This window comes from Populus nigra, chromosome 9, assembly GCF_951802175.1.
Source record: "Populus nigra chromosome 9, ddPopNigr1.1, whole genome shotgun sequence".
NCBI classification, from domain to species: Eukaryota; Viridiplantae; Streptophyta; class Magnoliopsida; order Malpighiales; family Salicaceae; genus Populus; species Populus nigra.
Window position 1 is genome coordinate 11,297,878 of NC_084860.1, and position 144,179 is coordinate 11,442,056.

At 34.9% G+C, this 144,179-nt stretch overlaps 5 protein-coding genes, 1 long non-coding RNA gene and 2 pseudogenes across 7 annotated transcripts; 4 read left to right on the forward strand and 4 right to left on the reverse strand.

Moving 5' to 3' along the window:
• Window positions 1–286: 286 nt before the first annotated feature.
• LOC133703109 (cytochrome P450 72A397-like) lies at window positions 287–4,155 on the forward strand. The gene is made up of 5 exons (XM_062127536.1): window positions 287–662; window positions 2,076–2,290; window positions 2,432–2,682; window positions 2,821–3,208; window positions 3,616–4,155. The coding sequence occupies exons 1-5, from the start codon at window positions 386–388 to the stop codon at window positions 4,039–4,041; spliced, it is 1,557 nt and encodes a 518-aa protein (XP_061983520.1). The 5' UTR covers window positions 287–385; the 3' UTR covers window positions 4,042–4,155.
• A 46,844-nt stretch (window positions 4,156–50,999) lies between these two features.
• On the forward strand, window positions 51,000–68,461 carry LOC133703904 (11-oxo-beta-amyrin 30-oxidase-like). Its single transcript, XM_062128643.1, has 3 exons — window positions 51,000–51,330; window positions 67,762–68,259; window positions 68,402–68,461. The coding sequence occupies exons 1-2, from the start codon at window positions 51,037–51,039 to the stop codon at window positions 68,185–68,187; spliced, it is 720 nt and encodes a 239-aa protein (XP_061984627.1). The 5' UTR covers window positions 51,000–51,036; the 3' UTR covers window positions 68,188–68,259; window positions 68,402–68,461.
• Window positions 59,116–67,655, reverse strand: LOC133703551 (solanesyl diphosphate synthase 2, chloroplastic-like; annotated as a pseudogene).
• A 1,307-nt stretch (window positions 68,462–69,768) lies between the features above and the next one.
• Window positions 69,769–70,082, reverse strand: LOC133702913 (uncharacterized). The gene is made up of 2 exons (XR_009843802.1): window positions 69,951–70,082; window positions 69,769–69,872 (listed from the first exon to the last, which is right to left on the reverse strand). It is a non-coding gene; the product is annotated as an uncharacterized LOC133702913 (long non-coding RNA).
• A 2,390-nt stretch (window positions 70,083–72,472) lies between these two features.
• LOC133703188 (glucan endo-1,3-beta-glucosidase-like) lies at window positions 72,473–78,417 on the reverse strand. The gene is made up of 5 exons (XM_062127643.1): window positions 78,345–78,417; window positions 78,146–78,174; window positions 77,799–78,014; window positions 72,597–72,615; window positions 72,473–72,498 (listed from the first exon to the last, which is right to left on the reverse strand). The coding sequence occupies exons 1-5, from the start codon at window positions 78,415–78,417 to the stop codon at window positions 72,473–72,475; spliced, it is 363 nt and encodes a 120-aa protein (XP_061983627.1).
• A 782-nt stretch (window positions 78,418–79,199) lies between these two features.
• LOC133703812 (cytochrome P450 72A397-like) lies at window positions 79,200–110,412 on the forward strand. 2 transcript variants are annotated; one of them, XM_062128500.1, is made up of 5 exons: window positions 79,200–79,588; window positions 80,462–80,676; window positions 108,554–108,804; window positions 108,943–109,330; window positions 109,753–110,412. In XM_062128500.1, exons 1-5 carry the CDS (start codon window positions 79,312–79,314, stop codon window positions 110,176–110,178), a joined length of 1,557 nt encoding a protein of 518 aa, XP_061984484.1. In that variant the 5' UTR covers window positions 79,200–79,311; the 3' UTR covers window positions 110,179–110,412. The 2 variants fall into 2 exon arrangements, with proteins under 2 accessions (XP_061984484.1, XP_061984483.1); XM_062128499.1 differs by lacking the exons at window positions 108,554–108,804; window positions 108,943–109,330; window positions 109,753–110,412 and adding exons at window positions 80,818–81,068; window positions 81,207–81,594; window positions 82,018–82,605 and having other exon boundaries at window positions 79,218–79,588.
• A 17,807-nt stretch (window positions 110,413–128,219) lies between these two features.
• On the forward strand, window positions 128,220–132,134 carry LOC133703811 (cytochrome P450 72A15-like). The gene is made up of 5 exons (XM_062128498.1): window positions 128,220–128,649; window positions 130,003–130,217; window positions 130,359–130,609; window positions 130,748–131,135; window positions 131,559–132,134. Exons 1-5 carry the CDS (start codon window positions 128,373–128,375, stop codon window positions 131,982–131,984), a joined length of 1,557 nt encoding a protein of 518 aa, XP_061984482.1. The 5' UTR covers window positions 128,220–128,372; the 3' UTR covers window positions 131,985–132,134.
• An 82-nt stretch (window positions 132,135–132,216) lies between these two features.
• On the reverse strand, window positions 132,217–133,439 carry LOC133702752 (solanesyl diphosphate synthase 1, chloroplastic-like; annotated as a pseudogene).
• Between the last annotated feature and the right edge of the window lie 10,740 nt (window positions 133,440–144,179).

Genomic DNA, 144,179 nt, shown 5'->3' on the forward strand with positions numbered 1-144,179 from the left:
AATGAAAATATCATCTAACTTATAAATGGATCTTCATGTTGAGATTCTAATGAACATTTATTTATTTATTTATTTTATCTACTCCAACCAACAATTTATTTATCTTATGAATTAATTAATTTAATGACTACAACCGTAAAGAATCCAAACAAAAGGAATATTAGTTCCAAACACTAGCAAACAAGATATGGAGATGGCCATTCACAATTGACATTTCTGCCACACAAACAGTAAAAAAATATCATTGAAACTTGAAACTTGCTCGGAAAGAAATGTTTGAAGGCAATAATATTTAATTGGTCTCTCTGCGCGCATCACCTGCCCAAAGTCTTCGCCTTATATCTCGCTCTCTCATCCATTTCTGGATTTATTTCTTCGTGTAAAAATGACAGTAACAGTCTCTTCAATTCTAGTCTCCATTGTTTATGTTGCAGTGCTAAGATGGGCATGGAGAGTTTTGAACTGGGTTTGGTTTCGGCCGAAGAAGGTCGAGAGGTGCTTGAGACAACAAGGTTTTGCAGGCAAGCCTTACCGGCTTTTGTTCGGAGACTGGAAAGAAAGTTCAGATATGTTGAAAGAAGCAAGGACCAAACCCATTGGTTTATCAGACGCTCTTCTACCTCGTGTCATGCCCTTCCTCCATCAACTGGTCAAGGATTATGGTATTCAATACGCAACCCTTTAATTATCATCTCTCTCTTAGAAAAGATGATTTTTCTTGCTAGTTAAATATTTCTCCGATTTATTAAGAAATTCCTTTTGTTTTCTATAAGGCGCCAATGATTGAGAAATTAAAACCAGTTGGTCATGATGAATTTTATTTATGTCGAACAACTTTTGTTCACCGTTTCTCAAAACTCTGTTATCATCGGTTTATTTTAATTGATAAAATATTAGTTCTTACGACTACAAAAACAATTAATTTTCCATTGGTATCATTGGGAATCAGAATGCCCAATGTGCTGACCCAATGTTTCCTTTGGTTAGTGCTGCACTGTGCTGACACAATGTTTCAGCCCATTTTCTTAATTATAGTTTTAGAGAGTTATAATATTTTTAAAACAGACCAAGTGGGTATTAATTTTCAATATTCATGGTATGCGTATTTGATCTCTTGGTAGTGTTGGTTTCCTACTGGACAGAACAGTACTAGTGACTCAATTCAAAACATATATAATAATTCATATCAAGTAAAATTAATTTAAAAATACTTTAAAATAAAAAAAACTTACATTATAATTTTTTTTTTTAAATTTTTATATTTTAAAACTGCTTCATAATAACTTCATTATCAATCTTATCAAAGATATTTTTCTCAATATATATAATCAAACATCATATTTCTATGATGTCAAAATAAATTTTAGAAAATAAAAAAAATATTATTTTTATGTATTTTCAAATAAAAAAATATTTTAAAAAACAACCGTTATCACAATACTAAATGGGCTCTGAAGATATATAGTGTGATGAAAACCAATAGTATTGTGTGTGTGGAAAAACAGGAAAAAAGAAGAAGAAGAGTAAATTGTGACTGTGTTTATTGAATGGATACATAATAGTATAGAGGTTGCATGTGATAATCTAGATGGTGTATAATGGGTGCATAGTGATTAGTTTAGGTTGTGTATAATATTACCTATTCGTGTTGTGAGGGTACAATTATGTAGTTGTGTGGGGTAACTTGATTATTTTATGATTCAAAAATCAGATTCTAAATGTTGATTTATATTTAACAAAATTAATACTTTTGTATTTATCTAGGTATATTAAAAGAATCATAACTTTATGTTTTCCTGCATGTTAAAGTAAAGTTGCATCTAGAGAAGATTATACTTTGTCAACTCTATTGATGTGTCATAAAAATATAAAAATCTATTAGAAAAAGAAATAAAAATTCTCTTACAAGAATTTTACCTTAAAGTGTGAAGCGCAATTTTTTCTGGGTTTGGATTTCTTTTGTTCATATCTCAATTTGAGCCTCGTGTATTTCCCTCAACAGAAGAATACATACATACATACACACACACACACACACACACACACTAATAAATGTGCTTCCTCTGACGATGCAGGTAAGAATTCATTTATGTGGATTGGGCCGAAACCAAGAGTGAACATCATGAACCCTGATCAGATAAAGGACGTATTCATGAAGATAAATGAATATCAGAAGCCCTCGCACCCGCTGTTGAAACCTCTAGCATGTGGACTTCCAAGTCACGAGGGTGAAAAATGGTCTAAACATAGAAAGATAATCAACCCAGCATTCCATCAAGAGAAGCTAAAGGTGATCATGATAGACTCAACTTATTTGCCTATAAGCATCCATGCTATTCGATTGCCTTGAATGAGTAGCATGCATGTTGTGCTCTCATATAGCTGTAACATAAAACTTTCGATGATGATATGTTCTCTTTGCTTGTTACAGCTTATGATACCTGCGTTTTACGAAAGTTGTAGTGGGATGATTAACAAGTGGGAGAAGCTGGTCTCTGTAGACGAGGGGTCATGTGAATTGGATATCTGGCCTGATCTTCAAGGCTTAACATGTGATGCTATTTCTCGAACGTCGTTTGGAAGTAATTACGAGGAAGGAAAAAGAATATTTGATCTCCTCAAGGAACTTATCGATCTTACAGCTCATGTTATAATAAAAGCAATTGTCATACCAGGGTACAGGTAACTCTTTATTCTGTTTTTGCTGGACATTACAATTCAGTTCCTTCAAGTTAGTCCTTGTTCAATGAGATATATCTTAAAAGTAAGAAGAAGAACAAATCAAAATCTCTTGACAACATGTTCATGAATTGCATGTAGGTTCCTGCCGATCCCATCTAATAGAAGGCTAAAAGCTATTGACAAAGAAATAAAAGCTTCTCTTAATGCTCTCATCAACAAAAGAGAGAAAGCAATGGGTGCTGGTGAAGATGCAAAGAATGACTTGTTGGATTTACTTCTGGAATCCAATTTTAGAGAAATACAAGAGCATGGAAATACGAAGAGCGTCGGAATGAGCATTGAAGATGTGATTGACGAATGTAGAATATTCTACTTTGCTGGACAAGAAACAACCACAGTTCTTCTTACCTGGACCATGGTTTTATTGGCTCAGTATCCGAATTGGCAAGCACGCGCAAGAGAAGAGGTTGTGCAAGTCTTTGGTAACAAAAAACCAGATTTCGATGGGCTAAATCACCTTAAAGTTGTGAGTATTTCTCTGCATTTGCAACTGAATTCCTCTACATCAATATTGTCTTCTTATTGTTAAGAACACAGAACATTCTTGCATTTAAAATGCAAGCTTAGGTATCCTTTGAAGAAAAAGTAAGATAGCACAAAAAAAACGTTCATGTTTTCTTTCGTTGAGTTATTAATCGGCCAAAATGACGAGGAAAAACAACCAACAGATGAGGACGCAAGCAAGGTAGGAGGTGACATCTATATACATTAAGATTGAGATTTACTAGTTCTTGGATCAACATAAACATTCTCAATGGCATGCAAATGATCTCTGTATATGCGATATTTTATTTTATCAAAGTGGATCGTCAGTCACCTTTTTAATGGATTCTTACCATGTAGTATCATTCTCTCTTTTGATGCATGTTACAGGTTACCATGATTTTGTATGAAGTTCTTAGGTTATACCCGCCGGTAATTATGCTTAATCGAGATGTTCATGAAGAAATAAAGCTTGGAAATTTGCTATTACCTGCCGGAGTGCAGGTCTCGGTGCCAACAATCCTCCTTCACCAAGATCATGAACTATGGGGTGATGATGCCTCTGAGTTCAAACCAGGGAGGTTTGCTGAAGGTGTTTCAAAGGCAACAAAGAGTCAAGTCTCATTCCTTCCATTTGGATGGGGTCCTCGAATATGCGTTGGACAGAACTTTGCTTTGATTGAAGCAAAAATGGCTTTGGCAATGATTTTACAGCGCTGCTCTTTTGAGCTCTCCCCGTCGTATATTCATGCTCCTCGCACAGTCATAACTCTTCAGCCACAGCACGGTGCTCCAATGATATTACGTAAACTCTAAAATGTTTATATGTGACGGAAAAGAGTTATCCCAGGGCATATAGTCTTGGTGTAGTTTGTAAAATAAAAAAAAAATATTTATTCTATATTAGAAAAAAAAAACATTCTCTTGTAATGTTTTTAAGTGTGAGTTTTTATTGTGTTTTTAAGATAATGTTTTTACGCTTCTAAGCCAACTCCATATTTGTTTCCATCTTAAACTTTCCTAACAATTTTAAGGTGTTTATTTTGATGGAGACAAATATAAATTCTAGCGTAAAAGTTGCTAAGGATGTCAAAATTCAACTAGATCGATTTGATGGTACGAATTAAACAAGATGGATGGACAAGATGATATTCCTGCTTACTTCATTAAAGATTTACTACATTCTTGATCTGAATCTATCTGCATTACTTGAACTACAAGAAGATGAATCTGCCACTATTAAGACTGCAAGAGTAAAACGTGAAGAAGATGAAGTGCTTTGTCGAGGGCATATACTGAATACTTTGATCAGTCGATTTTATGACATCTTCTCCAAATTAAAGTCGCCAAAAGAAATTTAGGTTGCCTTGGAGACATACTACAAGCAGGAAAAATCAGGTTCTGATCATTTTCTTGCTTTAAATTTTTTTGAGTATGAGATTACTGATAATAAGCCAATCATGGATCAAGTCCATGAAATTCAAATGTTGATATCAAAACTTAGTGATTTGGATATAAAAGTTCCTGATTGATTTCAAATGGGGGCTGTTTTATCAAAACTTCCTCCATTCTGGAATGAATACAGGAAGAAGATGTTGCATTCTACAGACAATTATACCTTTGAACAGTTTCAAACACACTTGCAAATTGAGGTTCAATCTTGTATGCGTGAATTGCAAGCAACAAATTCTAAAAGTGAATTTGATTACTGAAACTGGTTTGATAATGACTCAAAACAATTTAAAAGTGCAAAAGAAAGGAAACAAATTCAAGAAGAAATACAATGCTAATTAGAAGCATAGAGTTTGTTTCCATTATGGAAATAAAGGGCACTATGTAAAAGAGTGTAGATTCAAGAATTTCAACAAAAAAGGTAGTTCTTTCAAAGTGAATATGATTGAAAAAGACGAAGTCAGGGAGTTAGTTGCCATGGTTTCAAACATTCAAATTGGAATGATTAGTGGCTGGATTCTGGTGCAACAGTTCATGTTTGCAACAATGAAGCATGATTCAAGACTTATAAAGAATTGAAAAAACCTGAAGAGGTCTTGATGGGCAACCATAATTCTGTCAAAGTTTTGGGGAAAGGAACTATTGAGTTGTACTTTACTTCTGGACAAAAAATGTCTTTACTCAATGTGTTTCATGTTCCTAAAATTAGGAAAAACCTTGTATCTGCTAGTCTCTTGAGCAAGAAAGGTTTCAAGATTGTTTTGGAGTCTGATAAGGTTATTGTTACTAAGAGTGGGATGTTTGTCAGAGAGGGTTATTCCTGTGATGGCATGTTTAAATTCAGTATTAATAAAATCAATGTTATTTCTGCTTATATGGTTGAATCTACTTCTCTTCTTTAGCATGCTAGATTAAGACATCTAAATTATAGATATTTGAAATATATGTGTAAGCATGATTATATTTCATATCAACATAATAATAAAAACAAATGTGAAGTATGTATTCAAGCAAAGATGACAAAGAAGCCTTTTCCTAAAGTAGAAAGGAATTCTCAATTACTTGAGTTGGTCCATTCTGATATATGTGAAATAAATGGTATGTTAACAAGGGGTGTGAAAATATATTTCATAACTTTCATTGATGATTATTCTCGTTTTACCTATGTTTACTTGTTAAGAACTAAAGATGAAGCATTTGGAAAATTCAAGGAATTCAAGAAAATGGTAGAAAAACAAAAGGAAAGGCAAATTAAAGTTCTTAGAAGTGATAGAGGTGGAGAATACTTTTCTAAGGAGTTTTCTATATTTTGTGAGGAAAACAGAATAATCCATCAAATGACAGCACCCTATACACCACAATATAATGGACTTGCTGAAAAGAAAAATAGGACCTTAGTGGATATGGTCAATGCCATGCTTTTGAATGCTAACTTGCCAAATAATTTATGGGGTGAAGCCTTACTTACCGCATGTCATATTCATAATAGAGTACTATTTAAAAAATCAAATATTTCTCCTTATGAAGCATGAAACAGTAGAAAACCAAATCTGAATTATTTTAAAGTGTGGGGGTGTGTAGCTTTTTATAAAAGTTCTGATCCTCAAAGAACAAAATTAGAATCCAGAGGTCTTAAGAGTGTTTTTGTTGGTTATGCACAAAATTCAAAGGCTCATAGACTTTTGGATTTAGAAACTAATGTGATTGTTGAATCTATACATGTTGAATTTATCGAATATAAATTCATAAGTGATTCAAATGTGTAAGAACCAAATCTAAAAGTAATGACTCCTAGCTCAACGTTAAGTGAAAAACATAAAAACTTAGAAGTAATAGGTTCAAGTGAACCTAGAAAAAGTCAAAGAGTTAGAAAGGAAAAACACATAGATACATATTTCATTTCTACTGATTCAATTGTATTTTTAGTGGAAGGTGATAGAAATACAATATTAAAAAAGACACCTATGATCCTAAATATAGAAGATGATCCAAAGACATTCGGTCAAGCTATGTCTTCTAGGGATGTTGCTTTTTGGAAGCGATAAATGATAAAATGGATTCAATATTGTCTAACAATACTTGGGTCTTAGTAGATTTACCTTCAGGTTCTAAGCTAATAGGATGTAAGTGGGTGTTTAGAATAAAATACAATACCGATGGTTCTATACAAACCTTCAAGGCAAGATTGGTTGCCAAAGGTTTTACTTAAAAGGAGGGTGTTGATTATTTTGACACTTATTCTCCAGTGGCAAGAATTACATCAATTAGAGTTTTATTTGCATTAGCATCAATTTATAAATTGTATGTTCATCAAATGGATGTAAAGACGACTTTCCTAAATGGAGATTTAAAGGAAGAAGTATATATGGAACAACCTGAGGGTTTTATACTTCCTGGAAATGAAGAAAAAGTCTGTAAATTGGTAAAGTCTTTATATGGTTTTAAACAAGCTCCGAAACAATGGCATGAAAAGTTTTACAAAGCAATTTTATTGAATGATTTTCATCACAATGGTGTTGATAAGTGTATGTATTCCAAATTTACAAAAGATTTTGGTGTGATTATTTATCTCCATGTAGATGACATGTTAATATTTAGCACCAATATGATTGGAATAAGTGAAACCAAAAGGTATCTCACTTCTATCTTTAAAATGAAAGATCTTGGTGAAGTAGATACAATTTTAGCTATCAAAGTTAAAAAACATAGTAATGGCTATGCACTTAATCAATCACATTATATTGAGAAAATGCTTGATAAGTTTCAGCATCTCAATATAAAGGAGGATAATATCCCATTTGACTATAGCATGAAGTTAAATGATTATTGTGATAAAGCGGTAGCACAACTAGAATATGCTAGTGCCATTGAAAGTTTTATGTATGCTATGCATTGTACAAGACCACATATAGCTTTTGCTATATGCAAGTTATTAAGATATACAAGCAAGTCGAATACAGATCATTGGAAGGCTATTGCAAGAGTCTTTGGTTACCTAAAAAGAACGATCGATTTAGGCTTGTTTTATTCTGATTTTGCAGCTGTGATGGAAGGAATAGTGATACAAGTTGGATGACTAGTTCAAGTGATAATAAGTCCACATCAGGATGGATTTTCTCACTTGGAGGAGATGCAATATCTTGGGCATCTAAGAAACAAACATGCATCTCTCATTCTACCATGGAATCAGAATTTATTGCTATAACTGTTATGGGTAAAGAAGCAAAATGGCTAAGAAATATGTTTTTTTATATTAAGTTGTGGCCACAACCTATGTCAGCTATTTCTTTATACTGCGATAGTGAAGCAACTATGTCTCGAGCTTATAGTAACATTTACAATGGTAAGTCAAGACATAAGCATTCGATATGGATATATTCGAGAGTTGATTACAAACGATGTAATCACCATTATCTATGTGAAGTCTGTGAATAATTTAGCAGATCCGCTTAGACATGGTACGAAAAACAACTAATGGAATGGGGTTGAAACTTGTTATGAAAGATACCAGTAATAAGAACCCAACTTCGGATTAGCAAGAAGCTTATCTCTTATTTTAATGGGTAATAACAAGTTACTGTTTTATATCTATTGGACACTGATAATTAATTTGAGTCCCTATTCTGATAGTATTCAATGTGTTCTAGGATGAGCGTGGACTCTTAATGAAATTTAAAGTTTGTGTCTAATATAATAGAGACATGTATAAATCCACCTATATGAATATAAAAGTGGTGCCGCTTTTGACAAGAGTTAGGGTTTTCTCTTGTAAATATTCATGAAAAAAAATTATGATTTTAGCACATAGCCATAATAGTGCTAAACAGTTGTAAACCTCTTTAAGAGTTTGGATAGTATTATGTGTGTAGTATCTTTTATTCTACAATAAAAGTTTTGGTTTAATCTACGGACATCAATAACTTTAGTAGGATTCAAGTTCTAACACTAATTGAATGTTTAAATTGCAAAATACCTTCTTGTAAGCATAATTCTATCAAGTGAAAAGACCTTTGTTGTAACCCAATTTTGGCCTATTGGTTTTTAATTTAATTTTTACGGGGTTTAAAATGTAAAATTAAAAGATCAGAGATTTGTTTCGATGAAAAATGTGATTTGTCAGCTTGCATGGAAACTAGGGACTACAATGTGCTTTTGTCATTCTATCCGTATCTTTAAGATAATCCTTACCTTCAAGATAATGATAGTTGTTTGCTTTCGAATTCAATTCTAATTCGAACTTCAAAAAAAAAAAGAGTTTGATTGAGATTTACTTCTCGCAAGTGATGAGACTCTTGCACTATAAATACTAATCTCAGTGTATGCAGAAAAAGAGGGAGGATGATTAGAGAGAAACCCTAAAAGAAGAGAACCCAAGAGGAGGCCATTACCAGAAACCCTAAAAGAGAGAAACATAAAAAAAGGGGGCGGCGAACCCTATACTAGTCGCCGCCCCCCTTAACCTTTTTTTTAGCCCAGTCTCCCTTGACTTCGCCTCCAACAGTCGCACGCCTAGGTAAGTTTCCTTCCTTGCTTGCTAAATGATGCAACCATATTATTCAATAGTTTCACCCACATTTAACTAGTGTTTTGCCTATGTTTTATATATAAAATGCCTTGATATTCTTTGTTTTATGTTTTGAAGGCACTTTTGGATGAAAGATGCAAAAAGGAGTAAATTGGAGATAATTGGCAGATTTGACCTTCAGTCGATGTTTTGTGCAGAGCGTGAGCTCTAGAGGTTGAAATGAAGTGATTCCAGTGGAATTAAAAAGGTAACATCCATACCTTTCTGGACATCTAAGGCAAGAAAATAAAATAAGGAAGAGCATGGAAATCGCAGCCTTCAAAGTCAAATCTCGCAATCTGCCAGTGTTGACCTTTGGCCATTCCAACTTGAATATCTGGAGCTACAGAAGTCCAATTGATGCAAACTCAATTTTGTTGGATTCATGACTCAAATTTATATAAACGCTCAAAATTGCAGCAAAAAACGATGTCATATGAGGGAGATATGATTTTTCAAAGATGACATCTGAATTCTGCCAGCAAACAGGTTTCGTGAAGAAACGAGTCCAAATGACATTCCGAAGCATTTAAACCGATATCCAAGTTTTTATTTCAGCAATTTAGCTCCTCTAAATCAAAGCTTGAAGATTTCATGCAAGGCTATTTCTCCTTTTTAGGAAAATAGTTATTGAAGTACTTAAATGTAAACAGTCTACTTAATGGAGGACTATTTTGTAAAATAGAGACCTAGGGTTTCCTAGGATATAAAAAGAATGAGAGAAGAGAAGGGGAGCAGCCAGCCAAGGAGAGAAAAACGCCCCCTTCCTCTAAGAAACCCTAAATTATGCATTCTTTCTTCTTTTTGATTAGTTGTTCAACAAACATGCAAGGCTAAACACTTTTTCTTGGTTGCAAGGACACGGAAACCTTCGGATTTCAAGAACTGTGAGATTTATTTTACCTTTTCTTTTCAGTTTATATGATGAATATGTTTGTTCTCCTATGCTTATTTTTCCTATGATTGTTTATTTTAATTGCTAGAGCGGACTCTAAGTTATTATTGTAGACAATCTATTGTTAAGTTTGATATCAAAACCGGAGTTGTGGTATATGAACTTGTGAAGCAACTGAGTTTAATAATTGTGGCGGATCTACGTTATTAATCTTAGGGAGAACATTCAATCAAATCAAACATAGACTGCGGACAGTTATGTTTTCTTGATTAATCAACTTATCTAGTTCTTAAGGCTGCCATTGAATTAAATTACTAGTGCGGACACTGTGGTTGTTTGATGGTTAGGGCTAGTTATACGGCGGATCCGTTAACTAACCAATGTTAAGAAGAGATAAATATTCAGAATATAAATTGATGTTTCGTTTCCATGATCAGTTCTGATTTCTGTAGGTGGATGTGTGCTTGTGACCAAGGTTTGTTCTCTTGATAATTTTCTGATTTTATTAAATTTAGTTTGATAGTTTTCTGTTTTCTTTTGCTTTAGCCTAGATAACGTCCAACCCCCCCCCCCCAAATTGCATATCATCTAGCATAAAAATCTGACTTGAATCTTCCTCGTGGGATCGACCCCTTGCTTGCTCTATACTATCTTGTGTGTTGTGTTTGAAGCTAGGGTAATTAATTTGTGCGACCGCGACATCGCAACAAATTTTGGCGCCGTTGCTGGGGAAGTAATTTTAGTTGATTCTTGTGCTATTATTTTTATTTGCTGTGATTGTTATTTCTTTTTCTGAAAAAAAAAAACAGAATTTTTGTTTGCTGCGGTACTGTTCATTACGGCAGCGGTACTGTTCAAAACAGATTGTTTGGTGGAATTAGGTATCGGTCATTTGTTTCCTGAAGGGAAACGACGTTCTAAACAGGACTAGTGGTAAACCACTAGCCCCACCCTATCGAGGCCAAATTCCGCTGTTTTCTAGGGTTTTTAGGCAGTTTTTGTTTTCTACCGTAGGATTTTCGTACAATTTGCATTGTTTTTGATCTCTTGTGTGGTTGGTTTATTTTGAATTTTCTTGATGATTTATGCCAGTAACCCGTTCTACTAATCAAATTCAAGTGCATTTGGATCTCGAAATAGAAAAAACTTTACGCAGGTTACGAAAGGAAGCTCGCCTTAACACCATGGCTGTTGCACGACAACAAACACTCAAGGAGCTTGCTGCTCCTAACGTGGAAAATCAGCCATTGTGCATAAACATCGACAATAATGTAAACTTTGAGCTCAAATCTGGTTTTATACATTTGCTACCAACTTTCAATGGTCTTGCAGGAGAAGATCCTCATACTCATCTCAAGGAATTCCATATGGTTTGCGTTGGCATGAAACCGAATGGAGTTGATGAAGAACAGGTTAAGTTGAAAGCTTTCCCTTTCTCTTTAAAAGGGGCAGCAAAGGTATGGCTTTTCTCCATTCTCCCAGGTTCAATTGGAACGTGGAATGGCATGAAGAAGATCTTCCTTGAGAAGTATTTCCCAGCATCTCGAGTTGCCAACATAAGGAAAGAAATATGTGGGATTCGACAATCTCATGGAGAGACACTTTCCGAGTATTGGGAAAGATTTGAGCAACTGTGCATTCAATGCCCTCATCATCAAATACCCGATCAGCTGCTCATTCAATATTTCTATGAAGGATTGATGCCTACTGACCGTAGTATCATTGATGCTGCAAGTGGAGGGGCATTGGTAGATAAGACACCCGAGGCTGCACGCCAATTGATCTCAAACATGGCAGCCAACTCGAAACAGTTTGGCACTCGTGGAGACTTTGCAAATAAACGAGTAAATGAGATAAGTATTTCTAACCTTGAGAATAAAGTTAATGATCTTACTTCTCTTGTGCGTTCTTTGGCTTGTGGCAATGTACAGCAGGTGAAAGTTTGTAGCATATGCTCCTTACAAGGACATGCTTCAGATATGTGCCCAACAATGCAAGAAGATTACATTGAACAAGCTAATGCAGTTGATGGAGCATTCAATGGACAACCTCAGCGTAAGTATGATCCTTTTTCCCACACGTACAATCCTGGATGGAGAGATCATCCCAACCTACGGTATGGGAACCAGCCTCAACAAGGCAATCAAGGCCGACAATTCCATCCCCATGGATTTCAGCCCCAACAGAATTATCAAGCAAGACAACCCCCTTCATTCACAAACTCCAATGTTATGGGGTCGTCATCCAGTGATGATCTTCGTGAGATGATGAAAACTTTGGCTTCTAACACTGTGACCTTGCAACAAAATGTCATGTCTTTTCAACAGGAAACAAGGTCAAGTATTCACAACTTGGAGAAGCAAATGGGGCAAGTAGCTTCAAGTGTGGGGAAATTGGAAGCACAAATGAATGGAAAATTGCCCTCCCAAGCATTGAATCCAAAAGAGAATGTTAGTGCGATCATGCTGCGAAGTGGGAAAGAACTTGAAGAGAAAAGGTCGAAACAAATTGAGATGGAGGAAGAAGAAGAGATAGAAACTGAATTGAGTACAAAAAAGAAACATCCTTCTCCATCACAAATTGAAACCACGACCAACACTCTAAAGGTAAGTCCTCAATCAATGACTTCCAGTTTTAAAACAATTCCACCCTTTCCTGTGAGTTCTTCTAGGTCAAAGAAAGAGGACAAAGAAAAAGAGATTTTAGAGGTTTTCAAGAAAGTAGAACTCAACATTCCTTTGCTTGATGCTATCAAGCAAATTCCCAAGTATGCAAAATTCTTGAAGGAGTTGTGTACTACTAAGAGAGCTTTCAAACTGAAAGGTCATGAAACGGTAAGTATGGGTGAAGTTGTATCTTTCGTTGTTCAAAAGAATCTGCCTTTGAAACAAAAAGACCCAGGTGCGTTTACTATCCCATGTGTTATTGGTAATGCTAGTTTTAAAAGAGCTTTATGCGATTTAGGTGCATCCATTAGTGTTATGCCCAAACATGTTTATGATTCTCTTAGTCTTGAGCCTTTGAATAAAACTAGCATTGTAATACAACTTGCGGATCGTAGTTTTGTTTACCCACTTGGTGTGATAGAAGATGTCCTAGTTAAGATTGATAGTTTGGTCATTCCATGCGACTTTTATATTCTTGATATGGAACATGATTCTTGTGATTCATCAAACAACACTCCTATATTGTTTGGGAGACCATTCTTGAAAACTGCCAATACAAGGATAGATTGTGGTAAGGATACTTTGTCTATGGAAGTAGGAGATGAAAAGATTGAATTTAATTTTCATGATGCAATGAAATATCCTTATAGCAATGTTTATTCTATCACATGCTATGACCAAGTTGATAAGTGTGTGCAGCAAGTTTTTGATTTTGATTGTGAGGATGGATTAAGCGTAGCTTTGAGCTATGGCTATGATTTTACCGAGATAGAAGAGATGGAGAGGCACATATGTGTTCCCCAAAACGTGCACGAATCAGCATTGGCTTTGCAATCATTGCAAACTGTTCCCCATGGTAATGTCTTTGTTGATTTAGTACTCTCACATAAAAAGCTTTTGCCATCTATTTTACAGGCACTCGAGTTAGAATTGAAACCTTTGCCCGATAATTTGAAGTATGTATTCATTGGCGACAACAATACACTTCCCGTTATTATAGCATCAGGTTTAACAAATACGCAAGAGGAAAAACTTGTGAAATTGTTATGTGATCACAAGACGGCCATTGGATGGACTTTAGCTGACATCAAGGGCATTAGTCCCTCAATGTGTATGCATCACATACTATTGGAGGACAATGTGAAACCAACAAGGGAAATGCAAAGGAGGTCGAACCCGCCTATGATGGAGGTAGTGAAAGCTGAAATTTTAAAACTGTTAGATGCAGGAGTCATTTATCCCATCACGGACAGTAAATGGGTTGCGCCAATCCATGTGGTGCCTAAAAAGACCGGAATCACGTTGGTGAAAAACAAAAATGATGAGCTCATTCCTACTCGCATCTCGAGTGGATGGAGAATGTGTGTTGATTACAGAAAGCTAAATCTTGCTACACGCAAAGATCATTTTCCATTACCATTCATGGATCAAATGCTTGAACGCCTAGCAGGTAAGTCTTTTTATTGCTTTCTTGATGGATATAGTGGATACAATCAGATTGTTATTAATCCTGAGGATCAAGAAAAGACTACATTTACATGTCCATTTGGTACATATGCATATAGGAGAATGCCCTTTGGTCTCTGTAATGCACCTGCAACTTTTCAAAGATGCATGATGAGTATTTTTTCTGACTATGTTGAAAGAATAATTGAGGTTTTCATGGATGATTTCACGGTGTATGGTGATTCTTTTGATAAATGTCTAGAAAATTTATCTTTGATCTTGAAAAGGTGCATTGAAACTAACCTTGTCTTAAACTATGAGAAGTGTTATTTTATGGTAGAACAAGGAATAGTTCTTGGGCATGTTGTGTCTTCACGTGGATTAGAGGTTGATAAAGCTAAAATAGACGTTATTTCATCATTGCCTTACCCCTCCTGCGTGAGGGAAATTCGTTCTTTTCTTGGCCATGCAGGTTTCTATCGACGCTTTATTAAAGATTTCTCAAAGATTACAGCACCCTTGTGCAAACTATTAGCCAAAGAAGTGGATTTTGTGTTTGATCAAGCATGTAAAGATGCCCATGATGAGCTTAAGAGGCGTGTCACATCTGCCCCTATCATCCAACCACCAAATTGGGATGAGCCTTTTGAGATAATGTGTGATGCAAGTGACTATGCGGTAGGGGCTGTCCTTGGGCAAAGAATTGGAAAGAATTTGCATGTTATCGCCTATGCTTCCCGCATGTTGGACGGTGCACAATGCAATTACCATACAACTGAGAAGGAACTTTTTGCAGTGGTGTTTGCTCTTGAAAAATTTAGGTCATATCTACTTGGTACAAAAGTCATTGTTTTTACTGATCATGCAGCTTTAAGGTATCTTTTGAAGAAAAAGGAGTCCAAACCAAGATTGATTAGGTGGATCTTGCTTTTACAAGAATTTGATCTTGAGATCAAAGACAAAAAAGGTGCCGAAAATCATGTGGCTGATCACTTGAGCCGACTAAGGACTGAGGATATACAAACCGAAACAATAAGAGAGACATTCCCCGATGAGCAGTTGTATGTGTTACATTCCTCTACAAGACCATGGTATGCTGATTTGGTGAACTATTTAGTCACCAAAGAATTCCCTCCAGGTTTGTCTACATCCCAAAAAGACAAGTTACGAGCTGATGCTAAATATTATTTTTGGGATACTCCTTATCTGTGGAAATTTTGTGTGGATCAAGTAGTTAGGAGATGTGTACCACAAGATGAATTTCATTCCATTCTTACCTTTTGTCATTCTCATTCTTGTGGTGGGCATTTTGGAGCAAAAAGAATGGCCCACAAGGTACTTGAAAGTGGTTTTTATTGGCCTTCTATTTTTAAGGATGCATATCATTTTTGCAAATCATGTGAAAAATGCCAAAAAACAGGTAATATCACTCACAAGAATCAAATGCCTTTAACAAATATTCTTGTGAGTGAAATTTTTGATGTTTGGGGTATTGATTTTATGGGTCCATTTCCTTCTTCTTTTAGCAATCTTTATATCCTTCTTGCTGTTGATTATGTGTCCAAATGGATTGAGGCGAAAGCCACACGAACTAACGATGCTAAGGTTGTTTTAGATTTTGTCAGGACTCACATAGTTGACAGGTTTGGAATCCCTAAAGCTATCATTAGTGATCGTGGCACTCATTTTTGCAATCGTTCAATGGAAGCATTGTTACGCAAATATCATGTGACTCATCGAACTTCCACAGCATACCATCCTCAAACGAATGGCCAAGCTGAAATTTCAAATCGAGAAATCAAGTCCATTTTGGAGAAGACAGTGCAACCTAACCGGCGAGATTGGAGTCTACGACTTGGTGATGCACTTTGGGCTTATCGGACTGCTTACAAATCACCTATAGGAATGTCACCTTATAGGATGATTTATGGAAAAGCATGTCATCTACCGGTGGAGCTTGAACACAAAGCTTTTTGGGCCATTAAAAAATGTAACATGGATTATGATGCTGCTGGGATTGCAAGAAAGTTGCAATTGCAAGAGTTGGAAGAGATTCGAAATGATGCTTACGAGAATGCAAGGATTTATAAAGAAAAGACTAAGAGTCTCCATGACCGAATGATTACAAGAAAAGAGTTTAATGTTGGAGACAAAGTCCTTCTTTATCATTCGCGTTTGAAACTTTTTCCTGGAAAGTTACGCTCTCGTTGGATTGGACCATTTGTTGTTTCTAATGTTTTTTCTTATGGTGCAGTTGAAATTACAAGTTTAGAAACCAACAAAGTACTCAAGGTCAATGGGCATCGCTTGAAACCTTTCTATGAAGGTTGGACGACAGAACTCACCGCTTCTGAGGAGTTAGCTGAACCAATCTATGAAGAATAAGCATGCAACATGTCGAGCCAATGACATAAAACAAAAGCGCTTACTGGGAGGCAACCCAACACAAAAAAAAAACAGATTTGCTTTCTTTTTCCCTTGTCTTTTATTTTTCGCATTTTACTTTATTTTTGTCATTCTCCAATATTCCTTTTCTTTTATTTTAACATTGAGGACAATGTTATGTTTTAAGTGTGGGGGTATTGGGAGAATGTTGGTTTTCTAATTTTGGTTTTCTTTGTTATTTTTCAAAATAAAAAAAAAATTATGTTTGATCTTTTGAACTCCCATTGGTTTTTGAGAATATGAGTATTATGTATGAGAATTAGTTGAGATAGATGAAGATATAAATCGAATGAAGGAGTGTGCATGCAAGTTTTAAGGTTTAATTGGTTTAGGGATTGACTTTGAGAATATGCCATGTTGACTTTATAGTGTTATACCAATGCAAGCTTTTGAGCCTTCAACATTATATTCTTTGATTGTGCCTTCTTTCAATGATATGTATCTTTAGAACTTGCTTCATATCTTGTTGAGATTACATTCATATTACATACATACATGAAGATGATAAAGGCATTAGGAATTTTAACCATTTGAGCCAAAAAGCCAACCTAAAGCATATTATCCTTAGTAAACCCCTTTTGAGCTTGTTTATCTTTTCTTTGCTTTATCCATGTATAAGCCTTAACTTTATATATGTTTTCCTTTTCCCTTGGCCAAGGATTAGTAGAGCATATACTAGTGATATTTCATGGAATTATGGTTGGAAATTATGTGAAAAGAAAGAAGAAGTGATGTTTGATGAAAAGATGGGCAAAGTTGCCAAAGGTAAAAAAAAAAAAAAAAACAGAAAAAAAGAAAAAGAAAAAGAAAAAAGTGTTCCTTTATGTTCTTAAGATTTTATATTGAAAAAGCTTGAAATCAAAAGAAGTTAAACATTGGTGATTAAAGATGGAAAATTTATGTGCTTCGATGGAATATCTTATTTGAAATATCATTTTTCAGAATGCTCTACTTTCTTTGGTTTGAACCTTTTTCTTTTACTCTCTTTTACCTCACCTTTACCTTAGCCCCATTACAACCAGAAAATAAGACCTTTTGATTCATGCATTGTTTGTAATATGTTATTAATGGAGATGAGATTGAAGAGCAAGCTTATAGTAGAACATATTCATTGATTGAATTTGAGAGATTTAAACACATAAGCCCTAAACACGTGAGTGTTGGAGTGTATATCAATGAGAGGACCTATCACTTTGGCATGGCATAGATTTCATTTAAATCCCGACGATTAATTAAGTTTTGAAGTTTGCATGTAAATAAATTCATGAAAATTTATACTCTTTATCCTTCTTAATTGTGTTCTTGTTTATAATGCATATATTCTTGGATATTGATGGGAGATTAGAAGATTAGTCATAGTGATTTCATTTAATTTAACTTCAATTTGGTTTTACCTATCCTTTCTCGAGGACGAGCAAGAGGTAAGTGTGGGGGTATTTGATGCAACCATATTATTCAATAGTTTCACCCACATTTAACTAGTGTTTTGCCTATGTTTTATATATAAAATGCCTTGATATTCTTTGTTTTATGTTTTGAAGGCACTTTTGGATGAAAGATGCAAAAAGGAGTAAATTGGAGATAATTGGCAGATTTGACCTTCAGTCGATGTTTTGTGCAGAGCGTGAGCTCTAGAGGTTGAAATGAAGTGATTCCAGTGGAATTAAAAAGGTAACATCCATACCTTTCTGGACATCTAAGGCAAGAAAATAAAATAAGGAAGAGCATGGAAATCGCAGCCTTCAAAGTCAAATCTCGCAATCTGCCAGTGTTGACCTTTGGCCATTCCAACTTGAATATCTGGAGCTACAGAAGTCCAATTGATGCAAACTCAATTTTGTTGGATTCATGACTCAAATTTATATAAACGCTCAAAATTGCAGCAAAAAACGATGTCATATGAGGGAGATATGATTTTTCAAAGATGACATCTGAATTCTGCCAGCAAACAGGTTTCGTGAAGAAACGAGTCCAAATGACATTCCGAAGCATTTAAACCGATATCCAAGTTTTTATTTCAGCAATTTAGCTCCTCTAAATCAAAGCTTGAAGATTTCATGCAAGGCTATTTCTCCTTTTTAGGAAAATAGTTATTGAAGTACTTAAATGTAAACAGTCTACTTAATGGAGGACTATTTTGTAAAATAGAGACCTAGGGTTTCCTAGGATATAAAAAGAATGAGAGAAGAGAAGGGGAGCAGCCAGCCAAGGAGAGAAAAACGCCCCCTTCCTCTAAGAAACCCTAAATTATGCATTCTTTCTTCTTTTTGATTAGTTGTTCAACAAACATGCAAGGCTAAACACTTTTTCTTGGTTGCAAGGACACGGAAACCTTCGGATTTCAAGAACTGTGAGATTTATTTTACCTTTTCTTTTCAGTTTATATGATGAATATGTTTGTTCTCCTATGCTTATTTTTCCTATGATTGTTTATTTTAATTGCTAGAGCGGACTCTAAGTTATTATTGTAGACAATCTATTGTTAAGTTTGATATCAAAACCGGAGTTGTGGTATATGAACTTGTGAAGCAACTGAGTTTAATAATTGTGGCGGATCTACGTTATTAATCTTAGGGAGAACATTCAATCAAATCAAACATAGACTGCGGACAGTTATGTTTTCTTGATTAATCAACTTATCTAGTTCTTAAGGCTGCCATTGAATTAAATTACTAGTGCGGACACTGTGGTTGTTTGATGGTTAGGGCTAGTTATACGGCGGATCCGTTAACTAACCAATGTTAAGAAGAGATAAATATTCAGAATATAAATTGATGTTTCGTTTCCATGATCAGTTCTGATTTCTGTAGGTGGATGTGTGCTTGTGACCAAGGTTTGTTCTCTTGATAATTTTCTGATTTTATTAAATTTAGTTTGATAGTTTTCTGTTTTCTTTTGCTTTAGCCTAGATAACGTCCAACCCCCCCCCCCCAAATTGCATATCATCTAGCATAAAAATCTGACTTGAATCTTCCTCGTGGGATCGACCCCTTGCTTGCTCTATACTATCTTGTGTGTTGTGTTTGAAGCTAGGGTAATTAATTTGTGCGACCGCGACATCGCAACAAATTTTGGCGCCGTTGCTGGGGAAGTAATTTTAGTTGATTCTTGTGCTATTATTTTTATTTGCTGTGATTGTTATTTCTTTTTCTGAAAAAAAAAAAACAGAATTTTTGTTTGCTGCGGTACTGTTCATTACGGCAGCGGTACTGTTCAAAACAGATTGTTTGGTGGAATTAGGTATCGGTCATTTGTTTCCTGAAGGGAAACGACGTTCTAAACAGGACTAGTGGTAAACCACTAGCCCCACCCTATCGAGGCCAAATTCCGCTGTTTTCTAGGGTTTTTAGGCAGTTTTTGTTTTCTACCGTAGGATTTTCGTACAATTTGCATTGTTTTTGATCTCTTGTGTGGTTGGTTTATTTTGAATTTTCTTGATGATTTATGCCAGTAACCCGTTCTACTAATCAAATTCAAGTGCATTTGGATCTCGAAATAGAAAAAACTTTACGCAGGTTACGAAAGGAAGCTCGCCTTAACACCATGGCTGTTGCACGACAACAAACACTCAAGGAGCTTGCTGCTCCTAACGTGGAAAATCAGCCATTGTGCATAAACATCGACAATAATGTAAACTTTGAGCTCAAATCTGGTTTTATACATTTGCTACCAACTTTCAATGGTCTTGCAGGAGAAGATCCTCATACTCATCTCAAGGAATTCCATATGGTTTGCGTTGGCATGAAACCGAATGGAGTTGATGAAGAACAGGTTAAGTTGAAAGCTTTCCCTTTCTCTTTAAAAGGGGCAGCAAAGGTATGGCTTTTCTCCATTCTCCCAGGTTCAATTGGAACGTGGAATGGCATGAAGAAGATCTTCCTTGAGAAGTATTTCCCAGCATCTCGAGTTGCCAACATAAGGAAAGAAATATGTGGGATTCGACAATCTCATGGAGAGACACTTTCCGAGTATTGGGAAAGATTTGAGCAACTGTGCATTCAATGCCCTCATCATCAAATACCCGATCAGCTGCTCATTCAATATTTCTATGAAGGATTGATGCCTACTGACCGTAGTATCATTGATGCTGCAAGTGGAGGGGCATTGGTAGATAAGACACCCGAGGCTGCACGCCAATTGATCTCAAACATGGCAGCCAACTCGAAACAGTTTGGCACTCGTGGAGACTTTGCAAATAAACGAGTAAATGAGATAAGTATTTCTAACCTTGAGAATAAAGTTAATGATCTTACTTCTCTTGTGCGTTCTTTGGCTTGTGGCAATGTACAGCAGGTGAAAGTTTGTAGCATATGCTCCTTACAAGGACATGCTTCAGATATGTGCCCAACAATGCAAGAAGATTACATTGAACAAGCTAATGCAGTTGATGGAGCATTCAATGGACAACCTCAGCGTAAGTATGATCCTTTTTCCCACACGTACAATCCTGGATGGAGAGATCATCCCAACCTACGGTATGGGAACCAGCCTCAACAAGGCAATCAAGGCCGACAATTCCATCCCCATGGATTTCAGCCCCAACAGAATTATCAAGCAAGACAACCCCCTTCATTCACAAACTCCAATGTTATGGGGTCGTCATCCAGTGATGATCTTCGTGAGATGATGAAAACTTTGGCTTCTAACACTGTGACCTTGCAACAAAATGTCATGTCTTTTCAACAGGAAACAAGGTCAAGTATTCACAACTTGGAGAAGCAAATGGGGCAAGTAGCTTCAAGTGTGGGGAAATTGGAAGCACAAATGAATGGAAAATTGCCCTCCCAAGCATTGAATCCAAAAGAGAATGTTAGTGCGATCATGCTGCGAAGTGGGAAAGAACTTGAAGAGAAAAGGTCGAAACAAATTGAGATGGAGGAAGAAGAAGAGATAGAAACTGAATTGAGTACAAAAAAGAAACATCCTTCTCCATCACAAATTGAAACCACGACCAACACTCTAAAGGTAAGTCCTCAATCAATGACTTCCAGTTTTAAAACAATTCCACCCTTTCCTGTGAGTTCTTCTAGGTCAAAGAAAGAGGACAAAGAAAAAGAGATTTTAGAGGTTTTCAAGAAAGTAGAACTCAACATTCCTTTGCTTGATGCTATCAAGCAAATTCCCAAGTATGCAAAATTCTTGAAGGAGTTGTGTACTACTAAGAGAGCTTTCAAACTGAAAGGTCATGAAACGGTAAGTATGGGTGAAGTTGTATCTTTCGTTGTTCAAAAGAATCTGCCTTTGAAACAAAAAGACCCAGGTGCGTTTACTATCCCATGTGTTATTGGTAATGCTAGTTTTAAAAGAGCTTTATGCGATTTAGGTGCATCCATTAGTGTTATGCCCAAACATGTTTATGATTCTCTTAGTCTTGAGCCTTTGAATAAAACTAGCATTGTAATACAACTTGCGGATCGTAGTTTTGTTTACCCACTTGGTGTGATAGAAGATGTCCTAGTTAAGATTGATAGTTTGGTCATTCCATGCGACTTTTATATTCTTGATATGGAACATGATTCTTGTGATTCATCAAACAACACTCCTATATTGTTTGGGAGACCATTCTTGAAAACTGCCAATACAAGGATAGATTGTGGTAAGGATACTTTGTCTATGGAAGTAGGAGATGAAAAGATTGAATTTAATTTTCATGATGCAATGAAATATCCTTATAGCAATGTTTATTCTATCACATGCTATGACCAAGTTGATAAGTGTGTGCAGCAAGTTTTTGATTTTGATTGTGAGGATGGATTAAGCGTAGCTTTGAGCTATGGCTATGATTTTACCGAGATAGAAGAGATGGAGAGGCACATATGTGTTCCCCAAAACGTGCACGAATCAGCATTGGCTTTGCAATCATTGCAAACTGTTCCCCATGGTAATGTCTTTGTTGATTTAGTACTCTCACATAAAAAGCTTTTGCCATCTATTTTACAGGCACTCGAGTTAGAATTGAAACCTTTGCCCGATAATTTGAAGTATGTATTCATTGGCGACAACAATACACTTCCTGTTATTATAGCATCAGGTTTAACAAATACGCAAGAGGAAAAACTTGTGAAATTGTTATGTGATCACAAGACGGCCATTGGATGGACTTTAGCTGACATCAAGGGCATTAGTCCCTCAATGTGTATGCATCACATACTATTGGAGGACAATGTGAAACCAACAAGGGAAATGCAAAGGAGGTCGAACCCGCCTATGATGGAGGTAGTGAAAGCTGAAATTTTAAAACTGTTAGATGCAGGAGTCATTTATCCCATCACGGACAGTAAATGGGTTGCGCCAATCCATGTGGTGCCTAAAAAGACCGGAATCACGTTGGTGAAAAACAAAAATGATGAGCTCATTCCTACTCGCATCTCGAGTGGATGGAGAATGTGTGTTGATTACAGAAAGCTAAATCTTGCTACACGCAAAGATCATTTTCCATTACCATTCATGGATCAAATGCTTGAACGCCTAGCAGGTAAGTCTTTTTATTGCTTTCTTGATGGATATAGTGGATACAATCAGATTGTTATTAATCCTGAGGATCAAGAAAAGACTACATTTACATGTCCATTTGGTACATATGCATATAGGAGAATGCCCTTTGGTCTCTGTAATGCACCTGCAACTTTTCAAAGATGCATGATGAGTATTTTTTCTGACTATGTTGAAAGAATAATTGAGGTTTTCATGGATGATTTCACGGTGTATGGTGATTCTTTTGATAAATGTCTAGAAAATTTATCTTTGATCTTGAAAAGGTGCATTGAAACTAACCTTGTCTTAAACTATGAGAAGTGTTATTTTATGGTAGAACAAGGAATAGTTCTTGGGCATGTTGTGTCTTCACGTGGATTAGAGGTTGATAAAGCTAAAATAGACGTTATTTCATCATTGCCTTACCCCTCCTGCGTGAGGGAAATTCGTTCTTTTCTTGGCCATGCAGGTTTCTATCGACGCTTTATTAAAGATTTCTCAAAGATTACAGCACCCTTGTGCAAACTATTAGCCAAAGAAGTGGATTTTGTGTTTGATCAAGCATGTAAAGATGCCCATGATGAGCTTAAGAGGCGTGTCACATCTGCCCCTATCATCCAACCACCAAATTGGGATGAGCCTTTTGAGATAATGTGTGATGCAAGTGACTATGCGGTAGGGGCTGTCCTTGGGCAAAGAATTGGAAAGAATTTGCATGTTATCGCCTATGCTTCCCGCATGTTGGACGGTGCACAATGCAATTACCATACAACTGAGAAGGAACTTTTTGCAGTGGTGTTTGCTCTTGAAAAATTTAGGTCATATCTACTTGGTACAAAAGTCATTGTTTTTACTGATCATGCAGCTTTAAGGTATCTTTTGAAGAAAAAGGAGTCCAAACCAAGATTGATTAGGTGGATCTTGCTTTTACAAGAATTTGATCTTGAGATCAAAGACAAAAAAGGTGCCGAAAATCATGTGGCTGATCACTTGAGCCGACTAAGGACTGAGGATATACAAACCGAAACAATAAGAGAGACATTCCCCGATGAGCAGTTGTATGTGTTACATTCCTCTACAAGACCATGGTATGCTGATTTGGTGAACTATTTAGTCACCAAAGAATTCCCTCCAGGTTTGTCTACATCCCAAAAAGACAAGTTACGAGCTGATGCTAAATATTATTTTTGGGATACTCCTTATCTGTGGAAATTTTGTGTGGATCAAGTAGTTAGGAGATGTGTACCACAAGATGAATTTCATTCCATTCTTACCTTTTGTCATTCTCATTCTTGTGGTGGGCATTTTGGAGCAAAAAGAATGGCCCACAAGGTACTTGAAAGTGGTTTTTATTGGCCTTCTATTTTTAAGGATGCATATCATTTTTGCAAATCATGTGAAAAATGCCAAAAAACAGGTAATATCACTCACAAGAATCAAATGCCTTTAACAAATATTCTTGTGAGTGAAATTTTTGATGTTTGGGGTATTGATTTTATGGGTCCATTTCCTTCTTCTTTTAGCAATCTTTATATCCTTCTTGCTGTTGATTATGTGTCCAAATGGATTGAGGCGAAAGCCACACGAACTAACGATGCTAAGGTTGTTTTAGATTTTGTCAGGACTCACATAGTTGACAGGTTTGGAATCCCTAAAGCTATCATTAGTGATCGTGGCACTCATTTTTGCAATCGTTCAATGGAAGCATTGTTACGCAAATATCATGTGACTCATCGAACTTCCACAGCATACCATCCTCAAACGAATGGCCAAGCTGAAATTTCAAATCGAGAAATCAAGTCCATTTTGGAGAAGACAGTGCAACCTAACCGGCGAGATTGGAGTCTACGACTTGGTGATGCACTTTGGGCTTATCGGACTGCTTACAAATCACCTATAGGAATGTCACCTTATAGGATGATTTATGGAAAAGCATGTCATCTACCGGTGGAGCTTGAACACAAAGCTTTTTGGGCCATTAAAAAATGTAACATGGATTATGATGCTGCTGGGATTGCAAGAAAGTTGCAATTGCAAGAGTTGGAAGAGATTCGAAATGATGCTTACGAGAATGCAAGGATTTATAAAGAAAAGACTAAGAGTCTCCATGACCGAATGATTACAAGAAAAGAGTTTAATGTTGGAGACAAAGTCCTTCTTTATCATTCGCGTTTGAAACTTTTTCCTGGAAAGTTACGCTCTCGTTGGATTGGACCATTTGTTGTTTCTAATGTTTTTTCTTATGGTGCAGTTGAAATTACAAGTTTAGAAACCAACAAAGTACTCAAGGTCAATGGGCATCGCTTGAAACCTTTCTATGAAGGTTGGACGACAGAACTCACCGCTTCTGAGGAGTTAGCTGAACCAATCTATGAAGAATAAGCATGCAACATGTCGAGCCAATGACATAAAACAAAAGCGCTTACTGGGAGGCAACCCAACACAAAAAAAAAACAGATTTGCTTTCTTTTTCCCTTGTCTTTTATTTTTCGCATTTTACTTTATTTTTGTCATTCTCCAATATTCCTTTTCTTTTATTTTAACATTGAGGACAATGTTATGTTTTAAGTGTGGGGGTATTGGGAGAATGTTGGTTTTCTAATTTTGGTTTTCTTTGTTATTTTTCAAAATAAAAAAAAAATTATGTTTGATCTTTTGAACTCCCATTGGTTTTTGAGAATATGAGTATTATGTATGAGAATTAGTTGAGATAGATGAAGATATAAATCGAATGAAGGAGTGTGCATGCAAGTTTTAAGGTTTAATTGGTTTAGGGATTGACTTTGAGAATATGCCATGTTGACTTTATAGTGTTATACCAATGCAAGCTTTTGAGCCTTCAACATTATATTCTTTGATTGTGCCTTCTTTCAATGATATGTATCTTTAGAACTTGCTTCATATCTTGTTGAGATTACATTCATATTACATACATACATGAAGATGATAAAGGCATTAGGAATTTTAACCATTTGAGCCAAAAAGCCAACCTAAAGCATATTATCCTTAGTAAACCCCTTTTGAGCTTGTTTATCTTTTCTTTGCTTTATCCATGTATAAGCCTTAACTTTATATATGTTTTCCTTTTCCCTTGGCCAAGGATTAGTAGAGCATATACTAGTGATATTTCATGGAATTATGGTTGGAAATTATGTGAAAAGAAAGAAGAAGTGATGTTTGATGAAAAGATGGGCAAAGTTGCCAAAGGTAAAAAAAAAAAAAAAAAACAGAAAAAAAGAAAAAGAAAAAGAAAAAAGTGTTCCTTTATGTTCTTAAGATTTTATATTGAAAAAGCTTGAAATCAAAAGAAGTTAAACATTGGTGATTAAAGATGGAAAATTTATGTGCTTCGATGGAATATCTTATTTGAAATATCATTTTTCAGAATGCTCTACTTTCTTTGGTTTGAACCTTTTTCTTTTACTCTCTTTTACCTCACCTTTACCTTAGCCCCATTACAACCAGAAAATAAGACCTTTTGATTCATGCATTGTTTGTAATATGTTATTAATGGAGATGAGATTGAAGAGCAAGCTTATAGTAGAACATATTCATTGATTGAATTTGAGAGATTTAAACACATAAGCCCTAAACACGTGAGTGTTGGAGTGTATATCAATGAGAGGACCTATCACTTTGGCATGGCATAGATTTCATTTAAATCCCGACGATTAATTAAGTTTTGAAGTTTGCATGTAAATAAATTCATGAAAATTTATACTCTTTATCCTTCTTAATTGTGTTCTTGTTTATAATGCATATATTCTTGGATATTGATGGGAGATTAGAAGATTAGTCATAGTGATTTCATTTAATTTAACTTCAATTTGGTTTTACCTATCCTTTCTCGAGGACGAGCAAGAGGTAAGTGTGGGGGTATTTGATGCAACCATATTATTCAATAGTTTCACCCACATTTAACTAGTGTTTTGCCTATGTTTTATATATAAAATGCCTTGATATTCTTTGTTTTATGTTTTGAAGGCACTTTTGGATGAAAGATGCAAAAAGGAGTAAATTGGAGATAATTGGCAGATTTGACCTTCAGTCGATGTTTTGTGCAGAGCGTGAGCTCTAGAGGTTGAAATGAAGTGATTCCAGTGGAATTAAAAAGGTAACATCCATACCTTTCTGGACATCTAAGGCAAGAAAATAAAATAAGGAAGAGCATGGAAATCGCAGCCTTCAAAGTCAAATCTCGCAATCTGCCAGTGTTGACCTTTGGCCATTCCAACTTGAATATCTGGAGCTACAGAAGTCCAATTGATGCAAACTCAATTTTGTTGGATTCATGACTCAAATTTATATAAACGCTCAAAATTGCAGCAAAAAACGATGTCATATGAGGGAGATATGATTTTTCAAAGATGACATCTGAATTCTGCCAGCAAACAGGTTTCGTGAAGAAACGAGTCCAAATGACATTCCGAAGCATTTAAACCGATATCCAAGTTTTTATTTCAGCAATTTAGCTCCTCTAAATCAAAGCTTGAAGATTTCATGCAAGGCTATTTCTCCTTTTTAGGAAAATAGTTATTGAAGTACTTAAATGTAAACAGTCTACTTAATGGAGGACTATTTTGTAAAATAGAGACCTAGGGTTTCCTAGGATATAAAAAGAATGAGAGAAGAGAAGGGGAGCAGCCAGCCAAGGAGAGAAAAACGCCCCCTTCCTCTAAGAAACCCTAAATTATGCATTCTTTCTTCTTTTTGATTAGTTGTTCAACAAACATGCAAGGCTAAACACTTTTTCTTGGTTGCAAGGACACGGAAACCTTCGGATTTCAAGAACTGTGAGATTTATTTTACCTTTTCTTTTCAGTTTATATGATGAATATGTTTGTTCTCCTATGCTTATTTTTCCTATGATTGTTTATTTTAATTGCTAGAGCGGACTCTAAGTTATTATTGTAGACAATCTATTGTTAAGTTTGATATCAAAACCGGAGTTGTGGTATATGAACTTGTGAAGCAACTGAGTTTAATAATTGTGGCGGATCTACGTTATTAATCTTAGGGAGAACATTCAATCAAATCAAACATAGACTGCGGACAGTTATGTTTTCTTGATTAATCAACTTATCTAGTTCTTAAGGCTGCCATTGAATTAAATTACTAGTGCGGACACTGTGGTTGTTTGATGGTTAGGGCTAGTTATACGGCGGATCCGTTAACTAACCAATGTTAAGAAGAGATAAATATTCAGAATATAAATTGATGTTTCGTTTCCATGATCAGTTCTGATTTCTGTAGGTGGATGTGTGCTTGTGACCAAGGTTTGTTCTCTTGATAATTTTCTGATTTTATTAAATTTAGTTTGATAGTTTTCTGTTTTCTTTTGCTTTAGCCTAGATAACGTCCAACCCCCCCCCCCCAAATTGCATATCATCTAGCATAAAAATCTGACTTGAATCTTCCTCGTGGGATCGACCCCTTGCTTGCTCTATACTATCTTGTGTGTTATGTTTGAAGCTAGGGTAATTAATTTGTGCGACCGCGACATCGCAACACTAAAATAATTAACTGGTTACTATTGCATGCATGCATGAACCTTTCACGCATGGCTGGGCTAGATCCAGCCTAAAAAGAAAAAAACAAAGCGGGCCAGGTCTGGGCTTTAGGCCTAGCCGACCCAAATTGTGTTTGCTAAGGGTGTGCTTGGCAAAACACACCCTTATGCCTTGGCCATAATTTCTATGCCCATTCTAATTTGATATTTGACCAAACGAATCCCTTTTCGATAACAGAAAATTTCAAAAATATTTGGGGCCTTCGTTGATTTATTTGTGGGCCCCTCGCACTTTGTTTTATTTTTTTCTTTGTGTTTGTATTTTTTGTAGATGTGCTCAATCTATGGACTATTACTGTTAAATGCAAATATGTCGTGCAATATTTTTTTTACTTCCATTTAAAAAGGGAAAATAATAATAAAGGATAAACAAGAAAAAATGACATAGAAAATTTCTTCTTCAAATTTACTTTTTTGTACAAATATTCACTGATGTCAGAATCAAGAGTATTGTGTTTTTTGGATTTGTGCGATATTTACCAACGCCAGAGTTGGAAATATTCGTAGGAATTGTTCACTGATGCCAGAGTCAGGAATATGAAAAGAAGAATAAAAAAGGGGAAAAAGGAGAACAAATTCTTAGTAATTTGAGAAAAAACCAGCAATGCAGCCTGCCTTAAGTAGGACGCATAAGGGGAAAATTCTTAGTAATTTTCCATTATTCATATGTAGTAAAAGTATAAAAAAGCCTTGAGAGCCCCGTATTGATATTTTCTCATTAAAATATTATTTAGGGTATAGAAATTTATTTTGCACGATAAAAGGACTTTTTTACTTTCGGAGTCAACAAAACTTAAAGGGTTGACTAAAGTTTTTTTTTTAATTTTTAGACAGTAAAAATATTTCTTTATCCTGGGATCAAAAAATTGTTGGGCTATTGAATAAAGTTTTTTTTTTGTTTTTCCAATATTCATATGTAGTTAAAGTATAAAAAAATCTCGAGAGCCCCGTCTTGATATTTTCTCATTAAAAGATTATTTAAGGTATAGAAATTTATTATGCATGATAAAATGACTTTTTTACTTTCGGAGTCAATAAAACATAAAGCGGTTGACTAAAGGTTTTCTTTTATTTTTTCTAAATTTATAGACAGTAAAAATATTTTTTTATCCTGGGATCAAACAATTGTTGCGCTATTGGACAAATTTTTTTTTTCTTTTTCCATTAATCATATGTAGTAAGAGTATAAAAAAGTCTCGAGAGCCCCGTCTTGATATTTTCTTATTAAAAGATTATTTAGGGTGTAGAACTTTATTTTGCATGATAAAAAGACTTTTCCACTTTTGGGAGTCAACAAAACTTAAAACGGTCGCCAAAAGGTTTTTTTTATTTTTTCTAAATTTTTAGATAGTAAAAATATTTCTTTATCCTGGGATCAAAAAATTGTTGGGCTATTGGTCAAAGTTTTTTTTTTAATTTTCCATTATTCATATGTAGTAAAAGTATAAAAAAGCCTCGAGAGACCCGTATTGATATTTTATCATTAAAATATTATTTAGGGTATATAAATTTATTTTGCACGATAAAAAGACTTTTTTACTTTCGGAGTCAACAAAACATAAAGCGGTTGACATAAGGTTTTTTTATTTTTTTTAAATTTTTAGATAGTAAAAATATTTCTTTATCCTGGGATCAAAACATTGTTGGGCTATTGAATAAAGTTTTTTTTTTTTGTTTTTTCATTATTCATATGTAGTTAAAGTATAAAAAAATCTTGAGAGCCCCGTCTTGATATTTTCTCATTAAAAGACTATTTAGGGTGTAGAACTTTATTTTGCATTATAAAAAGACTTTTTTACTTTCGGAGTCAACAAAACTTAAAGTGGTTGATTACAGGTTTTTTTTTTTCTAAATTTTTAGACAGTAAAATATTTCTTTATCCTGGGATAAAAAAATTGTTGGGCTATTGGACAAAGTTTTTTGGTTTTTCCATTATTCATATGTAGTAAAAGTATAAAAAAAGTCTGGAGGGCTTCGTCTTGATATTTTCTCATTAAAAGATTATTTAGGGTGTAGAACTTTATTTTGCATGATAAAAAGATTTTTTTACTTTCGGAGTCAACAAAATTTAAAGCGGCTGACTAAAGGTTCTTTTTATTTTTTCTAAATTTTAAGAGAGTAAAAATATTTCTTTATCCTAAGATCAAATAATTGTTGGGCTATTGGAAAAAGTTTTTTTTTTGTTTTTCTATTATTCATATGTTGTTAAAGTAAAAATATCTCGAGGGCCCTGTCTTGATATTTTCTCTTTAAAAGATTATTTAGGGTGTAGAATTTTATTTTGCATGATAAAACACTTTTTGTATTTTCGTTGTCAACAAAACTTAAAGTGGTTGATTAAAGTTTTTTTTTTCCAAATTTTTAGAAAGTAAAAATATTTCTTCATCTTGGGATCAAAAAATTGTTGGGCTATTAGACAAAGTTTTTTTTCTCTTTTTACACTATTCATATGTAGTAAAAGTATAAAAAGGTTTCGAGGGCCCGTCTTGATATTTTCTCATTAAAAGATTATTTAGGGTGTAGAATTTTATTATGCACGATAAAACGACTTTTTTACTTTCAGAGTCAACAAAACATAAAGCGGTTGACAAAAGTTTTTTTTTCTAAATTTTTAGAGAGTAAAAATATATTTTTATCCTGGGACAAAAAAATTATTGGGCTATTGGACGAAGTTTTTGTTTTTTTCATTATTCATATGTAGTAAAAGTATAAAAAAGGCTCGAGAGCCCCGTCATAATATTTTCTCATTAAAAGATTATTTAGGGTGTTGAACTTTATTTTGCATGATAAAAAAACTTTTTTACTTTCAGAATAAACAAAACTTAAAGCGGTTGACTAAAGGTTTTTATTTATTTTTTCTAAATTTTTAGAAAATAAAAATATTTCTTTATCCCGGGATCAAAAATTTATTGGGCAATTGGACAAAGTTTTTTTTTTGTTTTTCCATTATTCATATGTAGTAAAAGTATAAAAAAGTCTCGAGAGCCTCATCTTGATATTTTCTCATTAAAAGATTACTTAGGGTGTAGAACTTTATTTTGCATGATAAAAAGACTTTTTTACTTTCAGAGTCAACAAAACTTAAAGCGGTTGACTAAAGGTTTTTTTTTTCTAAATTTTTAGACCGTAAAAATATTTCTTTATTCTTGGATCAAAAAATTGTTGGGCTCTTGGACAAAGTTTTTTTTTGTTTTTTCATTATTCATATGTAGTAAAAGTATAAAAAAGTCTCGAGGGCCCCGTCTTGATAATTTCTCATTAAAAGATTATTTAAGGTGTAAAATTTTATTTTGCATTATAAAAAGAGTTTTTTTACTTTTGGAGTCAACAAAACTTAAAGCGGTTGACTAAAGTTTTTTTTTTCCTAAATTTTTAGAGAGTAAAAACATTTCTTTATCATGGGATCAAAAAATTGTTGGGATATTGGACAAATTTTTTTTTGTTTTTCCAATATTCATATGTAGTAAAAGTATAAAAAAATCTCGAGGGCCCTGTCTTGATATTTTCTCATTAAAAGATTATTTAGGGTGTAGAACTTTTATTTTGCATGATAAAAAGACTTTTTTACTTTCAGAGTCAACAAAATTTCAAGCGGCTGACTAAAGGTTATCAACAATTTTTTTTTTGTTTTTCCAGTATTCATATGTAGTTAAAGTAAAAAAATCTCGAGGGCCCCGTCTTGATATTTTCTCTTTAAAAGATTATTTAGGGTGTAGAATTTTATTGTGCATGATAAAAAGACTTTTCTACTTTTGTTGTCAACAAAACTTAAAGTGGTTGACTAAATATTTTTTTCCAAATTTTTAGAAAGTAAAAATATTTGTTTATCCTGAGATCAAAGAATTGTTGGGCTATTGGACAAAGTTTTATTTTGTTTTTCCATTATTCATATGTAGTAAAAGTATAAAAAAATCTTGAGGGCCCCGTTTTGATATTTTCTCATTAAAAGATTATTTTGGGTGTAGAACTTTATTTTGCATGATAAAAAGATTTTTTTACTTTCGAAGTCAACAAAACTTAAAGCGGTTGACTAAAGGTTTTTTTTTTTTTTCTAAAGTTTTAGACAGTAAAAATATTTCTTTATCCTGGAATCAAAAAATTGTTGGGCTATTGGACAATGTTTTTTTTTTTTCCATTATTCATATGTAGTAAAAGTATAAAAAAATATCAAGGGCCCTCTCTTGATATTTTCTCTTTAAAAGATTATTTAGGGTGTAGAACTTTATTTTGCAAGATAAAAAGACATTTTTACTTTCGGAGTCAACAAAACTTAAAGCGGATGACTAAATGTTCTTTTTATTTTTTCTAAATTTTAAGAGAGTAAAAATATTTCTTTAACCTGGGATCAAAAAATTGTTGGGCTATTGGACAAAGTTTTATTTTGTTTTTCCATTATTCATATGTAGTAAAAGTATAAAAAAATCTCGAGGGCCCCGTCTTGATATTTTCTCATTAAAAGATTATTTAAGGTATAAAATTTTATTTTGCATCATAAAAAGACTATTTTACTTTTGGAGTCAACTAAACTTAAAGCGGTTCACTAAAGATTTATTTATTTTTTCTAAATTTTTAGAGAGTAAAAATATTTCTTTATCCTGGGTCAAAAAATTGTTGGGATATTGGACAAATTTTTTTTTTGTTTTTCCATTATTCATATGTAGTAAAAGTATAAAAAATCCTCGAGGGACCTCTCTTGATATTTTCTCTTTAAAAGATTATTTAGGGTGTAGAACTTTATTTTGCAAGATAGAAAGACATTTTTACTTTCGGAGTCAACAAAACTTAAAGCGGATGACTAAAAGTTCTTTTTATTTTTTCTAAATTTTAAGAGAGTAAAAATATTTCTTTAACCTGGGATCAAATAATTGTTGGGCTATTGGACAAAGTTTTTTTTTGTTTTTCCTGTATTCATATGTAGTTAAAGTAAAAAAATCTCGAGGGCCCCTTCTTGGTATTTTCTCTTTAAAAGATTATTTTGGGTGTAGAATTTTATTGTGCATGATAAAAAGACTTTTCTACTTTCGTTGTCAACAAAACTTAAAGTGGTTGACTAAATTTTTTTTTTCCAAATTTTAAGAAAGTAAAAATATTTCTTTATCCTGAGATCAAAAAATTGTTGGGCTTTGGACAAGGTTTTTTTTTTTATTTTTCCATTATTCATATGTAGTAAAAGTATAAAAAAGTCTCCAGGGCCTCATGTTGATATTTTCTCATTAAAAGATTATTTTGGGTGTAGAACTTTATTTTGCATGATAAAAAGACTATTTTACTTTTGGAGTCAACTAAACTTAAAGCGGTTCACTAAAGATTTATTTATTTTTTCTAAATTTTTAGAGAGTAAAAATATTTCTTTATCCTGGGATCAAAAAATTGTTGGGCTATTGGACAAAGTTTTATTTTGTTTTTCCATTAGTCATATGTAGTAAAAGTATAAAAAAATCTCGAGGGCCTCGTCTTGATATTTTCTCATTAAAAGATTATTTAAGGTGTAAAATTTTATTTTGCATCATAAAAAGAGTTTTATTTTTGGAGTCAACAAAACTTAAAGCGGTCGACTAAAGGTTTTTTTTTTCTAAATTTTTAGAGAGTAAAAATATTTATTTATCATGGGATCAAAAAATTGTTGGGATATTGGACAAATTTTTTTTTTGTTTTTCCATTATTCATATGTAGTAAAAGTATAAAAAAATCTCGAGGGCCCTCTCTTGATATTTTCTCTTTAAAAGATTATTTAGGGTGTAGAACGTTATTTTGCAAGATAAAAAGACTTTTTTACTTTCGGAGTCAACAAAACTTAAAGCGGTTGACTAAAGGTTTTTTTTATTTTTTCTAAATTTTAAGAGAGTAAAAATATTTCTTTATCCTAAGATCAAATAATTGTTGGGCTATTGGACAAAGTTTTTTTTGTTTTTCCAGTATTCATATGTAGTTAAAGTAAAAAAATCTTGAGGGCCCCGTCTTGATATTTTCTCTTTAAAAGATTATTTAGGGTGTAGAATTTTATTGTGCATGGTAAAAAGACTTTTCTACTTTCGTTATCAACAAAACTTAAAGTGGTTGACTAAATTTTTTTTTTCCAAATTTTTAGAAAGTAAAAATATTTCTTTATCCTGAGATCAAAAAATTGTTGGGCTATTGGACAAATTTTTTTTTTATTTTTCCATTATTCATATGTAGTAAAAGTATAAAAAAGTCTCCAGGGCCTCATTTTGATATTTTCTCATTAAAAGATTATTTTGGGTGTAGAACTTTATTTTGCATGATAAAAAGATTTTTTTACTTTCGAAGTCAACAAAACTTAAAGCGATTGACTAAAGGTTTATTTTTTTTTTCTAAAGTTTTAGACAGTAAAAATATTTCTTTATCCTGGAATCAAAAAATTGTTGGGCTATTGGACAAAGTTTTTTTTTGTTTTTCCATTATTCATATGTAGTAAAAGTATAAAAAAGTCTCGAGTGCCCGGTCTTGATATTTTCTTGTTAAAATATTATTTAGGGTGTAGAATTTTATCGTGCATGATAAAAAGACTTTTGTACTTTCGGAGTCAACCAAACTTAAAGTGGTTGACTAAAGGTTTTTATTTTTTCTAAATTTTCAGACAGAAAAAATATTTATTTATCCTGGGATCAAAAAATTGTTGGGCTATTGGACAAAGTTTTTTTTTGTTTTTTCATTATTCTTATGTAGTAAAAGTATAAAAAATTCTCCAGGACCCCGTCTTGATATTTTCTCATTAAAATATTATTTTGGGTGTAGAACTTTATTTTGCATGATAAAAAGACTGTTGTACTTTCGGAGTCAACAAAACTTAAAGCGGTTGACTAAAGATTTATTTATTTTTTCTAAATTTTTAGAGAGTAAAAATATTTCTTTATCCTGGGATCAAAAAATTGTTGGGCTATTGGACAAAGTTTTATTTTGTTTTTCCATTATTCGTATGTAGTAAAAGTATAAAAAAGTCTCAAGGGCCCCGTCTTGATATTTTTGCATTAGAAGATTATTTAGGGTGTAGAACTTTATTTTGCATGATAAAAAGATTTTTTTAATTTTGTAGTCAACAAAACTTAAAGCGGTTGACTAAAGGTTTTTTTTCCTTCTAAATTTTTAGACAGTAAAAATATTTCTTTATCCTAGAATCAAAAAATTGTTGGGCTATTGGACAAAGTTTTTTTTTGTTTTTCCATTATTCATATGTTGTTAAAGTATAAAAAAGTCTCGAGGGCCTCGTTATGATATTTTCTCATTAAAAGATTATTTAGGGTGTAGAACTTTATTTTGCTTGATAAAAAGCTTTTTTACTTTCGGAGTGAACAAAACTTGAAGCGGTTTACTAAAGGTTTTTTTAAAAAAAATTTAGACACTAAAAATATTTCTTTATCCTTGGATCAAAAAATTGTTGCGCTATTGGACAAAGTTGTTTTTTGTTTTTCCATTATTCATATGTAGGAAAAGTATAAAAAAGTCTAGAGGGCTCCGTCTTGATATTTTCTTGTTAAAAGATTATTTAGGGTGTAGAATTTTATTTTGCATAATAAAAATACTTTTTTACGTTCGGAGTCGACAAAACTTAAAGTGGTTGACTAAAGATTTTTATTTTTTCTAAATTTTTAGACTATAAAAATATTTCTTTATCCTGGGATCAAAAAATTGTTGGGCTATTGGACAGTTTTTTTGTGTTTTTCCATTATTCATATGTAGTAAAAGTATAAAAAAGTCTCGAGGGCCCCGTCTTGATATTTTCTCATTAAAAGATTATTTTCTGTGTAGAACTTTATTTTGCATGATAAAAAGACTTTTTTAATTTCAGAGTCAACAAAACTTAAAGCGGTTGACTAAAGGTTTTTTTTTTCTCTAAATTTGTAGACAGTAGAAATATTTCTTTATCCTGGGATCATAAAATTGTTGGGCTTTGGACAAAGTTTTTTTTTTTGTTTTTCCATTATTCATATGTCGTTAAAATATAAAAAAGTCTCGAGGGCCCCGCCTTGATATTTTCTCATTGAAAGATTATTTAGGGTGTAGAATTTTATTTTGCTTGATAAAAAGACTTTTTTCCTTTCGGAGTGAACAAAACATGAAGCGGTTCACTAAAGGTTTTTTTTTAAAATTTTTAGACACTAAAAGTATTTCTTTATCCAGGGATCAAAAAATTGTTGCGCTATTGGACAAAGTTGTTTTATGTTTTTCCATTATTCATATGTAGTAAAAGTATGAAAATGTTTCGAGGGCCCCGTCTTGATGTTTTGTCAATAAAAGATAATTTAGGGTGTAGAATTTTATTTTGCATGATAAAAAGACTTTTTTACTTTCGGAATCAACAAAATTTAAAGCGGTTGACTAAAGGTTGTTTTTATTTTTTCTAAATTTTTAGACAGTAAAAATATTTATTTATCGTGGGATCAAAAAATTGTTGGGCTATTGGACAAAGTTTTTTTTGTTTTTCCAGTATTCATATGTAGTTAAAGTTTAAAAAAGTCTTGAGGGCCCCGTCTTGATATTTTCTTGTTAAAATATTTTTTATGGTGGAGAATTTTATTTTGCATGATAAAAATACTTTTTTACTTTCGGAGTCAACAAAACTTAAAGTGGTTGACTAAAGGTTTTTATTTTTTCTAAATTTTTAAACAGTAAAAATATTTCTTTATATTGGGAACAAAAAATTGTTGGGCTATTGGATAAAGTTTTTTTGTGTTATTCCATTATTCATATGTAGTACAAGTATAAAAAATTCTCGAGGGCCCCGTCTTGATATTTTCTCATTAAAAGATTATTTAGGGTGTAGAACTTTATTTTTCATCATAAAAAGAGTTTTTTACTTTCAGAGTCAACAAAACTTAAAACAGTTGACTATAGGTTTTTTTTTCCTCTAAATTTTTAGAAAATAAAAATATTTCTTTATCCTGGGATCAAAAAATTGTTGGGCTATTGAACAATTGTTTTTTTGTTTGTCCATTATTCATATGTAGTAAAAGTATAAAAAAATCTCTAGGGCCCCGTCTTGATATTTTCTCATTAAAAGATTATTTTGGGTGTAGAACTTTATTTTGCATGATAAAAAGACTTTTTTACTTTCAGAGTCAACAAAACTTAAAATGGTTGACTAAAGGCTTTTTTTTTTCTAACTTTTTAGACAGTAAAAATACTTCTTTATCCTAGGATCTAAAAATTGTTAGGCTATTGGACAAAGTATTTTTTTGTTTTTCCATTATTCATATGTAGTTAAAATATAAAAAAGTCTAGAGGGCCTAGCCTTGATATTTTCTCATTAAAAGATTATTTAGGGTGTAGAATTTTATTTTGCATGATAAAAAGATTTTTTTACTTTCGGAATCAACAAAACTTAAAGCGGTTGACTAAAGGTTTTTTTTTTTCTTCTAAATTTTTAGACAATAAAAATATTTCTTTATCCTGGGATCATAAAATTGTTGGGCTTTGGACAAAGTTTTTTTTTTTTTTTCCATTATTCATATGTAGTTAAAATATAAAAAAGTCTCGAGGGCCCCGCCTTGATATTTTCTCATTGAAAGATTATTTAGGGTGTAGAATTTTATTTTGCTTGATAAAAAGACTTTTTTCCTTTCGGAGTGAACAAAACATGAAGCGGTTCACTAAAGGTTTTTTTTTAAATTTTTAGACACTAAAAGTATTTCTTTATCCAGGGATCAAAAAATTGTTGCGCTATTGGACAAAGTTGTTTTTTGTTTTTCCATTATTCATATGTAGTAAAAGTATGAAAAAGTTTCGAGGGCCCCGTCTTGATGTTTTGTTAATAAAAGATAATTTAGGGTGTAGAATTTTATTTTGCATGATAAAAAGACTTTTTTACTTTCGGAATCAACAAAATTTAAAGCGGTTGACTAAATGTTGTTTTTATTTTTTCTAAATTTTTAGACAGTAAAAATATTTATTTATCGTGGGATCAAAAAATTGTTGGGCTATTGGACAAAGTTTTTTTTTTTTTTTCCAGTATTCATATGTAGTTAAAGTATAAAAAAGTCTCGAGGGCCCTGTCTTGATATTTTCTCATTAAAAGATTATTTAGGGTGTATAACTTTATTTTGCATGATAAAAAGACTTTTTTACTTTCGGAGTCAACAAAAATTAAAGCGGTTGACTAAAGGTTTTTTTTTCTAAATTTTTAGAGAGTAAAAATATTTCTTTATCTTGGGATCAAAAAATTGTTGGGCTATTAGACAAAGTTTTTTTTTGTTTTTCCATTATTCGTATACAGTAAAAGTATAAAAAAGTCTCAAGGGCCTATCTTGATATTTTTTCATTAGAAGATTATTTAGGGTGTAGAACTTTATTTTGCATGATAAAAAGACTTTTTTAATTTTGGAATCAACAAAACTTAAAGCAGTTGACTAAAGGTTTTTTTTTTTTCTAAATTTATAGACAGTAAAAGTATTTATTTATCCTGGAATCGAAAAATTCTTGGGCTATTGGAAAAAGTTTTTTTTTGTTTTTCCATTATTCATATGTTGTGAAAGTATAAAAAATTCTCGAGGGCCCCGTCTTGATATTTTCTCATTAAAAGATTATTTAAGGTGTATAACTTTATTTTGCTTGATAAAAAAACTTTTTTACTTTCGGAGTCAACAAAACATAAAGCGGTTCACGAAAGGTTATTTTTTTAAAATTTTTTAAAATTTTTAGACATTAAAAATATTTCTTTATCCTGGGATCAAAAAATTGTTGCGCTATTGGACAAAGTTGTTTTTTGTTTTTCCATTATTCATTTGTTGTAAAAGTATAAAAGAGTCTCGAGGGCCCCATCTTGATATTTTGTCAATAAAAGATAATTTAGGGTGTAGAATTTTATTGTACATGATAAAAAGACTTTTTTACTTTCGGAATCAAGAAAACTTAAAGCGGTTGTCTTAAGTTTTTTGTTTATTTTTTGTAAATTTTTAGATAGTAAAAATATTTATTTATCCTGGGATCAAAAAATTGTTGGGCTATTGGACAAAGTTTTTTTTGTTTTTCCAGTATTCATATGTAGTTAAAGTTTAAAAAAGTCTTGAGGGCCCCGTCTTGATATTTTCTTGTTAAAATATTTTTTATGGTGGAGAATTTTATTTTGCATGATAAAAATACTTTTTTACTTTCAGAGTCATATGTAGTACAAGTATAAAGTTTTTTTGTGAACAAAAAATTGTTGGGCTATTGGATAAAGTTTTTTTGTGTTATTCCATTATTCATATGTAGTACAAGTATAAAAAATTCTCGAGGGCCCCGTCTTGATATTTTCTCATTAAAAGATTATTTAGGGTGTAGAACTTTATTTTTCATCATAAAAAGAGTTTTTTACTTTCAGATTCAACAAAACTTAAAACAGTTGACTATAGGTTTTTTTTTTCTCTAAATTTTTAGAAAATAAAAATATTTCTTTATCCTGGGATCAAAAAATTGTTGGGCTATTGAACAATTGTTTTTTTGTTTGTCCATTATTCATATGTAGTAAAAGTATAAAAAAGTCTCTAGGGCCCCGTCTTGATATTTTCTCATTAAAAGATTATTTTGGGTGTAGAACTTTATTTTGCATGATAAAAAGACTTTTTTACTTTCAGAGTCAACAAAACTTAAAATGGTTGACTAAAGGTTTCTTTTTTTTCTAACTTTTTAGACAGTAAAAATACTTCTTTATCCTAGGATCTAAAAATTGTTAGGCTATTGGACAAAGTATTTTTTTGTTTTTCCATTATTCATATGTAGTTAAAATTGATTAGTACTTAAAAGTGCATTTTTATCAAGGTTTTATATCATCATTTTGCACTTGAAGTATCAATAACTCCTTAACTTAAGCGTGTTTTATAATAACATATCTAATTATATAAGATACCTTTAATTTATGGTAAATGTTCATCTTAAATGCAGGCCTATCACATAAATGAAAGAATTGATTGATGAGTTGAAGTACTGAAATTGAAAGGACAAAAAGATGGCCAAAGAGATGCTGGTGCAGTCCAAACTGGAACACAGTTCGGTAATTGGGTCATATCTGGAGCTGTAGATCTTGGATTTAGGTCCATTTTATATGGATGGAAAGATAAGACATAGGCCTACAACTTTCATTTGGAGCCCAAGATTTAACAAGGCCGTTTTCAAGTCCAAATTGTAGCAACAAAGAAGAAGTCCGAATCTGTCCTGCAGCCCAGACACTGTTCAGTGTTCAGCCCATATCTCGAGTTCTAGAAGTCCAAATGATCTCAAATTTTTACCCTGGAAAGATGAGACAATTTCCTAGAACTTTCATGATTCAAGTTTGTTCAAATTATGACGTCATCAATGACGTTTTTGGCAGACAAGAAGATAAGAATTGTCACCAAGTCAAGATGTGGCCACCCACTCATCAATTAGTCAACAAATCAATAGTTCCGAATTTTGGCCTATAAAAGGAGGCATTTGCCATGTATTTAGGCATCTTGGTGTTGAGATCAAGATCATGCTCTTGCTTTCTCTCTTTATATTTTGTAATGCTTAAGTTTTGCTTATATTAATCTCTTGCTTATGCTTTTCATTTCCTTTCCTTGTTTATTTATGTTTCTTTCTTTCATTATGTCTAGCTAAATTAATTATGTCAAGGTGAAAAGGGTACACTAATGGTGTAAGAATAAGTATAATATAAACTTAACATGGACCTTAATGTTGGATACTAACATGCTTTATATTTGCTATCTTGTTCACTTATAATACTTTGCTTGTTAAATGGTTAATCTAGATTTATGTTGTATAACACTTGGTACAACAAATACTTGGCACTTTCATAGCCCATACTGTATGGTATAACCGACACCTGAGCTATGAAAGGAACTTGATTTGTTGTTAACATAAGTTATAATCATGAATGCCTGACAACATTTACAAGTATTAGCATTATTCGAATATGATAGCTAATGTAATCATGTTAACAATTTATAATCTGATTGGAACCTCCTTGTGTGTGGTTTCCATTTGAATAAAAAGAGTTTATACTATACTTATTTGAAATACCATTAGTGGATCCTCTAACCTTGACATTTGTTGTTATCATTGTTTAATCCTTACGTTAATCTTCCATCTCAAAGTTCTCATCGACTTCTTCCTCTTCTTCTTCACTATTATTATCATCATCATTATTGTTGTTATTGTTGTTACTATTGTTGTTGTATTATTGTTGCTTATAATTTATACAAGTAACCTCCCTGTGGTTCGACCCCGGTCTTGCCGGGTTATTTATTACTTCGACACTCCTGCACTTGGGAGAAGACATCAATCTTTTGGTCGTGTCAAGTTTTTGGCGCCGTTGCCGGGGAGGTAAATTCTTGTACAAATTATAGTATTTATTTTATTTTCTCTTTTCTCTTTTCTTGTATCTAACTTTGTTTCTTTTGTTTTGTTTCTCTTTCTTTTGTTTTCTTCTTTCTTTTATTTTCTTCTTACACGTGCATGAGAGTGTGGTCACGTACATTAAGTGGTAGACTTTGTAGGGTATCCTCATCATTTTCAGAAAATATGGCTGAAGAAGATAACCAATCCCTTCATAATGAGAATATTCGGGTTAGAACACTTAGAGACCACATGAATCCCACAAGAACAAGTGCACCCTCATGCATAGTTTTTCCTCCTGATGCATCTCATTTTAATTTTAAGACAGACATTATTCAACTTTTACCATCTTTTCATGGCTTAGATTTAGAAAATCCATACTTGCATTTAAGGGAATTTGAGGAGGTTTGCAACACGTATAATGACTCAAATTGTAGCATGAACACCATTAGATTGAAGCTTTTTCCTTTTTCATTAAAAGATAAAGCTAAAACATGGCTACAAAATTTGAGACCTGGATCCATTTGTGCTTGGGATGAAATGCAACAACAATTTTTAAAGAAGTTTTTTCCATCCCACAGAACAAACTCTTTCAAAAGACAAATCATTACTTTCTCTCAAAAACCAGGAGAAACATTTTATCAATGTTGGGATAGGTATCGAGACTTACTTAATACTTGCCCCCATCATGGTTTTGAAACATGGAGATTAGTTTCACATTTTTATGAAGGGTTAACTCCTAGAGATAGGCAAATGGTTGAATTGATGTGCAATGGAACTTTTGAGGATAAAGACCCTAATGAAGCAATGGAATACCTAGACTTGCTAGCTGAAAATGCGCAAAATTGGGACACCACAGGTACTTATGAGGCACCAAGTAAAACCCAACCTCATACATCTAGTGGAGGTATGTACAACCTTAGGGAAGATCATGACCTCCAAGCCAAGTTTGCATCTTTAGCTAGAAAGGTTGAGGCACTAGAATTAAAAAAGAGTGGTCAATTAAAATCTGTTCAAGACATTGCATGTCAAATCTGTGAAACCAAAGAACATTCAACCAATAACTGTCCAACCTTGCCTTCTTTTAAAGAATGTCTCCATGAACAAGCCCATGCATTAAACAGTTTTCAAAGGCCCAATCATAACCCATATTCGCAAACATATAACCCTGGTTGGAGAAATCATCCAAATTTCAGTTGGAAGAGTGAGAATAATAATGCTCAAACTTCACAGCCATCGTTTCAAGCACATCATAATTTCCAAAATTCTCATGGATATGCACCTCCTTATGCTCCACCTCCTAGAAGAAATCTTGAGGAAACATTGCATGCATTTATGGAAAAGCAAGAGGCAATTAACACTCAACTTGCTCAAAGCATGACAGATTTTAAAGATACTCTTGCAAAATTGACATTTGCTCTCAGTTTCCAAGAGAAAGGTAAGTTTCCATCTCAACCACAACAAAATCCCAAGGGGCAATACAATGTAAATGCAAGTAGTTCTGGAAGCCAACACATGGATCACGTAAAATCAGTCATCACTCTTCGCAGTGGTAAGGTTATTGAAAAACCCATTCTTGAACCTTGTGAGAATGATGATGAATCAATCCCTGAGGGTAAGGAAGGGGTTGAATCTGATCATTGCAAAGAAAAGACTGATTCTCCGCCAGCACTTCCATTTCCTCATGCCATGACCAAACAAAGGAAAGTCAATCACAACTCTGAAATCTTTGAAACTTTCAAACAGGTAAGGATCAATATACCTTTGCTGGATGCTATTAAACAGGTTCCTTCTTATGCTAAATTTTTGAAAGATCTGTGCACTGTGAAGAGAAAACTGAATGTGAAAAAGAAAGCCTTTTTAGCCGAACAAGTAAGTGCCATTCTTCAGAACAATAATGCTTTGAAATATAAAGACCCTGGTTGTCCTACAATTTCTTGCTTTATTGGAGAACATAAAATTGAAAGAGCCTTACTTGATCTTGGAGCTAGTGTGAATTTACTTCCATATTCAGTTTTTCAAAGTCTCAATCTAGGTGAGTTAAAACCAACTTCTGTAACTCTTTTACTTGCCGATAGATCTGTAAAAGTGCCTAGAGGAATAGTTGAAGATGTGTTAGTACAAGTCGATAAGTTCATTTATCCTGTGGATTTTATTGTCTTGGACACACAACCTGTTGAAGCATGCAATTCATTTCCTGTTATTTTAGGACGTCCATTTCTTGCAACTTCTAATGCATTGATTAATTGTAGGAATGGACTGATGAAGCTATCATTTGGGAACATGACATTGGAGATGAATATTTTCAACATTTGCAAGCAACCTTGAGATGATAATGATTTACAAGAAGTAGATTTTATTGAAGAATTGGTTTATGATCAATTTGAATCTACTTTGAGTAATACTGAGTTTGATGAATTTGAAGATTTGCAAATGACTTATTCTCAGGAAGAAATCACGGATGAAAAAGGCATTGAAAATGTTGATGCGAATCTTTTGTCAAGAGTGACAACAGATTTGATATCTAACATCACACCAACCGATGATTACTTTCCTGACAAATCCTTACTTTCTCTTAGTTCAATGCCTTGGGTTGCTAAAAATATCAATTTCCTTGCCTCAGGAGACTTGCCAACTCATTGGAGTACCGAAGACAAAGGTAAGTTTTTGAACGAAGTGAAGAAATTTTATTGGGATGACCCTAACTTATTTAAACATTGTCCTAATCAAATATTTCAAAGATGCATTGCGGACAATGAGGTAAGTAGTGTCATTAAATTTTGTCATTCTGAAGCGTGTGGGAGTCATTTCTCATCAAAAAAGACCATTGCGAAAATCTTTCAAAATGGATTTTATTGGCCCACCATGTTCAAAGACACACATGCATTCTGCAAAACTTGTGAAAATTGTCAAAAAGTTGATACTGGTCAAAAAGTTTTGCTTTATAATTCTCGACTCCATTTATTTCCTGGAAAGTTAAGATCAAGATGGAGCGGTCCATTTATTGAGAAACATGTGTATCCTTATAGGGCCTTTGATATTGAGAATCCAAAGAATGACAATGTTTCTAAGAGAAATGGACATCGTTTGAAAACTTACTTTGATAATTTTCCTAGTGAAAATGAATCCATTGGTTTGAATGATCCTGTAGATAAAGGTTGATTATTTTGTTTTTCTCACATTGTTTTTGTGTTTCCTTTTGGTGTGACTCTTGTTTTGCTAGTCTCTCATCCCGGTCAAATGGCGGACAACGGTACTCCGTGACTTCAGTCGGTTCTTTCAGTTTCCCATAATAACTGATATCTGTATATATTTGTGCAATTCTTTGCTCTTTCTCTCTTCTTTGAATCTCTTCTCCAATTCTCATTTCAAAATGGACACCACTCTTGAAAAATTGAGAAAGTATTTTCCCGCTCTGCCTCAGAATGCGATTACAAAAATTTACCGTGCTAGGTGTGCAAGATTGAAGTTGTTAATGGATCATGGAATTCCTGAAGATATTCGTTGGTTGATTGAAGCAAAGGTCCGATTATCAGGTGAGTCCTCCAATTCTTTCATTTCACACATGCCTGGAACAGGTAAAAGCACTTTTGCAAAGAAACGTCGTGCAAAACGACTGAAAGTCTGTCACCGATGTGCCAGATGGACTTGTAATGCAACATGTCGTTCTTTAGGAATGGTATCTATAAACCGTGAAGATAAAATACAATTCATTAAGGATGGCCTGAGTAAGGGGTCTTTAGATAATCTTTTGTTGACCCTTGAGACGCATCCTAGTGGAGATGTGCATCGTGCAATTCATGATTTATGGCCCCATTTTCATAAAGAACATGATAGACTTAGTCTTGGGAATCTGACTAAAAAAGACCCTGTTTGCCAGTTTTTAAGAAAACTGGATGGGAAGCCTATCCCCGACCCATAGAGGGCGTTTAAGCCGTTCTTGGACGTAAAACCAAGGGAAGATGTGAGCCACAATCACAACTACCTGTACATACACATGCTTTTTCAAAATAAATAAATAAATAAATAAAGAGAGAGAAAGAGTGTGAGACTCCAGCTGGCCTACATATAGGTGGTATGATTGCATCTTCAATTTCTCATCTATAAAATCTTCTCTTCCTTCCCCTCATTTCTACTTATCCCTTACATTAGACAGATATAGAAGTGTGTAGAAATGGCAGGTCCCTCAAGTTATCACATCAAAAATATTTGTGTTTTCGGTGGATCCAGTCCTGGGAAGGAAATAGCTTTTTTAGAAGCAGTAAATCATCTTGGTCAGGTACTAGCTGAGAAAAAGATTCATTTAGTGTATGGGGGAGGCAGCCTTGGGTTAATGGGGGGTGTGGCAATAGCTGCATTTTTAGGAGGTAGTCAAGTTTTGGGGGTCGTCCCCGAAGCTTTAACAAAAGGGGACATCATTGGAAGAACAATTGGAGAGGAACTACAGGTCTCCACAATGTTTGATCGAATGAATACAATGTTTAACCATGCTGATGCCTTCATTGCCTTACCAGGTGGTCTGGGCACATTGGAAGAGATCTTTCATATTTCCTCTTGGGCCCAACTTCACATTCACCATAAACCTATAGGTTTGCTCAATGTTAATGGTTTTTATGATACTTTGTTGTCTTTTCTTGATCAAGCTGTGGAACAGGAATTTCTAACATCTTCGGCACGACAAATCATAATCTCTGCTGCTACGGCTGAACAATTGATCGACAAACTACAATCTTTCACCCCTGTAATTGATCCTTCCATGAGTCGCATCAATTGGTCAACTACAGAAAGCCGTAAAAAGCTTAGATTGGATTTGAGCCTTCGTTTGTGAATCCTTGTGTCTTTTGGTTTTATTTCTAACATAGTATTTTGTTCTGTTATTTTTTATATTTGTTTAAGTGTGTTTCAGGTTTGTCAGTGTTCGTTGTTTCAGGTGATGTCTTCTATACTGTATCTTTCTACCTTAGAACATTGAGGACAATGTCTCGTTTTGGTTGGGGGGAGAGGGTAGTAGTAATTAAAAAAAAAAAAAAAAAAAAAAAAAAAACTAACCAACTAACTGTTTTTGTTTAAAAACCATTGGGCAAAACTGTTATTACTAGGATGGTAGAGTAAGGGGGAATGACTCTTGAGACGCATCTTAGTAAACATTTTCTAATGGTTATTTGCAATATTCATAACAAGGCCTATTAGAATACTTCTTGAAATATTCAGGTTTACAAACTCTCGTATTGTTATCACTTGGTTCTGCTCATATACTCATTTAACAAATATTCTTAAACCTTCATTTTCACACACACACTTTAACATATGATTGTGGGTTGCACATTGGATTATTACATTATTTATGTTCTTTTGTTAAAGGTAACAACTAAGGGATAGGGATAGTCTATAATTTGCCAAAAAAAAAACAAACAAAAAAAAAACAAACAAAAAAAAAAAAACAAAAAAAAAGAGAAGAAAAAAAAATAATAAAAAATGATGATAATAAAAATGTAGATAAGTTTGGTTTCGTAGCCTCCCTAACCTAAGCAATTAAGCCCGAAGGGGTGTTTTAACACCTAATACCCTAAAGTCAACTGACTTGGGAGCTATTGGCCCAAAGCTTGTTACATGGGTTAAGGAGAAAAGCTTAAGGGAATCAAACATTGCACTATCTACGTATCAGTATCTGCAACCCGAGTTACTAAGCTCGTAGGGGTGTCTCAACACCTAATGCCCTAAGATCAACTGGTCTGGGAGTCATTAGCCGAAAGCTCGTTACATGGGTTAAAGATGCATTGTGTTTTATGTATAGATATTAAAATAAAAAAAAAAGAGTAAAATAAAATAAAATAATCCCAACCTAAGGAAGTTAACCTTAAACATTAGAACAAAATATTGTTTTCTTCCAACAAAAGCCCCATCATCTATGTTTCATACATTGAGCACATAACAAGGAAGGTTTATTAATATTTTGTTTAAGAGGTATTGAGCAGATATATAAAATTTAATGAGAGTTTGTTTATCTGGATAGATTAATGGAAGTTGAATGATGAATGCCTTGCTTTGTGGATTTTGCAAATTGTTTTTCTATTTTAACGCTTTAATTACTAGGGACTAGTAATAAGCTGGTTGGGGGGTGTGATTAGTACTTAAAAGTGCATTTTTATCAAGGTTTTATATCATCATTTTGCACTTGAAGTATCAATAACTCCTTAACTTAAGCGTGTTTTATAATAACATATCTAATTATATAAGATACCTTTAATTTATGGTAAATGTTCATCTTAAATGCAGGCCTATCACATAAATGAAAGAATTGATTGATGAGTTGAAGTACTGAAATTGAAAGGACAAAAAGATGGCCAAAGAGATGCTGGTGCAGTCCAAACTGGAACACAGTTCGGTAATTGGGTCATATCTGGAGCTGTAGATCTTGGATTTAGGTCCATTTTATATGGATGGAAAGATAAGACATAGGCCTACAACTTTCATTTGGAGCCCAAGATTTAACAAGGCCGTTTTCAAGTCCAAATTGTAGCAACAAAGAAGAAGTCTGAATCTGTCCTGCAGCCCAGACACTGTTCAGTGTTCAGCCCATATCTCGAGTTCTAGAAGTCCAAATGATCTCAAATTTTTACCCTGGAAAGATGAGACAATTTCCTAGAACTTTCATGATTCAAGTTTGTTCAAATTATGACGTCATCAATGACGTTTTTGGCAGACAAGAAGATAAGAATTGTCACCAAGTCAAGATGTGGCCACCCACTCATCAATTAGTCAACAAATCAATAGTTCCGAATTTTGGCCTATAAAAGGAGGCATTTGCCATGTATTTAGGCATCTTGGTGTTGAGATCAAGATCATGCTCTTGCTTTCTCTCTTTATATTTTGTAATGCTTAAGTTTTGCTTATATTAATCTCTTGCTTATGCTTTTCATTTCCTTTCCTTGTTTATTTATGTTTCTTTCTTTCATTATGTCTAGCTAAATTAATTATGTCAAGGTGAAAAGGGTACACTAATGGTGTAAGAATAAGTATAATATAAACTTAACATGGACCTTAATGTTGGATACTAACATGCTTTATATTTGCTATCTTGTTCACTTATAATACTTTGCTTGTTAAATGGTTAATCTAGATTTATGTTGTATAACACTTGGTACAACAAATACTTGGCACTTTCATAGCCCATACTGTATGGTATAACCGACACCTGAGCTATGAAAGGAACTTGATTTGTTGTTAACATAAGTTATAATCATGAATGCCTGACAACATTTACAAGTATTAGCATTATTCGAATATGATAGCTAATGTAATCATGTTAACAATTTATAATCTGATTGGAACCTCCTTGTGTGTGGTTTCCAATTGAATAAAAAGAGTTTATACTATACTTATTTGAAATACCATTAGTGGATCCTCTAACCTTGACATTTGTTGTTATCATTGTTTAATCCTTACGTTAATCTTCCATCTCAAAGTTCTCATCGACTTCTTCCTCTTCTTCTTCACTATTATTATCATCATCATTATTGTTGTTATTGTTGTTACTATTGTTGTTGTATTATTGTTGCTTATAATTTATACAAGTAACCTCCCTGTGGTTCGACCCCGGTCTTGCCGGGTTATTTATTACTTCGACACTCCTACACTTGGGAGAAGACATCAATCTTTTGGTCGTGTCAAAAATATAAAAAAGTCTAGAGGGCCTAGCCTTGATATTTTCTCATTAAAAGATTATTTAGGGTGTAGAATTTTATTTTGCATGATAAAAAGATTTTTTTACTTTCGGAATCAACAAAACTTAAAGCGGTTGACTAAAGGTTTTTTTTTTTCTAAATTTTTAGACAGTAAAAATATTTATTTATCCTGGGATCAAAAAATTGTTGGGTTATTGGACAATGTTTTTTTTTGTTTTTCCAGTATTCATATGTAGTTAAAGTATAAAAAAATCTCGAGGGCTCCATCTTGATATTTTCTTGTTAAAAGCTTATTTAGGGTGTAGAATTTTATTTTGCATGATAAAAAGACTTCTTTACTTTCGGAGTCAACAAAACTTAAAGTGGTTGACTAAAGGTTTTTATTTTTTCTAAATTTTTAGACAGTAAAAATATTTCTTTTATCCTGGGATTAAAAAATTATTGGGCTATTGGACAAAGTTTTTTTGTGTTTTTCCATTATTCATATGTAGTTAAAGTATAAAAAATTCTCGAGGGCCCCTTCTTAATATTTTCTCATTAAAAGATTATTTAGGGTGGAGAACTTTATTTTGCATCATAAAAAGAGTTTTTTTACTTTTGGAGTCAACAAAACTTAAAGCGATTGACTATAGGTTTTTTTTTCTCTAAATTTTTAGAGAGTAAAAATATTTCTTTATCCTGGGATCAAAAAATTGTTGGGTTATTGGACAATTTTTTTTTTGTTTTTCCATTATTCATATGTAGTAAATATATAAAAAAGTCTCCAGGGCCCCATCTTGATATTTTCTCTTTAAAAGATTATTTAGGGTGTTGAACTTTAATTTGCATGATAAAAAGAGTTTTTTAGTTTTAGAGTCAACAAAACTTAAAGCGGTTGACTAAAGGTTTTTTTTTAAAAAAATTTTAGACAGTAAAAAAATTTCTTTATCCTAGGATCATAAAATTGTTGGGCTATTGGACAAAGTTTTTTTTTGTTTTTCCATTATTCATATGTAGTTAAAATATAAAAAAGTCTCGATGGCCCCGCCTTGATATTTTTTCATTAAAAGATTATTTAGTGTGTAGACTTTTATTTTGCATGATAAAAAGACTTTTTTTACTTTCGGAATCAACAAAACTTAAAGCGGTTGACTAAAGATTTTTATTTTATTTTTTTTAAATTTTTAAACAGTAAAAATATTTCTTTATCCTGGGATCAAAAAATTATTGGGCTATTGGACAAATTTTTTTTTTGTTTTTCCATTATTCATATTTATAAAGTATAAAAAGCTTCTCTTAATGCTCCCATCAATAAAAGAGAGCAAGCAATGAGTGCTGGTGAAGATGCAAAGAATGACTTGTTGGGTTTACTTCTGGAATCCAATTTTAGAGAAATACAAGAGCATGGAAATACCAAGAGCGTCGGAATGAGCATTGAAGATGTGATTGACGAATGTAAAATATTCTACGTTGCTGGACAAGAAACAACCTCAGTTCTTCTTACCTGGACCATGGTTTTATTGGCTCAGTATCCGAATTGGCAAGCACGCGCAAGAGAAGAGGTTGTGCAAGTCTTTGGTAACAAAACACCAGATTTCGATGGGCTAAATCACCTTAAAGTTGTGAGTATTTCTCTGCATTTGCAACTGAATTCGTCTAAATCAATATTGTCTTCTTTATTGTTAAGAACACAGAGCATTCTTGCATTTAAAATGCTAGCTTAGGTATCCTTTGAAGAAAAAGTAAGATAGCAGAAAAAAAACGTTCATGTTTTCTTTCGTTGAAATATTAATCGGCCAAAATGACGGGGAAAAGCAACCAACAGATGAGTACGCAAGCAAGCTAGGAGGTGACATCTATATACATTAAGAATGAGATTTACTAGTTCTTGGATCAACATAAAAATTCTCAAGCTTAGGTATCCTTTGAAATCCCTCCAAACTGCAACATCGTTCCAGCCTTAGAAACCTCTATCTCTCGTGGTTTTTTTTGTCTTTTTTTGAGCTTCATACAAAAAATCACACAACTTACTTCACGCAACCAAAAATTACATTTCAAAACATAATTTTTTGTCTAAAAAAAATCTTGTATTGTTTACGATATTACCTAGTTGCCACGTGATTTTCCCACACCCTCCTCGCCACAGTGTTATGCTCACTGTCCCAGCAGAATTTTTTCTGTTTATAAATAATTAATTTTAAATAAAAAAATAATTTATTTACAATTATATTAATAATTTATTAGAAATAAGCTGAAAATTATAAATTAACACCAACCTCAAACCTGTCAAACCATGCATTGATTTGAGGCATCCATTCACGATGCTTGGATATCTGACTCCATTGAAACAATGAAATCTCCATCAACGATTTAAACGCTGATGATATTACTCGGGAGGCTTCAATGTTTGTGAACCTAAAAATAAATGAAATAAATTCAATAGTGATTACTTCATAAATTATGTTGTAATGTTTTTTTTTTTAAAAAAAAACTAAAACCTTAACAAACTTACATTGAAAGGTCGTCCTTCCACTGTGCCTCGTACTTGCGGGTAAATTGATTCCGCTGCGAAGGCACACCGCCTCTGCGCTGTGAAGTAGCGCTGGAAGAGGCAGCAACAATTGACGGTGCAGGTGGAGGCACCTAAGGAAATATCATCCTCGCTGCTAGACTAACTAGCTACGACCATACGTGAGCGACCAGCTCTGGTATTCATTCTACGCATCTATACAATTCTATACAAATAATTATATAATTAAATTCAAATGTTTTAAAAAAATTCGACAGCACCTCCCCTATACTAGATACTACCCAAATCCACAAACCTGCACATATTAACAATAGCCACAACCAATTGACCCAATCTATACTAATTATTCCAACATATTCAATTACTAATCCTAAGGTAAATTCAACATTAAGAATTACAATTCAACAAATTATTCAATAGTTATGCCAACACAACAATAAAATATATTCAATAAAAAAAACTCTAGACTAACAATTAAAATTAATGGAAAAAATTAAACATAAATCATGCAATAATAGAGTAAAGTTAACAATTATTCCAAAATATTCAATTACTAATACTAAGGTAAATTCAACATTAACAATTACAATTCAAAAAATTATTCAATAATTATGCCAATACAACAAAACAATAAATTAAAAAAAAAACTCTAGAATAACAATCAAAATAAATGGAAAAAATTAAACATAAATCATGCAATAATAGAGTAAAATTAATAATTATTCCAAAATATTCAATTACTAATTCTATTGTAAGTTCAACATTAACAATAAATAATCAACAACTTAACTGATAATAATTATAACAATACAACAATAAAAAATATTCAATAAATTCAAAAAAAAAAACTATAGACTTTAGCAATGAATTATGCTTACTTTAATAATGTGTTGAATTCAATACTTTATCTACATTACAAAAAATACACCAAAACAAAAGACATAGCAAAAAAATAGCAAAAAAAAAAAACCCTTAAAGTAAAATGAAATAGAAGAAACACATACCTTTTAAACTGATGAAGATTCACAAGAAAGCTTGCTAGAGATTGCAGGTGAAAGCTTTGAAGAATGGAGAGGAAAAGAATCGGTGAAAAAATGAGGAGAAGAAAAAATAAACTGAAGAGGTGGTCGTTGGAACTTATATGGAAGTTTTATTGATGGATTCACCGACGGATATAAAATTAATTATTATTTTAATTTATTCCATCGGTGAAGTGTTAAAAATCCGTCGGTAAGTTTTGAATTTCGAAACCAAAATTTTAATGACCCTCCATATTTTTCTTGGTCCGTCGGTAATTCCGTCGGCAAGATCACGCGGTCAGAGATGCATTTAATGCACAACCCTTTGGAATTCGCACAGTCCGTTGGTAATTTTGTCGGTAAAATTGACCCGCCGACAACTTACTGATGAAAATATATCCGTCGGTATATACGTTGGTGAATGTGGCATTTCAAGTAATTATTTTCGAACTCTCTGTGAAATGTTGACGGACTTATGCTGTCGGTATTAACGTCGGTGATTGTGGCATTTCAAGTAATTATTTTCAAACTCTCTATGAGATGCCGATGGACTTATTCCGTCGGTATGGACGTCGGTGATGGTGGCATTTCAAGTAATTATTTTTGAACTCTCTGTGAGATGCCGACAGATCGACTTATTCCGTCGGTATGGACGTCGATGATTGTGGCATTTCAAGTAATTATTTCGTGTTATAAAATATATCATCCATGATCTATAATTATTTCAAGTAATTATTTCATGATTGTGGCATTTCAAGTAATAAATATTTCATGTTACAAAATATATCATCCATAATCTAAATTACATGAAAAAAAGGGTTTTATATAGGGCTTCATTTTGATAGTTAGTCAGAATTTTCTTCTTCTTCATCATCAATTGAATAGCCATCACCTTCATCGCAATCTTCAATATGGATATCATCTTCTTCATCGACATTTGCTTGTCCGCTAGAGGTCAAAACAACATTCAACTCCTCTGCGTCAACATCAACAAGACTATCATCGAAAATACAAAAATTTGAATTTTCTTCCAATTCAATTGAAGGAGCAACTCGATATGGTTCAACCAACTCACTAACTTGAAAGACTTTATCTCGCACACTTGTGTCTTCGTTCTCATCCTGAACAACCTCGACATGACCCCGGGGTTTCGTTTTTAAAACGGACAACCAATCCACTCTTGATCGATCCTTTCTAAATGAAGGGGTGTATGTGTAATAAACTTGTTGACATTGCTTTGCGAAAACAAAGACATCGTTTATGTTGTGGAGTTTAGCTTTTGAGTTGATTTCGACTAGACCATAGTGCGGATCAACTCTGATTCCTCTGTCAGTCGTGTCATACCAATAGCATTTGAATAAAAATGCTCTATTCTGCTCGTTATGATATTGCAGTTCGACGACCTCTTATAATCTACCATAGTAGTCAACTTTTAACTCACTACTAGTGGATCCCTTAACACAAACACCATTGTTGTATGTCTTTCTTCCTTGCCCGTATTCTTCAGTATGGAAAACATATCCATTGACAAAATACCCATTGTAGCACTTACATTTTCTTTCAGGCCCTAGGCTTAGTGAAGACAATAACTTAGACGCACTCCTTCCCATTTGATAAACCTTGTATGTAATGTACATCAATAAACAGTAAATGAACGAGAATCTTGTAATGACATGCATACGTACAGTAATTTTGCAAGTTATAATGAGTTTGTGATAATGCTTACATGTGTTCTGAACCACGTGGCAAACTGTTCACTTTGTAATTGAAAGATCTGGGATTCGGTCAGCTGTGAGTTATTGAAGAGCAAATATTGTCGATGTTGCCTACAAGTGATAATGAGTGTATGATATTACAATACATAATTAACAGTATATTACTAACAAAGTTTAATTAGTATAAACTTACTGAATAAAAGGTCTCAGCTCATCACAGTTAAATAGAACATAGTTGTGTGCTTGTTTGAACTCTATTTCCGACAAATATCTTCCTCTTACGGCATTTTTAGGTGTGGGTCATCTAGTATTGGAGAATATTGACAAGTTCCCACTAGAAGGCACTTCACTGCCATCATCATGTCGTGGAACGCGATTGATTCTCATTCTCAGATGAGGTTCGAAATAGTACGAGATAAATGTTGAGATCTTCTCAACAATATAGGCCTCACATATCGAAGCCTCAACATGCGCCTTGTTCTTAACCTTTTTCTTGAGATTAAACAAGTACCTGCATTGAATTAATAAAGTATTTTCAATTAAGAAAAACATAGAAAATACTTTTATATATGAATTACATGGCAACTGTAATATCTAACCATTCGAATGGGTATATCCATCTATATTGGACCAGTCCTCCAACTTTTGCCTCGAATGGTAGATGTATAAGGAGATGCTCCATTGAGTCAAAAAATGATGGAGGGAATATCATCTCAAGTTTGCATAGTGTCTCGATGATATTCGTTTGAAGCCTCTCAATGTGCTCAAGATTCAACTTGCTAGAGCATATATCTCTGAAGAAATGACCAATCTCCGTGAGTGCATCCCATATTCCTTTTGGCAATAAATCACGAAAAGCTAATGGGATGAGTGTTTGCATAAACACATGGTAGTCATGACTCTTCATTCTATACAATCTACAATCCTCTATATTAATCAGCCTTGATATGTTCGATGCATGTTCATCCATAAAATGCAGACTCTTAAGCTATTTGTAGACTAGCAGTTGTGTGTTTTTCTCTAATACGAAGCTTGCTCTTGGTTTTGCGACTCGTGACTCATCATAAACCAACTCCATATTTTTACGGTTATAGTATAAAGCTATATCCAATCTAGCCTTGATGTTGTCCTTTGTCTTCCCTTTCACATCCATGACGGTGTTGAAAATGTTCTCAAACATGTTCTTTTCGATGTGCATGACGTCAAGGTAATGGCGGAGTAGATTGGTCTTCCAATAAGGAAGCTCCCAAAAGATACTTTGCTTTACCCAATTATAGGTCAAATCAAAACCAGGAAACTTTTGCTTACCTGATTGAAGGCCAAACACAATGTCACCGTACTCTGAGACAACATCATGCAATTCTTCACCAGAAAGACACGGGGATGCAACATCGTTTTTCAACTCTACCAACAAAGAAATCTTTTCTATTCTTTCTGTACCTGTGATTAAGTGGCAAGAAGCGACGGTGACAGTAAAAAAAAGAAGCTTTACCTCCGTTTGCTAGCTTGAATGCCTTGTGGTTTTCCATGCAGTATGGACATGCGAGTTTCCCATGCGTGCTCCAACCAGAAAGCATTTCATAAGCTGGAAAATCATTGATAGTCCACATCAAAGCCGCCCTCATAAGGAAATTTTGTTTTCTCGATATATCATAAGTCAGAACTTCGGAGGACCACAACTGCGCCAACTTATCAATCAATTGCCGAAGACAAACATCTATATTCCGCCCCGGACTGCTTGGACCGGGTATCACAGTAGATAAAAACATGAACTCCGGCCTCATACACATTCTCGGTGGCAAGTTATAAACTGTGAGTATGACCGGCCAACAAGAATAAGGAGCAGTAAATGACCCAAATGGGTTGAATCTGTCTGTACACAACCCAAGACGCACATTCCTTGATTCAGCTGAAAAGTAAGGATGCACACTGTTAAAGAGTTTCCATGCTTCGCCGTCAGAAGGATGCACCATCACTCCATCAACCGCATCATGTGCTTGGTGCCATGTCATGTGCTCAGCAGTCCTTAGTGACATGAATAACCTCTGTAGTCTAGGTGTGATCGGGAAGTATCTAAGTTTTTTATATGCCACTAGAGTCTTTCCCCTACCATTTCTAGGTTTGTAACGGGAATGCCCGCATGTCATGCACTCGGTCATCTCAACATTTTCAAGGTAGTATAAGATGCAGAAGTTAGGGCACATGTTAATTTTCTGGTATCCTAAACCGAGGGGTTTCATCATGGACTTCGCAGCATAGAAGTTCTCTTTCAGCCTGTTCCCTTCAGGTAAAATGCTTCTTGCCCATTCAATAACCTTATCATATCCAGCCTCACTCAACCCATGATCTGACTTGATGGTGAATACCTATGCTACGACTGATAATTTATTGTGGTTCGTGCAGCCATCCCATAATGGTTCGTCAGAATCTTTTTCAACAAATCAAAAAACCTAGCTGCATCTGCATTAGGTTCTTCTTTTACGATTGGACATTGACTGACATTACCTTGATTCATTCTCATTGCATCCATAACCATATTTCTGTAAGGATTAGTGTTGTCATTTGCCGCTTCATGCACGTTGCTAGCACTAGAAGTAGACTCAACCATCGTTTCTCCCATTCTCCTCTTACTAATAAATACTTCTCCATGTGCATACCAACACTGGTAATTCTCCATAAACCCTTTGTGTAGAAGATGCATCATTACAACATCTGGATACAGATATTTTTTATTTTGACACTTCCTGCATGGACACCTAATACCGCCTCCAGTAAAATTTCTTGGAATAGATGTTGCGAAATTAATAAAACCCTGAACCCCGTTACAATAATCAATCCTTCGCAATCCATAGGGTGAATCTCGATACATCCATGAACGATCATCCATGACTTATATCGAACCTCTATAAAATTATGATAACATCATGTATTAATTAACTAAGTTAGGTAAATAAACTTGCAAAAATATTACTTTACCTCGAGATTATCCAACAAACCAATCACAACTTCTCATAAATATTAAATATTCATTATCATTTATCAACGTCCATACAAATTAATATATATAAATTTACAGAAATTACCACTCCGCAATACCATTGATAAAACTTTAAACGGACCCATTAAGCAAGCTATTAATTATTTCAAAACAGCACATGTAATTTGGTAGTTCTATAAAGTTTTAACAATTTAACAAACAAATACAATCTTATAAAATCTAAAACAAATTAACCATAACAAGTATAGAATTATACATTCATATACTACAAGTTTGTTTGAGAAATAACAATAAAACATGTACATCTACTACAAAATACATATACTAAAAAACAATAAAATTGACATTTAATTAAATGTTAAAATTTAAAAAGATAGAATTACTTACTAAAATTGATAAAATCCGTCGGTAAATCAGAACATGGATGCTGTGACCACAAAACTTCAAGAAATATAACTTGTTGTGCTGAAAAGAGGGAGATTTTTGTTTGAGGGGGAGGGGGGCTGGTTGTTTGCAGATGAGGAGAGTTGGGATGAGAAAGGGGAGGAGAGGGTTGGCAGAAAGGACATATATTAACTTTTTTCGACAGTTTCACCGATGGATTTTCCGTCGGTCATTCTGACGGAAAAATCGACACGTCACCGTACGGAACTGCCATTTCAAATCCCTCGGTGATTTCGTCGGCATTTTAAACGGCGAACCGGTCATGTCACTGTACGGGCTGCCATTTTGAATCCGTCGATAATTCCGTCGGTAAAAATAACCCCGCCAAAACCTCCACGTCAACGACCCGTCATTTTTTTAATTCGAAACATTTTCTATCGGTAATTTCGATCTCAAATTACTGACATAACTATTCTGTCGGTAAATCCATTGCTATTAAGCGAATTTCTGATAGTTACTTGACATTTCACCATCTTCTTGGATGTGCTTTTGGAAGAAGATGGGCGGTATTGTGTTCTCTCCCATATAATGGCGTGTAATGGCATATAGTATTAGTTTTTTCTCTCTCTCTCTCTCTCCCACCAAGTGTTTAGGGTTAGATAGCTACTGTAAGAAAATACATGTAATTAACTGAAACTAAAGTAATGATCGTATATGGTCTTATGTAAAAAACAGTACAATTTTTATATTTGGCTCGCTTACTAAATGACTGGCTCAGTTAAACTAATCGGAAGAAGGGTGTGACTTATGGTTCCTTCAAGGTATGGTCGATTATTTCTCTGTACTGGAGCAGTCAGGTTCCCCTTTGCCAGGTCACTGCCAGCTGGCTTCCCCGGCAGCTCTGCTGACTGTGTAAAATCTAATATGTCATCCACAACTTGGAAGGATAGACCAAGATTCTTACCATATTCATACATTAGCATGCAAACATGACTGTCCACCCCACTAAAAATAGCAGCTCCTTTGGTACTAGCAGCAATTAAGGAGGCTGTCTTGTAGTAAGTTCAAGATCACAGTCGAACAAGCTAGATTCCTGCTTTATTTCACCCTCTGCAAAATCCTTGATAACCTGTCATTGAGCAAGTACAATTGTAAATCAGCTTCATTTACAATTTTTTTAAAATTAAGTAATATATAGCATAGTGCAAGAACTCCAAGGTTATATCAGACACTGGACTATATATACACGGAGAATGGAGTAGCAGACCTACCGAGCTGATAAGCTTAATGATTTCAATATTTTCAAGATTTGCTAGGTAACATGACGATTGAGCAAACATAAAGTCCCCAGCCAGTACTGCTACCCTTGTACCATAGTGTTGATGAACAGTTTCCTTCCCAGCAAATTAGCAGCAGTGAACTGAAACTCAGAGAAGGCCTTGCAGTAGGCCCAAAATTAAATTAGAAACAAAAAACAAAATGCAAAATGCAATAAAGTGTGTAATAGATATTTCAGTTTTGCTACTCTACTTGATGTGATAAGTATGAGATCCAATGATCGCGCGGTCAGTACCAGTGATTACTTAGCATATTTCCTTCAGTTTTTAATCTCTGATTAGGGAGCAATTATTTTAACAGTGAAAGTAGTGTATTAGATCACTTTGGATGTGCACATTCAAGCTCATCTCCAGTCAATAGGCTCTAGCATAGTGATTTACATTGAAAGCAGGCTTCAGCTATCACTCATCTATGACATACTGACTGATAAGTAGTGATATATGGCTTAAAATCTCACTCGTCTATGACATACTCTCAGATAAAGTGATGTCTCTCTTCAGATTCCCATAAGTTTATAGGCTTTTTAGAAAGAAAGGATACATATTTCATTGGATCTTCATACAATACAGTGCACAAGCCCATTCAACCAAATATTTCTTCACAATCCCTGCTTGGAAGAATAATCGATAAATTCAGTTGCTGTTCTTAAGGGAAATAGGATTCTAGGGCAACGAACAAGTCCAAATAATCAAAGTTGGCTTCAAAAAATCATAATTTTCATCTCACAGCTAGGTTGACAAGGTCTAACTAATATGCGAGCTTGTTGGTCATCCATCTATTAGAACCCTTCTCTCTTCAGCCTTGGACTGGCTCTGCAAAACTCTAAACAGGGCAAATGGAATTAAAACTTATAATCCTTGGATACATTTCATGAAGCTTTTATATTTAAATCTTTGCATATGTCTAGAAATACTCATTTAGAAATTCTCCAAATGAAGCTAATTTAGGGAGTACAACCATGATATATGTTCTATAAACTGATCTTCTAGTTGCAGTAAGACACAAGACCTTATCCAATACAGATTATAAAGCTAATAACCGGATTGAGTATTCTTTCCATCAAGCATGCTGTACAAGAATATCTGTAAGCATATTACAATAACCAAATAGAGTTTGTTTTCTGTTACCATTCCACAGCTACAAAGACCTCAGCGCTATACAAATACTAAGAATAGAGCATGCAAACTGTAAGTGGGCGTTGGTGACTAACATTAGATCCTTGTACACTGTAAGTTTTAAAATAGCTTGGGTTTTTTCAATAAGCATGTGTTGGTGAATGATGCAGTGACATTAATGAGATTTTTCAAGTTGCTTTGATGTGAGATTCGAAATCCTACCTCTTCACATGTCACTTTCATCCAATACATCGTCATGTATTAAACTTGCAGTGTGGATCATCTCAATAATCTCTGCTAAACGCCGATGTTCAGTTGTAAGTTCCCTGCAAAGCAGAAATGCAATATAATTTTTCTTTTCCATTCAGCACCGTACGAAGCCCTTAAATTCTGATAAAACTTACTTCAACCCAACTACTTCTGCCGTGGCTCTTGACACTAGAAAGACCAGAGCTGGTCACATTCTCTTCCCACCAGCACCAAATATCTGCTCAGCTGCAGACATTAAAACCGTATTTTCTGCAGCAACAATCTACCAGAGCATCTTCATCAGAAATATAAAAGGTTGGATATAAAGAACAAGAAAAAACTATTCTGATCCAGTGCAAAAAGGTATATGACTCATCAATATAGAGGGTAACAGATAATAGAAAGCACACAGGTAGAACATGGAAGCAGGTAAAAGTTCTTATGCAGTGGCCCTCTTTTGCGAACTCATCTTGTGCCAAAATAACCTTGTTTAATTGTACTAAAGTACAGAATCAGTGCTGAATTTAAATTTTTACGCACTACCGCTATGCCAACTTATATCAACTCTCAACATTTGTAGTGGTCTGTCAGCTAACCACTAGTTAATATATTGGTAAAAGTATAGCTACTTGTATAATCTCATGGAACCTCATTCTACTACAAGCAAACATTAACTATTCACTGATTAAGCATCATCCTGACATTCAGATAAATCATAATGCATCTTTCTATGGAATGAAGATGAATGAGCATGCACTTGAGCTAGGAACCAAATTCTCGAGGAAGAGACTAAGGAAGAAGAGCCGATTCCCAGCAAAATAAATTACATACAAGGATAGCTACCACAGCCACAGACTAACACAACAATTCAAGATGACATTTTGAAGCAAAACCACATTCGTATTCCAAGAATCAACAAATCATGAAACACCATCAACTTACATAAAGAATGATATGAAAATTCAGCATCTATCATTAGTGGCATGGAAGAACTCAATAGCATGCAATAACAACGTCCTAACATATGTCTAACTACACAATATCTAACATGTATTAACTACTCAACAACAAATATTTAAAATGGGCACTCACTGACCGAAGATTTTGCTTAAGAGTCTGAAGATCAGCAGCAACCACTTCAAACAAATTTGTTAATGAAACTAGTTCTCTTTGTTGGTGGGAAAAACCACTGGTGGTGGCTTTGAAACACTCAGAGAGAATAAAATACATTTTTTTATTTCAACAACAATAAGCTTACAATAATTAAACAAAAGCTCAATACACACCCTCTTTTTCTCTCTGGTGACCCTTTTTTTCTCTCTAGTGTTTCTCTCTAATCTCTCTACACATAATAGCATAAACTTAGAAGCCTATTTATACACAAATTGAAAGTAAGAAAAATCAAACTTCAAGTGTGAAGGCTGCTGACGGCATACAGCTGGTGACTGGTGGCTAGCGGCTATAAGTGGTGGTTGGGCAGTGACAATTGGTGGCTGCAAGTGGTGGTTGCCTTCCTTAACCTTCTAGATTGAGTTTACTTCAACAAATTTCCCCTTTAAACTCAATCGAGGGATGTCATGTCAAGCATGAACTTCAATCTGATAAATATTTCTCCATTCAACGGCTTTGTAATGATATTTGCAATTTGATCATTTGTCTTGCATGATATCAGTTCAACTTCTTTGTTTTTCACATGTTCTCGGATAAAGTGATGACGTGTATCAATGTGTTTACTTCTTTCATGATACACTGGATTCTTTGCTAATGCAATCGCTGATCGATTATCAATATAAATCTCTGTAGGATTTTCTTGAGGAAATCCCAAATGCTTCAGCATATTCCTTAACCATATTAAATGGCATATAGCTGAGTTGGCAGCAACATACTCAACTTCACAGCTTGATAACATTACTATCGATTGCTTCTTGGATGACCATGTGAAAGATGTATCTCTCATGAAAAAGACAAATCCCGTTGTGCTTTTCCTTTCATCCAGATCTCTACCCCAATCACTATCCGAGTAGCTAACAAGATTGAAGTTTGTACTTGAGGTATAAAACATGCCTTCATTTATTGTTCATTTGATGTAGCGAAGAATTCTCTTGGCTGCATTCAAGTGAGACTGGTCTGGTGTCTCCATGTATCTGCTGATTAGACCAACTCCGTAGAGTATATCTGGTCTGGTACATGTCAAGTACCTTAAGCTTCCTATTAAGCTTTTTAAGTAAGTTGGATCAACATTTCCAACTTTACTTTTCCTCAATTCTAGTCCATTCTCAACTAGAGTTGATACCGGATTGCAACTTTCCATCTTGAACCTTTCAAGAATATCTTTGGCATAACTGCTTTGGGATACAAAAATCCCTTCTTCTTTCTGCACCACTTCTAAGCCAAGAAAATGTGCCATCAGACCAATGGCTGTCATCTCAAACTCCTGTACCATGCTTTTCTTGAAGGCTTCAAACATTGTAGGGTTGTTACTGGTGAATAGCAAATCATCAACATAAAGGCATGCAAATAATAAGCTATCATCCGCTTCTTTCTTCACATATATTGCATGTTCATATGGACACTTTTCAAATCCATTTTCTTAAAAATACCTGTCAATTCTGGTATTCCAAGCACGCGGAGCTTGCTTCAAACTGTAGAGGGCTTTCTTCAACTTGTGTACCTTGCTTTCATTTTCAGCTTCAATGTATCCAAGTGGTTGTTCAACATAGATTTCTTCTTCTAGGAAGCCATTCAGAAATGCTGACTTCACATCGAGTTGATAGATCTTCCATCTATGTTGTGCAGCTAGTGAAATCATTCGTCTGATTGTCTTTAGCCGGGTTACTAGAGCAAATACTTCTCCATAGTCAATGCCTTCTCTCTGTTTGTAGCCTTTTACTACTGATCTTGCTTTGTATCTTTACACTTCTCCTTTTGCATTCTTCTTTGTCTTATAGACCCATTTGACACCTATTGCTTTCTTGTTTTCTGGTAGATTAGTCAGCTTCCAGGTATCATTCTTCTCAATGGCATGTATTTCTTCATCCATTGCTTCTATCCACTTCTCTTCTGTGACAGCTTCGTTGAAGTTAAGTGGGTCATTATCTGCAAAGAAACAAAATAAAGTTGTATCTTCCATGACTTAAGTGGCATCGTACAACTCGTCTAGATTTCTCATCCTTCTTGGTCCTTCTGATGAGGATGCTGATGATGGTGTTGATGATGATTTTGGTGTGTTTCTCCTGTTGAATACAGGGAATCTGTGTACCAGACTTTGTGGCTCTACTGGTAATATTGGACCTTCTGCAAGTACTATTGGTACTTCCACTTCGTCTTCAAGGATCAAATCAGTGCTGATCCATTTGACTGCTTCTTGATCATCATTCCATTGCCAAGTTTTATCTTTTTTAAAGCCACTCTTCACTGTTGGTGATGACACTCAAACACTTTGCTGCATCATATTGGATGTTTAAAGGAAACATCCTATTCTTGGACATCTTCACATAGGCAATCAATCTCCCATTGTAGTCTATAATTGTCATATGACAATTCTTCGTGTAAAGAGTATAACCTTTTCTCCATAAGTTGACCTATACTCACCAAGTTATGCTTTATGGCCGAGACATAGTAAACATCTGCGATGTAGCTATGATCGTCATTCTTCAACTTGATTGGGATGTTGCCTTTACCTTTGAATGAAACTTTTGAGGTATCTCCAAATGTGACTAGACCTTGTATGGTCTCATCTAGATCATCAAATAGATCTCGTTGGCCACACATGTGATTGTTGGCTCCAGTATCTAGATACCAAATATTCTCTTGATTCTCACCAAGTCCTTGTTGGACAAATAATGCAGCTGCTCCTCTGTTGTTGGCATCCTCCTCTGCATAGTTGGCTTGTTCACATACCTCTAATGGAGCTTTCCTTCGACATTCAGTGCTATAGTGCCCAAATTGATTGCAATTATAACACTGGATATTCCTCTTGTCACGGTTATTGTAACCGTCTCCTCTTCCTCTAGGAGTGAATGCTTGTTGTCCTCGACCTCCTCTAGTGGTATTTCTGCCACCTTTTCCTCTGAAACCTGTATTCCAAGAACCTTTTTCTTAGAATTGCTGAAATCCTGCTCGTCTTTGTGGACTTCTTCCTTAAGTGGTATATCCACTTGTTGAAGTGTCCCCTTGCTCATATCTGTTTTTGAGAGATAATTTTGCTTGTAAGGCATGCTCAATTGCCTTATCTCCATTTCTTTTCTCATTCTTTTGCTCATGAGCTTGCAAAGAACTCATAAGCTCATCCACCATCAACTTCTCTACTTCTTTAGACTCTTCAATAGCAACAACAACAAAATCAAATTTTGGATCTAGGGATCTCAAAATTTTCTCAGTAATCCGAGCATTTGTGAGGGCTTCTCCATTTCTTCTCATCTGATTGACTATCACCATGATTCTTGTGTGATAATCAGAAATAGATTTTGAGGACTTCATTTGCAATAATTCAAATTCACCTCGCAAAGATTGGAGACGAATCTTCTTGATTCTGTCAACACCTTTGTATTTTTGTTGGAGAGCTTCCCATATTGCTTTTGATGTTTCTGCGGAAGCAATGATCTTAAATATTGCTTCATCAAGACCTTGATAAATGATGGTCTTTACTTTGTTGTCTTTCTTTCTATTGGCTTTGAGGACTTGCTTTTCTGCCTCTTGTAGAGTATCTTCTACTTCTTTGGACTTCGGTTCATCATAACCATATTGCACAATCTCTATACACTATTGCGAACCAAGAAATGCCTTCAATCTAATACACCAACTATCATAGTTGTCTTTGGTTAGCTTCGGGATGAGTCTTTGTGCATTTTCTGTAGTCATTTTGCTCTTTGAATGACTATATCACCTTTTGGGAGTTGAATTTGGCAAAACGGACACCGTAGATGGATCCGGAATACTCGAAACAATAGGGAACCGGTCTGACTTGGATGAAAATGGGTTAGAAATGGGCTGAACCGGTCAGGAAACCGGTTCTGGATGTCAGGCGGTTCGCTGGGATTGAACTGGGAATATTTTGGGGAATATTCTTCAGCGCGGCTAGCGGCGTGCTTACGGCTCGCCTTTAGAGGCGGCTCGGCTCGGCTCGAATATGGTGCGCATGGGCTACAGTGGCAGAATCTTCAAGTGGCGCGTGTGGGCTACCTTTTGCTCCGATGAAGCTGATTTTTGCACTAGTGAGTTCATATGGATGAAACCTACACTGTGGAATGATCAAAATGTGTTTTTGACAACTTTGAAAATTCAGATATATCCCAAAAACGCTTCTTCAGATATATCCCAAAAACGCTTCTCTTTTCTTACAAACGGGGCTCTAATACCAATTGTTGGTGGGAGAAACCACTGGTGGTGGCTTGGTGGCGGCTTTGAAACACTCAGAGGGGATAAAACACACTGTTTTATTTCAACAACAATAAGCTTACAATAATTAAACAAAAGCTCAATACACACCCTCTCTTTCTCTCTAGTGTTTCTCTCTAGTGTTTCTCTCTAATCTCTCCACACATAATAACATAAACTTAGCTGCCTATTTATACACAAATTGAAAGTAAGAAAAATTAAACTTAAAGTGTGAAGGCGGCTGACAGCATACAGCTGGTGGTTGGTGGCTACAAGTGGTGGTTGGGCGGTGATAACTGGTGGCTGTAAGTAGTGGTTGACTTCCTTGAACTTCTAGATTGAGTTTACTTCAACACTCTTGACTCTTTCTTCAAATTCAGAAGTACGGTGGGACCTTCAGCAACCCCTGTATCAAGCCAAAAATGAACAAAAATACCAACATTTCAAGCATTACAACATATTAAATCAATGGCAGGTGCTTTATTGATGAAGACCAAGCACTTAAATGTTATGTTAAGTAAATGGAATCACCAGAATCATAATGAATTAGGAAAGCACTAAACTGTGGTCAACAAAGAAATGGTTAATGAATGGCAACGGCCTGTGCTACTCTAAAGCAGATTCGATCAGTATTAGTAAGAAGTTACTGATTGTTATTTCTGTTGGATACAGACACTTAACTGTAATCCAACAAATTCAGATTGTTCCGTCGAATACAAATACATTCAGCATCAATAAGACACGAAACTAATACTCTAAGATTTCCTAAAACCAATTTTAAACATAAATACGAAAGGAAAAAACATGAATATCAAAAACAGGAAGCAAAACATAAAATCCAAATTAAAAAAAAAAAGAGTGCAAAAAACATGTACTAGCAAGTAAAGTCTCAGGGGTTTTTGTTGAAGAAACTCGACACCTAGCAATATCTCGCCGGCAACAAACCATTCTCCTGGAACCATAATCCCTGTTACAACTCTTAGAAACTGACTTTGCATAATTCCTCACCGAATACCTATCTATTGAATCACTGGAGGACAAGCTACAAGCCACCAAATGAAGTTTAGCCCTTCTAAAATCAAGATCACGGCAAGTCATTGACATCATTCTCAATAGCAACACCCCAAGAAAGCTAAAAAGAAACAATCTTTCGCTATCCACTTAAAATACCCAGATAGAAAATATTGCTCAATTTGCCATATAACTAACAGCCTGAGAAACAAATAGAGTATTCGGCATGTAGTATCATTTAGAAACAATCTACAATCCTTCAGTTTTTAATGAATTCTTACCATGTAGTATCATTTTCTCTTTTGATGCATGTTACAGGTTACCATGATTTTGTATGAAGTTCTTAGGTTATACCCGCCGGTAATTATGCTTAATCGAGATGTTCATGAAGAAATAAAGCTTGGAAATTTGCTATTACCTGCCGGAATGCAGATCTCGTTGCCAACAATCCTCCTTCACCAAGATCATGAACTATGGGGTGATGATGCCTCTGAGTTCAAACCAGAGAGGTTTGCTGAAGGTGTTTCAAAGGCAACAAAGAGTCAGGTCTCATTCCTTCCATTTGGATGGGGTCCTCGAATATGCGTTGGACAAAACTTTGCTTTGATTGAAGCAAAAATGGCTTTGGCAATGGTTTTACAGCGCTACTCTTTTGAGCTCTCTCCGTCGTATATTCATGCTCCTCGCACAGTCATAACTCTTCAGCCACAGCACGGTGCTCCAATGATATTACGTAAACTCTAAAATGTTTATATGTGACGGGTAAGAGTTATCCCAGGGTATAAAGGAGGCTGGATCTCCCAATAAACCAAACCAAAAAGAAAACCTCTAGTTTATAATATTATGTGCAAATTATGTTATCATGTCCAATGACATATTTGTCATATTAATCACAACATTATAGTACCGTGGGTTGTTTTGAGTGTTTTGATTTTTTTGTTATGAGCCCATTGATCGTAAAAGATTATTTGGGGTGTTTTTTTTTTTTTTCATAGTGAAAGGACTTTTTCATTTCTAAATTCAACAAAACTAAGAGCTATTGACTAAATAGTAAAAATATTTCTTTATTCTGAGATCAAAAAATTATTAGGCTATTGAACAATGATTTTTTTTTTTGTTTTTTCATTATTTATATATAATAAAAATATATTTTTGACCCTAGATAAGACAAAAAATCAGGTTTGTATTTAGAGGTATTTTAGTACTTTCATACAGCTTTTCACATAGCTTTTAGGTAATTACCAAGGTTATAAGAGTTTTTTTAGTATTTTTAAGTTGAGTTTTTAAGCCACACATCATCACTTTGGATGTGCACATTCAAGCTCATCTCCAGTCAATAGGCTCTAGCATAGTGATTTACATTGAAAGCAGGCTTCAGCTATCACTCATCTATGACATACTGACTGATAAGTAGTGATGTATGGCTTAAGATCTCACTCATCTATGACATACTCTCAGATAAAGTGATGTCTATCTTCAGATTCCCACAAGTTTATAGGCTTTTAAGAAAGAAAGGATACATATTTCATTGGATCTTCATACAATACAGTGCACAAGCCCATTCAACCAAATATTTCTTCACAATCCCTGCTTGGAAGAATAATAGATAAATTAAGTTGCTGTTCTTAAGGGAAATAGGATTCTAGGGCAATGAACGAGTCCAAATAATCAAAGTTGGCTTCAAAAAATCATAATTTTCATCTCAAAGCTAGGTTGACAAGGTCTAACTAATATGCGAGCCTGTTGGTCATCCATCTATTAGAACCCTTCTTTCTTCAGCCTTGGACTGGCTCTGCAAAACTCTAAACAGGGCAAATGGAATTAGAACTTATAATCCTTGGATACATTTCATGAAGCTTTTATATTTAAATCTTTGCCTATGTCTAGAAATACTCATTTAGAAATTCTCCAAATGAAGCTAATTTAGGGAGCACAACCATGATATATGTTCTATAAACTGATCTTTTAGTTATAGTAAGACACAAGACCAGAAGACCTTATCCAATACAGATTATAAAGCTGATAACCGGATTGAGTATTCTTTCCATCAAGCATGCCGTACAAGAATATCTGTAAGCATATTACAATAACCAAATAGAGGTTGTTGTCTGTTACCATTCCACAGCTACAAAGACCTCAGCGCTATACAAATACTAAGAATAGAGCATGCAAACTGTAAGTGGGCGTTGGTGACTAACATTAGATCCTTGTACACTGTAAGTTTTAAAATAGCTTGGGTTTTTTCAATAAGCATGTGTTGGTGAATGATGCAGTGACATTAATGAGATTTTTCAAGTTGCTTTGATGAGAGATTCGAAATCCTACCTCTTCACATGTCACTTTCATCCAATACATCGTCATGTATTAAACTTGCAGTGTGGATCATCTCAATAATCTCTGCTAAACGCCGATGTTCAGTTGTAAGTTCCCTGCAAAGCAGAAATGCAATATAATTTTTCTTTTCCATTCAGCACCGTACGAAGCCCTTAAATTCTGATAAAACTTACTTCAACCCAACTACTTCTGCCGTGGCTCTTGACACTAGAAAGACCAGAGCTGGTCACATTCTCTTCCCACCAGCACCAAATATCTGCTCAGCTGCAGACATCAAAACCGCATTTTCTGCAGCAACAATCTACCAGAGCGTCTTCATCAGAAATATAAAAGGCTGGATATAAAGAACAAGAAAAAACTATTCTGATCCAGTGCAAAAAGGTACATGACTCGTCAATATAGAGGGTAACAGATAATAGAAAACAGACAAGTAGAACATGGAAGCAGGTAAAAGTTCTTATGCAGTGGCCCTCTTTTGTGAACTCATCTTGTGCCAAAATAACCTTGTTTACTTGTACTTAAGTACAGATTCAGTGCTGAATTTAAATTTTTAGGCACTACCGCTATGCCAACTTATATCAACTCAGAATATTTGTAGTGGTCTATCAGCTAACCACTAGTTAATATATTGGTAAAAGTTCTTTCTTCATTGATCTACTAGGACATATGCTACTACAAGCAAACATTGACTATTCACTGATTAAGCATCATCCTAACATTCAGATAAATCATAATGCATCTAGGGAATGAAGATGAATGAGCATGCACTTGAGCCAGGAACCAAATTCTTGAGGAAGAGACTGAGGAAGAAGAGCCAATTCCCAGCCAAATAAATTAAATACAAGGATAACTACCACAGTCACAGACTAACACAACAATTCAAGATGGCATTTTGAAGCAAAACCACATTCGTATTCCAAGAGTCAACAAATCATAAAACACCATCAACTTACATAAAGCACATTATGAAAATTCAGCATCTATCATTATTGGCATGGAAGAACTCAATAGCATGCAATAACTATGTCCTAACATGTGTCTAAATACACAATATCTAACATGTATTAACTACTCAACAACAAATATCTAAAAAGGGCACTCACCGACCGGAGATTTTGCTTAAGAGTCTGAAGGTCAGCAGCAACCACTTCAAACAAATTCAGAAGTACTGTGGGACCTTCAGCAACCCCTGTATCAAGCCAAAAATGAACAAAAATACCAACATTTCAAGCATTACAACATATTAAATCAATGGCAGGTGCTTTATTGATGGAGACCAAGCACTTAAATGTTATGTTAAGTAAATGGAATCACCAGAATCATAATGAGTTAGGAAAGCACTAAACTGTGGTCAACAAAGAAATGGTTAATGAATGGCAACGGCCTGTGCTATCAATACAAGGAAAAAACATGAATATCAAAAACAGGAAGCAAAACATAAAATCCAAATTTTTTAAAAAAAAAAGAGTGCAAAAAAACATGTACTAGCAAGTAAAGTCTCAGGGGTCTTTGTTGAAGAAACTCGACACCTAGCAATATCTCGCCGGCAACAAACCATTCTCCTGGAACCATAATCTCTGTTACAACTCTTAGAAACTGACTTTGCATAATTCCTCACCGAATACCAATCTATTGAATCACTGGAGGACAAGCTACAAGCCACCAAATGAAGTTTAGCCCTTCCAAAATCAAGATCACGGCAAGTCATTGACATCATTCTCAATAGCAACACCCCAAGAAAGCTAAAAAGAAACAATCTTTTGCTATCCACTTAAAATACCCAGATAGAAAATATTGCTCAATTTGCCATATAACTAACAGCCTGAGAAACAAATAGAGTATTCGGCATGTTGAAAGTGTGTTTTTTTTTTTAAAAAAATTGATTTAAATTAATTTTTTGTTTTATTTTTTTTAAATTAGTTTGATGTTTTATATGAATTTTTTTAAAAGAAATATTATTTTAATATATTTTTAAATAAAAATAATTTAAAAAACAAAATAATTGAAGTGTTAAAATTTTAGATTAGATATAATTTTATAAAATATTTTTTATTTAAAAATACATCAAAATATATTAAAACAATCCTTCAAAATAAATCATAAATCATAAAAACCAAAACTATCATTTTGATTACTAAACAACCGTTCAGTTTCTTTAGAAAATGATTTTTTTTATTCTTTAAATTTAAAGATTAAAATATAAATAAAAAAATCTACAATAAAATAATAAGCAGTTTTAGCCTTTTCTTAATCTTAAGCTGAATTTTTTCAAGGCACATCAAGGCCTCTAACTTGCCTTCACAAAAGTAGTTAGAATCGGATTACGAAATAGATGGGTTCCATTCAAATTTCAAAGTCAATGAAAAAAATTTAATGGGCCCCGATGTATAGGAGAACCTAACCTGTTGGTTCTTCTGAGTTCTGATCCTGAATCAAACAACACTTGCTGGTTGCTACTTTGCATCCGAATTCCCACACCCTCGCGCACTTCTATCATAGTTTATGTTTTGGGCTTCTGAGGTGTAAGTTTGCTGGGAGCTTGCAATTCAATTTTGGATCCTTTATCGGGAGATCAGCAATTAAATGAGGCCTGACAAAATTAGGCAAGAATGTATGTCAGACCAACTCTTCTGCTTCCTTGCAGCAATATATTTCCAGCAGACAAGCTGAGAGGAATTACTTCCTGGACCAAGGCTTAGGCATAGATGCAGTTGCTATAGCCTGCAAATTGACACAAAATTGTCGGAAGCATGACATGAAAATGTCTTCATTGTTGCCAGAAGGATAACGCATTGCATCATACATGTAGTAGTCCTTACTTGGATCAGTCTTGACAATGTGATATGGATACAAACGTGGCCAGTCATCAAACGTGGCCAGTCATCAAACGTGGCTAACATCTCCAGAATATGGGTACAAGAACGTGGGTTCATGCAGGGAGTTCACGACCAGAGTGTTGTCTCAGGAACGTGGGTTCATGCAGGATAATTCATGCATTACTGCAGAGTGGACAACGTGATCTATAGTAATGGATTAGTGGTGTAATTAATTCCTTGTTAATTGTTTGTCATTCTGTTTTGTTAATTCTGTTTTCTTAATTCCTGTTATGTATAGCTATAAATGCCAATTGGTAATTGAATAGAACTATGCAGAAAATTAATCCAATTATCACGATTCTCTCCCCTGTCTTCCTTCTTCCTTCTTTCTCCTTAAATTAATTCTATCAGTGGTATCAGAGCCTAGTTCTCATAGCTTCAATCATGGATACTCGTGGCAAGTCAAATGCGGAGTTTCGCAACGAAGTTAATGAAATCCTACTTCGACATGAGTCGAGTTTTGATCAAGTTAATGCTACACTTCAAGCAGTATTGACAAAGCTCCAAGCTCTTCGTACTACCCGCAACCTCAGTAGTAATTCACCTGAATTAATCCCTTTGCTAATGAAGAGTCTTCATGACAATAACCAACTCACTCTCAACCAGCTAACCATCATCAACATCACAATCTCAAGTTATCCTTTCTAAAATTTGGTGGAGATGATCCTATCGGTTGAATTTACAAGGCAGAGCAATATTTTGAATTTCAAAACATTATGCCAAACCAGCAGGTTCAGTTAGCCTCTTTCCATCTAGAGGGCATTGCTTTACAGTGGCATAGATGGTTGACCAAGTTTCGCGGGCCGCTAACGTGGGAGGAGTTGACCAAGGCGATACAACAACGATTCGGTCCAACAGACTATGAAGACCCATCGGAAGCTTTGACTCGTCTTAAACAAAACACAATGGTGGCAGCATACCAAGAAGCTTTTGAGAGACTCTTACATCAAGTTGATGGTCTGCCGGAAAATTTCTTAATTGGTTGTTTTATTGCAGGACTTCGAGATGAGATTCGTTTGGATGTTAAAATCAAACAACCTCATACCCTGGCAGAGACAATAGGAGTGGCGAGGTTGATTGAGGAACGAAATCAGTTGCACAAGAGAGCCCCTTTTCCAATAAGGGCAGGACCAATTCCAGTGATAACAAAAGCATCACTTAACCCCACGGCTGGAGTGCTGGGGCCACCACAAGGCCAAAGAATTAATTCAAGTTCCAACCCATCATCAACACCTTTTCGCAGGATTACTAATCAAGAGGCCAGAGATCGTAGAGAGAAGGGCTTACTATTGCGACGAAAAGTTTGTTCCAGGACATCATTGCCAACGTCCACAGTTGTTTATGATTTGGGACTCTCCTGACTCCTGCACTAACGAGATGGCTAACGACCAGTTAGAAGTGGAAAATGAAATCATTCCTGAGATTTCTTTCCATGCCATGACTGGAACCGATCATCCACAAACTGTGCGTGTCATAGGGCAGCTGAAGAATAAGAAGGTAATGTTACTGGTAGATGGAGGCAGTACTCACAATTTCATTGATGAAGCTATTGTTTCTAAGTTTGGTTTGCCAGTGAACCGGGAGAAGAAATTTCAAGTTATGGTGGCTAATCAAGAGAAGATAGATTGTGTGGGGCAGTGTCGGGCACTCACCATCAACATTGAAGGTTATCCAGTCACTGCTGATTTTTACATCCTTCCTGTGGCAGCATGCCAACTCGTGCTTGGAGTGCAATGGCTGGAAACCCTTGGTCCTGTGGAGATGGACTATAAGAAGCTGACCATGTCTTTCACAAAAGATGGTGTATCTCATACTTTCCATGGAATCAAACCAACGAGCATCGCAGCCTTGACTGAGAAGGAACTTTATGGCTTGCAGGGTGTTGGTTTTTTTCTTCCAAATAACACCAACTGCAAGCAATGTTCAGAAACCTTCTTATTCGCCTGACATGAGCTCACTTTTAGCTAAATATTCTTCAGTCTTTGCAGCCCCTACAGGATTACCACCCCTACGAACGCATGATCATCAAATTCTACTATAACCACAAACTGTGCCAGTAAGTGTCCGACCTTACAGATATCCTTATTATCAGAAAACTGAAATTGAGAAAATGGTGCAAGAGCTGCTACAGACTGGACTGATAAGACCAAGCAACAGTCCATTTTCTTCTCCTGTTTTGTTAGTGAAGAAACCGGATGGAGCATGGAGGTTCTGTGTAGATTACCGTGCTTTGAATGATATTACGATCAAAGATAAGTATCCTATTCCGGTGATTAATGAATTATTAGATGAACTTCATGGATCAAAAATTTATTCGAAATTGGATCTGCGTTCTGGTTATCATCAAATCAGAGTACGCGAGGAAGATGTTCCTAAAACAGCTTTTTGCACTCACGAAGGTCATTACGAGTTTGTAGTGATGCCGTTTGGCCTCACCAATGCGTCAGCAACATTCCAAAGCCTCATGAATGAGCTTTTTCGCCCTCATCTTCGAAAATTCATCTTGGTGTTCTTTAACGATATTCTTGTATATTCAAAATCATGGGAAGAACACCTTATGCATTTGCAAACTGTACTTAATATATTGTCCACTAACTCCTTGTTTGCAAAGGCGGAGAAATGTTGTTTCAGAGTTTTACAGGTGGACTACCTGGGGCATCAAATTTCTGCACAAGGGGTATCAGTTGATCCCAAGAAAATTCAGGCAGTATTGGATTGGCCGAAACCAACAACTATGAAAAAGATGCGTGGCTTCCTCGGGTTGGCTGGATGTTATCGTAAATTTATACGTCACTTTGGTGGGATATCAGCTCCTCTAACACAGCTCTTGCATAAAGACAGCTTCCACTGGACAGCGGTAGCAGAACAGGCCTTCAAACAACTCAAAGAGGCATTAACGATACCACCTGTTTTGCGCCTTCCTGATTTCACCCAACAATTTGTTGTGGAATGTGATGCAAGTGGAATTGGTCTGGGTGCCATTCTGACTCAGAATAATCAACCAGTGGCATATTTCAGTGAGGCGTTAAAAGGGTCAGCCTTGGCATTATCCACCTATGAAAAGGAAATGCTAGCCATCGTCAAAGTTGTTAAGAAATGACGTCCTTATTTGCTGAGGAAGACGTTTACTCTTCGCACAGATCAAAGAGTCTTAAGTATTTGTTGGAACAACGAATTACTACTCCTGCTCAGACACGATGGCTGCCAAAGTTGCTTGGTTATGATTACAAGATTGAATATAAACGTGGACTTGAAAATCAAGGTGCAGACTCCTTATCTCGTGTCGTGGAATTCCAATTTTTGTCTCTTTCTTTACCCTTGGCAGATTGGTGGTCCTTGCTGCAACATGAGGTCCTTGAAGATCCTTTTTATCAAAAGTTACTGCAGCAGGGCTCTTCTTCACTCAATCAGTCCTTACAACTGCGGGATGGTGTATGGTTTAAGAAAGGCAAGGTTTTCTTGAATCCTGTTTCTTCCTTCATTTCCAAGGTATTAGCCTATGGTCATTCATCTCTAGTCGGTGGCCATTTTAGATATCACAAGACTCTTGCTCGTATTAAACACAATTTCCTCTGGTCTGGCATGCGTGGGATGGTTAAAGACTACTTGAAAGAATGTGATGTCTGTCAAAGATTCAAGAACGATTGCATGAAACCGTTAGGCTTGCTTCAACCTTTGCCAATTCCTACCAGAATATGGACTGATATTTCAATGGATTTCATTGAAGGCTTGCCATCCTCTAACGGGTATTCTGTTATCATGGTTGCTGTCGACCGTTTGACAAAGTATGCTCATTTTGTAGCATTAAAACACCCTTTTTCTGCTGCAACCGTGGCTAAAGCTTTTATCACCAATGTGGTTCGCCTGCATGGAATTCCAACGTCGATTGTTAGTGATCGTGACAAGGTGTTTCTTAGTTCTTTTTGGCAGGCATTGTTCCAATTACAGGGTACTCAACTATGCATGAGCTCAAGTTATCACCCGCAATCCGATGGCCAAACTGAAGTAATGAACCGCACCTTGGAGCAATATCTCCGTTGCTTTACTGGTGATCAACCAAGAAAGTGGGTGGAATGGCTTTCATGGGCAGAATACAGTTACAACACTGCTACTCATTCGTCCACCAAATTAACCCCTTTTGAAGCTGTTTATGGAACTCCACCTCCAACCTTGTTGACATATGTTCGAGGTACTTCTCGTATTCAAGCAGTGGATGAGTGTTTACGTGATTGCGATGCCATTTTAAAAGACTTAAGGCATAATCTTCAGCTGGCTCAGAATCGCATGAAGTGTCAAGCAGATCAACATAGGCGCGATATCTCATTTAATGTGGGGGATTATGTGTATTTGAAGTTGCAGCCTTACAAACAGACTTCTGTGGCCTTACGCTTATCTCAGAAACTTTCTCCTCGTTTCTTTGGTCCCTATCAGATTATTGGCAAAATTGGTCTGGTTGCCTATAAATTGTCATTGCCCGCAGGCTCCCAAATCCATAATGTGTTCCATGTCAGTTTGCTGCGAAAGTATCACGGGTCAGGTATTCAGGCTTCCCCACAGCTTCCCTTGCATTCCGATGCCTCTGCTTGTCTTTCAGAGCCTGAAGCAATCTTGGATCGCAGAACCATTCGTAAGGGAAATTATCGCCCCAAGTCTGAAATTCTAGTCTAATGGAAGAATGCTCCTGCAGAAGATGCAACTTGGGAGAATGAGTGGCGTTTCAGTAAGTCTTATCCTTCCTTCATCCTTGTGGACAAGGATTCTTAAACGGGTGGGAATGATATGGATACAAACGTGGCCAGTCATCAAACGTGGCTAACATCTTCAGAATATGGGTACAAGAACGTGGGTTCATGCAGGGAGTTCACGACCAGAGTGTTGTCTCAGGAACGTGGGTTCATGCAGGATAATTCATGCATTACTGCAGAGTGGACAACGTGATCTGTAGTAATGGATTAGTGGTGTAATTAATTCCTTGTTAATTGTTTGTCATTCTGTTTTGTTAATTGTTTGTCATTCCTGTTATGTATGGCTATAAATGCCAATTGGTAATTGAATAGAACTATGCAGAAAATTAATCCAATTATCACGATTCTCTCCCCTGTCTTCCTTCTTCATTCTTTCTCCTTAAATTAATTCTATCACAATGAGGCCAGAGTCCCTGAAATCACAATTCCAGTGGTTCCTTCCCTTACATTGGTAGTACAGATTCATGGCTATTGATGCATGGCTTATGAGACTATCTGGAGAAAAGCAAGGGTAACCCTTTTGTAGAATCTGGCAATCCACGTGAGAGCATGCGTAATTGATATTCGCTGGTAAAGTTGCTTGATCCGACGATGGCTTGGCCACACACCAAGTTTTCTGCAATATTATTGTCAAAGCAAATTTCTTGGAATTAGGACAATGTACAACCAAAAATTTACCCAATTTAAGTTGGATTCGTTTACTTTCCAACGTATGTTTGTGTGAATAGAGATGTTGATAGTTGCTACCTGTTCATTAGCCATGACAGAACTTCCACCTGCAAAAATATGAACAGAGAAGAAATCCCAAAATAAGACCATTTGCCATTTATTGTAGTGATCATGATAAACCCAACACAGATTTGAGAAGAAACAAACTAAAATATACTGTAATTGAGGAAATAAATTTGTCGTGTTTAAATAGCATGTGCAACTTTCTTTGAGCTACAATGATGGATGTCCATGGCTAGAATTGCATCGGTAGTACCTCTTTTCCATGGCATTGATGATGGCGTAGCCATAATATGGCTCGAGCAATCCTTTTCCTTAATTATTTTTTTTTTATTTTTTGTTTTTTTCCCTCTTTTCTCTAGCCCTCACGAGGACCCAGCCGATCCGGAATCAGATTAAAAACAATATAGAAAAAATCATGACCTGATATGACATGGCTGACTTGACGGGTTGAATCGGTAAAATCTGGTCAAAAACTCGGTTGTAACCCGTTGATTTTTGTTTTTTTACTAAAACGACGTCATTTTTAGTTTTTTTAAATAGAGATTGACTTAGGTGACCTGGTCAAAATCAGGAATCGGGTCTTGAACCGGGCCGAGTTTAAAAACTATGCCTTAAAAAGAAATAAAAAACACAATTTTAATCTACAGTAACTTATTTAACTTCTTAGAACAAAGCATAATCATGCTTTCAATGTCAAACCATGTGATCATCTGGGAAGAAATGAAAATATCATCTAACTTATAAATGGATCTTCATGCTGAGATTCTAATGAACATTTATTTATTTATTTATTTTATCTACTCCAACCAACAATTTATTTATTCTTATGAATTAATTAATTTAATGACTACAACCGTAAAGAATCAAAACAAAAGGAATATTAGTTTATGTTGCATGAATTAATGATAAGGAAAAGGAATATTAGTTTATGCTGAGATTCTAATTTGTTTATTCTCATGAATTAATGATATGGAGATGGCCATTCACAATTGACTTTTCTGCCACACAAACAATAAAAAAAATATCACACTCCCCCTTCTAGAATCATTGAAACTTGCTTGGAAAGAAATGTTTGAAGGCAATAATATTTAATTGGTCTCTCTGCGCACATCACCTGCCCAAAGTCTTCTTCTTATCTCTCGCTCTCTGATTCATTTCTGGATTTATTTCTTCGTGTAAAAATGACAATAACAGTCACTTCAATTCTAGTCTCCATTGTTTATGTTACAGTGCTAAGATGGGCATGGAGACTTTTGAACTGGGTTTGGTTTCGGCCGAAGAAGGTCGAGAGGTGCTTGAGACAACAAGGTTTTGCAGGCAAGCCTTACAGGCTTTTGTTTGGAGACTGGAAAGAAAGTTCAGATATGTTGAAAGAAGCAAGGACCAAACCCATTGGTTTATCAGACGCTCTTCTACCTCGAGTCATGCCCTTCCTCCATCAACAGGTCAACGATTATGGTATTCAATACGCAACCCTTTATTATCTCTCTCGTAGAAAAGATGATTTTTCTTGTTAGTTAAATATTTCTCTGATTTATTAAGAAATTCCTTTTGTTTTCATGGTATGCGTATTTGATCTCCTGGTAGTGTTGGTTTCCTAGTAGACAGAACAGTACTAATTACTAATAGTTGAAAACATTGGTTTCCAAGTCAGTATTGAACTTGTTATTAGTTGGCTAGAGGTTGTATAAATATAAATAAAAGAACTTGTATCTTAAATAAGATTATGTTTATTTTTGTGTTTTAAAATTGTTTTTAAAAAAATAATTTTTTTTTATTTTTTTACTTTAAATTATTTTTTTTAATATTTTTAGATCGTTTGGATGTTAAAATAAATTTTAGAAAATAAAAAAATATTATTTTGATTTATTTTTAAATAAAAAAATATATTAAAAAATAATTGTTATTATAATACCAAAGATTCTAAATATATATAGTGTGGTCGAAAACCAATAATATTGTGTGCGTGGAGAAACAAAAAGAAAAAAAAAGAGAGTAAATTATGACTGTGTTTATCGAATGGATACATAATAGTATATAGGTTGCATGTAATAATCTAGATGGTGTATAATGGGTGCATAGTGATTAGTTTAGGTTGTGTATAATATTACCTATTGATGTGTTCATAAAAATATAAAAATCTACTAGAAAAAGAAATAAAAATTCTCTTACAAGAATTTTACCTTAAAGTGTGAAGTGCAATTTTTTCTGGGTTTGGATTTCTTTTGTTCATAACTCAATTCGAGCCTCGTGTATTTCCATCAACAGAAGAATACACACACACACACACACACACACACGCTAATAAATGTGCTTCCTCTGACGATGCAGGTAAGAATTCATTTATGTGGATTGGGCCAAAACCAAGAGTGAACATCATGAACCCTGATCAGATAAGGGACGTATTCATGAAGATAAATGAATATCAGAAGCCCTCGCACCCGCTGTTGAAACTTATAGTATGTGGACTTGCTAGTCACGGGGGTGAAAAATGGGCTAAACATAGAAAGATAATCAACCCAGCATTCCATCAAGAGAAGCTAAAGGTGATCATGATAGTCTCAACTTATTTGCCTATAAGCATCCATGCTATTCGATTGCCTTGAATGAGTAGCATGCATGTTGTGCTCTCATATAGCTGTAATATACAATTTTGGATGATGATATGTTCTGTTTGCTTGTTACAGCTTATGATACCTGCGTTTTACGAAAGTTGTAGCGGGATGATTAACAAGTGGGAGAAGCTGGTCTCTGTAGACGAGGGGCCATGTGAATTGGATGTCTGGCCTGATCTTCAAGGCTTAACATGTGATGCTATTTCTCGAACGTCGTTTGGAAGTAATTACGAAGAAGGAAAAAGAATATTTGATCTCCTCAAGGAACTTACCCATCTTACAGCTCATGTTATAATAAAAGCAATTGTCATACCAGGGTACAGGTAACTCTTTATTCTGTTTTTGCTGGACATTACAATTCAGTTCCTTCAAGTTAGTCCTTGTTCAATGAGATATATCTTAAAAGTAAGAAGCAGAACAAATCCAAATCTCTTGACAACATGTTCATGGATTGCATGTAGGTTCCTGCCGATCCCATCTAATAGAAGGCTAAAAGCTATTGACAAAGAAATAAAAGCTTCTCTTAATGCTCTCATCAACAAAAGAGAGAAAGCAATGAGTGCTGGTGAAGATGCAAAGAAAGACTTGTTGGGTTTACTTCTGGAATCCAATTTTAGAGAAATACAAGAGCATGGAAATACCAAGAGCGTCGGAATGAGCATTGAAGATGTGATTGACGAATGTAAAATATTCTACGTTGCTGGACAAGAAACAACCACAGTTCTTCTTACCTGGACCATGGTTTTATTGGCTCAGTATCCGAATTGGCAAGCACGCGCAAGAGAAGAGGTTGTGCAAGTCTTTGGTAACAAAAAACCAGATTTCGATGGGCTAAATCACCTTAAAGTTGTGAGTATTTCTCTGCATTTGCAACTGAATTCGTCTACATCAATATTGTCTTATTTATTGTTAAGAACACAGAGCATTCTTGCATTTAAAATGCAAGCTTAGGTATCCTTAGAAGAAAAAGTAAGATAGTAGGAAAAAAACGTTCATGTTTTCTTTCGTTGAATTATTAATCGGCCAAAATGACGGGGAAAAGCGACCAACAGATGAGTACGCAAGCAAGCTAGGAGGTGACATCTATATACATTAAGAATGAGATTTACTAGTTCTTGGATCAACATAAAAATTCTCAATTTAGTAAGTTGAAATGGCATGTAAATGATCTCTATATATGCGATATTTTATTTTATCTAAGTGGATCGCATGTCACCTTTCTGATGGATTTTTACCATGTAGTATGATTTTCTCTTTTGATGCATGTTACAGGTTACCATGATTTTGTATGAAGTTCTTAGGTTATACCCGCCGGTAATTATGCTTAATCGAGATGTTCATGAAGAAATAAAGCTTGGAAATTTGCTATTACCTGCCGGAGTGCAGATCTCGGTGCCAACAATCCTCCTTCACCAAGATCATGAACTATGGGGTGATGATGCCTCTGAGTTCAAACCAGAGAGGTTTGCTGAAGGTGTTTCAAAGGCAACAAAGAGTCAGGTCTCATTCCTTCCATTTGGATGGGGTCCTCGAATATGCGTTGGACAAAACTTTGCTTTGATTGAAGCAAAAATGGCTTTGGCAATGATTTTACAGCGCTGCTCTTTTGAGCTCTCTCCGTCGTATATTCATGCTCCTCGCACAGTCATAACTCTTCAGCCACAGCACGGTGCTCCAATGATATTACGTAAACTCTAAAATGTTTATATGTGACGGGTAAGAGTGATCCTCTAGTTTATAATATTATGTACAAATTATGTTATTATGTTATCATTTCCAATGACATATTTGTCATATTAATCACAACATTATAGTTCTTTCCCACATAATATTAACTAAAGTAATGATCTTTGGATGTTACTGTGTTCTTTCCCACATAATATGACATGTAATGGCATATAATAATTGAAAATACATGTAACTGAAACTAAAGTAATGATCGTATCAGTTTATATGGTCAAATGTAAAAAACAGTACAATTTTTATATTTCGCTCGCTTACTAAATTACTGGCTCAGTTAAACTAATCGCAAGAAGGGTAGTAACTGAATATATGTATAATTAGCTGACATCACAGCTCAATGGCTTGGAAGAAATATAGAATGAGTCTCCAGCAGCTTCTCTTCTGCAGGGCTTGTCTGAAATGCAGAAAATAATCCTGGCACCCATAGAGGCTTGTTGCTTAGTATTTTTCGCTATATGGCTCCGCACTTGTTGTAAATTATTGTTTTTTGATCAACGAATAACTTGTACAACAAGATGTATTGTACTAATGAACCCGTTCGAGATTGCACAGCACCATTTCCTCGAGAGCTGGTTCATAGGATCCCCGAGGAAGACATCTGAGATTCTGAATTGCAAGGTCAGCTCTCTCTTTTGCCAATTCCTGTGCCCTTTCAATGCCACCACAGTCCATAACCAACGCAGTAGCTTCATCAAGAGAACCACTCCCACGGAACTCGGTTATTTCTCTTAGTTTTGGTGATTTCTCTAGAGCAAATATTACTGGAGCAGTCAGGTTCCCCTTTGCCAGGTCACTGCCAGATGGCTTCCCCGGCAGCTCTGCTGACTGTGTAAAATCTAATATGTCATCCGCAACTTGGAAGCATAGACCAAGATTCTTACCGTATTCATACGTTAGCACGCATGCATTACTGTCCACCCCACTAAAAATAGCAGCTCCTTTGGTACTAGCAGCAATTAAGGAGGCTGTCTTGTAGTAAGCTCAAGATCACAGTCGAACAAGCTAGATTCCTGCTCTATTTCACCACTTGCAAAATCCTTAATAAACTGCCATTGAGCGAGTATAATTGTAAATCAACTTCATTTACAATTTTTTAAAATTAGATAATATATAGCATATATAGTGCAAAAACTCAAGGTTATATCAGACACTGGACTATATATACTCGGATATACAGAATTGAGTTGCAGACCTACCGAGCTGATAAGCTTAATGACTTCAATATTTTCAAGATTTGCTACTCTACTTGATGAAAATGCAATAAAGTGTGTAATAGATATTTCAGTTTTGCTACTCTACTTGATGTGATAAGTATGAGATCCGATGATGGCACAGTCAGTACCAGTGATTACTTATTAGTATATTTCCTTCAGTTTTTAATCTCTGTATTACATCACTTTGGATGTGCATATTCAAGCTCATCTCCAGTCAATAGGCTCTAGCATAGTTATTTACATTGAAAGAAGGCTTCAGCTATCACTCATCTATGACATACTGACTGATAAGTAGTGATGTATGGCTTAAGATCTCACTCATCTATGACATACTCTCTGATAAAGTGATGTATCTCTTCAGATTCTCACAAGTTTATAGGCTTTTAAGAAAGAAAGGATACATATTTCATTGGATCTTCATACAATACAGTGCACAAGCCCATTCAACATCCCTGATTAGAAGAATAATAGATAAATTCAGTTGCTGTTCTTAAGGGAAATAGGATTCTAGGGCAACGAACAAGTCCAATAATCAAAGTTGGCTTCAAAAAATCATAATTTCATCTCACAGCTAGGTTGACAAGGTCTAACTAATATGCGAGCCTGTTGGTCATCCATCTATTAGAACCCTTCTCTCTTCAGCCTTGGACTGGTTCTACAGGGAAAAAATTGAAAATATCATCTAACTTATAAATGGCTCTTCATGCTGAGATTCTAATGACCATTTATTTATTTATTTATTTTATCTACTCCTACAGTTAAGTTAATTACGAGATTGTTTTGTATTAACTATGGTGGTGCTTAAGGGAGCAGCCAGCCATCCTTTGTATTTATACTTGTAGGGTTTTGTACAATATAATGATGGAATGTATTATATATGATAACTATTCCTATATAAGAGTATTTACATATATAGGGTCTCTTTCTTTAATACATCCCATCAAGCTGAAGATGGAGGTTCCACCCGAAGCTTGGATCAAGAGTAAGCAAACGAGGCTGGAGGAAGAGGCTTATGTAGATAGACAGGTAGAGGAGAAAGCTTGAGGCAACGATGTTGCGGACGACGCAGACAAAACATATAGACCATCTCTACTCTGACCGGAAAGAAGAACTTTCTTTGTCATGAGATCCTTAACATAAAATAGAGAGGAATGAAATTCAAAAAATACGTCTCAAGATAAAATTTTTGAACAGATAGCAGGGGTTTTTGAATGGCAGGAACATGTAAAATATTGGATAAAGTAAACATGCGGTTTGGTCAGCGAATTTTAGAGTGAGCAATATATGAGATAAAAAGACCCTTACCATCACCAACATGCAGATAATCATTTCCAAGATAAGGTTTTGAACTCGTCATACTTACAAGGTCTGATGTGAGCGTCGTGTGAACCGCTCAGACGTCACGTGCTCAAGATAGTGCGGCCATATATCTTCCGAGATGTATATCGGTTTGAAATCCCTCCAAACTGCAACTTCGTTCCAGCCTTGGAAACCCCTATCTCTTATGGTTTTTTTGCCTTTTTTTGTGCTTCATACCAAAAATCACGCAACCTACTTCACGCAACCAAAAATTACATTTCGAAACATAAATTTTTTTCTAAAAAAATCTTGTATCGTTTTCGATGTTACCTAGTTGTCGCGTGATTTTCTCACACCCTCCTCGCAACAGTGTTATGCTCACTGTCCCAGCAGAATTTGTCTTGTGTATAAATAATTAATTTTAAATGAAAATAATAATTTATTTACAATTATATAAATAATTTATTAGAAATAAGCTGAAAATTATAAATTAACACCAATCTAAAATCTGTCAAACCATGCATTGATTTGAGGCATCCATTCAGGATGCTTGGATATCTGACTCCATTGAAACAATGGAATCTCCATCGACGATTTAAACGCCGATGATATTACTCGGGCGGCCTCAATGTTTGTGAACCTGAATTATTTCATAAATTATGTTGTAATTTTTTTTAAAAAAAAACTAAAACCTTAACAAACTTACATTGAAAGGTCGTCCTTCCATTGTGCCTTGTACTTGCGGGTAAATTGATTCCATTGTGAAGGCACGCTGCCTCTACGCTGTGAACTAGTGCTAGAAGAGGCAACATCGGTTGATGGCGCAGGTGGTGTAGGTGCCTCTTCTTGAGAGGCACCTAAGGAAATATCATCCTCGCTGTTAGACGAACTAGCTGCGACCATACGTGAGCGACCATCTCTGGTTTTTATTTTACACATCTACATAATTTTATACAAATAATTATATAATTAAATTCAAATGTTAAAAAAATTCGACATCACCTCCCCTATATTGGATACTATCCAAATCCACAACCTGCACATATTAACAATAGCCACAACTAGTTGACCTAATCTATACTAATTATTTCAACATATTCAATTACTAATCCTAAGGTAAATTCAACATTAAGAATTACAATTCAATAAATTATTCAATAATTATGCCAATACAACAATAAAATATATTCAATAAAAAAAACTCTAGACTAACAATTAAAATTAATAGAAAAAATTAAACATAAATCATGCAATAATAGAGTAAAATTAATAATTATTCCAAAATATTCAATTACTAATACTAAGGTAAATTCAACATAAACAATTACAATTCAAAAAATTATTCAATAATTATGCCAATACAACAAAACAATAAATTCAAAAAAAAACTCTAGACTAACAATCAAAATAAATGGAAAAAATTAAAAACAAATAATGCAATAATAGAGTAAAATTAATAATTATTCCAAAATATTCAATTACTAATACTAAGGTAAATTCAACATTAACAATTACAATTCAAAAAATTATTCAATAATTATGCCAATACAACAAAACAATAAATTCAAAAAAAACTCTAGACTAACAATCAAAATAAATGGAAAAACTTAAACACAAATCATGCAATAATAGAGTAAAATTAATAATTATTCCAACATATTCAATTACTAATTCTAAGGTAAATTCAACATTAACAATAAATATTCAACAAATTAACTAATAATAATTATGCCAATACAACAATAAAAAATATTCAAGAAATTAAAAAAAAACTATAGACTTTAGGAATGAAATATGCTTACTTTAATAAAATACACCAAAATAAAAAAACATAACAAAAATAAAAATAGCTAAAAAAAGAACCCTTAAAGTAAAATGAAATAGAAGAAACACATACCTTTTAAACTGATGAAGATTCACAAGAAAATTTGCTAGAGATTGTAGGTGAAAGTTTTGAAGAATTGAGAGGAAAAAAATTCACAATTGAAGGTGAAAAACGGAGGAGAAGAAAAAATAAACTAAAGTGGCTGTCCCTGGAACTTATAGGGCAGTTTTACTGACGGATTCATTGACGGATATAAAATTAATTATTATTTTAATTTATTCCATTGGTGAAGTATCAAAAATCCGTCAGTAATTTTTGAATTTGGCACTAAAATTTTTAATGACCCTCCATATTTTTCGTGGTTCGTCGGTAATTCTGTCGGCAAGATGACGTGGTCAAAGATGCATTTAATGCACCACCCTTTGGAATTCACACAGTCCGTTGGTAATTTTGTTCGTAACATTGACTTGCCTACAACTTACCGACGAACGTAAATCCGTCGGTATACACGTCGGTAATTGTTGCATTTCAAGTAATTATTTTTGAACTCTTTGTGTAATGCCGATGGACTTGAATCCGTCGGCATTGTCATCGGTGATTGTGGCATTTCAAGTAATTATTTTTGAACTCGCACACTTGTGTCTTCGTTCTCATCCTGAACAACCTTGACATGACCTCTGGGTTTCGTTTTTAAAACGGACAACCAAACCACTTTTGATCGATCATTTCTAAATGAAGGGGGTGTGTGTGTAATAAACTTGTTGACATTGCTTTGCGAAAACAAAGACATCGTTTATGTTGCGAAGTCTAGCTTTTGAGTTGATTTCAACCAGACCTTAGTGCGGATCAACTCTGATTCCTTTATTAGTCGTGTTATACTAATAGCATTTGAATAAAAACACTCTATTCTGCTCGTTATGATATTACAATTCGACGAACTCTTCTAATCTACCATAGTAATCAACTTCTAACTCACTACTAGTGGATCTCTTAACACAAACACCGCTGTTGTATGTCTTTCTTACTTGCCCGTATTCTTCAGTATAGAAAACATATCCATTGACAAAATACCTGTTGTAGGACTTACATTTTCTTTCAGGCCCTAGGCTTAGTGAAGACAATGGCTTAGATGTACTCCTTCCCATTTGATAAACCTTGTATGTAATGTACATCAATAAATAGTAAATGAACGAGAATCTCGTAATGACATGCATATGTACAGTAATTTTGGATGTTAGAATGAGTTTGTGATAGGGCTTACATGTGTTCTGAACCACGTGGAAAATTGTTCATCTTGTAATTGAAAGATTTGGGATTCGGTTAGCTGTGAGTTATTGGTGAGCAAATATTGTCGATGTTGCCTGCAAGTGATAATGAGTGTATGATATTACAATATATAATTAACACTATATTACTAACAATGTTTAATTAGTATTACACATATATAAACTTACTGAATAAAAGGTCTTAGCTCATTATAGTTAAATAGAACATAGTTGTGTGCTTGTTTGAACTCTAGTTCCGACAAATATCTTCCTCTTACAACATTTTTAGGTGTGGGTCGTCTAGTATTGGAGAATATTGACAAGTTCCCATTGGAAGGCACTTTACCGCCATTATCATGCCGTGGAACGCGATTGATTCTCGTTCTCAGATGAGGTTCAAAATAGTATGAGATAAATGTTGAGATCTCCTCAACAATATAGGCCTTACATATCGAAGCCTCAATATGCATCTTGTTCTTAACCTTTTTCTTAAGATTAAACAAGTATCTGCATTGAATTAATCAAATATTTTCAATTAAGAAAAACATAGAAAATACTTTTATATATGAATTACATTGCAACTGTAATATCTAACCGTTCGAATGGGTACATCCATCTATATTGGACTGGTCCTCCAACTTTTGCCTCGAACGGTAAATGTATAGAGAGATGCTCCATTAAGTCAAAAAATGATGGAGGGAATATCATCTCAAGTTTGCATAGTGTCTCAACGATATTCGTTTGAAGCCTCTCAATGTGCCCAACAGTCAACTTGCTGGAGCATATATCTCTGAAGAAATGATTGATCTTCGTGAGTGCATCCCATATTCCCTGTAAACCTCGGGAAAAAATAATAAATAAATAAAAGTGAAGAAATTCATGCATATGATTAAATAAAAAAAGAAATTCAGAAATAATTCGAGACATTATAATAAGCCCGGTACTATTGAGGGTTAGATTTAATTGAAGAGAATAATGCACTTAAAGGAAAAAGGGGGTCTAAATGCAAATAAGGAAAAATATAGAGTATAAATACTCTCTCCTCACCAAAAAAAATATGTAGGAACGATAAGGAGAGAAAATAAGGAGTTTTATACCCATTCTCGAGAAATCAAGGGAGAAACACTAAAAATTTAAGAACCCATCCATGATTAAGAGCTTAAAGATGGAATAAACACTTGAGAGCAAAGGATTACCAAGAAATTGAACAAGAAGAAAAGACAGGAGGGAAATTGAACAAGAAGAAAAGAAAAGAGGGAGTTGAGAATCTTCAACTGGTTGAAGATCAAAATCTTAATTTGTATCGGGTAAGGTATTCTAAACATGATCTTAAAAAAAATTCATTTTTAAATTCGATAAAGAATTGATGCCTTGATATTGAATCATAGGTTAGGGTTCTTAGACATAAATTGGGGAAAAAGTACTTATTGGGTTCTCCTCCCTCAGAGTTGTGACTGATTATGTAGGGCAGTAGGACTAATTAGTAAATGAATAATTTTGACTATCTTGGAGGCAAAATTGGGTTCTCCTCCCTCAGAGAACTAGTAGCCTCGTGTCTTAGCTTTCCAACGAGATCAATCTTAGTTAAAATAGAGTTTTAGAACTTTAGATATAGTTAAAAATCTGATGAGTGTTTAGACAATAACAGTTGGAAATTGGACAGTAACAGTTCAAAGTCAAACAGTAACAGTTCAAAGTCAAACAATAATGGTTGGAAAAGTCAAACAGTAACAGTTGGAAAAGTCAGACAGTAACGGTTGGAAAAGTCAAACAGTAACAGTTCAAAGTTAGACAGTAACGGTTGGAAAAGTCAGACAGTAACGGTTGGAAAAGTCAAACAGTAACAGTTCAAAATCAGACAGTAATAGTTGGAAAAGTCAAACAGTAACAGTTCAAAGTTAGATAGTAACGGTTGGAAAAGTCAAACAGTAACAGTTGGAAATTTGACAGTAACAGTTCAAAGTTAGACAGTAACAGTAGACTTTCACGTGAATACTATAAATAAGAATATAAAGGAATTGAGTCATACGAACACTTGTATATTGAGATATTAACTCCGAAAACATACATGATATATATATATATATATATATATATATATATGTATGTATGTATGTATGTTATTATGAGGAAATGAACATGCATAGAAAGTAACATATGAGTAATGGATGAATATGAATTCTCTATAATATCGGCTTGAAAGAATCATAACCAAAACAACAAAAAACTTCCTTGTGATTCAAGAGGAGCAACCAGGATTGGATCTTCTGTTAGGGGAGGTCACGAGACAAGCGAAACAGGTGCGTGATTTTCCCTCCTATTTGCACTTATACAATTCAGAATCCTTCTGGTGAATGCAATTATAATAAATATCGTGTTCAATGTAAATAAAGCCTAGTGTATTTACAAGATTAGCTTCGACTAATGGCATCCGTGATAAGATTGTCGGGATATGATTTACACGATTTGCTTCGGCTAATGGTATCTATGATAGGATTGCTGGGATATGATTTACACGATTAAACCTTGCAAGGCCACCCAGTTTATGCAAGTAAATAAGATTATTCAATTAAGAATATACAAATGAGTGTTAATTGGGTTTAAAAGATTTACAAGCAAAATATAAATTCTTTGTTAGAATTCTCATGGAGTCGATAGAAAGTTAATACTTCATTCGTATTCATTACATGAGCATACATATATTCTTTATCAACATAATGGTATGTTTATTTATGTAACAGGTTCATCAAACATTCAAGAAGATCATTAGTTTAGGACTCTACTTTGTGAAACTTATGTAAATATTTAACTTAAAATAAAAAGGAATTAACGTGTTTATGTAGTATACTTTTGTGCAAACCTTGATGTATTTATAAAGGTTCAGCTTAGCAGTATTTTAGTTATCTTGTAATTAACTCTTTTGAAATATTTAAGAACACTTCTTATATTATAAATACTTTCTTTGCATGTTAGTATTCCTTTTCCTTTAAATTTTATGATATAATGCGTTGGACTATGTTCATATTGAACTACTCGTAGGATACACACACACACACACAACCCATCATCATAAGGTCCCTTAATTCTGGACCTTATATCCGGACCTTATATTGAATTATGAGGTTTGATATAAGGTCCAGAATTAAGGGACCTTATGATTATGGGTAGGGATCTTGTGATGATGTGTTGTGTGTGTGTGTGTGTCTATATATATATATATTGTGTGGATTGTATGAGGTGTGGAATTATGAGGTTTGATATAAGGTCTAGAATTAAGGGACCTTGTGATGATGGGTTGTTTGAGTAAACTGATAGTAGTCGATAACTTGGGATGTCGTAAATGCAAACGAAACTCTGCCGAATTTTTGGAAAAAAGAAATTACCCTAAAAAAGAGAGAGGATATGTTGGAATTCTTTTAACATTGATCGAGTCGTACAGTCGGATTATTACATTCCCTTTGGCAACAAATCACGAAAAGCTAATGGGATGAGTGTTTGCATAAACACGTTGTAGTCATGACTCTTCATTCCATACAATCTGCAGTCCTCTATATTAACCAGCCTTGATATGTTTGATGTATGTCCATCCAAAAAACACAGACTCTTAAGCCATTTGTAGATTAACAGTTGTACGTTTTTCTCTAATATGAAGCTTGCCTTGGTTTTGCGACCCGTGACTCATCATAAACCAACTTCATATTTTTACGATTACAGTATAAAGCTATATCCAATCTATCCTTGATGTTGTCCCTTGTCTTCCCCACATCCATGACTGTGTTGAAAATGTTCTCAAACACGTTCTTTTCGATATGCATGATGTCAAGGTTATGGCGGAGTAGATTGGTCTTCCAATAAGAAAGCTCTCAAAAGATACTTTGCTTTACCCAATTATGGGTCAAACCAAAACCAGGAAACTTTTGCTTATCTAATTGAAAGCCAAACACAATGTCACCATACTCTGATACAACATCATGCAATTCTTCACCAAAAAGACGCGAGTATGCAACATCTTTGTCAACTCTGCCAATAAAAAAATCTTTTCTGTTCTTTCTGTGCCTGTGATTAAGTGGCAAAAAGAGATGGTGACAATCAAAAAAAGAAGATTTATCTCTGTTTGCTAGCGTGAGTGCCTTGTTGTTTTCCATGCAGTATGGACATGCGAGTTTTCCATATGTGCTCCAACTAGAAAGCATTCCATAAGCTGGAAAATCATTGATAGTCTACATCAAAGCCGCCCTGATAAGGAAATTTTGTTTCCTCGATATATCATAAGTCAGAGCTCTGGAGGACCACAACTGCGCCAACTCATCAATCAACGGTCGAAGACAAACATCTATATTTCGCCTCGGGCTGCTTGGACCGGGTATGACAGTAGATAAAAACATGAACTTCAGCCTCATACACATTCCCGGTGGCAAGTTATAAACTGGAAGTATGACCGACCAACAAGAATAAGGAGCAGTAAATGACCCAAATGGGTTGAATCCGTCTGTACACAATCCAAGATGCACATTTCTTGATTCAGCTAAAAAGTGAGGATGAACACTGTTAAAGTGTTTCCATGCTTCGCCATCAGAAGGATGCACCATCACTCCATCAACCGCATCATGTGCTTCGTGCCATGTCATGTGCTCAGCAGTCTTTGGTGACATGAATAACCTCTGCAGTCTAGGTGTGATTGGGAAGTATCTAAGTTTTTTATATGCCACTAGAGTCCTTCCCCTACTAGTTCTAAGTTTGTAATGGGAATGCCCGCATGTCATGCACTCGGTCATCTCAACATTTTCAAGGTAGTATAACATGCAAAAGTTAGGGCACATGTCAATTTTCTGGTATCCTAAACAGAGGGGTTTCATCATGGACTTGGCAGCATAGAAGTTCTCTTTCAGCCTGTTCCCTTCAGTTAAAAATGCTTCTCGCCCATTCAATAATTTTATCATACCCGGCCTCACTCAACCTGTGATCTGACTTGATGGTGAACACCTGTGCTATGACCGATAATTTACTGTGGTTCGTGCAGCCATCCCATAATGGTTCGTCAGAATCTTTTAACAGATCAAAAAACCTAGTTGCATCTGCATTAGGTTCTTTTTTTATGATTGGACATTGACTAACATTACCTTGATTTATTCTCATTACATCCATAACCATATTTTTGTAAGAATTAGTGTTGTCATTTGCTGCTTCATACACGTTGCTAGCACTAGAAGTTGACCCAACCACCGTTTCTCCCATTCTCCTCTTCCTAACAAATACTTCTCCATGTGCATACCAACAATGGTAATTCTCCATAAATCCTTTATATAGAAGATGCATCATTACAACATCTAGATGCAAATATTTTTTATTTTAACACTTCCTGCATGGACATCTAATACTGCCTCCAGTAAAATTTATGGGAATAAATGTTGCGAATTTAATAAAACCCTGAACCCCGTTACAATAATCAATCCTCCACAATCTTTGGGGTGAATCTCGATACATCTATGAACGATCATCCATGACTTATATCGAACCTTTATAAAATTATGATGACGTCATGTATTAATTAACTAAGTTAGGTAAATAAACTTGCAAATATATTACTTTACCTCAAGATTATCCAACAAACCAATCACAACTTCTCATAAATATAAAATATTCATTATCATTTATCAACGTCCATACAAATGAATATATATAAATTTACAGAAATTACCACTCCGCAATACCATTGATAAAACTTTAAACGGGCCCATTAACCAAGCTATTAATTATTTCAAAAAAACACATGTAATTCGGTAATTCCATAAAGTTTTAACAATTTACAAACAAATATAATCTTACAAAATCTAAAACAAACCATAACAGGTATAAAATTATACATTCATATACTACAAGTTTGTTTGAGAAATAACAATAAAACATGTACATCTACTAACAAAATACATATACTAAAAAAACAGTAAAATTGACATTTAAATGTTAAAAAGATAGAATTACTTATAAAAATTGATAAAATCCGTTGGTAAATCAGAACACGGATGCTATGACCATAAAACTTCAAGAAATATAACTTATCGTGCTGAGATGAGGGAGATTTTTGTTTGGGGGGAGGGGGGGCTGGTTGTTTGCAGATGGGGAGAGTTGGGATTAAGAAAAAGAAGGAGAAATGGGGGAGGAGAGGGTCGGCAGAGAGGGCATATATTAACTTTTTCCGACAGTTTCACCGATGGATTTTCCATTTGTGAGTCCATCGGCTATTCTGACGGAAAAATCAACACGTCACCGTACGGATCTGCCATTTCGAATCCCTCGGTGATTCCATCGGTATTTTAAACGGTGAACCGGTCACGTCATTGTACGGGGCTGTCGTTTTGAATCCGTCAGTAAAAATAACCCTGCCAAACCTCCACGTTAGCGACCCGTCTTTTATTTTAATTCTAAACTTTCCGTTCGTTATTCATTCGGTAACTACAGACGGAAAGTGTCCGTTGGTAGTTACCGACTGAATTACGGACAAAAAAAGTTTCGTCGGTAATTTCAAACTCAAATTACTGACATAAATAGTCTATTGGTAAATCCGTTGCTATTAAGCAAATTTCTGGTAGTGGTTCTTGATTGTCCATGTTGCTAGGGAGGAGAAGTTGCAGTTTTGATTTTCTAGATGCTTGATGAGAAGTAACAAAAATTATGTTTTACAAATTGTCAAGCGGTGGGTTATAAGTTGTTATCTTGAAACAAAATTCTATATAAACACTCACAATTTATATTTGTTTGTTTGTCACTAGCCCCTCGGTTGGTCACATAAATAAATAAGTATTTTTATCAAACTCTACTTTATTTGTCAATTCCATAATGTTAATGAATTCTACCCTAAACTTGAAAATAAATATTTATGTGGTGGTTGTTTTTTTAAAGTATTTTTTGTTTATAAATACATGAAAATAATTTATCAGCTATTATTTTTTTAAAAAACCAGATCTTTAAAATTTCACAATATACATATAGTATTTTTTTCTAATTAAAGATTATTAATTTAATATTTCTTTCATACTAAAAACACTTTAAATAGCACAGACATGATTGAAGCTTGTCAACTAATCATCAATGGACGGGGGGTTGGTTTTTGAAGTCAAATATTCCATGGCCATACCCTTTGGGGGCAAAAACAAATAAGAAAAGGACTACGTACCTTCTAACACCTCCCATTAAAGAAATAAGTGACACGATAACGATGGCATTAAGAACTTATTATTCCTTAAGAAACGTCTTTGCACTTGTACATTATTAGAGTTTTGTTGTTGGTGTGTGGCCAATTGTGGGCATATATTCTCTTTCACCTCCTTGAATGTTTTCGTTTTGGAATCATCTCAAATACTAGTGATGCATAGAAGTGATTCGATTTTCATTGAAAATAACCCAATAAAGATATATATAATTGTGTTGAAGGTAGGAGTGATTATTTTCGGTTCGGTTCGGTTTTTATAAAAAAAAGTAACCAAACCAATTTTTTTTTTTAAAAAACCAAAACCGGTTCAAACCAACCGGTTTTGTTCAGTCGGTTTTTTAGAAGAAAAACCGGTTTGGCTTGGTTTTTTTTCCTATTTTTTTCGGTTTGGGTTGAGTTCGGTTTTTTCAGTTTCAGGTTTATAAAACTGAATCGAACCAGTCAATTTTTTTTAAATTTTAATCAATTTAATTTTTTTTTTGTTTAGTTTTTTTCATATTTTTTTCAGTTTAATCGATTTTTTAGTTTTTTTACATGATTCTTTTGATATTCTAGGGCTAATTAATAAAGGAGAATGTAAGTTTCTTATCAAATATGAGATGATTGACGACTATAAAGTTTCTCAATTTGACGTTAAAAAAAGAAAAAACAAGAAGTTGAAACATCTATATTTATGGACTTTCCATGTGTTCAAGAATCCTTTGTTAAAATAAATAAAAAAATTACATGGACCATGAAAATATATAAAGAAAGAATTCCACTTGTATTGTGTGCACGTCATATTAATTAGTAGAATCTCAAGAAAATTTATATGCACTCTTCTTTCAATACATATGGCAAAACTAACGGCACGTTCCATCCCTATTTGATTAATTCCATTATAAGTGGTTTATGGCTTAGTTGTTTAATTAAGTGATTATTGTTGGGAGGAAATATATGAAATATGTTTCCTAACAACTTAACTACCTGGTAATTAACTAAAAAACTAAAACATGTGGGGGATTTAATTATTTAACTCGGTTTTTTTTAGATTGATTTTTTCAGTTAACTTTTTATTAATTTTCTTGATTTAATTGATTTTTCAAGTTTTTTACTCATCCTTAGTTATAACACATTAAAGTCATAACACATTAATGTCATATAGAAGGTATTAGTTCGTTGACTTGTGCTTTATCATGAATCATATCAAAAGTTATTTTTATAATATAAAAAACATATAGATTTTCATTTCGATGGCTATTCAACCAAATATTTCTTCACAATCCCTGCTTGGAAGAATAATAGATAAATTCAGCTGTTGTTCTTAAGGGAAGTAGGATTCTAGGGCAATGAACGAGTCCAAATAATCAAAGTTGGCTTCAAAAAATCATAATTTTCATCTCACAGCTAGGTTGACAAGGTCTAACTAATATGCGAGCCTGTTGGTCATCCATCTATTAGAACCCTTCTCTCTTCAGCCTTGGACTGGTTCTACAGGGAAAAAAATAAAAATATCATCTAACTTATAAATGGCTCTTCATGCTGGGATTCTAATGACCATTTATTTATTTATTTATTTTATCTACTCTAACAGTTAAGTTAATTAAGAGATTGATTTGTATTAACTGTGGTGGTGATTAAGGGGAGCAACCATCTTTGTATTTATACTTGTAGGGTTGTGTACAATATAATGGTAGAATGTATTACATATGATAACTATTTCTATATAAGAGTATTTACATATATAGGGTCTCTTTCCTTAATACACCCTATCAAGCTGAAGGTGGAGATTCCACCCGAAGCTTGGATGGAAAGTAAGCAAACGAGGCTGGAGGAAGAGGCTTGGTAAGGACATCAGCTAGTTGATCTTTGAAAGAGATGAACCGTACCTGAATTTCTTGCTTAGTAACATGATCCCGACAAAGTGATAATTAACTTCAACATGTTTAGTACGAGCGTGAAACACTGGATTTGCAGATAAGAAAGTAGCCCCTAAATTATCACACCATAACATGGTAACAGTCGAAGAAGGGACCCGAAGTTCTGATAATAATGAGCGAATCCACAAAATCTCAGTAGTTTTATAAGCTAAGGCTTTGTATTCCGCTTCAATAGAGGACCTCGCAACAGTTTGTTGTTTCCCAGATTTCCATGAAATAAGGGTAGAGCCAAGGTACATAAGATGACCACCTGTGGATTTTCGATCGTCAATACTGTTAGCCCAATCAGCATCTGTGCAGACCATAAGTTGCTGTAGCCTAGAGGTAACGCAGGATTCGTTTAATAGCACACCAATGATCTTCAGTAGGGGCATCCATAAATTGACATACCTTGTTAACTGCATACCAGACATCAGGTCTAGTGAAGGTAAGGTATTGTAATGCCCCAAAAATCTGTTGATACCGTGTGAGATCAGAGTAAAGAGTACTCGGTACAAGTCCTAATTTGGAGGAGGCAGACAAAGGAGTATCAACTGGTTTGCACGAAGTCATACTTGTGCGTTGGATGATGTCGAGGGCATATTTATGTTGGCTTAATAAGATACCCATAGTAGTAGATTTAACTTCAATGCCCAAGAAGAAATGAACAAAGCCCAAATCTCGAAGCTTAAATTCTGATTGCAGCAAAGTAATCAATCTATAAAGCACAGCTGAGTTACTCCCTGTTAATAAAATATCATCAACATACACAAGCAGGTAAATCATGGCACCATCGAGAGAGAGAATAAACAGAGAAGTATCACCCTTGGATGCCTGAAATCCAATAGAGAGTAAAAGCTCACTCAACGGGTTGTACCAAGCGCGAGGGGCTTGTTTCAAACCATACAAAGATTTATGGAAACGACACACATGAGACGGGAGTGCAAGATCAACAAACCCAGGTTGTTGCTCCATGTATACCTTTTCTTGAAGAATATCATTCAGGAAAGCATTATGAAGGTCCAACTGATGAATGATCCAACCATATGAGATAGCAATAGTGAGCACAAGGCGAACCGTTGTAGGCTTAATCTCTGGACCAAACGTCTCCAAATAATCAATTCCTTCTTGTTGAGTGAAGCTGCGGGCAACTAATCGTACTTTATATCAGGCGACCTGACATCAGCATGTCTTCTAATCTTGTAAACTCATCTACTACCAATCACATTCATAGACGAATGGGGGGGCACCAACGACCAAATCTGATTAGAGTGAAGTGCCCAAGCTCCTCCTACATGGCAGTGTGCTAAGTCACATACCTCTTGGCGTCCTTAAATGTCAATGGTTCGTTCTAAGGTAAGGTCGCGACTCGTGAGACAGCCACAATGCTAAGATTGGCATTTCTTTCTAGACGCGGGTGAAGCATCATATGATGGGTGCAAGCCCGTTGATATGGAGAGGAGACAGCAGCAGGTATATGCTGAAGATTGAATTTAGACAGATCAACACATACGTTAATTCCAGGAGGGGAAATAGAGGAAGAACTTGTGGTTGAAGGACTCAATATGGGCGCATACCGTCTAGAAAAACACAAGGAGTTGACCAAAAATCTAACTTGTGAGCATTGTATGGACGAAGAAAAGGAAAACATAGACATCCGAAAGTACGAAGAAACGCATAATCAGGAATTGATTTTAGAAGACATTCAAACGGTGTCTTATGATTAAGAACTGGAGTGGGCATGCGATTAATCAAATAAATAGAAATTTCAAAAGCATAACTCCAATATTTAAGGGGAGCGTGACACTGCCCAAGAAGAGTAAGTCCAGTTTCAACAATATGTCTATGATAACGTTCAACCATGCTATTTTGTTCATAAGTGTGCGAGCAGATCACACGATGATGAATAACAATCATTTTAAAATATGTATTTAGTTTTCGATATTCACCACCCCAATTGGTTTGAACAGACTTAATTTTTAAGGAGAATTGGCGCTCCACAAGCGTCTGAAACTGATGAAAAATTGCAAAAACATCAGACTTAGCAACTAAAGGATAAACCCATATAAATTTTGTATGAGCATCCACAAAAATAACAAAATAGCAAAAACCATCAGATGACAACATAGGGGATGGGCCCCAAACATCACTAAAAATCAAGTCAAGAGGAGCTCGAGTTTGATGACCCATAGTTTTTAGAGTCAGACGTAATGACTTGCCTAGAGGGCACGCAGGATAATGAAAATTAAACTGAGTGGACGTACATGACACTTTTTTATTTTTAACTAACAAATGCAAAATATATGGACTAGGATGCCCAAAGTGACGATGCCCAGAAAGCTTGAGGCAACGATGTTGCGGACAACGCAGACAAAACATATAAACCATCTTTACTCTGACCGAAAAGAAGAACTTCCTTTGTCATGAGATCCTTAACCTTAACATAAAATAGAGAGGAATGAAATTCAAAAAAGATGTTATTCTCAAGACAAAATTTTTGAACAGATAGCAAAGGTTTTTGAATGGCACAAACATGTAAAATATTGGATAAAGTAATCATGCGGTTTGGTGAGCGAATTTTAGAGTGAGCAATATTTGAGATACCAAGGCCCTTACCATCACCAACACGCAGATGATCATTTCCAAGATAAGGTTCTGAACTCGTCATACTTACAAGGTCAGACGTGACATGATGATTTGCACATGTATCAGGAAACCAAGTAACAGGAGTAGTGGTAGAGGCCGTATTAAATGCGAGATTAGCATTAGCTTACATATGATGAGTAGCCCACTAAGAACACTATTGAGCAGTATGCTTATATTCATAACACAACTGACATTTTATATTGCGAGTATAACCACCGAAACGATTTCCTTGCTGCCTAAAACTGCCTGTTGGCCATAAGGAAGGACCAGAGGAGAACCGGTTTCCATTTAGGCTAGATTGTTGACCCGAAACATAACTGTGAGCTGGTCCATTGCCACAATAATAATTGTTGCGATTGTTAGGTCTCCAGCCCCGACGAAAACAACCCCGTCTACCAAGTTGATGCTGCACAAAGAACGCAGCTGGCTGCTGCGTTGGAGTTGGTAACAAAGGAGCTGTTATAGATGGCTGGAGAGAGGCTTTGTGAAGAAACTCATATGTAAGAAGGCTGCTATGGAGATTGATGTAGGTGCTGGGAGCATCCTTAGTGGACAAGCTGGTGACAAGATCCTTAAACTCACTGCGTAACCCTCGAAATACATACAAATTGAATTCTGCCAAGGAGATTGGTCTACTAACGGCAGCAAGTTCATCAAACAAGGCCTTTGCCTTCTGCAAGTAAATGCTGGTAGAATCATCATTCTATTGTAAATCCTGGAATGAGCCATGGAGCTGCATAATCTTGGAATTTAAGGGAGAGGCAAGAGCTATTTCCAGCGTTGTCCAGATGGCATGGGAGGTGTTACAATCCACAACCAAGTGTAGAACTTCCTCCGAGAGAGAAGATAGAAGGGCATTCATGATTAAGTGATCTTGCTACTGCCATGACAAATATGCAGGGTTGACAGAGAGTGTAGATGTCTCAGCAGATGCCAAATGTGAAGGGGGACATGGTGATGTGCCATCAACAAAGGAATACACTCCTTGGCCCAAGAGAAACGGTTTTATCTGCATCCTCCAATGTAGGAAATTATGGTTGGAGAGTTTTAAAGAGACTACCTGGTGTGTGTTAGGAAGAGGGATAATGGAGGCAGTAGGGGATGCGCCATACATAACTGATTGCGCCACAGGGGAGAAAGAAGATTGAAGAGTTGATGCAGCGGCAGCAGACTATTGAAGTTCTTGATTGTCCATGTTGCTAGGGAGGAGAAGTTGCAGTTTTGATTTCCTGGATGCTTGATGAGAAGTAACAGAGGAAGAAGATGAATGATCTCTACTAAGAAGAAGTTGTTGCTAGCGAATATAATAGATGAATGAAGAACAACTGCTGGTTGAATGATTATGTAGAAGAATTTTTAGACTCCTAAAACAATTATGCAGGAGAGATGCAGCTGTTGCGGAAGAAGGCTGCTGAACGATAACCGCAGCTCTGATACCAAGTTAAATTAATTAAGAGATTGTTTTGCATTAACTGTGGTGGTGCTCAAGGGAAGCAGCCATCCTTTATATTTATACTTGTAGGGTTGTGTACAATATAATGGTGGAATGTGTTACATATGATAACTATTCCTATATAAGAGTATTTACATATATAGGGTCTCTTTCCTTAATACCAACCAACAATTTGTTTATTCTCGTTTATTAATTAATTTAATGACTACAACTGTAAAGAATCCAAACAAAAGGAATATTAGTTATGTTGCATGAATTAATGATAAGGAAAAGGAATATTAGTTTATGCTGAGATTCTAATTTGTTTATTCTCATGAATTAATGATATTGAGATGGCCATTCAGAATTGGCTTTTCTGCCACACACAATAAAAAAATATCACCCACCCGCTTCTAGGATCATTGAAACTTGCTTGGAAAGAAATGTTTGAAGGCAATAATATTTAATTGGTCTCTGCGCACATCACCTGCCCAAAGTCTTCGCCTCTGATCCATTTCTGGATTTATTTCTTCGTGTAAAAATGACAATAACAGTCACTTCAATTCTAGTCTCCATTGTTTATGTTGCAGTGCTAAGATGGGCATGGAGAGTTTTGAACTGGGTTTGGTTTCGTCCGAAGAAGGTCGAGAGGTGCTTGAGACAACAAGGTTTTGCAGGCAAGCCTTACCGGCTTTTGTTTGGAGACTGGAAAGAAAAATCAGATATGTTGAAGGAAGCAAGGACCAAACCCATTGGTTTATCAGACGCTCTTCTACCTCGTGTCATGCCCTTCCTCCATCAACTGGTCAAGGATTATGGTATTTCAACACGCAACCCTTTATTATCTCTCTCGTAGAAAAGATGATTTTTCTTGCTACTTAAATATTTCTCCGATTTATTAAGACCTTTTGTTTTCTATAAGGCGCCAATGATTGAGAAATTAAAACCAGTTGATCATGATGAATTTTATTTATGTCGAACAACTTTTGTTGACCGTTTCTCAGTAAAACTTGTTAAGTATATTTTGGTGTTTGCTGAGAAATGATATAAGAGAAAGGAAGAAATGTTTTGTGTAATTATTAACGTAACTGAAGACCATATATATAGCCTTTACAAAGATTGAAAACAGAAGCTAATAATAGAAATAATAACAGAATAACAGAATAACAGAATCCTAAACAATAGGATTTATTCAAGACTAGAAATCAGCTAAGTCCTAAAGACTTGTTCAACTGGAAACAAATTCTAACATCCTCTCTTAAACTATGTGCTAGTAAAAGCACTTAGTTTACGCCTGGAAATGTGCAGACCCCCATCAGACTTCTTAATTTTATGAACACATCCAGTTTCAAAGGCTTGGTCATTATGTCTGCTATTTGCTCTTGTGTATTACAGTGAACCATCTTAACAACACCATCTTTAGTGAGCTCACGGAGGAAATGAAATCTGATGTCTATATGTTTGCTTCGGCCATGTAGAACAGGATTCTTTGACAGCTCAATAGTTGAACTATTGTCACAGTAAACAGTTGTGCCATCACTTTGAATTAGACTGAGGCTTCCCATAATTCTTCTCATCCAAACCACTTGACAAGCACATGTAGCAGCAGCAACAAATTCAGCTTCAGTGGTGGACAATGTAACTATTGGTTGCTTCTTGGATGACCAAGATACTGCACCTGAATTGAACATGAATACGTAGCCTGAAGTACTTTTTCTGTCATTTAAATCCCCGGCATAATCACTGTCGGTGTAAGCAATTAATTTGTCTTCTCCTCTCTTGCTATAAAATATTCCAAACTCACAAGTTCCTTTCAAATATCTCAATACTCTCTTGGCTGCCTCAAAATGAAGTGCTGTAGGGTGATCCATATATCTACTTAGTAGACTGACTACAAACATAATATCAGGTCGAGTGGTAGTTAAATACATTAAACTACCCACAATTTGCTTGTAGTGGCTGCTATCTAACTTTACTCCAGCTGTATCTTGCATCAGTTTAGAACCGGGTACAATTGGATTAAGCACAGGATTGCACTTATCCATACCGAACCTTTGCAACACCTCATTCGCATACTTTCTTTGATGAATGAAAATGCCCTCCTGTTCTTGCAAAACTTCTATACCCAAAAAATACCTCATTCTTCCTAGATCAGTCATATCAAACTCATGCATCATGGATTTTTTTAAAATCAGTAAACATGTGTTCATCATTGCCGGTGAAGATTAAATCATCTACATAGAGACAAACAATTAAAAGTTTACCTCCTTCATGCATTTTGATGAACAAACTATGCTCATATGGACACTTCTCAAAACCTTCCTTCGCAAAATAAGACTCGATGCGACTGTACCACGCTCGGGGAGCCTGTTTCAAACCATACAGTGCCTTTTTCAATTTGTATACTTTGTGCTCATTACCTTTCTTCTCATAGCCTGGAGGTTGCTCAACAAAAACATCTTCAGAAAGATCTCCATGCAAGAAAGCCGACTTAACATCAAGTTGAAAAATCATCCACTGCTTTTGAGCTACTAAAGAGATTACTAAACAATGACTTTGCAGCAGATCACAGGGCAGACAGTGCACACCTTGATCCACATGCTGATCCAGAAGAGAGCATTGATCGCAGAGATCTCTCGAATACACGTAGCAGACCTGAAAGGGAACATAGACGACCTTTGTGGATGAGGGACTATGTCAGTGGGGAAGATTTATCTGAGGAAGATTCTTATATGGTCATGTTTGCTGCTGCCGATGATCCTGTGTTCTTTTATGAAGCAGTGAAAGATGCTAAGTGGAGAATGGCCATGGATGCAGAAATAGATGCAATTGAACGCAATGACACTTGGGAGTTAACATGTTTGCCTACTGATGCCAAAAAGGTTGGGGTGAAATGGGTGTATAAGACAAAGTTCAACGAGAATGGTGGGATAGATAAACACAAAGCCCGGTTAGTTGCAAAAGGCTACAACACTCAGGAGCATGGAATTGATTATATAGAAGTGTTTGCCCCAGTAGCACGTATGGATACAGTTCGTTTAGTAATCTCTTTAGCAGCTCAAAAGCAGTGGATGATTTTTCACTCTCCTTCCTTGGACACTCATATGCAAAGTGTCCTAATCTGTGACAGTAATAACACTCAATAGTGGATTTGTCAAGATAACGTCTTCCACCTCCTCCTCGGCCTCTGCCTCTGCCCCTGCTTGATCCTCGAATTCCTCCTCGCCAACCTGATGATTCTCCTGTTGTTACCTTTAACGCATCATGACCATATAAGAATCTTCCTCAGATAAATCTTCCCCACTGACATAGTCCCTCATCCACAAAGGTCGTCTATGTTCCCTTTTCAGGTCTGCTACGTGTATTCGAGAGATCTCTGCGATCAATGCTCTTTTCTGGATCAGCATGTGGATCAAGGTGTGCACTGTCTGCCCTGTGATCTGCTGCAAAGTCATTGTTTGCTTCATCTGCTACTGCAAAGTCTGGTGCTGCAACTGAAACCACTGCTGCAATGTCATTATTTGCATCATCTGCCCTATCACCAGTTGCAAAAAATTCTTCATGTTGATCAGTGTTTTCCCATTCCAGAGCAATAGTATCAGCAGCAACTGAACTCTTACTCCAATCCCAACTACTGTTTTCATCAAATATCACATCCCTGCTCACGATAATTTTCTGTGAAATGGGATCATATAGGCGATATGCCTTTGATTCTCTGCTGATGCCAAGTAAAACACATTTGACACTTTTATCATCCAGCTTGCTTCTCTTGCAGTCAGGGACATGAGCATAAGCTATGCAACCGAAGACTCTAAAGTGATGGACTGACGGTTTGATGCCACTCCAGGCTTCTTCTGGGGTCTTGTTGTTAACTGCAAATGTTGGACTTCTGTTCAAAACATGAACAGTCCAATTTACAGCTTCTGGCCAAAATTTCTTTGGTATCTTCTTTACTGACAGCATGCTGCGGACCATGTTCATGATGGTGCGATTTTTCCTTTTTGAGACGCCGTTTTGCTGAGGAGAGTAGGCAGCTGTAAGTTGACGACGTATGCCATGCTCATCACAAAAGACTGCAAATTCTTGTGATAAGAATTCACCTCCACGATCAGTACGAAGACTGTGAATGCATAAGCCAGTCTCCTTTTCAACGTGATTCTTAAACATTTTGAAAACTGTAAAGGCTTTAGATTTTGTCACAAGAAAATAGGCCCAAACTTTACGACTATAATCGTCAATAAATGTGATTATATATCTCTTGTTGCTATTTGAAACAGGAGTAATAGGACCACAAATGTCAGAATGTATAAGTTGAAGAACCTGAGTAGCTCGCCATGTAGATTCTTTTGGAAAAGAATTTCTCTGTTGTTTTCCTGTCAAACAGTCTCCACACACTGTTGATGGTGCAATTAAATTTGGCAGGCCGATCACGATCTCTTTTTGTTGAAGAAGATTTAATCCCGTGAAACTAAGATGTCCATATCTGTTATGCCACAGCATAGCATTCTCCTCTGATGAAGATTTAAGACACACCTGCTCCTGTTCGCTGGACTCCTTAGGCTGCTCGTGCTTGCTGGACTTCTTAAGCTGCACCTGCTCGCTGGACTTCTTGGATAGTGAGTTAAAACACACCTGCTCACTACATTCCTTAAGCTGCACCTGAGCAAATAACTTGAACATTCGGTTTGAAGACATGGTAATTTCAATGATCAAGCCTTTTTCAGAATGATATATCTTGCATGTTTCCTTTTGAATAAGGATAGCAAGACCTTTCTCAGCTAATTGTCCCATGCTCAATAAACTGTTTTGCAAGCCTGGGACGTAAAAAACATTTGTATTGATTTGTACAAAACCATTCACGAACATTCTGATATTTCCTTTTCCAGTAACAAGCATTTTAGAATTATCTCCCAGTTTTACTGTTTCTCTAAAGCTGGCATCAAAATCAGAAAATAACTCCTTCTTACCACACATGTGGTTGCTGCATCCTGAGTCAAGAAACCATAACTCCTCCATGCTTGTTGCCTTCTCATTTATATACGCCATTAATAGCATTTCTTCTCCCCCTTCTGCATAATGTGCCACTCCTTCACTCTCCTTCCTTGGACACTCATATGCAAAGTGTCCTAATCTGTGACAGTAATAACACTCAATAGTGGATTTGTCAAGATAACGTCTTCCACCTCCTCCTCGGCCTCTGCCTCTGCCCCTGCTTGATCCTCGAATTCCTCCTCGCCAACCTGATGATTCTCCTGTTGTTACCTTTAACGCATGCTCCTCCATGATATGAACATTCATACGTTGTTCATGAACCACCAAACTGCTTTGCAATTCATCTATGGAAATAACATCAAGGTCTTTTGATTCTTCGATAGAACAGACTACGTAATCAAATTTGGATGTCATGGAGCGCAGGATTTTCTCAATGATTGTTAAATCAGTCAAATTCTTTGTACCATTTGTCCTCATCTTGTTCACAACAGTCATAGTACGAGCAAAATAAGCAGTTATAGACTCACCTGCCTTCATGTTTAACAACTCAAACTCCTTCTGAAGAGCTTGTCTTTGTGCACGTTGCACCCGTGCTGTGCCTTGATACTTCGTTTTCAAAGAATCCCAAATGCTCTTGGCAGAATCTTTGTTTAAGATTGTCTCTAAAACTGATCGATCAATACTCTGGAAAAGATAGTTCTTTGCCTTAAGATCCTTCAGCTTTGCATCTTCAATAGCCTTCAACTGAGCTGGAGTAGGCTGGACTCCTTCAATCACTGTAGGAATCCCATCCTCAATTAAACTCCAATATTCTTTTGAACGGAGAAAGTTCTCCATGAGCATACACCAATGATCATAGTGTCCGTCCAATCTTGGAATTGAAGGCTGCACAAAACCTCCTCCTTCTGTTGACATCTCTGATGCTATCGTCAAGCTCTGATACCAAAATGTTAAGTATATTTTGGTGTTTGCTGAGAAATGATATAAGAGAAAGGAAGAAATGTTTTGTGTAATTATTAACGTAACTGAAGAGCATATATATAGCCTTTACAAAGATTGAAAACAGAAGCTAATAATAGAAATAATAATAGAATAACAGAATCCTAAACAATAGGATTTATTCAAGACTAGAAATCAGTTAAGTCCTAAAGACTTGTTCAACTGGAAACAAACTCTAACAAAACTCTGTTATCATCTGTTTATTTTAATTGATAAGATATTATCTTTTACGAATACAAAAACAAATTAATTTTCCATTGGTATCATTGGGAATCAGAACGCCATGTTCCATTGGTTAGTGCTGCACTGTGATGGCCGAATGTTTCAGCCGATTTTCTTATTTTACTTCATTTTATAGTGCTCTTGTGGACTGCTCTCGCCTCAAACCTAGTTTTCTATCAATGGGAGAAAAATATATAGATAAAAATTAATTACTTCTTAATTAATTATAGTTTTAGAGAGTTATAATATTTTTAAAACAGACCAAGTGGGTATTAATTTTCAATATGTATGCGTATTTGATCTCTTGGTAGTGTTGGTTTCCTACTGGACAGAACAGTACTAGTTGCTAACAGTTGAAAACACTGGTTTCCAAGTCAATATTTAACTTGTTATTAGTTGGCTAGAGGTTGTATAAATATAAATAAAAGGACTTAGTATCGTATGTTTATTTTTATGTTTTTAAAATATTTTTGAAAAAAATTAAAAAAATTAATTGTTTTACTTTAAATTAATCTTTTGGTGTTTTTAGATTGTTTTTATGTCAAAATAAATTTTAGAAAATAAAAAAATATTATTTTGATGTATTTCAAATAAAAAAACATTTTAAAAAGCAACCACTATCATAATACCAAACAGGCTTTAAAAATACCTAGTATGTTCGAAAACCAATAGTATTGTGTGCGTGGAGGAACAAGAAAAAAAAAAGACGAGTAAATTGTGACTGTGTTTATTACTGGATACATAATAGTATATAGGTTGCATGTGATAATCTAGATGGTGTAAAATGGGTGCATAGTGATTAGTTTAGGTTGTGTATAATATAACCTATTCGTTGTGAGGGTACAATTGTGTAGTTGTGTGGGGTAACTTGATTATTTTATGATTCAAAAATCAGATTCTAAATGTTGATTTATATTTAAAGGTGATCATGATAGTCTCAACTTATTTGCCTATAAGCATCCATGCTATTCGATTGCCTTGAATGAGTAGCATGCATGTTGTGCTCTCATATAGCTGTAATATAAAACTTTCGATGATGATATGTTCTGTTTGCTTGTTACAGCTTATGATACCTGCGTTTTACGAGAGTTGTAGTGGGATGATTAACAAGTGGGAGAAGCTGGTCTCTGTAGACGAGGGATCATGTGAATTGGATGTCTGGCCTGATCTTCAAGGCTTAACATGTGATGCTATTTCTCGAACGTCGTTTGGAAGTAATTACGAAGAAGGAAAAAGAATATTTGACCTCCTCAAGGAACTTACCGATCTTACAGTTCATTTTATAATAAAAGCAATTGTCATACCAGGGTACAGGTAACTCTTTATTCTGTTTTTGCTGGACATTACAATTCAGTTCCTTCAAGTTAGTCCTTGTTCAATGAGATATATCTTAAAAGTAAGAAGCAGAACAAATCCAAATCTCTTGACAACATGTTCATGGATTGCATGTAGGTTTCTGCCGATCCCATCTAATAGAAGGCTAAAAGCTATTGACAAAGAAATAAAAGCTTCTCTTAATGCTCTCATCAACAAAAGAGAGCAAGCAATGAGTGCTGGTGAAGATGCAAAGAATGACTTGTTGGGTTTACTTCTGGAATCCAATTTTAGAGAAATACAAGAGCATGGAAATACCAAGAGCGTCGGAATGAGCATTGAAGATGTGATTGACGAATGTAAAATATTCTACGTTGCTGGACATGAAACAACCTCAGTTCTTCTTACCTGGACCATGGTTTTATTGGCTCAGTATCCGAATTGGCAAGCACGCGCAAGAGAAGAGGTTGTGCAAGTCTTTGGTAACAAAACACCACATTTCGATGGGCTAAATCACCTTAAAGTTGTGAGTATTTCTCTGCATTTGCAACTGAATTCTTCTACATCAATATTGTCTTCTTTATTGTTAAGAACACGGAGCATTCTTGCATTTAAAATGCAAGCTTAGGTATCCTTTGAAGAAAAAGTAAGATAGCAGAAAAAAAACGTTCATGTTTTCTTTCGTTGAAATATTAATCAGCCAAAATGACGGGGAAAAGCAACCAACAGATGAGTACGCAAGCAAGCTAGGAGGTGACATCTATATACATTAAGAATGAGATTTACTAGTTCTTGGATCAACATAAAAATTCTCAATTTAGTAAGTTGAAATGGCATGTAAATGATCTCTATATATGCGATATTTTATTTTATCTAAGTGGATCGCATGCACCTTTCTGATGGATTCTTACCATGTAGTATGATTTTCTCTTTTGATGCATGTTACAGGTTACCATGATTTTGTATGAAGTTCTTAGGTTATACCCGCCGGTAATTATGCTTAATCGAGATGTTCATGAAGAAATAAAGCTTGGAAATTTGCTATTACCTGCCGGAGTGCAGATCTCGGTGCCAACAATCCTCCTTCACCAAGATCATGAACTATGGGGTGATGATGCCTCTGAGTTCAAACCAGAGAGGTTTGCTGAAGGTGTTTCAAAGGCAACAAAGAGTCAGGTCTCATTCCTTCCATTTGGATGGGGTCCTCGAATATGCGTTGGACAAAACTTTGCTTTGATTGAAGCAAAAATGGCTTTGGCAATGGTTTTACAGCGCTACTCTTTTGAGCTCTCCCCGTCGTATATTCATGCTCCTCGCACAGTCATAACTCTTCAGCCACAGCACGGTGCTCCAATGATATTACGTAAACTCTAAAATGTTTATATGTGACGGGTAAGAGTTATCCTCTAGTTTATAATATTATGTACAAATTATGTTATTATGTTATCATGTCCAATGACATATTTGTCATATTAATCACAACATTATAGTTCTTTCCCACATAATATTAACTAAAGTAATGATCTTTGGATGTTATTGTGTTCTTTCCCACATAACATGACATGTAATGGCATATAATAATTGAATTGTCGCTAGTATTAGTTTTTCTCTCTCTCTCCTACCAAGTGTTTAGGGTTAGATAGCTAGTGTAAGAAAATACATGTAACTGAAACTAAAGTAATGATCGTATCAGTTTATATGGTCAAATGTAAAAAACAGTACAATTTTTATATTTCGCTCGCTTACTAAATTACTGGCTCAGTTAAACTAATCGCAAGAAGGGTAGTAACTGAATATATGTATAATTAGCTGACATCACAGCTCAATGGCTTGGAAGAAATACAGAATGAGTCTCCAGCAGCTTCTCTTCTGCAGGGCTTGTCTGAAATGCAGAAAATAATCCTGGCACCCATAGAGGCTTGTTGCTTAGTATTTTTCGCTATATGGCTCCGCACTTGTTGTAAATTATTGTTTTTTGATCAACGAATAACTTGTACAACAAGATGTATTGTACTAATGAACCCGTTCGAGATTGCACAGCACCATTTCCTCGAGAGCTGGTTCATAGGATCCCCGAGGAAGACATCTGAGATTCTGAATTGCAAGATCAGCTCTCTCTTTTGCCAATTCCTGTGCCCTTTCAATGCCACCACAGTCCATAACCAACGCAGTAGCTTCATCAAGAGAACCACTCTCACGGAACTCGGTTATTTCTCTTAGTTTTGGTGATTTCTCTAGAGCAAATATTACTGGAGCAGTCAGGTTCCCCTTTGCCAGGTCACTGCCAGCTGGCTTGCCCGGCAGCTCTGCTGACTGTGTAAAATCTAATATGTCATCCGCAACTTGGAAGCATAGACCAAGATTCTTACCGTATTCATACATTAGCACGCATGCATTACCCTCCACCCCACTAAAAATAGCAGCTCCTTTGGTACTAGCAGCAATTAAGGAGGCTGTCTTGCAGTAAGCTCAAGATCACAGTCGAACAAGCTAGATTCCTGCTCTATTTCACCACTTGCAAAATCCTTAATAAACTGCCATTGAGCGAGTATAATTGTAAATCAACTTCATTTACAAATTTTTAAAATTAGATAATATATAGCATATATAGTGCAAAAACTCCAAGGTTATATCAGACACTGGACTATATATACTCGGATATACAGAATTGAGTTGCAGACCTACCGAGCTGATAAGCTTAATGACTTCAATATTTTCAAGATTTGCTACTCTACTTGATGAAAATGCAATAAAGTGTGTAATAGATATTTCAGTTTTGCTACTCTACTTGATGTGATAAGTATGAGATCCGATGATGGCACAGTCAGTACCAGTGATTACTTAATTATTAGTATATTTCCTTCAGTTTTTAATCTCTGATTAGGGAGCAATTATTTTAACAGTGAAAGTAGTGTATGACATCACTTTGGATGTGCATATTCAAGCTCATCTCCAGTCAATAGGCTCTAGCATAGTGATTTACATTGAAAGAAGGCTTCAGCTATCACTCATCTATGACATCCTGACTGATAAGTAGTGATGTATGGCTTAAGATCTCACTCATCTATGACATACTCTCTGATAAAGTGATGTATCTCTTCAGATTCTCACAAGTTTATAGGCTTTTAAGAAAGAAAGGATACATATTTCATTGGATCTTCATACAATACAGTGCACAAGCCCATTCAACATCCCTGATTAGAAGAATAATAGATAAATTCAGTTGCTGTTCTTAAGGGAAATAGGATTCTAGGGCAACGAACAAGTCCAATAATCAAAGTTGGCTTCAAAAAATAATAATTTCATCTCACACCTAGGTTGACAAGGTCTAACTAATATGCGAGCCTATTGGTCATCTATCTATTAGAACCCTTCTCTCTTCAGCCTTGGACTGGTTCTACAGGGAAAAAATTGAAAATATCATCTAACTTATAAATGGCTCTTCATGCTGAGATTCTAATGACCATTTATTTATTTATTTATTTTATCTACTCCAACAGTTAAGTTAATTACGAGATTGTTTTGTATTAACTATGGTGGTGCTTAAGGGAGCAGCCAGCCATCCTTTGTATTTATACTTGTAGGGTTTTGTACAATATAATGGTGGAATGTATTATATATGATAACTATTCCTATATAAGAGTGTTTACATATATAGGGTCTCTTTCCTTAATACATCCCGTCAAGCTGAAGATGGAGGTTCCACCCGAAGCTTGGATCAAGAGTAACCAAACGAGGCTGGAGGAAGAGGCTTATGTAGATAGACAGGTAGAGGAGAAAGATTGAGGCAACGATGTTGCGGACGACGCAGACAAAACATAAAGACCATCTCTATTCTGACCGGAAAGAAGAACTTTCTTTGTCATGAGATCCTTAACATAAAATAGAGAGAAATGAAATTCAAAAAATACGTCTCAAGATAAAATTTTTGAACAGATAGCAGGGGTTTTTGAATGGCAGGAACATGTAAAATATTGGATAAAGTAAACATGCGGTTTGGTCAGCGAATTTTAGAGTGAGCAATATTTGAGATAAAAAGACCCTTACCATCATCAATATGCAGATAATCATTTCCAAGATAAGGTTTTGAACTCGTCATACTTACAAGGTCCGACGTGAGCGTCGTGTGAACCGCTCAGACGTCACGTGCTCAAGATAGTGCGGCCATATATCTTCTGGAATGTATATCGGTTTGAAATCCCTCCAAACCGCAACTTCGTTCCAGCCTTGGAAACACTATCTCTCATGGTTTTTTTGCCTTTTTTTGTGTTTCATACCAAAAATCACGCAACCTACTTCACGCAACCAAAAATTACATTTCGAAACATAAATTTTTGTCTAAAAAAATCTTGTATCGTTTTCGATGTTACCTAGTTGTCGCGTGATTTTCTCACACCCTCCTCGCAACAGTGTTATGCTCACTGTCCCAGCAAAATTTATCCTGTATATAAATAATTAATTTTAAATTAAAATAATAATTTATTTACAATTATATAAATAATTTATTAGAAATAAGCTGAAAATTATAAATTAACACCAACCTAAAATCTGTCAAACCATGCATTGATTTGAGGCATCTATTCAGGATGCTTGGATATCTGACTCCATTGAAACAATGGAATCTCCATCGACGATTTAAACGCCGATGATATTACTCGGGCGGCCTCAATGTTTGTGAACTTGAAAATAAATGAAATAAATTCAATAGTGAATTAGTTCATAAATTATGTTGTAATTTTTTAAAAAAAAAAACTAAAACCTTAACAAATTTACATTGAAAGGTTGATGGCGCGCTGCCTCTGCGCTGTGAACTAGTGCTAGAAGAGGCATCATCGGTTGATGGCGCACGTGGTGTAGGTGCCTCTTCTTGAGAGGCACCTAAGGAAATATCATCCTCGCTGTTAGACGAACTAGCTGCGACCATACGTGAGCGACCATCTCTGGTTTTTATTTTACACATCTACACAATTTTATACAAATAATTATATAATTAAATTCAAATGTTAAAAAAAAATTCGACATCACCTCCCCTATATTGGATACTACCCAAATCCACAACCTGCACATATTAACAATAGCCACAACTAGTTGACCTAATCTATACTAATTATTTCAACATATTCAATTACTAATCCTAAGGTAAATTCAACATTAAGAATTACAATTCAATAAATTATTCAATAATTATGCCAATACAACAATAAAATATATTCAATAAAAAAAACTCTAGACTAACAATTAAAATTAATAGAAAAAATTAAACATAAATCATGCAATAATAGAGTAAAATTAATAATTATTCCAAAATATTCAATTACTAATACTAAGGTAATTTCAACATAAACAATTACAATTCAAAAAATTATTCAATAATTATGCCAATACAACAAAACAATAAATTCAAAAAACAACTCTAGACTAACAATCAAAATAAATGGAAAAAATTAAAAACAAATCATGCAATAATAGAGTAAAATTAATAATTATTCCAAAATATTCAATTACTAATACTAAGGTAAATTCAACATTAACAATTACAATTCAAAAAATTATTCAATAATTATGCCAATACAACAAAACAATAAATTCAAAAAAAACTCTAGACTAACAATCAAAATAAATGGAAAAACTTAAACACAAATCATGCAATAATAGAGTAAAATTAATAATTATTCCAACATATTCAATTACTAATTCTAAGGTAAATTAAACATTAACAATAAATATTCAACAAATTAACTAATAATAATTATGCCAATACAACAATAAAAAATATTCAAGAAATTAAAAAAAAACTATAGACTTTAGGAATGAAATATGCTTACTTTAATAAAATACACCAAAATAAAAACACATAACAAAAATAAAAATAGCTAAAAAAAGAACCCTTAAAGTAAAATGAAATAGAAGAAACACATACCTTTTAAACTGATGAAGATTCACAAGAAAACTTGCTAGAGATTGTAGGTGAAAGCTTTGAAGAATTGAGAGGAAAAAAATCACAATTGAAGGTGAAAAACGCAGGAGAAGAAAAAATAAACTAAAGTGGCGGTCCCTAGAACTTATAGGGCAGTTTTACTGACGGATTCATTGACGGATATAAAATTAATTATTATTTTAATTTATTCCATCGGTGAAGTGTCAAAAATCCGTCAGTAATTTTTGAATTTGGCACTAAAATTTTTAATGACCCTCCATATTTTTCGTGGTTCGTTGGTAATTCTGTCGGCAAGATGACGTGGTCAAAGATGCATTTAATGCACCACCCTTTGGAATTCACACAGTCCGTCGGTAATTTTGTCAGTAACATTGACTCGCCTACAACTTACCGACGAACGTAAATCTGTCGGTATACATGTCGGTAATTGTTGCATTTCAAGTAATTATTTTTGAACTCTCCGTGTAATGCCGATGGACTTGAATCTGTCGGCATTGTCATCGGTGATTGTGGCATTTCAAGTAATTATTTTTGAACTCGCACACTTGTGTCTTCGTTCTTATCCTGAACAACCTTGACATGACCTCGAGGTTTCGTTTTTAAAACGGACAACCAAACCACTCTTGATCGATCGTTTCTAAATGAAGGGGTGTATGTGTAATAAACTTGTTGACATTGCTTTGCGAAAACAAAGACATCGTTTATGTTGCGAAGTCTAGCTTTTGAGTTGATTTCAACCAGACCTTAGTGCGGATCAACTCTGATTCCTTTATTAGTCGTGTTATACTAATAGCATTTGAATAAAAACACTCTATTCTGCTCGTTATGATATTACAATTCGACGAACTCTTCTAATCTACCATAGTAATCAACTTCTAACTCACTACTAGTGGATCTCTTAACACAAACACCGATGTTGTATGTCTTTCTTCCTTGCCCGTATTCTTCAGTATAGAAAACATATCCATTGACAAAATACCTGTTGTAGGACTTACATTTTCTTTCAGGCCCTAGGTTTAGTGAAGACAATGGCTTAGATGTACTCCTTCCCATTTGATAAACCTTGTATGTAATGTACATCAATAAATAGTAAATGAATGAGAATCTCGTAATGACATGCATATGTACAGTAATTTTGGATGTTAGAATGAGTTTGTGATAGGGCTTACATGTGTTCTGAACCACGTGGAAAATTGTTCATCTTGTAATTGAAAGATTTGGGATTCGGTTAGCTGTGAGTTATTGGTGAGCAAATATTGTCGATGTTGCCTGCAAGTGATAATGAGTGTATGATATTACAATATATAATTAACACTATATTACTAACAAAGTTTAATTAGTATTACACATATATAAACTTACTGAATAAAAGGTCTTAGCTCATTACAGTTAAATAGAACATAGTTGTGTGCTTGTTTGAACTTTAGTTCCAACAAATATCTTCCTCTTACAACATTTTTAGGTGTGGGTCGTCTAGTATTGGAGAATATTGACAAGTTCCCATTGGAAGGCACTTCACCGCCATTATCATGCCGTGGAACGCGATTGATTCTCGTTCTCAAATGAGGTTCGAAATAGTATGAGATAAATGTTGAGATCTCCTCAACAATATAGGCCTTACATATCGAAGCCTCAATATGCATCTTGTTCTTAACCTTTTTCTTAAGATTAATCAAATATTTTCAATTAAGAAAAACATAGAAAATACTTTTATATATGAATTACATTGCAACTGTAATATCTAACCGTTCGAATGGGTACATCCATCTATATTAGACTGGTCCTCTAACTTTTGCCTCGAACGATAGATGTATAGAGAGATGCTCCATTAAGTCAAAAAATGATGGAGGGAATATCATCTCAAGTTTGCATAGTGTCTCAACGATATTCGTTTGAAGCCTCTCAATGTGCCCAACATTCAACTTGCTGGAGCATATATCTCTGAAAAAATGACTGATCTTCGTGAGTGCATCCCATATTCCCTATAAACCTCGGGAAAAAATAATAAATAAATAAAAGTGAAGAAATTCATGCATATGATTAAATAAAAAAAGAAATTCAGAAATAATTGGAGACATTATAATAAGCCCGGTACTATTGAGGGTTGGATTTAATTGAAGAGAATAATGCACTTAAAGGAAAAGGGGGGGTTTAAATGCAAATAAGGAAAAATATAGAGTATAAATACTCTCTCCTCACCAAAAAAAATATGTAGGAACGATAAGGAGAGAAAATAAGGAGTTTTATACCCATTCTCGAGAAATCAAAGGAGAAACACTAAAAATTTAAGAACCCATCCAAGATTAAGAGCTTAAAGATGGAATAAACACTTGAGAGCAAAGGATTACCAAGAAATTGAACAAGAAGAAAAGACAGGAGGGAAATTGAACAAGAAGAAAAGAAAAGAGGGAGTTGAGAATCTTCAACTGGTTGAAGATCAAAATCTTAATTTGTATCCGATAAGGTATTCTAAACATGATCTTAAAAAAAATTCATTTTTAAATTCAATAAAGAATTGATGCCTTGATATTGAATCATAGGTTAGGGTTCTTAGACATAAATTGGGGAAAAAGTACTTATTGGGTTCTCTTCCCTCAGAGTTGTGACTGATTATGTAGGGTAGTAGGACTAATTAGTAAATGAATAATTTTGACTATCTTGGAGGCAAAATTGGGTTCTCCTCCCTCATAGAACTAGTAGCCTCGTGTCTTAGCTTTCCAACGAGATCAATCTTAGTTAAAATAGAGTTTTAGAACTTTAGATATAGTTAAAAATCTGATGAGTGTTTAGACAGTAACAGTTGGAAATTGGACAGTAACAGTTCAAAGTCAAACACTAACAGTTCAAAGTCAAACAGTAACAGTTCAAAGTCAGACAGTAACGGTTGGAAAAGTCAAACAGTAACAGTTCAAAGTCAGACAGTAACGGTTGGAAAAGTCAAACAGTAACAGTTCAAAGTCAGACAGTAACGGTTGAAAAAGTCAAACAGTAACAGTTCAAAATCAGACAGTAACAGTTGGAAAAGTCAAACAGTAACAGTTCAAAGTCAGACAGTAACGGTTGGAAAAGTCAAACAATAATAGTTCAAAGTCAGACAATAACGGTTGGAAAAGTCAAATAGTAACAGTTGGAAAAGTCAAACAGTAACAGTTCAAAATCAGACAGTAACAGTTGGAAAAGTCAAATAGTAACAGTTCAAAGTTAGATAGTAACGGTTGGAAAAGTCAAACAGTAACAGTTGGAAAAGTCAAACAGTAACAGTTGGAAATTTGACAGTAACAGTTCAAAGTTAGACAGTAACAGTAGACTTTCACGTGAATACTATAAATAAGAATATAAAGGAATTGAGTCATACGAACACTTGTATATTGAGATATTAACTCCGAAAATATACATGATATATATATATATATATATGTATGTTATTATGAGGAAATGAACATGCATAGAAAGTAACATATGAGTAATGGATGAATATGAATTCTCTATAATATCGGCTTGAAAGAATCATAACCAAAACAACAAAAAAACTTCCTTGTGATTCAAGAGGAGCAACCATGATTGGATCTTCTGTTAGGGAAGGTCACGAGACAAGCGAAACAGGTGCGTGATTTTCCCTTCTATTTGCACTTATACAATTCAGAATCCTTCTGGTGAATGCAATTATAATAAATATCGTGTTCAATGTAAATAAAGCCTAGTGTATTTACAAGATTAGCTTCGACTAATGGCATCCATGATAGGATTGTTGGGATATGATTTACACGATTTGCTTTGGCTAATGGTATCTATGATAGTATTGCTGGGATATGATTTACACGATTAAACCTTGCAAGGCCACCCAGTTTATGCAAGTAAATAAGATTATTCAATTAAGAATATACAAATGAGTGTTAATTGGGTTTAAAAGATTTACAAGCAAAATATAAATTCTTTGTTAGAATTCTCATGGAGTCGATAGAAAGTTAATACTTCATTCGTATTCATTACATGAGCATACATATATTCTTTATCAAGATAATGGTATGTTTATTTATGTAACAGGTTCATCAAACATTCAAGAAGATCATTAGTTTAGGACTCTACTTTGTGAAACTTATGTAAATATTTAACTTAAAATAAAAAGGAATTAACGTGTTTATGTAGTATACTTTTGTGCAAACCTTGATGTATTTATAAAGGTTCAGCTTAGCATGTAGTATTTTAGTTATCTTGTAATTAACTTTTTTGAAATATTTAAGAACACTTCTTATATTGTAAATACTTTCTTTGCATGTTAGTATTCCTTTTCCTTTAAATTTTATGATATAATGCGTTGGACTATGTTCATATTGAACTACTCGTAGGATACACACACACACACACACACACACACACAACCCATCATCATAAGGTCCCTTAATTCTGGACCTTATATCCGGACCTTATATTGAATTATAAGGTTTGATATAAGGTCCAAAATTAAGGGACCTTATGATTATGGGTAGGGATCATGTGATGATGTGTTGTGTGTGTGTGTGTGTGTGTGTATATATATATATATATTGTGTGGGTTGTATGAGGTGTGGAATTATGAGGTTTGATATAAGGTCTAGAATTAAGGGACCTTGTGATGATGGGTTGTTTGAGTAAACTGATAGTAGTCGATAACTTGGGATGTCGTAAATGCAAACGAAACTCTGCCGAATTTTTGGAAAAAAGAAATTACCCTAAAAAAAAGAGAGGATATGTTGGAATTCTTTTAACATTGATCGAGTCGTACAGTCGGATTATTACATTCCCTTTGGCAACAAATCACGAAAAGCTAATGGGATGAGTGTTTGCATAAACACGTTGTAGTCATGACTCTTCATTCCATACAATCTGCAGTCCTCTATATTAACCAGCCTTGATATGTTCGATGTATGTCCATCCAGAAAACACAGACTCTTAAGCCATTTGTAGATTAACAGTTGTACGTTTTTCTCTAATATGAAGCTTGCTCTTGGTTTTGCGACCCGTGACTCATCATAAACCAACTTCATATTTTTACGATTACAGTATAAAGCTATATCCAATCTATCCTTGATGTTGTCCCTTGTCTTCCCCTTTACATCCATGACTGTGTTGAAAATGTTCTCAAACACGTTCTTTTCGATATGCATGATGTCAAGGTTATGGCGGAGTAGATTGGTCTTCCAATAAGGAAGCTCTCAAAAGATACTTTGCTTTACCCAATTATGGGTCAAACCAAAACCAGGAAACTTTTGCTTATCTAATTGAAGGCCAAACACAATGTCACCATACTCTGATACAACATCATGCAATTCTTCACCACAAAGACGCGAGGATGCAACATCTTTTTCAACTCTGCCAATAAAAAAATATTTTCTGTTCTTTCTGTACCTATGATTAAGTGGCAAAAAGAGATGGTGACAGTAAAAAAAAGAAGATTTATCTCTGTTTGCTAGCGTGAGTGCCTTGTTGTTTTCCATGCAGTATGGACATGCGAGTTTTCCATGTGTGCTCCAACTAGAAAGCATTCCATAAGCTGGAAAATCATTGATAGTCTACATCAAAGCCGCCCTGATAAGGAAATTTTGTTTCCTCGATATATCATAAGTCAGAGCTCTAGAGGACCACAACTACGCCAACTCATCAATCAACGGTCGAAGACAAACATCTATATTTCGCCTCGGGCTGCTTGGACCGGGTATGACAGTAGATAAAAACATGAACTTCAGCCTCATACACATTCCCGGTGGCAAGTTATAAATTGTGAGTATGACCGACCAACAAGAATAAGGAGCAGTAAATGACCCAAATGGGTTGAATCCGTCTGTACACAACCCAAGATGCACATTTCTTGATTCAGCTAAAAAGTGAGGATGAACACTGTTAAAGCGTTTCCATGCTTCGCCATCAGAAGGATGCACCATCACTCCATCAACCACATCATGTGCTTCGTGCCATGTCATGTGCTCAGCAGTCTTTGGTGACATGAATAACCTCTACAGTCTAGGTGTGATTGGGAAGTATCTAAGTTTTTTATATGCCACTAGAGTCCTTCCCCTGCTAGTTCTAAGTTTGTAATGGGAATGCCCGCATGTCATGCACTCGGTCATCTCAACATTTTCAAGGTAGTATAACATGCAAAAGTTAGGGCACATGTCAATTTTCTGGTATCCTAAACCGAGGGGTTTCAACATGGACTTGGCAGCATAGAAGTTCTCTTTCAGCTTGTTCCCTTCAGTTAAAAATGCTTCTCGCCCATTCAATAATTTTATCATACCCGGCCTCACTCAACCTGTGATCTGACTTGATGGTGAACACCTGTGCTATGCCGATAATTTACTGTGGTTCGTGCAGCCATCCCATAATGGTTCGTCAGAATCTTTTAACAGATCAAAAAACCTAGTTGCATCTGCATTAGGTTCTTTTTCTATGATTGGACATTGACTAACATTACCTTGATTTATTCTCATTACATCCATAACCATATTTCTGTAAGGATTAGTGTTGTCATTTGCTGCTTCATGCACGTTGCTAGCACTAGAAGTTGACCCAACCACCGGTTCTCCCATTCTCCTCTTACTAACAAATACTTCTCCATGTGCATACCAACAATGGTAATTCTCCATAAATCCTTTATATAGAAGATGCATTATTACAACTTCTAAATGCAAATATTTTTTATTTTAACACTTCCTGCATGGACATCTAATACTGCCTCCAGTAAAATTTATGGAAATAGATGTTGCAAATTTAATAAAACCCTAAACCCCGTTACAATAATCAATCCTCCACAATCTTTGGGGTGAATCTCGATACATCTATGAACGATCATCCATGACTTATATCGAACCTTTATAAAATTATGATGACATCATGTATTAATTAACTAAGTTAGGTAAATAAACTTGCAAATATATTACTTTACCTCGAGATTATCCAACAAACCAATCACAACTTCTCATAAATATAAAATATTCATTATCATTTATCAACGTCCATACAAATGAATATATATAAATTTACAGAAATTACAACTCTGCAATACCATTGATAAAACTTTAAACGGGCCCATTAACCAAGCTATTAATTATTTCAAAACAACACATGTAATTCGGTAATTCCATAAAGTTTTAACAATGTACAAACAAATATAGTCTTACAAAATCTAAAACAAACCATAACAGGTATAAAATTATACATTCATATACTACAAGTTTGTTTGAGAAATAACAATAAAACATGTACATCTACTAACAAAATACATATACTAAAAAAACAGTAAAATTGACATTTAAATGTTAAAAAGATAGAATTACTTACAAAAATTGATAAAATCCGTTGGTAAATCAGAACACGGATGCTATGACCATAAAACTTCAAGAAATATAACTTATCGTGCTGAGATGAGGAAGATTTTTGTTTGGGGGGAGGGGGGCTGGTTGTTTGCAGATGGGGAGAGTTGGGATTAGGAAAAAGAAGGAGAAATGGGGGAGGAGAGGGTCGGCAGAGAGGGCATATATTAACTTTTTCTGACGGTTTCACCGATGGATTTTCCATCTGTGAGTCCATCGGCTATTCTGACGGAAAAATCAACACGTCACCGTACGGATCTGCCATTTCGAATCCCTCGGTGATTCCGTCGGTATTTTAAACGGTGAACCGGTCACGTCATTGTACGGGGCTGTCGTTTTGAATCCGTCAGTAAAAATAACCCTGCCAAACCTCCACGTCAGCGACCCGCCTTTTTTTTTTAATTCTAAACTTTCCGTTCGTTATTCATTCGATAACTACAGACGGAAAGTGTCCGTTGGTAGTTACCGATTGAATTACGGACAAAAAAAGTTTCGTCGGTAATTTCAAACTCAAATTACTGACATAAATAGTCTATTGGTAAATCCGTTGCTATTAAGCAAATTTCTGGTAGTGGTTCTTGATTGTCCATGTTGCTAGGGAGGAGAAGTTGCAGTTTTGATTTCCTAGATGCTTGATGAGAAGTAACAAAAATTATGTTTTACAAATTGTCAAGCGGTGGGTTATAAGTTGTTATCTTGAAACAAAATTCTATATAAACACTCACAATTTATATTTGTTTGTTTGTCACTAGCCCCTCGGTTGGTCACATAAATAAATAAGTATTTTTATCAAACTCAACTTTATTTGTCAATTCCATAATGTTAATGAATTCTACCCTAAACTTGAAAATAAATATTTATGTGGTGGTTGTTTTTTTAAAGTATTTTTTGTTTATAAATACATGAAAATAATTTATCAGCTATTATTTTTTAAAAAAACCAGATCTTTAAAATTTCACAATATACATATAGTATTTTTTTCTAATTAAAGATTATTAATTTAATATTTCTTTCATACTAAAAACACTTTAAATAGCACATACATGATTGAAGCTTGTCAACTAATCATCAATGGACGGGGGGTTGGTTTTTGAAGTCAAATATTCCATGGCCATACCCTTTGGGGGCAAAAACAAATAAGAAAAGGACTACGTACCTTCTAACACCTCCCACTAAAGAAATAAGTGACATGATAACGATGACATTAAGAACTTATTATTCCTTAAGAAACATCTTTGCACTTGTACATTATTAGAGTTTTGTTGTTGGTGTGTGGCCAATTGTGGGCATATATTCTCTTTCACCTCCTTGAATGTTTTCGTTTTGGAATCATCTCAAATACTAGTGATGTATAGAAGTGATTCGATTTTCATTGAAAATAACCCAATAAAGATATATATATAATTGTGTTGAAGGTAGGGGTGATTATTTTCGGTTCGGTTTGGTTTTTATAAAAAAAAAAATAACCAAACCAATTTTTTTTTTAAAAAAACCAAAACCGGTTCAAACCAACCGGTTTTGTTCAGTCGGTTTTTTAGAAGAAAAACCGGTTTGGCTTGGTTTTTTTTCCTATTTTTTTCGGTTTGGGTTGAGTTCGGTTTTTTCAGTTTCAGGTTTATAAAACTGAATCGAACCAGTCAATTTTTTTAAAATTTTAATCGGTTTAATCTTTTTTTTTGTTTAGTTTTTTTCATTTTTTTTCAGTTTAATCGATTTTTTGGTTTTTTTACATGATTCTATATTTATGGACTTTCCATGTGTTCAAGAATCCTTTGTTAAAATAAATAAAAAAATTACATGGACCATGAAAATATATAAAGAAAGAATTCCACTTGTATTGTGTGCACGTCTTATTAATTAGTAGAATCTCAAGAAAATTTATATGCACTCTTCTTTCAATACATATGGCAAAACTAACGGCACGTTCCATCCCTATTTGATTAATTCCATTATAAGTGGTTTATGGCTTAGTTGTTTAACTAAGTGATTATTGTTGGGACGAAATATATGAAATATGTTTCCTAACAACTTAACTACCTGGTAATTAACTAAAAAACTAAAACGTGTGGAGGATTTAATTATTTAACTCGGTTTTTTTTAGATTGGTTTTTTCAGTTAACTTTTTATTAATTTTCTTGATTTAATTGATTTTTCAGGTTTTTTACTCACCCTTAGTTATAACACATTAAAGTCATAACACATTAATGTCATATAGAAGGTATTAGTTCGTTGACTTGTGCTTTATCATGAATCATATCAAAAGTTATTTTTATAATATAAAAAACATATAGATTTTCATTTCGATGGCCATTCAACCAAATATTTCTTCACAATCCCTGCTTGGAAGAATAATAGATAAATTCAGCTGTTGTTCTTAAGGGAAATAGGATTCTAGGGCAATGAACGAGTCCAAATAATCAAAGTTGGCTTCAAAAAATCATAATTTTCATCTCACAGCTAGGTTGACAAGGTCTAACTAATATGCGAGCTTGTTGGTCATCCATCTATTAGAACCCTTCTCTCTTCAGCCTTGGACTGGTTCTACAGGGAAAAAAATGAAAATATCATCTAACTTATAAATGGCTCTTCATGCTGGGATTCTAATGACCATTTATTTATTTATTTATTTCATCTACTCTAACAGTTAAGTTAATTAAGAGATTGATTTGTATTAACTATGGTGGTGATTAAGGGGAGCAACCATCTTTGTATTTATACTTGTAGGGTTGTGTACAATATAATGATAGAATGTATTACATATGATAACTATTCCGATATAAGAGTATTTACATATATAGGGTCTCTTTCCTTAATACACCCTATCAAGCTGAAGGTGGAGATTCCACCCGAAGCTTGGATGGAAAGTAAGCAAACGAGGCTGGAGGAAGAGGCTTGGTAAGGACATCAGCTTGTTGATCTTTGGAAGAGATGAATCGTACCTGAATTTCTTGCTTAGTAACATGATCACGGACAAAGTGATAATTAACTTTAACATGTTTAGTACGAGCGTGAAACACTGGATTTGCAGATAAGAAAGTAGCCCCTAAATTATCACACCATAACATGGTAACAGTCGAAGAAGGGACCCGAAGTTCTGATAATAATGAGCGAATCCACAAAATCTCAGTAGTTTCATAAGCTAAGGCTTTGTATTCCGCTTCAATAGAGGACCTCGCAACAGTTTGTTGTTTCCCAGATTTCCATGAAATAAGGGTATAGCCAAGGTACATAAGATGACCACCTGTGGATTTTCGATCGTCAATACTGTTAGCCCAATCAGCATCTGTGAAACCATGAAGAGACAAGCGAGAATCCCGAGTTATGTGCAGACCATAAGTTGCTGTAGCCTAGAGGTAACGCAGGATTCGTTTAATAGCAGACCAATGATCTTCAGTAGGGGCATGCATAAATTGACATACCTTGTTGACTGCATACCAGACATCAGGTCTAGTGAAGGTAAGGTATTGTAATGCCCCAAAAATCTGTTGATACCGTGTGAGATCAAAGTAAAGAGTACTCGGTACAAGTCCTAATTTGGAGGAGGCAGACAAAGGAGTATCAACTGGTTTGCACGAAGTCATACTTGTGCGTTGGATGATGTCGAGGGCATATTTATGTTGGCTTAATAAGATACCTATAGTAGTAGATTTAACTTCAATGCCCAAGAAGAAATGAACAAAGCCCAAATCTCGAAGCTTAAATTCTGATTGCAGCAAAGTAATCAATCTATAAAGCACAGCTGAGTTACTCCCCGTTAATAAAATATCATCAACATACACAAGCAGGTAAATCATGGCACCATCGAGAGAGAGAATAAACAGAGAAGTATCACCCTTGGATGCCTGAAATCCAATAGAGAGTAAAAACTCACTCAACGGGTTGTACCAAGCGCGAGGGGCTTGTTTCAAACCATACAGAGATTTATGGAAACGACACACATAAGACGGGAGTGCAGGAACAACAAACCCAGGCTGTTGCTCCATGTATACCTTTTCTTGAAGAATATCATTCAGGAAAGCATTATGAAGGTCCAACTGATGAATGTTCCAACCATATGAGATAGCAATAGTGAGCACAAGGCAAACCGTTGTAGGCTTAATCTCTGGACCAAACGTCTCCAAATAATCAATTCCTTCTTGTTGAGTGAAGCTGCGGGCAACTAATCGTACTTTATATCAGGCGACCTGACCATCAACATGTCTTCTAATCTTGTAAACCCATCTACTGCCAATCACATTCATAGACGAATGGGGGGGGTACCAACGACCAAATCTGATTAGAGTGAAGTGCCCAAGCTCCTCCTACATGGCAGTGTGCTAAGTCACATACCTTTTGGCGTCCTTAAATGTCAATGGTTCGTTCTAAGGTAAGGTCGCGACTCGTGAGACAGCCACAATGCTAAGATTGGCATTTCTTTCTAGACGCGGGTGAAGCATCATATGATGGGTGCAAGCCCGTTGATATGGAGAGGAGACAGCAGCAGCGATATGCTGAAGATTGAATTTAGACAGATCAACACATACGTTAATTCCAGGAGGGGAAATAGAGGAAGAACTTGTGGTTGAAGGACTCAATATGGGCGCATACCGTCCAGAAAAACACAAGGAGTTCACCGAAACTCTAACTTGTGAGCATTGTATGGATGAAGAAAAGGAAAACATAGACATCTGAAAGTACGAAGAAACGCATAATCAGGAATCGATTTTAGAAGACATTCAAACGGTGTCTTATGATTAAGAATTGGAGTGGGCATGCGATTAATCAAATAAACAGAAATTTCAAAAGCATAACTCCAATATTTAAGGGGAGCGTGACACTGCCCAAGAAGAGTAAGTCCAGTTTCAACAATATGTCTATGATAACGTTCAACCATGCTATTTTGTTCATGAGTGTGCGAGCAGATCACACGATGATGAATAACAATCATTTTCAAATATGTATTTAGTTTTCGATATTCACCACCCCAATCGGTTTGAACAGACTTAATTTTTAAGGAGAATTGACGCTCCACAAACGTCTGAAATTGATGAAAAATTGCAAAAACATCAGACTTAGCAACTAAAGGATAAACCCATATAAATTTTGTATGAGCATCCACAAAAATAACAAAATAGCAAAAACCATCAGATGACAACATAGGGGATGGGCCCCAAACATCACTAAAAATCAAGTCAAGAGGAGCTCGAGTTTGATGACCTATAGTTTTTAGAGTCAGACGTGATGACTTGCCTAGAGGGCACGCAGGATAATGAAAATTAAACTGAGTGGACGTACATGACACAAAGGAATACACTCCTTGGCCCAAGAGAAACAGTTTCATCTGCATCCTCCAATGTAGGAAATTATGGTTGGAGAGTTTTAAAGAGACTACCTGGTGTGTGTTAGGAAGAGGGATAATGGAGGCAGTAGGGGATGCGCCATACATAACTGATTGCGCCACAGGGGAGAAAGAAGATTGAAGAGCTGATGCAGCGGCAGCAGACTATTGAAGTTCTTGATTGTCCATGTTGCTAGGGAGGAGAAGTTGCAGTTTTGATTTCCTGGATGCTTGATGAGAAGTAACAGAGGAAGAAGATGAATGATCTCTACTAAGAAGAAACTGTTGCTAGCGAATATAATAGATGAATGAAGAACAGCTCCTGGTTGAATGATTATGTAGAAGAATATTTAGACTCCTAAAACAATTATGCAGGAGAGATGCAGCTGTTGTGGAAGAAGGATGCTAAACGATAACCGCAGCTCTGATACCAAGTTAAATTAATTAAGAGATTGTTTTGCATTAACTGTGGTGGTGCTTAAGGAAAGCAGCCATCCTTTGTATTTATACTTGTAGGGTTGTGTACAATATAATGGTGGAATATATTACATATGATAACTATTCCTATATAAGAGTATTTAGATATATAGGGTCTCTTTCCTTAATACCAACCAACAATTTGTTTATTCTCGTTTATTAATTAATTTAATGACTACAACTGTAAAGAATCCAAACAAAAGGAATATTAGTTATGTTGCATGAATTAATGATAAGGAAAAGGAATATTAGTTTATGCTGAGAATCTAATTTGTTTATTCTCATGAATTAATGATATGGAGATGGCCATTCAGAATTGGCTTTTCTGCCACACACAATAAAAAAATATCACCCACCCCCTTCTAGGATCATTGAAACTTGCTTGGAAAGAAATGTTTGAAGGCAATAATATTTAATTGGTCTCTGCGCACATCACCTGCCCAAAGTCTTCGCCTCTGATCCATTTCTGGATTTATTTCTTCGTGTAAAAATGACAATAACAGTCACTTCAATTCTAGTCTCCATTGTTTATGTTGCAGTGCTAAGATGGGCATGGAGAGTTTTGAACTGGGTTTGGTTTCGTCCGAAGAAGGTCGAGAGGTGCTTGAGACAACAAGGTTTTGCAGGCAAGCCTTACCGGCTTTTGTTTGGAGACTGGAAAGAAAAATCAGATATGTTGAAGGAAGCAAGGACCAAACCCATTGGTTTATCAGACGCTCTTCTACCTCGTGTCATGCCCTTCCTCCATCAACTGGTCAAGGATTATGGTATTTCAACACGCAACCCTTTATTATCTCTCTCGTAGAAAAGATGATTTTTCTTGCTACTTAAATATTTCTCCGATTTATTAAGACCTTTTGTTTTCTATAAGGCGCCAATGATTGAGAAATTAAAACCAGTTGATCATGATGAATTTTATTTATGTCGAACAACTTTTGTTGACCGTTTCTCAGTAAAACTCTGTTATCATCTGTTTATTTTAATTGATAAGATATTATCTTTTACGAATACAAAAACAAATTAATTTTCCATTGGTATCATTGGGAATCAGAACGCCATGTTCCATTGGTTAGTGCTGCACTGTGATGGCCGAATGTTTCAGCCGATTTTCTTATTTTACTTCATTTTATAGTGCTCTTGTGGACTGCTCTCGCCTCAAACCTAGTTTTCTATCAATGGGAGAAAAATATATAGATAAAAATTAATTACTTCTTAATTAATTATAGTTTTAGAGAGTTATAATATTTTTAAAACAGACCAAGTGGGTATTAATTTTCAATATTCATGGTATGCGTATTTGATCTCTTGGTAGTGTTGGTTTCCTACTGGACAGAACAGTACTAGTTGCTAACAGTTGAAAACACTGGTTTCCAAGTCAATATTTAACTTGTTATTAGTTGGCTAGAGGTTGTATAAATATAAATAAAAGGACTTAGTATCGAATGTTTATTTTTATGTTTTAAAAATACTTTTGAAAAAATTAAAAAAATTAATTGTTTTACTTTAAATTAATCTTTTGGTGTTTTTAGATTGTTTTTATGTCAAAATAAATTTTAGAAAATAAAAAAAATATTATTTCGATGCATTTTTAAATAAAAAAACATTTTAAAAAGCAATTACTATCATAATATCAAACAGGCTCTAAGAATACCAATAGTATTGTGAGTGTGGAGGAACAAGAAAAAAAATGAAGAAGAGTAAATTGTGACTGTGTTTATTGACTGGATACATAATAGTATATAGGTTGCATGTGATAATCTAGATGGTGTATAATGGGTGCATAGTGATTAGTTTAGGTTGTGTATAATATTACCTATTCTGTTGTGATTATTTTATGATTCAAAAATCAGATTCTAAATGTTGATTTATATTTAACAAAATTAATACTTTATACTTTGTCAACTCTATTGATGTGTTCATAAAAATATAAAAATCTATTAGAAAAAGAAATAAAAATTCTCTTACAAGAATTTTACCTTAAAGTGTGAAGTGCAATTTTTTCTGGGTTTGGATTTCTTTTGTTCATATCTCAATTTGAGCCTCGTGTATTTCCCTCAACAGAAGAATACACACACACACACACACACACACTAATAAATGTGCTTCCTCTGACGATGCAGGTAAGAATTCATTTATGTGGATTGGGCCGAAACCAAGAGTGAACATCATGAACCCTGATCAGATAAGGGACGTATTCATGAAGATAAATGAGTATCAGAAGCCCTCGCACCCGCTGTTGAAACATCTAGCATGTGGACTTGGAAGTCACGAGGGTGAAAAATGGGCTAAACATAGAAAGATAATCAACCCAGCATTCCATCAAGAGAAGCTAAAGGTGATCATGATAGTCTCAACTTATTTGCCTATAAGCATCCATGCTATTCGATTGCCTTGAATGAGTAGCATGCATGTTGTGCTCTCATATAGCTGTAATATAAAACTTTCGATGATGATATGTTCTGTTTGCTTGTTACAGCTTATGATACCTGCGTTTTACGAGAGTTGTAGTGGGATGATTAACAAGTGGGAGAAGCTGGTATCTGTAGACGAGGGGTCATGTGAATTGGATGTCTGGCCTGATCTTCAAGGCTTAACATGTGATGCTATTTCTCGAACGTCGTTTGGAAGTAATTACGAAGAAGGAAAAAGAATATTTGACCTCCTCAAGGAACTTACCGATCTTACAGTTCATTTTATAATAAAAGCAATTGTCATACCAGGGTACAGGTAACTCTTTATTCTGTTTTTGCTGGACATTACAATTCAGTTCCTTCAAGTTAGTCCTTGTTCAATGAGATATATCTTAAAAGTAAGAAGCAGAACAAATCCAAATCTCTTGACAACATGTTCATGGATTGCATGTAGGTTTCTGCCGATCCCATCTAATAGAAGGCTAAAAGCTATTGACAAAGAAATAAAAGCTTCTCTTAATGCTCTCATCAACAAAAGAGAGCAAGCAATGAGTGCTGGTGAAGATGCAAAGAATGACTTGTTGGGTTTACTTCTGGAATCCAATTTTAGAGAAATACAAGAGCATGGAAATACCAAGAGCGTCGGAATGAGCATTGAAGATGTGATTGACGAATGTAAAATATTCTACGTTGCTGGACAAGAAACAACCTCAGTTCTTCTTACCTGGACCATGGTTTTATTGGCTCAGTATCCGAATTGGCAAGCACGCGCAAGAGAAGAGGTTGTGCAAGTCTTTGGTAACAAAACACCAGATTTCGATGGGCTAAATCACCTTAAAGTTGTGAGTATTTCTCTGCATTTGCAACTGAATTCGTCTAATTCAATATTGTCTTCTTTATTGTTAAGAACACAGAGCATTCTTGCATTTAAAATGCAAGCTTAGGTATCCTTTGAAGAAAAAGTAAGATAGCAGAAAAAAAACGTTCATGTTTTCTTTCGTTGAAATATTAATCGGCCAAAATGACGGGGAAAAGCAACCAACAGATGAGTACGCAAGCAAGCTAGGAGGTGACATCTATATACATTAAGAATGAGATTTACTAGTTCTTGGATCAACATAAAAATTCTCAATTTAGTAAGTTGAAATGGCATGTAAATGATCTCTATATATGCGATATTTTATTTTATCAAAGTGGATCGCATGTCACCTTTCTGATGGATTCTTACCATGTAGTATGATTTTCTCTTTTGATGCATGTTACAGGTTACCATGATTTTGTATGAAGTTCTTAGGTTATACCCGCCGGTAATTATGCTTAATCGAGATGTTCATGAAGAAATAAAGCTTGGAAATTTGCTATTACCTGCCGGAGTGCAGATCTCGGTGCCAACAATCCTCCTTCACCAAGATCATGAACTATGGGGTGATGATGCCTCTGAGTTCAAACCAGAGAGGTTTGCTGAAGGTGTTTCAAAGGCAACAAAGAGTCAGGTCTCATTCCTTCCATTTGGATGGGGTCCTCGAATATGCGTTGGACAAAACTTTGCTTTGATTGAAGCAAAAATGGCTTTGGCAATGGTTTTACAGCGCTACTCTTTTGAGCTCTCCCCGTCGTATATTCATGCTCCTCGCACAGTCATAACTCTTCAGCCACAGCACGGTGCTCCAATGATATTACGTAAACTCTAAAATGTTTATATGTGACGGGTAAGAGTGATAATATTATGTACAAATTATGTTATTATGTTATCATGTCCAATGACATATTTGTCATATTAATCACAACATTATAGTTCTTTCCCACATAATATTAACTAAAGTAATGATCTTTGGATGTTATTGTGTTCTTTCCCACATAACATGACATGTAATGGCATATAATAATTGAATTGTCGCTAGTATTAGTTTTTCTCTCTCTCTCCTACCAAGTGTTTAGGGTTAGATAGCTAGTGTAAGAAAATACATGTAACATTTCCTCGAGAGCTGGTTCATAGGATCCCCGAGGAAGACATCTGAGATTCTGAATTGCAAGATCAGCTCTCTCTTTTGCCAATTCCTGTGCCCTTTCAATGCCACCACAGTCCATAACCAACGCAGTAGCTTCATCAAGAGAACCACTCTCACGGAACTCGGTTATTTCTCTTAGTTTTGGTGATTTCTCTAGAGCAAATATTACTGGAGCAGTCAGGTTCCCCTTTGCCAGGTAACTGCCAGATGGCTTCCCCGGCAGCTCTGCTGACTGTGTAAAATCTAATATGTCGTCCGCAACTTGGAAGCATAGACCAAGATTCTTACCGTATTCATACATTAGCACGCATACATTACTGTCCACCCTCTAAAAATAGCAGCTCCTTTGGTACTAGCAGCAATTAAGGAGGCTGTCTTGTAGTAAGCTCAAGATCACAGTCGAACAAGCTAGATTCCTGCTCTATTTCACCACTTGCAAAATCCTTAATAAACTGCCATTGAGCGAGTATAATTGTAAATCAACTTCATTTACAATTTTTTAAAATTAGATAATATATAGCATATATAGTGCAAAAACTCCAAGGTTATATCAGACACTGGACTATATATACTCGGATATACAGAATTGAGTTGCAGACCTACCGAGCTGATAAGCTTAATGACTTCAATATTTTCAAGATTTGCTAGGTACCATGACGATTGAACAAACATAAAGTCCCCAGCCAGTAATGCTACCCTTGTACCATAGTGTTGATGAACAGTTTCCTTCCCTGCAAATTAGCAGCAGTGGACTGAGAGTCAGAGAAGGCCTTGCAGTAGGCCTGAAATTAAATTAGAAACAAAAAACAAATTAAATAAAAATGCAATAAAGTGTGTAATAGATATTTCAGTTTTGCTACTCTACTTGATGTGATAAGTATGAGATCCGATGATGGCACAGTCAGTACCAGTGATTACTTATTAGTATATTTCCTTCAGTTTTTAATCTCTGATTAGGGAGCAATTATTTTAACAGTGAAAGTAGTGTATTACATCACTTTGGATGTGCATATTCAAGCTCATCTCCAGTCAATAGGCTCTAGCATAGTGATTTACATTGAAAGAAGGCTTCAGCTATCACTCATCTATGACATCCTGACAGATAAGTAGTGATGTATGGCTTAAGATCTCACTCATCTATGACATACTCTCTGATAAAGTGATGTATCTCTTCAGATTCTCACAAGTTTATAGGCTTTTAAGAAAGAAAGGATACATATTTTATTGGATCTTCATACAATACAGTGCACAAGCCCATTCAACATCCCTGATTAGAAGAATAATAGATAAATTCAGTTGCTGTTCTTAAGGGAAATAGGATTCTAGGGCAACGAACAAGTCCAATAATCAAAGTTGGCTTCAAAAAATCATAATTTCATCTCACAGCTAGGTTGACAAGGTCTAACTAATATGCGAGCTTGTTGGTCATCCATCTATTAGAACCCTTCTCTCTTCAGCCTTGGACTGGTTCTACAGGGAAAAAATTGAAAATATCATCTAACTTATAAATGGCTTTTAATGCTGAGATTCTAATGACCATTTATTTATTTATTTATTTTATCTACTCCAACAGTTAAGTTAATTAAGAGATTGTTTTGTATTAACTATGGTGGTGCTTAAGGGAGCAGCCAGCCATCCTTTGTATTTATACTTGTAGGGTTTTGTATAATATAATGGTGGAATGTATTATATATGATAACTATTCCTATATAAGAGTATTTACATATATAGGGTCTCTTTCCTTAATACATCCCGTCAAGCTGAAGATGGAGATTCCACCCGAAGCTTGGATCAAGAGTAAGCAAACGAGGCTGGAGGAAGAGGCTTATGTAGATAGACAGGTAAAGGAGAAAGCTTGAGGCAACGATGTTGCGGACGACGCAGACAAAACATATAGACCATCTCTACTCTGACCGGAAAGAAGAACTTTCTTTGTCATGAGATCCTTAACATAAAATAGAGAGGAATGAAATTCAAAAAATACGTCTCAAGATAAAATTTTTGAACAGATAGCAGGGGTTTTTAAATGACAGGAACATGTAAAATATTGGATAAAGTAAACATGCGGTATGGTGAGCGAATTTTAAAGTGAGCAATATTTGAGATAAAAAGGCCCTTACCATCACCAACATGCAGATAATCATTTCCAAGATAAGGTTTTGAACTCGTCATACTTTCAAGGTCCGACGTGAGCATCGTGTAAACCGCTCAGACGTCACGTGCTCAAGATAGTGCGGCCATATATCTTCCGGGATGTATATCGGTTTGAAATCCCTCCAAACCACAACATCGTTCCAGCCTTGGAAACGCCTATCTCTCACGGTTTTTTTTGCCTTTTTTTGTGCTTCATACCAAAAATCACGCAACCTACTTCACGCAACCAAAAATTACATTTCGAAACATAAATTTTTGTCTAAAAAAATCTTGTATTGTTTTCGATGTTACCTAGTTGTCGCGTGATTTTCTCACACCCTCATCGCAACAATGTTATGCTCACTGTCCCAGCAGAATTTGTCCTGTGTATAAATAATTAATTTTAAATAAAAATAATAATTTATTTACAATTATATAAATAATTTATTAGAAATAAGATGAAAATTATAAATTAACACCAACCTCAAATCTGTCAAACCATGCATTGATTTGAGGCATCCATTCAGGATGCTTGGATATCTGACTCCATTGAAACAATGGAATCTCCATCGACGATTTAAACGCCGATGATATTACTCGGGCGGCCTCAATGTTTGTGAACCTGAAAATAAATGAAATAAATTCAATAGTGAATTATTTCATAAATTATGTTGTAATTTAAAAAAAAAAACTAAAACCTTAACAAACTTACATTGAAAGGTCGTCCTTCCATTGTGCCTCGTACTTGCGGGTAAATTGATTCCATTATGAAGGCACGCTGCCTCTGTGCTGTGAACTAGTGCTAGAAGAGGCAACATCGGTTGACGGCGCAGGTGGTGTAGGTGCCTCTTCTTGAGAGGCACCTAAGGAAATATCATCATCGCTGTTAGACGAACTAGCTGCGACCATACGTGAGCGACCATCTCTGGTTTTTATTTTACACATCTACACAATTTTATACAAATAATTATATAATTAAATTCAAATGTTAAAAAAAAATTCGACAGCACCTCCCCTATATTGGATACTACCCAAATCCACAACCTGCACATATTAACAATAGCCACAACTAGTTGACCTAATCTATACTAATTATTTCAACATATTCAATTACTAATCCTAAGGTAAATTCAACATTAAGAATTACAATTCAATAAATTATTCAATAATTATGCCAATACAACAATAAAATATATTCAATAAAAAAAACTCTAGACTAACAATTAAAATTAATAGAAAAAATTAAACATAAATCATGCAATAATAGAGTAAAATTAATAATTATTCCAAAATATTCAATTACCAATACTAAGGTAAATTCAACATAAACAATTACAATTCAAAAAATTATTCAATAATTATGTCAATACAACAAAACAATAAATTCAAAAAAAAACTCTAGACTAACAATCAAAATAAATGGAAAAAATTAAAAACAAATCATGCAATAATAGAGTAAAATTAATAATTATTCCAAAAATATTCAATTACTAATACTAAGGTAAATTCAACATTAACAATTACAATTCAAAAAATTATTCAATAATTATGCCAATACAACAAAACAATAAATTCAAAAAAAACTCTAGACTAACAATCAAAATAAATGGAAAAACTTAAACACAAATCATGCAATAATAGAGTAAAATTAATAATTATTCCAACATATTCAATTACTAATTCTAAGGTAAATTAAACATTAACAATAAATATTCAACAAATTAACTAATAATAATTATGCCAATACAACAATAAAAAATATTCAAGAAATTAAAAAAAAAAGCTATAGACTTTAGGAATGAAATATGCTTACTTTAATAATGTGTTGAATTCAAGACTATATCTACATTACAAAAAATACACCAAAATAAAAAAAACATAACAAAAATAAAAATAGCTAAAAAAAGAACCCTTAAAGTAAAATGAAATAGAAGAAACACATACCTTTTAAACTGATGAAGATTCACAAGAAAACTTGCTAGAGATTGTAGGTGAAAGCTTTGAAGAATTGAGAGGAAAAAAATCACAATTGAAGGTGAAAAATGGAGGAGAAGAAAAAATAAACTAAAGTGGCGGTCCCTGGAACTTATAGGGCAGTTTTACTGACGGATTCATTGACGGATATAAAATTAATTATTATTTTAATTTATTCCGTCGGTGAAGTGTCAAAAATCCGTCAGTAATTTTTGAATTTGGCACTAAAATTTTTAATGACCCTCCATATTTTTCGTGGTTCGTCGGTAATTCTGTCGGGAAGATGACGTGGTCAAAGATGCATTTAATGCACCACCCTTTGGAATTCACACAGTCCGTCGGTAATTTTGTCAGTAACATTAACTCGCCTACAACTTACCGACGAACGTAAATCCGTCGGTATACACTTCGGTAATTGTGGCATTTCAAGTAATTATTTTTGAACTCTCTATGTAATGCCGATGGACTTGAATCCGTCGGCATTGTCATCGGTGATTGTGGCATTTCAAGTAATTATTTTTGAACTCGCACACTTGTGTCTTCGTTCTCATCCTGAACAACCTAGACATGACCTCGAGGTTTCGTTTTTAAAACGGACAACCAATCCACTCTTGATCAATCGTTTCTAAATGAAGGGGTGTATATGTAATAAACTTGGTAACATTGCTTTGCGAAAACAAAGACATCGTTTATGTTGCGAAGTCTAGCTTTTGAGTTGATTTCAACCAGACCTTAGTGCGGATCAACTCTGATTCCTTTATTAGTCGTGTTATACTAATAGCATTTGAATAAAAACACTCTATTCTGCTAGTTATGATATTACAGTTCGACGAACTCTTCTAATCTACCATAGTAGTCAACTTCTAACTCAATACTAGTGAATCTCTTAACATAAACACCGCTGTTGTATGTCTTTCTTCCTTGCCCGTATTCTTCAGTATAGAAAACATATCCATTGACAAAATACCCGTTGTAGCACTTACATTTTCTTTCAGGCCCTAGGCTTAGTGAAGACAATGACTTAGATGTACTCCTTCCTATTTGATAAACCTTGTATGTAATGTACATCAATAAATAGTAAATGAACAAGAATATCGTAATGACATGCATATGTACAGTAATTTTGGAAGTTAGAATGAGTTTGTGATAGGGTTTACATGTGTTCTGAACCACGTGGAAAATTATTCATCTTGTAATTGAAAGATTTGAGATTCGGTTAGCTGTGAGTTATTGGAGAGCAAATATTGTCGATGTTGCCTGCAAGTGATAATGAGTGTATGATATTACAATATATAATTAACAGTATATTACTAATAAAGTTTAATTAGTATTACACATATATAAACTTACTGAATAAAAGGTCTTAGCTCATTACAGTTAAATAGAACATAGTTGTGTGCTTGTTTGAACTCTAGTTCTGACAAATATCTTCCTCTTACAACATTTTTAGGTGTGGGTCGTCTAGTATTGGAGAATATTGACAAGTTCCAATTGGAAGGCACTTCACCACCATTATCATGCCGTGGAATGCGATTGATTCTCGTTCTCAGATGAGGTTCGAAATAGTATGAGATAAATGTTGAGATCTCCTCAACAATATAGGCCTTACATATCGAAGCCTCAACATGCATCTTGTTCTTAACCTTTTTCGTAAGATTAAACAAGTATCTGCATTGAATTAATCAAATATTTTCAATTAAGAAAAACATAGAAAATACTTTTATATATGAATTACATTGCAACTGTAATATCTAACCGTTCGAATGGGTACATCCATCTATATTGGACTGGTCCTCCAACTTCTGCCTCGAACGGTAGATGTATAGAGAGATGCTCCATTAAGTCAAAAAATGATGGAGGGAATATCATCTCAAGTTTGCATAGTGTCTCAACGATATTCGTTTGAAGCCTCTTAATGTGCCCAACATTCAACTTGCTGGAGCATATATCTCTGAAGAAATGACTGATCTTCGTGAGTGCATCCCATATTCCCTGTAAACCTCAGGAAAAAATAATAAATAAATAAAAGTGAAGAAATTCATGCATATGATTAAATAAAAAAAGAAATTCAAAAAATTTTTAATATAAATTTCCGGGCAAAATAATTCGAGACATTATAATAAGCCCGTTACTATTGAGGGTTAGATTTAATTGAAGAGAATAATGCACTTAAAGGAAAAAAGGGGTCTAAATGCAAATAAGGAAAAATATAGAGTATAAATACTCTCTCCTCACCAAAAAAAAATATGTAGGAACGATAAGGAGAGAAAATAAGGAGTTTTATACCCATTCTCGAGAAATCAAAGGAGAAACACTAAAAATTTAAGAACTCATCCAAGATTAAGAGCTTAAAGATGGAATAAACACTTGAGAGCAAAGGATTACCAAGAAATTGAACAAGAAGAAAAGATAGGAGGGAAATTGAACAAGAAGAAAAGACAGGAGGGAAATTGAACAAGAAGAAAAGAAAAGAGGGAGTTGAGAATCTTCAACTTGTTGAAGATCAAAATCTTAATTTGTATCGGGTAAGGTATTCTAAACATAATCTTAAAAAAAAATCATTTTTAAATTCGATAAAGAATTGATGCCTTGATATTGAATCATAGGTTAGGGTTCTTAGACATAAATTGGGGAAAAAGTACTTATTGTTGAAATTAAGTTAATTCATGTGTGTGGTATGTAGTTTATAAAAGTATTGTATGAAGGGGAGGGGGAGATGAATTTGGACAGACTTGTCTCCTAACTTTCGATGAGATTTCAGGTAGAAGGATGAGGGGATTAAGATCGGGTTCCTCATAGAAATTATAGATTTGAATGTTAGGTAACCAAGGAAACTGGTCTTGCTCAATTTGGAAATGTAGAACTCCAGTTATGGGTTACCAACTGAGACTGAGTTGTGACTGATTATGTAGGGCAGTAGGACTAATTAGTAAATGAACAATTTTGACTATCTTGGAGGCAAAATTGGGTTCTCCTCCCTCAGATAACTAGTAGCCTCGTGTCTTAGCTTTCCAACGAGATCAATCTTAGTTAAAATGGAGTTTTAGAACTTTAGATATAGTTAAAAATCTGATGAGTGTTTAGACAGTAACAGTTGGAAATTGGACAGTAACAGTTCAAAGTCAAACAATAATAGTTGGAAAAGTCAAACAGTAACAGTTGGAAAAGTCAAACAGTAACACTTCAAAGTCAGACAGTAACGGTTGGAAAAGTCAAACAGTAACGGTTGGAAAAGTTAAACAGTAACGGTTGGAAAAGTCAAACAGTAACGGTTGGAAATCAGAAAGTAACAGTTGGAAAAGTCAAACAATAACAGTTCAAAGTTAGATAGTAACGGTTGGAAAAGTCAAACAGTAACAGTTGGAAATTTGACAGTAACAGTTCAAAGTTAGACAGTAACAGTAGACTTTCACGTAAATACTATAAATAAGAATATAAAGGAATTGAGTCATACGAACACTTGTATATTGAGATATTAACTCCGAAAATATACATGATATATATATATGTATGTTATTATGAGGAAATGAACATGCATAGAAAGTAACATATGAGTAATGGATGAATATGAATTCTCTATAATATCGGCTTGAAAGAATCATAACCAAAACAACAAAAAACTTCCTTGTGATTCAAGAGGAGCAACCATGATTGGATCTTCTGTTAGGGAAGGTCACGAGACAAGCGAAACAGGTGCGTGATTTTCCCTTCTATTTGCACTTATACAATTCAGAATCCTTCTGGTGAATGCAATTATAATAAATATCGTGTTCAATGTAAATAAAGCCTAGTGTATTTACAAGATTAGCTTCGACTAATGGCATCCATGATAGGATTGTTGGGATATGATTTACACGATTTGCTTCGGCTAATGGTATCTATGATAGGATTGCTGGGATATGATTTACACGATTAAACCTTGCAAGGCCACCCAGTTTATGCAAGTAAATAAGATTATTCAATTAAGAATATACAAATGAGTGTTAATTGGGTTTAAAAGATTTACAAGCAAAATATAAATTCTTTGTTAGAATTCTCATGGAGTCGATAGAAAGTTAATACTTCATTCGTATTCATTACATGAGCATACATATATTCTTTATCAACATAATGGTATGTTTATTTATGTAACAGGTTCATCAAACATTCAAGAAGATCATTAGTTTAGGACTCTACTTTGTGAAACTTATGTAAATATTTAACTTAAAATAAAAAGGAATTAACGTGTTTATGTAGTATACTTTTGTGCAAACCTTGATGTATTTATAAAGGTTCAGCTTAGCATGTAGTATTTTAGTTATCTTGTAATTAACTTTTTTGAAATATTTAAGAACACTTCTTATATTGTAAATACTTTCTTTGCATGTTAGTATTCCTTTTCCTTTAAATTTTATGATATAATGCGTTGGACTATGTTCATATTGAACTACTCGTAGGATATACACACACACACACACACACACACACACAACCCATCATCATAAGGTCCCTTAATTCTGGACCTTATATCCGGACCTTATATTGAATTATAAGGTTTGATATAAGGTCCAAAATTAAGGGACCTTATGATTATGGGTAGGGATCATGTGATGATGTGTTGTGTGTGTGTGTGTGTGTGTGTGTGTGTATATATATATATATATATTGTGTGGGTTGTATGAGGTGTGGAATTATGAGGTTTGATATAAGGTCTAGAATTAAGGGACCTTGTGATGATGGGTTGTTTGAGTAAACTGATAGTAGTCGATAACTTGGGATGTCGTAAATGCAAACGAAACTCTGCCGAATTTTTGGAAAAAAGAAATTACCCTAAAAAAAAGAGAGGATATGTTGGAATTCTTTTAACATTGATCGAGTCGTACAGTCGGATTATTACATTCCCTTTGGCAACAAATCACGAAAAGCTAATGGGATGAGTGTTTGCATAAACACGTTGTAGTCATGACTCTTCATTCCATACAATCTGCAGTCCTCTATATTAACCAGCCTTGATATGTTCGATGTATGTCCATCCAGAAAACACAGACTCTTAAGCCATTTGTAGATTAACAGTTGTACGTTTTTCTCTAATATGAAGCTTGCTCTTGGTTTTGCGACCCGTGACTCATCATAAACCAACTTCATATTTTTACGATTACAGTATAAAGCTATATCCAATCTATCCTTGATGTTGTCCCTTGTCTTCCCCTTTACATCCATGACTGTGTTGAAAATGTTCTCAAACACGTTCTTTTCGATATGCATGATGTCAAGGTTATGGCGGAGTAGATTGGTCTTCCAATAAGGAAGCTCTCAAAAGATACTTTGCTTTACCCAATTATGGGTCAAACCAAAACCAGGAAACTTTTGCTTATCTAATTGAAGGCCAAACACAATGTCACCATACTCTGATACAACATCATGCAATTCTTCACCACAAAGACGCGAGGATGCAACATCTTTTTCAACTCTGCCAATAAAAAAATATTTTATGTTCTTTCTGTACCTATGATTAAGTGGCAAAAAGAGATGGTGACAGTAAAAAAAAGAAGATTTATCTCTGTTTGCTAGCGTGAGTGCCTTGTTGTTTTCCATGCAGTATGGACATGCGAGTTTTCCATGTGTGCTCCAACTAGAAAGCATTCCATAAGCTGGAAAATCATTGATAGTCTACATCAAAGCCGCCCTGATAAGGAAATTTTGTTTCCTCGATATATCATAAGTCAGAGCTCTAGAGGACCACAACTACGCCAACTCATCAATCAACGGTCGAAGACAAACATCTATATTTCGCCTCGGGCTGCTTGGACCGGGTATGACAGTAGATAAAAACATGAACTTCAGCCTCATACACATTCCCGGTGACAAGTTATAAATTGTGAGTATGACCGACCAACAAGAATAAGGAGCAGTAAATGACCCAAATGGGTTGAATCCGTCTGTACACAACCCAAGATGCACATTTCTTGATTCAGCTAAAAAGTGAGGATGAACACTGTTAAAGCGTTTCCATGCTTCGCCATCAGAAGGATGCACCATCACTCCATCAACCGCATCATGTGCTTCGTGCCATGTCATGTGCTCAGCAGTCCTTGGTGACATGAATAACCTCTGCAGTCTAGGTGTGATCGGGAAGTATCTAAGTTTTTTATATGCCACTAGAGTCCTTCCCCTGCTAGTTCTAAGTTTGTAACGGGAATGCCCGCATGTCATGCACTCGGTCATCTCAACATTTTCAAGGTAGTATAACATGCAGAAGTTAGGGCACATGTCAATTTTTTGGTATCCTAAACCGAGGGGTTTCATTATGGACTTGGCAGCATAGAAGTTCTCTTTCAGCCTGTTCCTTTTAGTTAAAAATGCTTCTCGCCCATTCAATAATTTTATCATACCCGGCCTCACTCAACCTGTGATTTGACTTGATGGTGATAACCTGTGCTATGGCTGATAATTTATTGTGATTCGTGCAGCCATCCCATAATGGTTCGTCAGAATCTTTTAACAGATCAAAAAACCTAGTTGCATCTGCATTAGGTTCTTTTTCTATGATTGGACATTGACTAACATTACCTTGATTTATTCTCATTACATCCATAACCATATTTCTGTAAGGATTAGTGTTGTCATTTGCTGCTTCATGCACGTTGCTAGCACTAGAAGTTGACCCAACCACCGTTTCTCCCATTCTCCTATTACTAATAAATACTTCTCCATGTGCATACCAACAATGGTAATTCTCCATAAATCCTTTATATAGAAGATGCATCATTACAACATCTAGATGCAAATATTTTTTATTTTAACACTTCCTGCATGGACACCTAATACTGCCTCCAGTAAAATTTATGGGAATAGATGTTGCGAATTTAATAAAACCATGAACCCCGTTAAAATAATCAATCCTCCACAATCTTTGGGGTGAATCTCGATACATCTATGAACGATCATCCATGACTTATATCGAACCTTTATAAAATTATGATGATGTCATGTATTAATTAACTAAGTTAGGTAAATAAACTTGCAAAAATATTACTTTACCTTGAGATTATCCAACAAACCAATCACAACTTCTCATAAATATAAAATATTCATTATCATTTATCAATGTCCATACAAATTAATATATATAAATTTATAGAAATTACCACTCCGCAATACCATTGATAAAACTTTAAACGGGCCCATTAAGCAAGCTATTAATTATTTCAAAACAACACATGTAATTCGGTAATTCCATAAAGTTTTGACAATTTACAAACAAATATAATCTTACAAAATCTAAAACAAACCATAACAGGTATAAAATTATACATTCATATACTACAAGTTTGTTTGAGAAATAACAATAAAACATGTACATCTACTAACAAAATACATATACTAAAAAACAGTAAAATTGACATTTAAATGTTAAAAAGATAGAATTACTTACAAAAATTGATAAAATCCGTTGGTAAATCAGAACACGGATGCTTTAACCATAAAACTTCAAGAAATATAACTTATCGTGCTGAGATGAGGGAGATTTTTGTTTGGGGGGAGGGGGGGCTGGTTGTTTGCAGATGGGGAGAGTTGGGATTAGGAAAAAGAAGGAGAAATAGGGGAGGAGAGGGTCGGCAGAGAGGGCATATATTAACTTTTTCCGACGGTTTCACCGATGGATTTTCCATCTGTGAGTCCATCGGCTATTTTGATGGAAAAATCAACACGTCACCGTACGGATCTGCCATTTCGAATCCCTCGGTGATTCCGTCGGTATTTTAAACGGTGAACCGGTCACGTCATTGT

Bases quoted from the DNA above. Each gene is read 5' to 3' on its own strand.
- LOC133703109 (XM_062127536.1), top strand. From the start codon at position 386: ATGACAGTAACAGTCTCTTCAATTCTAGTCTCCATTGTTTATGTTGCA. The intron at 2,291-2,431 runs GTGATCATGATA...TGCTTGTTACAG, and splicing joins TCCATCAAGAGAAGCTAAAG to CTTATGATACCTGCGTTTTA. The intron at 3,209-3,615 runs GTGAGTATTTCT...TGCATGTTACAG, and splicing joins GGCTAAATCACCTTAAAGTT to GTTACCATGATTTTGTATGA.
- LOC133703904 (XM_062128643.1), top strand. From the start codon at position 51,037: ATGAGTGCTGGTGAAGATGCAAAGAATGACTTGTTGGGTTTACTTCTG. The intron at 51,331-67,761 runs GTGAGTATTTCT...TGCATGTTACAG, and splicing joins GGCTAAATCACCTTAAAGTT to GTTACCATGATTTTGTATGA.
- LOC133703188 (XM_062127643.1), bottom strand. From the start codon at position 78,417: ATGGCTACGCCATCATCAATGCCATGGAAAAGAGGTACTACCGATGCA. The intron at 78,175-78,344 runs GTAGCTCAAAGA...ATATTTTTGCAG, and splicing joins AGCCATGGACATCCATCATT to GTGGAAGTTCTGTCATGGCT. The intron at 78,015-78,145 runs GTAGCAACTATC...ATAATATTGCAG, and splicing joins CTGTCATGGCTAATGAACAG to AAAACTTGGTGTGTGGCCAA.
- LOC133703812 (XM_062128500.1), top strand. From the start codon at position 79,312: ATGACAATAACAGTCACTTCAATTCTAGTCTCCATTGTTTATGTTACA. The intron at 79,589-80,461 runs GTATTCAATACG...CTGACGATGCAG, and splicing joins TCAACAGGTCAACGATTATG to GTAAGAATTCATTTATGTGG. The intron at 108,805-108,942 runs GTAACTCTTTAT...GATTGCATGTAG, and splicing joins ATTGTCATACCAGGGTACAG to GTTTCTGCCGATCCCATCTA.
- LOC133703811 (XM_062128498.1), top strand. From the start codon at position 128,373: ATGACAATAACAGTCACTTCAATTCTAGTCTCCATTGTTTATGTTGCA. The intron at 128,650-130,002 runs GTATTTCAACAC...CTGACGATGCAG, and splicing joins TCAACTGGTCAAGGATTATG to GTAAGAATTCATTTATGTGG. The intron at 131,136-131,558 runs GTGAGTATTTCT...TGCATGTTACAG, and splicing joins GGCTAAATCACCTTAAAGTT to GTTACCATGATTTTGTATGA.